This window comes from Molossus molossus, unplaced genomic scaffold (assembly GCF_014108415.1).
Source record: "Molossus molossus isolate mMolMol1 unplaced genomic scaffold, mMolMol1.p scaffold_m16_p_13, whole genome shotgun sequence".
In the NCBI taxonomy this organism is placed as follows: Eukaryota; Metazoa; Chordata; class Mammalia; order Chiroptera; family Molossidae; genus Molossus; species Molossus molossus.
In genome coordinates this window covers 44,116,223-44,259,076 of record NW_023425348.1, presented here as the reverse complement: position 1 = coordinate 44,259,076, position 142,854 = coordinate 44,116,223, and the positions used below count along the sequence as shown (strand labels likewise).

Below are 142,854 nucleotides of genomic sequence, written 5' to 3'. Positions count from 1 at the left end.
GTGGGCACTTTCTGCATGAATGGCCACTGTCCCTGGTGGGATGGGAAATCCAAAAGTGACTAGGGATTGGGGGATCCCAAGAAGAGGCTCTGAGGGGAAGGCAGAATTGGAGAACGAATCAGTCCTGAGTCCAGCCACCCCCCCAGCTAGGAGAGCCTCTTGCTGGCATCTCCCACCCGGAGGGACTCTGCCTGGGTTTTAGGGGGTTTGTTATCCCCCTCTTTCAGGGGTAACAGGATAAGAGCTGGGGATAAAGAGAAGGGGCCTGGCCTTCTTGGGGCTAAGGAACAAGTCGGAGTGTGCTCTGGAGAAAGAAGGCTCTTGGATTCTGATTCTAGCTCTGCCAATTAGCGAGCTGGCTCTGTATGACTTAACTCATTTCCTATCTCAGCCTTAGTTTTCTCATCTGCAAAATGGGACATACTTCATTTGCAAATAAAGATGGGAATTTCTTGCCCTGGCTGGTGTGGTTCAGTTGGGTGTTGTCTGCACCAGGAGGTTCGATTCCTGGTCAAGGGCTGTGGGCTTGATCCCTGGTGGAGGGCGTGCAGGAGGCAGCCAATAGGTGTTACACTTTCACTTTCTCTAAAAATCAATAAACTGGCCTTTTTTTAAAAAAAAAGTGGAGTTTTCTTTAGTTGCAAAAAACAGAAAATCACTTGAGCCCACTTAGACAAAGGGGAGTTAGGGAAGGAGCCAGCTCTGGGGGCTGGAACTGGACCTAAACTTTGAGAAGAACTGAGGCCCCTGGGGAGCTGGCGCCTCTCCCTACCTCTTGGTCAGTGGGTCCCTGTTGCTATCTGCCTGCCTCCCACTACTCATGGTGATGCCTTTCCTCTCCCCGCCTCGAAGCTCCTCCTTCCTCAGAGGCCCTGTGCTCCCACAACTTTTGTTAACATACGACCACCTATGGCTGCAACTTAACTCCGTGGTTCCTCCCGCTGGGCCACCTTGCAGTCAGTTCTCACTTCTCCCTACCAGATGCCCCAACCTTCCCAATTCATATGCATGACAGAGGGGACCTGATTGGCCCTGATCATCTGTCCTGGCCAACCTTGCTGGACATTATAGAATCTTTTGTGCAATTGAACTTCCTGATAAAGAAACACAATTGAGATTTTTTTCAGTGATAAAATCTGCATATTTGTATTTCAAACAATGTAGCTAAAACTTGATGTAAATTCCTCCTTTTTTGTCTTAATATCATTTATTCAGTATGAAATCTTTACACTATGTGCTCTACATTTTAAGAATAAATATACAAATAACTATGAGGTATCACCTCACACCAGTCAGAATGGCCGCCATCAACAAATCATCAAACAACAAGTGTTGGCAAAGTTGTGGAGAAAAGGGGACTCTAGCACACTGCTGGTGGGAATGCAGACTGGTGCAGCCACTATGGAAAACAATATGGTGTTATCTCAAAAAGTTAAAAATTGAACTGCCATTTGACCCAGTGATCCCACTTCTAGAATATACCCTAAGAAACCTGAAACAACAATCAGAAAGAATATATATACCCTTATATTCATAGCAGCACTATTTACAATAGCTAAGATCTGGAAACAACCCAAGTGTCCATCACTAGATGAGTGGATAAAAAAAGCTGTGGTACATGTACACAATGGAGTACTATGCAGCTATAAGAAAGAAAGATCTCTTATCCTTTGAGATGGCATAGAAGGACCTGGAGAGTATTATGCTAAGCAAAATAAGCCAAGCAGAGAAAGATAAATATCACATGATCTCACGTATTTGTGGAATATAATGAACTAAATAAAATGATGAACAAAATTGACCCAGAGACATAGAGGTGGGGTACAGACTGACAAGCCTCAGTAGGGGGAAGGGGTTGGGTGGGAAGAGATAAACCACAGAACTTATATGCATATACGCATGACCAATGGACATAGACAACAAAGCTGGGGATGGGGCAGAAGGGATGGAGAGGAGGGTGTCGTGTCAATGGGGGAAAAAGGAGAAACATCTGTAACAAAAACAAATTAATAAAAAAAATCAATAAAGAAAACAATTAAGAATGAATAAAAGGAGAAAAATGAGGTGGGAAAAAAGAAAATGTAAAAGTAATAGAAAAATAAATTAAAACTTGGATGGTCCAGTTTAGGTAACAATCCCAGATGACCAGACTGGGAGACAAATCTAGTGAGTGGAGAGCTAGTTTGTCAAATGTTATCAGGCCTGACGAGAAAAAATAAATTCATTGGCCATCTCTCCAGCAATTTTTCTGGCCCTTTACATTCTATAGGTGAATACTGCCCTCTTTTGGCAAATATGCAAACTTAAATATGTGGGGCTTTTGATTAAATATGAAGATCAGAAGGAAAAAAATTAATCTTGATGAACACGAATGATTTATTTTAAAATAAATTAAACTTTAAGTATTAAAAAAAAGAGTAAATGTACAAAAAAAGGGGAATCTTTTGTGGTCTGCACCTGATCAGGGGGTCACAAGGCCCTCATATGTCTGTGGGAGCGATAGACCCCTGGATTTACTGATATGCCTGGTACTGGATCGGGGGGTAAGGGTAGGGGTTGAATGACTTCATGTATGGAAAATGCTGTACATGGATACTGGAGTACTCAGAAAAGTGTGACTGAATGGAACTCAGCAAACCTCCTCTCACACCATAGACCTTTCTCATGGCCCCTTCCTCTTGCCTTTGCCTTCATGAAGGCCTCCAGCCTTGGATGTCTGACCTGTTTCTTGACCTGTTTTCCTCTCCTGGCAGCCTGGGGATCACCCCATCCAGACCCTCTGCAGCACCCAGCATCCTGCTCCCCTGTAAACCTTGCACTTGAAGCTCCAAACCCCAGCTCTGCTCTCCCTCTCAGCAGACCTCCTGTCAAGGTCTCTGTCGTTGGGAAGGAAGTAGGTGATAATTGTAAGTAGCTATCATTCATTGAGCACCCCTAAGTGCCTGGCCTTCACAATCCCCTTTCAGACCGAGCTTTGTCCGTTCAGGGAAAGAACTGAGCTTTGGCTTGGTAAAACGAGGGGAACCCAGCTCTAGCTCCACAACCTGGCTCAAGAACAACACTGTTGGTGTGGGCTCTGTTCAGTCCTCCCTTCCAAGTGGAGTTTCCACAGGCCACTCCAATATTTCCCCCTTCTCTCTAGCTTTACAAGATGAGTTTGCTAATAGCTAGTTTATACTGACCACTAGCAGCTAACTTCTATCAAGCACTTAAGATGTGCCATGCACTGTTCTGAGCACTTTACATGTATCAACTCGTTTGACCTTTACAATAACTCTATGGGATAGGAACCGTCAGTATCCCCAATTTTGGAAACGAGGAACTGACGTCTCAGCCTTAGGTTAAGTAACTTGGCCAAAGCCACGCTACCCTGATGGAGGCAGGTTTCAAAACCAGACCATCTTGCTGTATACTCCAAGCTCTTACTCACAATGCTAAATGTAGTAAGATGGCCACAAAGCTGCCCAACTCCAGTTGAAGGGCCTGGAGCCCATTTTCTGCCCACTTCCTCCAGAACCTGGTTCCACCAATCACTGTCTCCCCTCTTTAATCTCTCTCTCTCTCTCTCTCTCTCTCTCTCTCTCTCTCTCTCCGCAGACTCCTTAGCAATCAGCATGTTTATAGCTTTTCCATTTCAAAAATGTTCTACATCCCATGTTATCATACAGCTATTCCTCTTTCCTCACGATCACAGCACAGCCCATTCTCCTTGGATTCTTCTGCATGCTCTCTACACTTCCTTACCCCTCTTCACACTGGCTTCCACTCCTCACACCCTTCCTAACCTTCATTCTAAGCATATGGAGATTGTGATCCCACCTTCCCAGAGGGAAAAATTATATGCCCATCAACAGCCTAAAAAAAAAACCCTGTCAATCAAACACAAAATCAGCTATGTAAAGTGTAAAACATGTTACAGCTATAAACAAAATTTTAATCAAGATTGAGAAGAGTTGCAAAGACAAACACAATACTTTGGCATAACCCAAATGATGATGACACTGGAGTCAAGTCTTCTCCTTCCAGCTCGAGTCTTACTTTTCTGCTCACATGCACTCTAATATTATACCCAGCCAAAGTGTCATTCAAGTGTAAAGGCAAAGCCCATGTCTTTAAAAGCAACAGAATTGACACTTGCACTGATGTATTTCCCTGGGTACACACTGTTCTTACTCTTCTTTACTTATTTAACATTCAGCCATGGTGAATTATGGCTTCTTTCTTGGTAACTATAATTATTAGAAAATAGCACCTAAATAGTTTCCTTTGCTTCATTGTGTTTTCTCTGTTACCATACCTCCCTAACAGTTTTTATGCAGGTCTCAGCCTTTCTCTCTTCCTCCTACAATCTTTTTATTTTCTTCCCTTCACATCTCTATCTCTCTTTTTAACACTACTATTTTTGTCACCTGGCTTGGGATTTCTGGGAGAGGTTGGATAGGAGTCACTAGTGTGCCAGGGTCAAACCCCCCCCCCCTGCCAAAGCCTAGTGCAGAGAGATAATCCAGGGCCATGGGTGGGGTATGTATAGACCCCTCCAACCATTTAGTTACATTGTGCCCTTGAAGACTACTTTGCCAACTTTCCCAGTGATTGCTGCATGGAGCACTCACTGCACTGCTGCCTGCTGGTCCCTAAACCCAGTTTTTAGCTTTCATGTTACTGACCACTGGGTAGCATCAGGGACCACTTACTCTTTGACCGTCCTGAAACAATTCCATTCCTCCTGGGCTGACACCACATTGCATCACTCAGATTCTCTACCTATCCTCCTGCTGCTCATCTTCTAAGGGTTGGAAGTCTCTGAAGTTCCAGGCTCAATCTTTCATTCACTGTACACATTCCGCCTAATGACCCAGTCCACTCACACAGCTACTTGTCAGTGATCCCCACATCCTTGTCTTCAGGCTAGGTCTTGGCTGCAAATGCAGATATTCAACTACTCTCTAATTTAACTGGCCAAAACCAAACCCATCACTGCTCCAAACCTGCCCCTCCTCCTGTGCTCCCTCTCTCCACCCCGCCTCCCTGGCCAGAAACCTTCACAGTTTCCTTGAATTCTCTCTGTCCTTTGCTTTCCACATCCAACCAGCAGCAGAAATCATACAGATTCCGTACCCCCTTAGATTCTCTGGAAACGGTGCTTCCCTGTCTAGAATGAAGAACACAGTAGAAAGAGTATAGGCTTTAGGGTTAGATACACCTGACTTGAAATCCTGCCCCAGCCACTTACTGCCTATATGACTTTCGGTGACTCTTAATTCACCCAGGGCTTAATTTCCTTATCTACAAAATGGGATAATAACCACTTTGAAGAGTTGTTGTGAGGATTAGAAGCAATGATGTAAACACTGTGCTTGTCCTATAGTAACACTTAGTAATAGTATTCATAGCGATGATAATGAGTATTATTTCTGGATTCGCTGTTATTGCTGTAATCTAGGACCTTGTCTTTCTCCTGGACCATTACGTCAGCCTCCTCCCTGAAGTCCCTGACTTTATTCTCTATCACTATCCCCAAATCTGCTTTTCAGACAGTAGTTGAAGAGATTTTTTTTTGGAAAATGCAAATATAATAGTGACACTTACCTGCCTAAAACACTTCTCTCCCCCACTTTATCGGCCCAGCCCCAGCCATACTCTCAGGTCTCTAAGCACACAGTCACTCACTGCCTTCTGCCATGTTGTACTCAACTCCCTTTGCCTCTGTCTGAATGTTTCCTCTTCCTCTACTTCCTCACACCCCACCTGGAAAATCCTCACCCTTCAAGCCCAGTGCCAACACTTGCCACCCCTACCTCCACAGGGAGTCTGTTTACTTGGAATTGACTATCAGCTCCTTGAGGGCTGGGAGCAGGTTGGATTCTTCTTTGTGGCCCCTGCCTCGCTGCACAGGGGTTGGTGCAGAGAAGGGCCTCCCAGGACGTCTTCAGACACTTGCCCATGCTCACAATGTGAGTGGGCAGCAGGGCCAAGGCTTGAACCCAGGTCCCGTGTCTTCCTGCCCAGGACTCTCTCCTCCCAGCAGAACAGGAGCCCAGGGTTGGTGGCTTGGGGTGGAGGACCTCTCCACATGAGGGCAGCAGGTAACCTGAGGACATCACACACCTCATCCGAGTGCTGTGCCTGATAAGTGGGGGAAGGATAAAATTATCCACTGCCCACGTCTGTATCTTGCCATCTGACATGGACTAGAGATAAAAAATGAACGACGCAAAATCCAATCTTCCCTGGTGCAGAGGCTGCCAGGGGTGCGGTGGGGGTGGGACTGCTCATGGCCCAGCACATCTCATATTTATTGGCTCATAATTGAAGGCAGCCTGGATGTGTCCCAGTCCTGGCCCCCAGCAAGACAGATGGGGCACAATAACTGTGAAGAAGGAAGTCAGGCACAGACTGCCTCACAGGACTGCAGCCATGGACGGAGGCCAGAGAAGGGAGGCAGCTAGCTGCCTGCTACCCCGGCCCCAGGGTTCTGACCCAGGTCCAAGGTCCTGCTCCTGCCACCCACTTGTGATGACCTTGATCAAACCCTTCTCCAAGCCCATAATTTCAGGCTTCTGGGTGTTTAAAAAAAAACAAAACCAAACCAGGTTATGGGGTTATGGGAGAGCTGTGCTGGGATTTGGGGACATCTGGACTACTAACTTGCTGTGTGGCTTTAGGTGAATCTCTTTACTTCTCTGGGCTTTGTGCTTTCTTGTTATAAAGAGGAGATGACGACTCTTTCTTCTGTATAAAGACTGAGGGAGTTGGGTTGGCTACAAGCAGCCAGATTGTGCATTTTAGCAACAGCACTGGAAGTCTTCTGTAGGGGAAGGCAAAAAAAAAAAAAAAAGAAAGAAAAAGAAATGCCGCCAAATATTAAGAACCTGCCCTGGCTCCCAGTTGCTCTTGGAAATGGTCCAAATCCCCAGGCTGGCATTCAGGGCTCTGTGAAACCTGCATGGTCCCACTGCTGTTTCTGCCACAGTGGGGAAAGGGGCTGGGGCTGGGCGCCAGGAGGCCCGGGGCTGGACCAGTATTACAGTGCCTTGCTGTGTGCTGTTTGAACGGGGCCATCTCCAGGACTGTTTCCCCATCTGTAAGATTTCTGCACGTGATCTCTGAGGCAATTAGCATCCCTAAGAACCAGTCAATGACTCAGTTCTGTTGTCTCAGCTGTAAGCGCCCCTAATCCATCTCTCTCACCTCCCATATGGCCATGCCTCACCTTGGAACTCCTTTTCTCCCGATCAGTCTCGCAGCAAATGATCTCCACCCACCCCTCTCCATACCCTAGTCAGAGCGTATCTCTGACCATGCTGCCCCCTTCGCTGTGCCAAACCCTTCCTCAGCGACTCACTGTCCTATCGAGCTCCTCAGCTTGGTATTTAAGATGCTGCATGGCCCTGGCCAGTTTGGCTCAGCGGTTGCAGCGTCGGCCTGCGGTCCCAGTCCCGAGAGACCCAGGTTCAGTGTCCGCTAAGGGCACGTACCTCGGTTGCAGTTTGTCCCCGGCCCTGGTTGGTCGTGCGGGTGGCAGCCACTCGATGTGTCCCTTCACGTCGATGTTTCTCTCTCTCTCTCTCTCTCTCTCTCTCTGTTCCTCTCTCTCCCTCCCACTCTACCTGAACAAAAAATGGGAAAATGTCCTCGGGTGAGGATAAAAAAATAAAATAAAATAAAAGATGCTGCATGGCCTGGCCTTGTCTTTCTGTCTCCTAACTGTCTGCACCTTCAGTTTTGCCACCTCACTTCGCTCTTCCACGCCTTTGCTCAAGCTGCGCTCCTACACCCTTCCCTGCCCTCTCTTCAGCGGACACCAGGCCTGGGCTTTCCCAAAACTGGCCACTAGGGGAAAGGCCCAAAGGTTCTCCCCTGCCCCTCCAGGTTTCCAGGGAACCATTGTCTCAGGGCTGAAGTCTCCGCTTTGCATGAAAGGCTATTCTGCGCAGGCCCAACATGACGGCTGTATTAAGTGAGAGCATTAGGGATCTTTTCCAAGTATGAGGTTATTGTTTCCTAGATGTAATTTCACAAGACGAATATGGCCAAAATAGAACCTTGTCAGTTTGACAGCTTGGGCAGCCTATGACTGAATGGGACCTACATAGCATGTCTGTCTGTGACGTCATAGCCCTGTGTTCATTCTGCAAATAGTGAGAACACTGTGGGCTGGACTCAGTGCCAGGCTTGGGGGATCCACAGTCCATGCTTACATTTCTTTAGTTTTTATAATGTAATTTTCACATTTCATTCTTTAACTCACTTAGGGTTTACTTGGACGTATGATATAAAGTGAAACTCTAAAATGATTTCTCCCCCACTTTTTAATTGGGTTTTTTGTCTTCCTTTTGTTGAGTTGTATGAGCACTCTCTATATATTGAAAATTAACCCCTTATCTGATGTATCATTGGCAATGATGCTCTCCCATAGAGCGGGTTGCCTTTCCATTTTGGTGGTTGTTTCTTTTGCTGTGCAGAAGCTTTTGAGTTTGATGTAGTCCCATGTGTTCATTTTTTCCTTTGTTTCTCTTGCCTTAGGTGATGTATCAGTGAAAATTCTGCTGTGTATGATGTCTGAAATTTTGTTGCCTACATTTTCTTCTAGGATTTTTATGGATTCATGAGTCACATTTAAGTCTTTTATCCATTTTGAGCTTATTCGTGTGTATGGTGTAAGTTGATGATCTAGTTTCATTTTTTTGCATGTAGCTGTTCAATTTTCCCAAAGAGGCTGTCTTTACTCCACTGTATGCTCTTGTCCCCTTTGTCAAATATTAATTGGGCATATTGTCCAAACAGGACATACAAATGGCCAAGAGACATATGAAGAAATGCTCAACATCACTAATCATCAGAGAGATGCAAATTAAAACAACAATGAGGTATCACTGCACACCTGTCAGAATGGCCGCCATTAACAAATCATCAAACAACAAGTGTTGGCGAGGTTGTGGAGAAAAGGAGACTCTTGTACACTGCGGGTGGGAATGCAGACTGGTGCAGCCACCATGGAAAATACTATGGTGTTACCTCAAAAAATTAAAAATTGAACTACCATTTGACCCAGTGATCTCACTTCTAGGAATAGACCCTAAGAAGCCTGAAACACCAATCAGAAAGAATATATGTACCCCTATGTTCATAGCAGCACTATTTACAATAGCTAAGATCTGGATACAGCCCAAATGTCCATCAGTAGACAAATGGATAAAAAAGCTGTGGTACATATACACAATGGAGTACTATGCAGCTGTAAGAAAGAAAGATCTCTTATCCTTTGAGACGACATGGAGGGACCTGGAGAGTATTACCCTAAGCAAAAAAAGCCAAGCAGAGAAAGACAAATATCACATGATCTCACTTATTTGTAGAATATAATGAACATAACAGTCTGAGGAACGGGGTAGTCCCAGAGACATGGAAGTGGGGTACAGACTGACAATCCCCAGAAGAGGGGGGTAGATAAACCACAGAACTTATATGCATGTGTGCATGAACAATGGACACGGACAACAAAGCTGGGGACAGGGCAGGGAGGGTGGGGGAGGGAGGTATCAGTGGGGGGAAAAGGAGAAACATCTGTAACAAAAATAAATTAAATAAAAAAACAAAAAAGAAAATTAATAAAATTATATTTACCTTAAAAAAATAATAAAATAAAATGATTTTCCCCCAAGTTGGACTGAGTACATGTGAACTGTAATCTAGATCAGAATTTTCCAGAGTGATTCTACAGAACACAGGTCCCATAAGATGCTCTGGAGTAAAAAAGATCTGTAGTTTAAAAGCTTAGGAACCGTTGTATCCCAGGACATGGACACAGTAAAGTCTCTGAGGAGCTCTGCAGTAAGTAACCCTATATGTCTTGTTTCTTCACTTTATTTGACTACAGAACTTATTTTTATTTTTATTTTTCAGATAGAGCGAGAGGGAGGAAGAGAAAAGATACATTAATGTGAGAGAGACATATCGACTGGTTGGCACACTGCAACCAAAGTACATGCCCTTAGCGGGAACCGAACCCAGATCTCTCTGGACCACAGGCTGACACTATCTGCTGAGCCAAAGCAGCCAGGGCTAGAACTCATTTTTAAATAACAGCTATGAACACAATGCAGACATCCACTTTGGAGTAAAGATGATAGTCGGGTAGAACCAAGAGTGAGGCCTCTTCAGATCCAGCTTCTACTCGTTTGTGGATCTGGGGTCTGGCCAGGAGGAGTGATAAGCAAATGACAGTTCTGCCCCAGGAACCACAGTGCTCCGAGCTCTGCCAGGATCCAGAAGCAACGGTGCCCCAGGGAAGACGAGGTGGCCTGTCTGGCGCTTGGCTAACACTTCACAGAGAAGTGTTTGCTCTGGGCCTTGAAGGATGAGCAGAAATAGCTCTTGTGAGGACAGGACCTCCAGTGGTGACAACCAGCCAAGGCAGTGACACAGACCATGGGATGGAAAGAGCTATGTGAACAGAGATGCCCAAACTAGATGCCCCTGGGGAAGCCAGGTGAGAACACACACGCCTGTGACATGGGGCAACGGTGGGTGTGGGTGTGCAGCCAGAAGAGGTACTGGGAAGGGTACTTAGCACTCACTTTCCAAGTCCGGGTCTGTCTTGATGAGGCAGGTTCTCCTGGGGTCTCATTATGACAGTTAGCACAGACAACACACGAGACTCTCCCAAGACCTCTCTTTCCTTGGGGAGTCTGCAAAGTTCCTTTCTTGTCTGGAACATATGACTGGGGAGTTGGAGTGGAATGAGGGGAGAACGTGGGGACCCAGATTTCTAGGGATTAATTAGGGCTCTTCAATAAGATGTTTCCCCTCTGGAAGCCAATTAGTGTGTCTGGAAACTTGGGGCAGTGGGAAGAGCAGAGGTAGGTACGTGTGCATGTGCCCGAGGCAGGCCCATCTGTACTCTGCTGGGCTGGGTCCCTGTGTGGGGACAGTAGGCCTCAGGGGCACCCTGTCAACTCAGAGGAAAAGTACAAGTGCAAATATAATCACAGAACTGTTTCATCATCTAAGAACTGTATGCAGTGCATTATCCTCATCACAAAACCACCCTCCCACTCCATGGTCTTGTTCTGTAACGGGCACTCACTAGGGCCAAGCTGTGGGCTAGTCCTTTACAGTCATGATCCACCAGCAATGCACAAGGTTCCAATGTTCCCACAGCCTCACCAACACTTGTTCCCTGTTTTTCGATACTAGCCATCTTCATGGATATGAAATGGTATTTCATTGTAATTTGATTTGCATTTTGATGATTTTGAGCATTATTTCATGTGCTTATTGGTCATTTGTGTATGCTCTTTGGAGAGATGTGTATTAAGTCTTTTGCCCATTTTTAAATTGGGTTGTTTGGTTTTGTTATTATTGTTTTTGTTGAGTTCTTTATATATGTTGGGAATTAATCCCTTGATATTTTCTCCCATTCTGTGGGTTGTCTTTTTACTCCCTTGATAGTATCCTATGATAAAGAAAAGATTTTCATTTAGATGAGGCTCAATTTATCTAATTTTTTTTTTGTTGCCTTTGCTTTTGTTGTCACATCAAAAAATAATTATTGCGCCCTGGCCGGTTTGGCTCAGCGGTTAGAGCGTCGGCCTGCGGTCCAGAGAGGCCCGGGTTCGGTTCCCGCTAAGGGCACGTACTTCAGTTGCAGTTTGTCCCCGGCCCTGGTTGGGTTGTGTGGGTGGCAACCACTCGATGTGTCCCTTTCACGTCGATGTTTCTCTCTCTCTTCCTCTCTCTCCTTCCCACTCTATCTGAACAGAAAATGGAAAAATGTCCTCAGATGAGGATATAAAAAAAAATAAAATAAAATAATTATTGCTACATCCAGTGTCATGAAGCTTTTCTTCAATGTTTTCTTCTAAGAGTTTTACACTTTTAGCTCTTATGTTTAGGTCTTTGGGACAGGACGTTTTTCATCTTAGTTCACTTAATAAACATCTATGGAACACCTTCTAAATGATGGATCCTGATGCTTGAGGGCACGATGAATACAACTCTTTAAGTCGGGCATAGTTTAGATGAGGGATTTGAAGCTCAGAGAAATGAAGTAAACTGTCTAAGGCCACATAGCTAATAAGTGGGAGCATCACGACTCCACTCTCGGTCTTTTGACTTCAAATCTACTCGCCTGTACCATGTCCCTCCCCTATTTGCACACCTCTTACAGCTCCAGAATGCCTGAGAACCAAGACCATACTCCTCAACAAGGCACCCCAGGCTCTGCATTGAGCCAGTCCACAGCCTCGTATTTCCTGAACTACCTTTATGTACCCCTACTTGATCCAGTGGCCAGGTCTCACTCTAATGCCCCGTGCTCTCTGCTTCTCTCTTCTTTTTCTCAAATCACTCTCATTCAAGGGCCCAGCTGACAACCCACCTAGTCCAGGAAGATTTTCCTAACCTTTCAGCCCTCATACATCTCTTCTCCCATGGAATGCAAAGTCTCAATATTATACTTCTTTGTATCTCATTAAAATCATAATATTTGAATCAGCATCAGATTTGGTGTCAGAGAAACCTGATTTTGAATGAATTCTCTTTCTGCTACTTTGTAAAGTCACATAATCTCTCAGAACCTCAGTTTCCTTCTCTGTAAAATGGAGACCGAAATGCTTACTTAGATTATTGTGAGACTTAGAAACAAGGACTGAAAGCCCCATAGTGTATGGCCCAGAGCAAGTGCTCAGTGATATTGGTTATTGGGTCTCTCTCCTTCTCTCCTCCCTTCCTCACCCATTCCCTTACCCTGTCTCCTGAGTAAGTCTTCTTTCCTTAACCACAGCATGGGTGTGTTCCCGCCAACAACTGTGTCTCTCACCATCATAGCTATACCGCAGGAAAATTATCCTGTGCTCATGCCCTCACCTGCCCCCCGGGATCATTATCCCCCTTTCAGAGAAGCAATGAAGCCTATAATGGGAAAGTGACTTACCTGAAGACACACTGTTAGTTAGGTCTGTCACCTATGTATCTGATGGCTTATTTTATTAATAGCACCACATAAACTGTAATTATCTTGTTTATTTGTTTATTTCTTGTCTGTGCTCTCACTTGAATATAGACTACACAAGGGCAAGAATTTTGTTCCTCTTCTATTTCCTATGCCTAGTTATATTTTTTTCTTCATAAATGTTTGTTGAATGAAGAAATGTTACCAATTTGATCCAAAGGAAAAGAAAAAGGCAGTAAGGAAAGTAGCTAAATCAGAATAGTTGCTGAAGGCAGTCCTTTTTTAAAAACAAATTTTTTTTCCTTTATTGATTTTTAGAGAGAGAGGAAGTGAGAGGGAGAGAGAGATAGAAACATTGATGACAGAGAACATCAATTGGCTACCTCCTGCACGCCCCCCACCAAAGATAGGGTCCACAATCTGGGCATGTGCCCTGACCAGGAATTGAACCGGCGACCTCTTGGTGCATGGGTCGATGCTCAACCACTGAGCCACATCGGCCGGACAAGGCAGCCCTTTTTAAAGTATTGAGGTCTCCCGATATTTAAGCAACTTTTAGTAAAATGTGGGATCTACTTTTCACTTAACTGGGAAGTCCAAGGGCATAGTTTGGCTTCCGATAAGGCTGATCCAGGGATTCAAGTTATAACTTTGCTCTCTCTGCTCCATCTCTCACAGAATCTGCTATCCGTTCTTCCCTGGAGGTTAAGAGGAGGAGCACTTAATGAGCAGAGACAGCTAAGTGCAGATGAAATGGATCTCAGCCAGGAGACCTGGGTTTTTCTTTAATTTATTTTGAGTCCTTGGGAAATACATCCTCTCTCTCTGGGTGTGAGGACATCCATCTCTACAATGTGGTATCTGGTGAGATGATTGTTCAGAGAGTGGGAATGGAACTAATGCTGAATGACACCACGTATCAAGGGCTGAGCCATTTATTAAGCTACCACTGTGTGCCAGACCCTATGAGAGGGGCTAGGCGTACAGAGATAAGAAGAGGCAAACCCAGTGCCAATCCTCATGTGGCTTGGCTTCTAATGAAGAATACATACAAGTAAGAGCAAAGTAACTATAATTCAGTGTGATAAGGGCTATGATTGTGAACGTCTGATACTAGCTAGAAATTGGTGTTCTTTTTCTTTTTTTTTTTAATCCTCACCTGAGGACATTTTTGCATTTATCTTCAGATAGAGAGGGAGAGAGAGAAGGGGGAAGAGAGAGAGAGAAACATCGATGTGAGAGAGACACATCGAGTGATTGTCACCCACATGACCCCAACTGGGGCCGGGGACAAACTGCAACCGAGGTATGTGCCCTTAGCAGGAACCGAACTCGGGACTCTTCTGGTCCATGGGCCAATGCTCTATCCACTGAGCAAAACAAGCCAGGGGTGGTGTTCTATTTCTAGCATAACAATTAGAACAAAAATTTTGATGCCTTTTACAATAGCAACACAAAGTTATACTGTCAAAAGTGACTACTGTGTTGTTGAAAAAATTTAAAAATTTAAATAAAAGGCATAAATAAGATTTTATTTTATCTTTTGCTATCATTTGTTATGAACTTTTATTCTTTTTATTATTATTAATTTATTTATTTTTGTTACAGATGTTTCTCCTTTGTCCCCCCATAGACACCCTCCCCCCACCCCTACAGCATTGTTATCTATGTCCATTGATTATGCATATATGCATGTAAGTTCTGTGGTTTATCTCTTCCCTCCCCCCCCTCCTCTGAGGTTTGTCAATCTGAACCCTACTCCTTTCTAACTCTCTGAGTCTATTTTGTTCATCAGCTTATTTTGTTCATTATATTCCACAAATAAGTGAGATCCTGTGATATTTGTCTTTCTCTGATTGGCTTATTTTGCTTAGCATAATACTTTCCATGTCCCTCCATGTCATCTCAAAGGATAAGAGATCTTTCTTTCTCACAGCTGCATAGTATTCCATTGTGTATATGTACCATACTTTTTTCTTGTTCACTCATCTATTGATGGACTCTTGGGTTGTTTCTAGATCTTAGTAATTATAACTAGTGCTGCAATGAACATAGGGGTACATATATTCTTTCTGACTGGTGTTTCAGGTTTCTTAGGATATATTCCTAGAAGTGGGATTACTAGGTCAAATGGAAGTTCAATTTTTAATTTTTTGAGGAAACTATAATGGTTTCCATAGTGGCTGCACCAGTCTGCATTCCCACCAGCAGTGTACTAGAGTCCCCTTTTCTCCACACCCTCGCCAGCACTTATTGTTTGATTTGTTGATGGCGGCCATTCTGACAGGTGTGAGGTGATACCTCATAGTCATTTTAATTTGCATGATTTAATCTAATGACTAGTGATGTTGAGCATTTTTTCATATGTCTCTTGGCCATTTGTATGTCCTTTTTGGAGAGGTGTCTATTTAGGTCCTCTGCCCATTTTTAATTGGATTCTTTGTCTTCTTTTTGTTGAGTTGCATGAGTACTCTATATATTTTGGAAATTAACCCCTTATCTGATGTATTGTTGGCTATTATACTCTCCCATATAGTGAGATCCTTTTCCATTTTGATGGTTGTTTCTTTTGCTGTGCAGAAGCTTTTTAGTTTGATGTAGTTCCATATATTAATTTTTTCCTTTGTTTCTCTTGCTTTAGGCATTGTATCATGTGATGTCTGAAATTTTGTTGCCTACATTTTCTTCTAGGATTTTTATGGAGTCATGAGTCACATTTAAGTCTTTTATCCATTTTGAGTTTATTTTTGTGTATGGTGTAAGTTGGTGGTCTAGTTTCATTTTTTTGCACATACCTGTTCAATTTTCCCAACACCATTTATTAAAGAGGCTGTCTTTTCTCCATTGTATGCTCTTGCCTTCTTTGTTGAATATTAATTGAGGGTAATGTCTTGGGTCAATTTCTGGGTTCTCTGTTCTGTCCCATTGATCTATATGCCTGTTCTTGTGCCATTACCAGGCTGTTTTGATTACAATGGCTTTGTAAGATTTTAATAAATGGGGAGCTGTATCAAATGAGTGGGAGGGATAGCATAATGCAATCTCAAAAAATTTATTGCAAAGTTTTTGAGGGAGCTTACAAACATATTCCAAAATTTAAATGGAAGAATTGCCCCGCCAGTTTGACTCAGCAGTTAGAGCATCGGCCCATAGACTGAAGGCTCTCAGGTTCAATTCCCAGTCAAGGGCACATACCTGGGTTGCAAGTTTGATCCCCAGCCCTGTTCGGTGTCATGCGGGAGGCAACCAATGAATGTTTTTCTCTCATCAGTGTTTCTCTCTCTCTGTCTCTCTCCCTCCTTCACTTCCACTCTCTCTAAAAATTAATGGACCAGACTTCTAGTCAAGATGGCGGCGTAGGTAAACGTGGAATCTCCTCCTCTCACAACCACATCAAAATTACAACTAAACTACAACACAGCCATCATTCAGAACCACCTGAAATTGAGCTGAATGGAAGTCCTACAACTACAAAATTAAAGCAGCAGCCACATCGGGACTGGTAGGAGGGGCAGAGGTGCTGACAGGCTGGTTCCACACCCACGTGTTCCAGATAAAAACCAGGAGGACACTTCAGTTGTGATAGTCCTCCCTGAGGAGTAAGGGGTCCCCCTCCCACACCAGGCACCCAGCTCAGGGTTCAGGAACAGAAGTCCCCATAACTTCTGGCTGGAAAAACCAGCGGGAACTGAAGCAGAGAGAGGCTGAGGCTGCTAGAGTCCCAGGCAGTTACTCTTAAAGGGCCTGCGCACAGACGTGCTCCTTCTAAGCTTGGAGGAGAGGCAGCTTGAGGGGCACCAGAGACAAACAGGGAAGAACTGAGTTGTTCGGCCTCGGGACAAGGGCTGCAGAGGCAGCTTTCTCCTGGATAGACATGCTGGAGGAGGCTGAGCATGTTCTTTTGGTGAGCTCTTCCCTGGGGCAGCAGACAGCTACCATATGTGGGACTCTAGCAACCTGGCTCACATTGTTTACCCTGCCCTGCTATTCCCTGAGGCCCTGCCCCACCCAACTTTCAGGCCCACCCAAGCTGTTTCCAAAGCCTTTACCATAGGATTGGCCTGTCTTGGATCCTGCTTCAGAGTTTTCTAAAATCTCTCAAACAAGCAGCATCTGGTCTCAGTGAGCCCCATACCTCTCATTAAGTGCCCCCAGGCCAGGCACTAGAAGCAGCCAGCCTTGGTTCACAACTTGGCTTTTCCTGGGCACCTCCAAGCCCAGCACAAGAAGCAGCCATCTGCAGATTGCTTTGTAGCTTATGCAGGGTGGCCCTGGATAGAACACAGGCAGTGGCTGAGCTTGCCCCAGAGCCAGTACACCCAGTGGACAGCTTCAGACCACATTGAAACACCACCACCCTACCACCTCCACAAGTGACACACTCAATGAGTGGACTCACTGGGTACCAGAACCCTACTGAAGTAAGTCTTGCTCTGTGTGGTGGGCACCTACACAGCTGATCCTCCAAGGTAGTCAGAGGCCAGTGGTCAGTGGGCACAGCCAGTCCTTGCAGCTGATCACCTGAGTAAATCCTTCCCATTAATGTGCCAACAGCAATTTAGACTGATTTACAACAGAAAGGTGTGTAGTCCACACTAGGGGTGCACCTTGAGGGACCAGCTGGGGTGATCAGGGAGGCTGTGCCACTGGATCCTACAGGATACCTACAATAGTAGGACACCCTACGAAGCCTAGGAAACATAGGAACTCTATCTAATACATAGAAACAATCACAGAGAAACAGCCAAAGTGAGGAGACAAAGAAACAAGTCCCAAATGAAAGAAAAGAACAAAACTCCAGGAAAAGAATGACACAAAATGAAGATAAGCAATTAATCAGATGCAGAGTTCAAAACACAGGTTATAAGGTTGCTCAAGGAACTTGGTAAGACATTCAAGGGACTTAGAGAGACCTTTAAGGAACTTAAGGAGACCCCCAAGGAACTTAGTGAGAACATCAACAACATAAAAAAGGACCAGTTAGAAATGAAGGATGCACTAACTGAAATAAAGATTAATTACTTGGAATCAACAGTAGAGTAGGTAAAACCAAGAAGCAAACCATCGATTTTGAATGTAAGGAAGAAAAAACACCCAATTAGAACAGCAAAAAAACCCAAGAATTTAAAAAAATGAGGATATTGTAAGGATCCTCAGGGACAATTTTAAGTGTACCAACATTCGCATCATAGGGGTGCCAGAAGGAGAAGAGAGAGAACAAGAATTTGAAAACCTATTTGAAACAATAATGACAGAAAACTTCCCTAATTTGGTGAAGAAAACAGACATACAAGTCCAGGAAACACAGAGAATCCCAAACAAAATAAACCTAAAGAGGACCACACCAACCCCTGGACAGTTTGGCTCAGCGGTTAGAGCGTCAGCCTGTGGTCCAGAGAGACCTGGGTTCAGTTCCCGCTAAGGGTGTGTACCTCCGTTGTAGTTTGTCCCCGGCCCTAGATGGGTCATGCAGGTGGCAACCACTCGATGTGTCCCTTTCACGTCGATGTTTCTCTCTCTCCCTCCCACTCTATCTGAACAAAAAATGGGAAAACATCCTCGAGTGAGGATAAAATAAAAGAGGACCACACCAAGACACATCTTCATCAAAATGACAAAGTTTAAATAAAAAGAGAGAATCTTAAAAGTGGCAAGAGAAAAGCAGTTTGCAGGCCAGAAAGGAGTGGTAAGAGATATTCAAGGTGATGAAAAGCAATGACCTACAACCAAGAATCCTGCAAAGCTATTATTTAGAATGGATGGGCATATCAAGAGTTTCCCAGACAAGAAAAAGCTAATGGAGTTCATCACCACCAAACCAGTATTATATGAAGTGTTGAAGGGTCTTCTTGAAGGTGAAGAAGAACAAAAATATGAACAATTAAATGGCAATTAACACATATCTATCAATAATTGAATATACAAACAAAATGAGCAAGCAGAACAGAAACAGACTCATAGACACAGAGAACTTTTTGCCAGATGGGAGGGGGCTGGGGGACTGGGTGAAAAAGATAAAGAAATTAAGAAGTACAAATTGGTTGTTAGACTGATGAACCTCAAAGGGAAGGGAGGAGGGAGGGCGGGATGAGATAAACCAAAGAACTTCTATGCACATATACATAACCAATGGATACCAACAATAGTGTGGGGAAGGCTGGGGGAGGGGGGCGAGGTTGGGGAAGAGGGGGTCAATGGGAAAAAAAGGGGAGACATCTGTAATACATTCAAAAATAAAGATGAGTGAAAAAAAATAAAAATAAAAATCAATGGACCTCAGGTGAGGATTAACAAAAATAAATAAATAAATAAATAAATAAATAAATAAATAAATAAATGGAAGAATAAAGACAAACACATAGGTAAGTCAGTTTCATTATATATATATAAAAGGTGAAAAGAGGTGTCCTGAACAAATAGGTAAAAAGACATACTGAAAAGTTACCATAATAAAATTAGTTCTTGGTGCGATTCTGTCCTGCGCATCTGTGCTGCGGAACACAAGTCATTGATCTTCATCTGCCTTCTCTCTCACCTAAGTGCGAGCTACCACCCCATGGAAGATTCAATGGACATGGACATGAGCCCTCTGAGGTTCCAGAACTATCTTTTTTGGTTATGAACTAAAGGCCTACAAAGATGATCACTTTAAGGTGGATAATGATGAAAATGAACACCAATTATCTTCACAAATGGCCAGTTTAGGGGCTGGTGCAAAGGATGAACTGCACGTTGTTGAAGCAGAGGCAATGAATTATGAAGGCAGTCCAATTACAGTAACACTAGCAACTCTGAAAATGTCTGTACAGCTCATGGTTTTCCTTGATAGCTTTGAAATAACACCACCTGTGGTCTTACAGTTGAAGTGTGGTTCAGGGCCTGTGCATGTTAGTGGACAGCACTCACTGGCTGTGCAGGAAGATGCAGAGTCAGAAGATGAAGAGGAGGAGGATGTGAAACTCCTAAGTATGTTGGGAAAGCGTTCTGCCCCTGGAAGTAGTAACAAGTTTCCACCAAAAAAGATAAAACTTGCTGCTGATGAAGATGATGAGGATGATGATAATGATTTTGATGATGAGGAAGCCGAAGAAAAAGCTCCAGTAAAGAAAGATCAAACCAGAATGAAAAAGACTCAAGACCTTCAACACCAAGATCAAAAGGTCAAGAATCCTTCAAAAAACAGGAAAAAACTAAAATACCAAAGGGACCTAGTTCTGTAGAAGACATTAAAGCAAAAACGCAAGCAAGTATAGAAAAGGATGGTTCTCTTCCTAAAGACGAAGCCAAGTTCATCATTCTGTGTAGAATTACTTCCAGATGACTGACCTAGAGGCTATTCAAGATCTCTGGCAGTGGAGGAAGTCTCTTTAAGAAAATAGTTTAGGGCCCTGGCCAGTTTGGCTCAGCGGTTAGAGCGTCGGCCTGCGGTCCGGAGAGACCCGGGTTCGGTTCCCGCTAAGGGCACGTACTTCGGTTGCAGTTTGTCCCCGGCCCTGGTTGGTCGTGCGGGTGGCGGCCACTCGATGTGTCCCTTCACGTCGATGTTTCTGTCTCTCTCTCCCTTCCTCTCTCTCCCTCCCACTCTATCTGTACAAAAAATGGAAAAAATGTCCTCGGGTGAGGATAAAAAAAAAAAAAAGAAAATAGTTTAGGCCAGCTGGTGTGGCTCAGTGGTTGAGCATTGACCCACGCACCAAGAGGTCTCTGTTTCGATTCCCTGTCAGGACACATGCCCAGGTTGTGGGCCAAATCCCCAGTGCAGGGCATGCAGGAAGCGGCCAATTGATGTTCTCTCTCATAGATATTTTTATCTCTCTCTCCCTCTCCCTTCCTCTCTCTCTAAAAATCAATAAAGAAAAAAAGAAAATAGTTTAAACAGTTTATTAAAAATTTCCATCTTATTTCAGATGATCTCTGGCTGTCCTTTTTATAATGCAGAGTGAGAACTTTCCCTACCGTTTCTGATAAGTGTTGTCCAGGTTCTAGGGCCAAGAATGCATTGTCTGAAATGCCTGTTTAGTTTTTAAAGATGGAACTCCACCCTTTGCTTGGTTTTAAGTATGTATGGGAAGTTTTGATAGGACATAGTAGTAGTAGTAGTCAGACAAATGGGAATGGTGGGGAGACAAAAACATACATGTGAAGTAAACCCAGTATTTAAAAAATAAAATAAATAATGTGGTGCTCGCCTAGCCATAGGCAAACAGATAATAGAACTAAATAGATAGCTCAGAAGTAGAAGTAGGTGTATAGGAATTTGAAATTAATAAAGATGGCACTATAAAACAATGAGGAAGACCAATTTTTTTTAGATAGATTTGAAAAAAATAGCTTTCAACATGAAGAAAAATTAAACAGAATTCCTACCTTACATGTTAAACAGAGAGAAATTCCACATGGATTCAAGTATAAATGTAAAAGATAGAACTAGGAAGCTAATGAAAGAAAATGTTGGGGAATATCTTGGTGAAATAGTGGTAAGAAAAGGCTAAAAACTCACATACTAAAAGGTAAAATATGTGATGGATTTGAGTATATCAAAATTAAGAATTCTGCTACATGAAAGACAGATCATAAATCTGAAAATATATTTGCAATATTTAAAATTGCCAAGGAAAAAACATAAAGGAGTCCTGAAAGAAAGCAATAAAATAATACAAGAATTCCAAAGAAAATGAGCAAATGTTCTCAATAAGCAGTTCACATAGAGGTTAATGTTAGTTGCTAACAAGTATTCACAGAGATGCAGATTAGACAGAATGAGGTAGCACTTTAGCCTTTCAAGGACGGCGAAATATTAGAAAGCTGGATAATATCAAATGTTAGTGAGTATGTGGGGAGATGAGAAGAACTACAAAGTCCATTACTTCTGGGAGTATAAATGGTACAGCTATTCTAGGAAACAATATTAAATTAAAGTCAATTCTCATTATTTGTGGTAGTTACGTTCTATGAAGTAGCTGCGCACACTGAATTAGCAAATACTGCATCATTCTTCAAGGGGAAATACTGTGCTAGTTTCTGTGAGCCTCTGGTCATGGTATCTTCATCAGCTGATCAAATACATACCCTTGTTTTATGTGTATTTCTATTTAAAAGCATGTTATTTAATATACAGGGTGTCCCCCAAAAATGTATACACACTTAACAGCTGATAGCTCAATTGCTATTTCTTTCTTTTCAGATTGAACCCATTGGAATGTATAATTATTCAGTGTGTATACATTTTGGGGGGATACCCTATATATTGTTGATTCATTAATATTGAACTTGGCCGATGGCACTGGAACTCATGCCTGAATGAAGCTCATCTAACACATGTATTTTCTTCATAAGGCACATCAGACACTTTTTTGTGCTTAGGAGTCCTAGACAGAACTTCAGCACTATGCTTGGGTAGCATTTTAATAGCAAAGTTACCCCACCCCCAAAAGCACAAAAATGAAAAAAAAACAAAACCAAACCCATGGCACTAAATAGACCATGAAAAGGATACTTGTATGCAGTAGAACTGAAACAAGAAAGCAGAGTGTTGCCTTGTTAGACCTCAACTGGCAGCATGCACATGGGTGACTCGGATATTTTGCTGCTCTGGACATGTCCGGGAGTGACCCTGAAAGTGCCATGGGTATTGGTTTTGGGGTTAGTGAGTAAGCAAATTTTCAAATACAGAATCTGCAAACAATGAGGAGAGACTATGTTCAGCTGAAGTTTATGCATATCCGATGACTAACCTGACTCCTTGTTATATATTCCAGGGAAAATCCTCCAGGGGCCCATAAAAGGACATGCACAAGGACATTTAGGAAGACATTGTGGTAGCAAAGAGTTGGAAGTAATATAGTTGACCTCCACTAGGAGAAGAGAAAAGTAAGATGTGATGAAATCATACTATGGAATATTACACATCAGTTGGAACCAATGAAACAAGATGTATAGTCCTGGTCGGTTTGGTTCAGCGGTTAGAGGGTCAGCCTGTGGGTCCAGAGAGACCCGGGTTCGGTTCCCACTAAGGGCACGTACCTTGGTTGCAGTTTGTCCCCAGCCCTGGTTGGGTCATGTGGGTGGCAACCACTCAATATGTCCCTTTCATGTCAATGTTTCTCTCTCTCTCTCTCCCTCCCACTCTATCTGAACAAAATATTGAAAAAATAGCCCTGGCCGGTTTGGCTCAGCGGTTGGAGCGTCAGCCTGCGGTCCTGAGAGACCCGGGTTCGGTTCCCGCTAAGGGCATGTACCTCGGTTGCAGTTTGTCCCCGGCCCTGGTCGGTCGTGCGGGTGGCAGCCACTCGATGTGTCCCTTTCACATCGATGTTTCTCTCTCTCTCTCTGTTCCTCTCTCTCCCTCCCACTCTACCTGAACAAAAAATGGAAAAATGTCCTTAGGTGAGGATAAAAAAAAAAAAGAAAAGAAAAAATGTCCTCAGGTGAGGATTAAGGAAAAAAAAGAAAGAAACAAGATGTATAAACATCAACACAGATCTGAAACATAGAACTGAATGCAAATGAAAGAAATAAATGGAGATGTGTAACATAATTCTTTCTTTTTTTTTTTTTTTTTTTTGGTATGTGCCCCTAGTGGGAACCGAACCCAGGACTCTCTGGTTCGCAGGCGGATGCTCCAACTGCTGAGCCAAACCGGCCAGGGCAACATAATTCTTTTTATATAAATTAAAACTGTACATACATACATAAAAGAACATTACATAGTTTACAAAGATATGCTTATGTATTTTTTAAAGTTTTTTTCTTTATTAATTTGAGAGAGAGAGGGAAAAGGAGAGAGACAGAGACTTGGATGAGAGAGAACATCGACTGGCTGCCTCCTGCATGCCCCCCACTGGGCATGTGCCCTGACTGGGAATCGAACCAGCGACCTCTTGGTGCATGAGTCGATGCTTAACCACTTAACCACACTGGCTGGGCAATATGCTTATATTTGTGGGCATACATCCAACACATCCGAATGGTTGCTTAAGTGGGGAAAGAGGAGTGGGATGGGAATTGGGGGTTGGAGGCATAGAGGAAGATGAATAAAACAAGCAAGGAGCGTGCACAGACTAATGGGTATAATGTGCTCAGAGCTCTCTTCTCCTAAGGTCCAGAAACAAAGAAGGGCCACGATGGGAATTATAAAGTGCTGAAGGAGAGCATACGAATGGCATCCACCTCACATTTCAGGGTGAGGTGCCAGGGCAGGTTCCCCGAAAAGATGATGTTTCAGGAGAAGCCTGAGTAAGAGTTCAGCTGACATAGACAAAGAGGAAGGGGGCCTTGGGAAGAGGGAAGAATGAGTCATTGGTGAAAGTGAGGACTTGGTGTGTCTGAGCAACTGAAGGAAGTTCAGAATTGCCACGAGAGAGGCAATGGTGAGAGTTGAGGTCAGAGACCATTTGGGGCCACATTAAGTTAAGTGGAGGGTGGGAGGGTAACCAGATTTGTATGTCAGAAAGCCCACTCTGCCCTCTTATGGAATGGAGGGTGGGCACACAGGCAGAGGGACCAGTGAGGAGACTGCTCTGCTCATTCAAGAGAGCGAAAGTGGTAACATGGGCACCAGCGTTGACGAGTGGGGATGGAGAGGGGTGGATGCAGCCTCAAGATATTGGGGAGATGAAATGACCTTCTCACTCAAATCTTCACAACAATCACCTGGTATAGACAGGAAAAGGATTCCCCTAAGTGTCCCAGATGTCAAATGCCTATCCTCATACCCCACTTTTTTTTTTATCCTCACCCGTGGACATTTTTTTTTTTGCATGTATCTTCAGATAAAGTGGAAAAGAGAGAGGGAGGAAGAGAGAGAGAGAAACATTGATGTGAGAGAGACACATTGAGTGGTTGCCACCCACACGACCCCAACCAGGGCCAGGGACAAACGGCAACCGAGGTACGTGCCCTTAACAGGAACTGAACCCGGGACTCTCTGGTCCGCGGGCTGACACTTCAACCACTGAGCCAAACCAGCCAGGGCTCACACCCCACTTTTTAAGACAAACTGCTTCACTGATTTTTGTGTCCATGTTAAACCACGTGCCGAACAACATACATTTTCCTCTGGCCACAGCTATTGACCCAGAGGTGGGCATCTGATGGAGGGCAGCCAGGCCCCCGGCTACTTGGGGACCTGTGACCCATGGCCTGGCGAAGCTGTTTTTTTAATGTATTTTTATTGTGGTAAAGTATACATAATATAAAATTGACCATTTTAACCATTTTTAGATGTAATGTACAGTGGCATTAAGTCTATGCACAATGTTTCGCAGCCATCACCACTGCCTGTTTGCAGACGGGTGTCATCGTTCCAAACCGAACCTCCATACACACGAAACGGTAACTCTCCCTTTCCCTCTCCACCCAGCTCCTGGTGACCGTTGTTTTCCTTTCAGTTGTTATGATTTCATTATTCCACATACCTCATACAAATGGAATTATATAATACCTGTCCTTTTGTGTCTGGCTTATTTTACTTAGCATAATGTCTTCAAGGTTTATCCACGTTGCAGCATGTATCAGAATTTCACTTTTTTAAAGGCTGAATTATATTCCATGTAGGTATAGGCAACATTTTGTTTATTTGTTCATCTGTCAATGGACACTTCGGTGGTTTCACCTTTTGGCTATTGTGAATAATGCTGCTATAAACGTAGATATCTCTTAGGACCCTGCTTTGAATTCTTTTGAATACATACCCAGAAGAGCAATTGATGGATCGTTGGTATTTCTATGTTTAATTTTTTGAGGCATCACCATATTGTTCTCCACAGTGCCTGCACCATTTTTTCAAGGGTTTCAGTTTCTCTACATCCTCATCAATGCTTGTTATTTTCTATTTTTTATAAAAGCCACTCTAATGAGTTTAAAGTTGTATCTCATTATGGTTTTGATTTATCTGATGGCTGGTGATGTTGAGCATCTTTTCATGTGCTTATTTGCCATTTGTATATCTTCTTTGTAGAAATAGCTATTCAAGTTTTTTGCCCATTTCTGGAATCGAGTTGTTTGTTTTTTGTTGTTGTTCAGTTACAGGAGTTCTTTATATATTCTGGATATTAATCCCTTATCAGATATATGATTTTCTTTTAAAAAAAATTTTTTTTGCCCTGGCCAGTTTGGCTCAGCGGTTAGAGCATCGGCCTGCGGTCCTGAGAGACCCGGGTTCGGTTCCCGCTAAGGGCACGTACTTCGGTTGCAGTTTGTCCCTGGCCCTGGTTGGTCGTGCGGGTGGCAGCCACTCGATGTGTCCCTTCACATCGACGTTTCTCTCTCTCTCTCCCTTCCTCTCTCTCCCTCCCACTCTATCTGTACAAAAAATGGAAAAATATCCTCGGGTGAGGATAAAAAAAAAATTAAAAAAATAAAAAAATAAAAAAAATTTTTTTTCCCTTTATTGATTTTTAGAGAGAGAGGAAGTGAGGAGAGAGAGAGAGAGAAACATTGATGAGAAAGAACATTGACTGGCCTGCATTCCCCACACTGGGGATCAGGCCCACAACCTGGGCATCGAACCGAGATCTCCTGGTACATGGGTTGACACTCAACCACTGAGCCACACTAGCCGGACAATATATTAGATGTATTTTCTCCCTTCCTGTGTTATCTTCTCACTCTCTTGATAGTGTCCTTTGAAGAAAGTTGAAACTGGTTTTTAAATTGGGAAATACAGAGAGACTGTGCCAATTAGCAGGTAAAGCTACAGGTGAAAAACATTATTATTGTTGTTATTATTTCATGTCCACTCATGAAAAATGTTTAGGAGGAGCCACAAGGAGATAGTGGGTGGGGGGTGGAACTAGCCTGGGATTCCATATTGCTGTGATTCACTGTCCACGTGATTAAGTCATTGTTCCATCTAGAAGGAGAAGTGAACCTGAAAGGATGTCTTGAGGCTCATCCAGGGACACAGGAAACCAAAGTCCAGAACCAAAACGGAAATTGATGCCAGAAGAGAAGTTGCACAAAATAGAACTGTAGTGGTAACATGGGGCACTCTCAGAGCTGTTTATTGGGTGGTAGTGGAGCAGAGAGCAAAATAATTTCTCTCCAAGTCCTTAGGTTAAATTTTAATAGCTCGTGGAAGTCAGAGGCAAGGCAATTTATTAAAACCTCCTTTAGACCTGGAGGATTGTGGTCCTACCGAAGTCTAGACGTCAATTTCAAGGATTGAGGAATGGAAGTACTACAGATTGAATAAGGCTTGGATAGAGGAACGTGAGTGCCGGTTCCAGTTGCCCAGGGTCAGTACGCAAGAGCCTTTCTATTATTCTGCTTCAGGAAGCCCTTTCTGACTATAGCAGGATCTCTAAGCCTGCTGAAAGCTGAGCCCAGGAACAAACCCTGTCCTTGGATGAATTGCATCAATTGAATTTTCATCGACATTTGGTTCATGCATTGGGAAAACGGTTAAAGTCAATCCTTCGATTGTCAAAACTTGGGCCCTAGAAATTGGAATGAAAATATCTGTAATGAGTCAGAGATGAGGATATCTGTCACTCGAATTCCCCCCAAACACTTTTAACTATATGTTCTATATGTCCCTGGATGGGCAAACCTGGCAGGTTTTCAAGAGGAAATGTGGCAAAGGGGAAAAGAATAGGAGCCTGGGCTGGCCACTAAGGCCGGAAAGAGGAATTCCTGTATTTTGAGGAGAGTAGAGGTCCTGGACACAGGATCCTACCGATAAGGGGAAACTTCTCTACTTAGCTCCCCATTGTCTGGATGGGAACATTATGGTGTGGCTGAGAACCGAAAGAATTGTAACGCTTTGATGCCCACACAGGTTTGGTAAGGGACACCGCTTGCCTGAGCATAAGCTTAGAGGAAGGGCATGTTCTTTAATAACACCATGAGGGCCTAGATACCAGATGTAAATTTCTCGTGTGACTGGTGTTGAAACTTTGGTAGTGGCAGTGAATTTCTAGGCAACATGGCTTGAAATGGTAGTTGTGTTAGACTATCCCTGCAGTGGGTTTCTAAACGGCTATTCTAGCAATAAGGGCAAGACTGATTCACATCTAGGTGTCAACAGCCCTGGGGATGTTTAGAAATACTGGAAGAAGAAATCCAAGGGAAAGGACTGAATTTCTTCCTGGTCAAATGCTTGGAGTCTCTGAGAATCAAAATAGTTTGAATTAATGGAAATGTGACCACAATTGTATTCACAATCTTGTGAAATTGGTACTCACAGCTTAAAAAATTAAATAGAAAACTCCCATCCATTTTGTCTGTGAATTAAGGAAAGAAGATTATTATTTTATTACAATGAAGGAATACTTAAGACTGCATTTTGAGAATTATTGTTCTATCTGGCTGCTTGAATAGTCCACTTTTCTGTCTATTGTTATTTGCGTCTGTGAGTAGATCAAGTTGCACCTATGAATCAGGGTTTCCCAGCATTCTTTTGGCCCCAGAGACATGCCATTTTAGTGATGGCTGCTTTGACATCCTTGTTCCTCAGCGTGTAGATGAGAGGGTTGAGGACAGGCGTGAGGATAGCATACACCACATTGCCCATGATGTGGACGTCCAGGGGCAGCTCAGCCCTGTAGGCCACGTAGGCCATGGCAATGGAGGAGTAGTAGGTACCAACCACCAGGAGGTGGGAGCTACAGGTGGAGAAGGCTTTTGAACGTCCTTCTCGGGAGTTGATGCGAAGCACTGAGGCCAAGATGTAGGCATAGGAGAGAAGCACCAGGAGAAGAGGCAGGAAAGACACCACCATGGCGATGCAGAAGCCCATGAGGGTCTGGGGTGTGCTGTCAGAGCAGGAGGCCTGCACCACAGCCAAGTGGTCACAGAAGCAGTGGTAGATGCGAACAGTGCTATCAAACGCCATGTGGGATGTCTGCACCACTGGTGGTATGGGTAGGAGGAGGGCAGTGAGCCAGGCACTGGCTGCCAGTGCCACATTGGTCTGTGGGGTCATGTGCACAGGGTACTGCAGTGGATGACAGATGGCCACATAGCGGTCATAGGCCATGACCACCAGGATGAAGGCTTCTGAGCATGTGAAGCTTTGAAAGAGATACATCTGCAGGAAGCAGGCCGGGAAGCTGAGGAAGTGGTCCCCAAGCAGGAACAGGGACAGCATCTTGGGGACAGTGGTTGTGGTAAAGAGGATGTCCAGGGCAGAGAGGTTGGTGAGAAAGAAGTACATGGGCTTGTGGAGTCTGGGCTCTGCCACCACAGCCACCAGGATCAGGGTGTTACCTGCAAGGATGAGCAGGTAGAGGAGGAAAAAGACAAAGAAGGTAGAAAGGAAGAGTGATTTCGGCAGAGAGGGGATACCCGTAAGATAGAAGATGGTTGAGGAATCCTCTGATCTATTACAGGCTGTAGTCTGCATGGTGGGTTAAGCTGAATGCCCAGAAGGTAGGTAGTGAAAACATGGGAACCAGGCACATCTGGAAACCAGAATAATCAGTGATTCTGGAATGAGAATTAAATAATGATCACTGTATAGTTAGTGTAACCACATTTATTTACAATGACTTTAAAAGAAAAATGACAGGCCCTGTCTTTATCTTACCCCAGAATTCCCTCCTTCCTTTTTCAATCGAGTATGAAAAAAGTACCTAAGATATACAAAAACATGTGTTATTTGCTGGGTATGTAGTAGACAAGTTGAACAAGACAGAGGAGGTCTCCAACCTCATGGAGCTGAAATTCTAGTGGCAGAAACAGACACTAAGCAATAAATCACATAATCATTTTATTGCAGTTGTGTTAAGTGTTATAGAAGAACTTCCGTTGGGGATGTAACATATGATCCTTTGGGAGATATCAGATCTCTTAAGCCAGGCCTCTAAACTCCTTCTTCTTTTGGCATTTACTTTAAGTTTTTAAAAAGTGACATCTCTATCACCACGTTGCTAGGGAGGGCTGATTTCTGCAAGGTTTACAGCAACATGTTGTCTTCCCACCGTAGTTATTAACCAGGGAATGGCTCCTTTCTCTCTCCTTTGCCTGGTGCTGTGGTTCTGCTTGTCTCCATCTAAGATAACTATTCTGTGTCTTGTCTCTGAGTGTGGGCTGTTCGTCATGCTACAGTGAGGGGATTGACAATGAACATGCTCTTGGTGGGAAGAGTCGTTCCCGATGGGAGTCTGAACTCATAATGGATTCTCCCACAGTTGGGTAGCAACAGAGAATCCAAGACAGTCTGTGTTACTCCATTGAACTTGCCTCCCTACTGGCTGCTGCAGCTCAGCAGGTGCTCCTGTTTAACCACTGGGTGCCCACCACCCAGCAGGCCTCCCTAGTCCCTGGTCAGAAGTTGTCATGTGACCCGGCAGGGCTTGGGAGGCACAGTTGATGGAACCGGAGGTCTGTTTGCTGTAGCTGCTCAAAGAACTCTTCCCAGAGGAATCAGAAGGGAGTGCTTTCAACCCACAGACCTGGGAGATTTGAACTAAAGTACTGATTTACCCCCCCACTTTAGACTTGTCCCTCAGACTAAGTGACCCCCCAAACCCCTGGCAAGTTCATGTTGACATTGGTATGACTGCCTCTTTGATCTTGGTGATTTCATAAGCAGTGTCCCTGTGATTTTCCTAGAGTCACCTCTAGTTTCTTTCTCTTCTCACAACACCTCTTATGCATAAAAGCACCAATGTAAAACTGGAAAAATCATTTTTTATTTTCAAGGCCAATCAGTTTCTCCCCCTGAAGGCCAGGGACTGACAGGGCCTGTCTCGGGTGCCACGGGCATTGGTTACAGAGTCACCACCCGAACTCAGGTCTTTGATTCTCAGGACAGGACACTTCTTCTATGCCACATTTCCTGGAGAACCCAGAAGTTCAAGTTTACAGAAGAGAAAATATTAGCACCAAGGTTTTCTATTTCCCTTCCTGTTTTTGCATTGATAATGTGAGATAAATCTATATTTCAGAATTTTATTTGAGTCTGTTTATGGTAAGTACTAAATTAAGAACTTGTACCTGACGATGCAAATCCATGTTTAAAATAATGATCCAGAAGTCAGTCCTCAGGACCTAGCAAAAGAGGGAACCTGCTTTGTCCCAAATTGAGAGGGTTATCCCTTAGTTAACCGAACCCTATCCAACCAGTTCAGTCACCAGTTTTACTAGCATCCGAAGGGATGCAAACTGCCCTGGACATTTCTGTTCTCAGAGAGACAGTCATGCTGCCGGTCCCAGGTGAGGCAGAGTAGGGGATCTAAGGGGCAGAAATGAAGAAGGCCAAAGCCAGAGGAGTCCTAAGGGGCCATCAAGTCCAGCTGCCCCCCTCTCACCTGCTCTGTCCCACTGCTTTACAGAGGGGGTAGGGGTATGAGACCGCGGCGGAGAGGCGGTACGCACTTTTCACTGCCAGGTGGTCGCTGGACTATCCAACAGGTAGACCAGGCACGTGCTGGGTCACCACAAGGCAGGAGCACCAAAAACACTTCCTAAAAGAATTTCACATTTGATATTTCAAAGCACCATTCTTGTTTTATTTTAAATTACATACTACACCTGAGTGATGCAGCCCTGTGCTTAGGGCCCAAAGGATGCTGTTTCTCAGGGCACAGAACTTGCCGTAGTCAGTTCTCCCTGTCAGGGTTGTCTGTGAGCCAGTGACAGTGCTGTTGGGGACAGAGAAGGACAGAAAAACCAATAACCCGAATGTCCACTCTTCATACCTTACGTATATCATCACTTCTCGTCCAGCTCTGCCAGGGTGTGGCTTTGCCCCTTCAACAGATGAGAAACTGGGGATCATAGAATGTCAGGCAATAGTCCAAGGCCATGGATGTGAGGGCAGAGGTGGTTCTGTAGCCGGCCTGTAGTGAGGGCCTGAGCCCCGCCTGGTAGCCATGAGTCTGCGCCTCTGGACCAGTTCTGCCAGTCGCTGCTGTGACCTTGGGCCCTTGAGCCTGTGTTTTCTCATCTGTTCAGTGAGTAGCTTAGAGGAAAAGCCCACCTAGTGAGCACCTGCTGCCAGCTGGGTTCTTTACATTCATTGTGTCATGTGGTCCTTAGTGGTTAAGTGTGTGGACTTGTGAGTCAGAAAGGACTGGATTGCAATCCCAGCTCCTACCTTCAGCTGTGTGACCTTGGGCAAGTCACTCTCCCTTCTCTGAACCCTTTTCCCTCATTGTAAACTCCTGGAGTTATTGTGAGAGAATGCTGGATAAAGCTTATGCAAGAACCTGGAACATGTAAGAGTGCAACGTTTGCTAGTGTTTCCAGTGGTTACTACTATCATCAGTCTTGCTTTCCTGTGGGAAGACCTTGGTCAAGGTGATTTGAATCCTACCTGTGAGTGTACTCCCTTACCCAGGCCTGCCAGGGTATGTGGTCCAGGGTCTCACAGGCCCTGTATGCATAGCCACCCTGGATCCTAGTTGCCTGCCTCTTGTGCACACCCAATAAGTCTTCTTGATCCCTGGTTTATAGGCTCTGGCCTCCCTAGCCCTGTCTCCCCACCCCAGCTCTCTCTGCCTGTCTCCAGGCACTCCATCTCTAGCCCTTCTCACCTGTTAAGCCTGGTCCACACAGGTGTTTTCTGTGGTTTCTCTATGCAAGACCTTGTTGAAGGCTGAGTCATGGCCTATTAAATAAACTCTCAGCCCCATTCTTTCAGGGAAGTCTCCTGGGGTACTTCCCTCAAGATGGTGCTTCTATGAGACACTGCACCCACCATCCCTCAGGAATCAACTTCCTGGCATCTCCTAGAGCAAACATGAGGTGTGGGGGAGGATGTCCTCAGGTTTTGCTGATAATGAGGAGAGCATCATCAACAGCTCTCAAGGGCTCAGCACTTCACTCCAATGGTATAACTTTCATTCTCATTATGAGTCTGACCGATATTCATGGGATGTATCATCTTGTCTACCTGACTTTGCCTTTTCTTGATTTTGGAGAGCTTTTTCTACCATGGATACCCTTTGGTAAATAGTTACATGAGACCCATATATCTTCACAATCTGTGACCATTCTGAAAGATGTAACACCTGAACTCTTCTCTAGATCTCCTCTTTGCCAATCCTCTTATCTTGTTCTTTCCAAGTTCCTTCATATTCCAGCAAAACCATTAGCCATTGCCCATAAACTCATATAGATCCACACCTCCTTCCATTTCACCTTCTGCCAGGCAAAAAGCCGGACACACAGCCCAAGATCTGTACACTGACAGGATTTACCTTCTTGTTGATCACTCAGGGGCCCCTGAATGGGGCTGTGATGTGGCAGCAGTCCACTTTGGGGTGGTCTCAGCAAATTTTGAAAAACTGTTTGTAAATCTGATCTGAATTTTTTCTTCTTGAGGGAGTTGGTTATCGGATATTTCCCATAAGGCTGTGTGTTAGAGTTGATGGAAAGGTGTCGATGCAGCAATATTGTGCATCATGGGAGTCCAAGCCAACTGCTCATGCAATTCACTTATGCCTTTGGGATCTGCTTGCCCTAATAGAACATTCATTACTTGCTATTGATGATGGAATATTGCTGTACATATCCAATTTTATATTTTGTTTGTTCAAATTAATATCCAATACATAAGGGACAGCTTAGGACCTATAGTCACTAAGTGTTCCCTGGTCAGGCATTCAGTCTGCCAGGACTAGAAACTATTTCTCAAAAGGAGAATAGTTGTCTACAGAAAGAAAATATGGGTTCATTCTAAAATTCTAGGACCAGCACTGTGATTCTCCTATTACTAGTGTATGTTACCTCAAAAATTCAAAGAGGGCTTTAAAGTTTTGGCTATGACAGAATAGCTTGTTTGAACTAAACTTCCTGCTGGTAACAACTATAAAAGCTGGACAGAATATAAAAAAATTGTTTGAAGGCTTCAGAGAGCAATGGATGGCAGGTCTTGAAGGACTGTAGTCTTTGAGAGAAGGAGGGCTTATGAGGTGAGTTCCACTGGACTCCAGTTGTTTACCTGAGGGAACTTCCCTATTTGCAGGATTAGAGAATAGAGCTGAACTAGAGAAGAGAAGTCTTCCTAGACTGAGGAGATTCGGGATTGGAATTTGGGTAACCAAAGTGACTGACACTTGAGAGGCAGAATCCTGGAAAGGAGGGTACTACAAAGAAAGACTATCACAATCTGATACAAATACCCTTCAAGTCATTGACCAACTCCTAAGGTGTGCATGTATAGGGAAAGACTGAAGAATCTAGAGGAATACAGCAACTGGCAGGCTAGAGATCTGCAGAAGGACTTGAGCAGCCACATGATGTTGGAGAGGCAGAGGTTGGAATCTGAGCCCTATCTAAGAAGACGGACCTTGATAAGTTCCCCAGGACTTCATTTGAGGCCCTGGCTCTAGGAGTAATGGCTAAACCCTAAATGTAAGAACCAAATTAGAGTAGATGAGACATAGCATAGCCTAAAACCAAGCCACAACAAAGATGATCCATTGGTATTCAGTGTGTTAGAAGAATACCCTTCTTAGAGAAAGATAAGTTAGAGCTTTAAAATTTTTTCATCTTTAATGTCCAGCACCCAATCAAAAAGTATGAGGTAAGGTTAAAAAAGTTAAATAAGACCAAACAAGGAAGGGAAATAGGAGTAGAAACAGACACAGATGATTTAGATATTACAATTAGAAGACAGGGACATTAAATTAACTATGACAAATATAGCCCCACCCCCCAAATAGGAAAAGATAATCTAAATATAAGGAATTTCAAGAGAGAATTGAAATCTATAAAAAAGAATAAATGAACATTTCAGAACTAAAAAAAAGCACATGAACTTAAGAACTTTTTGGATGGGTATAAATAGGAAAGGATAAGTGAAAGGAAGACAGATTAATAGAAAATAACCAGTGCATCACAGAGGAAAAAATAATTAGAAATTAAAAAGAGCACAAATGATTGTGGTAGCTGTTCAAAAGATCTAACATGCATACAATTTAAGTCCAGAAGTAGAAGAGAAAAAGAATGATGCAGAAACAATTTATGCAGACATAATGTCTGAAAAATCTCCAAAACTGGTAACAAATCAACTTACAGATTTAAGAAGCTCAGCAAATCCCAAGCCAAAAAAGCAAAAACCCACAAAGAAACAACATTGCATCATAGCCAAACTTCTGAAAACCAATGTTAAAGGCAAAAACTAAAAAATATCCAGAGAAAGTAAGAAACTTTTCTTTTAATGTAGCAACAATAGGACTGAGAGCTGTCTTTTCAATAGAAATTTTGGAAGTCAACAGACTATGGAATGACATCTTACGGTGCTAAACGGAAAAATCTTCTGGCCTAGAATTTTATACTCACCAAAATATCCTATTAGAGTTTCAAAATAGAGTTCAGATTAAAGTCTCTCAGCAAAATGGGAAATAGAAAAGAACATCCTCAGCTTGATAAAAGGCATCTATATAAAATCCACAGCTAGCATATTTAATGGTGTAAAACTGAATCCCTTTTACTCTAAGATCAGGAAGTAGCCTATTTTCTCACACCACTTTTATTTAATGTTGTGCTGGACATCTGAACCAGTGCACAAAGGCAAGAAAAAAAATAAAAGTCATAAATATTGGCAAGGGATAGATAAAAGTTGCTATTCATAAATGACATGATCATATGTGTTAAAAATCCTAAGAAACCTAAAATAGCTACTAGAATTAATAGGTAAGTTCAGCAAGATACCAATATGCAAAATCACTATACAAAATGTTTTATTTCTGTATACAAAAAACAAGCAACTGGAAATTTGTATGTCCTGTTTGGAGAGGTGTCTATTTAGCTCCTCTGCCCATTTTTTAATTGGGTTCTTTGTCTTCCTTTTGTTGAGTTGTATGAGCACTCTATATATTTTAGAAATTAACCCCTTATTTGATGTATCATTGGCAATTATGCTTTACCATAGAGTGGGTTCCCTTTCCATTTTGATGGTTGTTTCTTTTGCTGTGCAGAAGCTTTGATGTAGTCCCATGTGTTCATTTTTTCCTTTGTTTCTGTTGTCTTAGATGATATATCAGTGAAAATTCTGCTGCATATAATGTCTGGAATTTTGTTGCCTATATTTTTTCTAGGATTTATATGGATTCATGAATCACATTTAAGTCTTTTATCCATTTTGAGTTTATTCTTGTGTATGGTGTAAGTTGATGGTCTAGTTTCATTTTTTTGCATATAGCTGTCCAATTTAAAACTTTTTAAATGTCATTCTCAATGGCATAAAAAACAGAATAAATGGTGTTGTTAAATGTAATAAAATATATGCAAGGCCTGTACTCAAGACTATAACACAGTGCTGGGAAAAATTAAAGAAGAACTAAATAAGTAGAGAGATAAACCATAACTATGAATTGAAAGATTCAGCATTGTTTAGAAGTCAAGTATATGCAAATTGTTTTATGGATTCAATACAATCCTTATCAAATACAAGCAGACATTTCTGTAGAATATGTGGAACTGATCCTAAATTTATATAGAAATGGAAAAGGACCTGGAAGAAGCAGAACAATTTTTAAAAAGAAGAAAAATTGGAAGGACATATGCTATGTGATTTTCAAGATATCCATATAGAAAAGAGTGAAACTTGATCCTTAGCTCAGACCATGTAAAAAAATTAATACAAAATGTATGATAAACCTAAATGCTAAAAACTAAAACTATAAAACTTTCAGAAGAAAACACGGAAGATACATTTTTTAAGCTTGAGATAGGCAAAGATTTCTTAAATAAGACCCCCAAAAGACAATACATAACAGAAAAAAAGATAATTAGGTTTTGTCAAAATTAAAAACTTCTGCTCTTCAAAAGTCATCATTAAGAAAATGTAAAGGGAAGCCAAAATCTGGGGGGGGGGGGGGGATAGTATACACACACACACACACATACACATTTATACATTTATATAGTTATATATACTATAGTATATATATAGTATATATATAAATAGTATATACACACACACACACTTGTATTCAAAATATATAAAGAACTCCTACAACTCATTAATGAAAAAAACGATTTTTAAAAAATAGGTAAGATTTGAACAGATACTATGAAAACAAGAAACAAGATATATGAATGGCCAATGGGCACATAAAAAGATGCCCAACATCATTAGTTATCACAGAAGTACAAAGAAAATCATGATGATCTTTGACTACATTTGAATGGCTAGAATTAAAAAGACGGTGAACATGTGGAGCAACTGGAATGATAATATGGTGCTTGTAGAAATAGAATGCTTTGAGAGCAGTGGCAGAGTTACTTTTAAATGAAAGACACCTATCATGTGACCCAGAAATCCCACTCCTCAGTATTTTCCGACAGAAATGAAAGCTTATCTCCACACATATGCATAAAATTGTTCTTGTAAACTTTATTTAAAATAGCCCCAAACTGAAAAAACCCAAATGTCAATCGACCGGTTAATGAATATGTATATCCAGACAATAAAATAATTCCTGTAATAAAAAGCATGAAGTATTGATACATGCAATGAGATGAGTGACTTTTAAAAAGTACTGAGCAGTCCTGGCCAGTATGGCTCAGCAGTAAGAGTGTCGCCCACCAACCAAAGAGTCCTGGGTTTGATTCCAGCCAAGAGCCACGTACCTCGTTTGCGGTATGTCCCCGTTCCCAGTTGGGGTGTGTGGGTAGCAACCAATTGATGTGTCTCTCTCACATTGATGTTTGTCTCTCTCTCTCCCTCCCTTTCTCCCTCCAGCTCTATCTGAAGATTAATGTAAAAATATCCTTGGGTGAGGATTAAAAAAACCCCACAAAAACAAATAAAAATACTTATATAAAACTCTTTTTAAATTGAGTTTAAATTACTTTATTACAGTTTACATTCAATATTATTTTGTATTAATTTTAGGTGTACAGCATAGTGGTTAGCCAGTGGTTCTCAAACTTCCTAATGCCGCGACCCTTTAATACAGTTCCTCATGTTGTGGTGACTCCCAACCATAAAATTTTTGTTGCTACTTCATAACTGTAATTTTGCTACTGTTATGAATCACCATCGGAAATATGTGTTTTCCAATGGTCTTAGGTGACCCCTGTGAAAGGGTCATTCAACCCCCAAAGGGTCGCGACCCACAGGTTGAGAACCGCTGGGTAAGATGCTCATATACTTCACAAAGCATTCCCTCTGATATTTCAGTACCCACCTGGCACCATATATAATTATTACACTATTATTGACTGTATTTCCTATGCTGTACTTTACACCCCATGAATGTTTTATAACTACCCATCTGTACTTCACAATCCCTTCACCTTTTTTTTTTTTTAAATCCTCACCTGAGGATATTTTTCTATTTATCTTCAGATAGAGTGGGAGAGAGAGAGAGAGAGAGAGAGAGAGAGAGAGAGAGAGAGACATCTACATTGAGTGGTTGCCTCCCACACAACCCCGACCATGGCCAGGAACTAACCACAACTGAAGTACGTGCCCTTGATTGGACTCAAACCCATGACTCACTGGTCTGCGGGCCAAAGCTCTACTGCTGAGCCAAACCTGCCAGGGCTCAGTCCTTTCACCTTTTTCACCCAGTCCCCCAACCTCCCTTCTCTCCTAGCAACCTGTTCTCTGTATCTATGAGTCTGTTTTTGTTTTGTTTGTTTTTGTATTTATTTTGTTTTTTGGATTCTCCATAGAAGTGAAATTATATGGTATTTGTCATGCTTTGACTTATTTCACTTAGCATAATATCCTCTAGGTTCATCCAGGCTGCTGCAAATAGTAAGATTTCATTCTTTTTTATGGCCTAGTTGTATTTCATTGTATATATGTACCACTGCTTTCCTAGCCACTTGTCTATTGATGGACACTTGGGTTGCTTCTATATCTTAGCTATGGTAAATAACATGAATGAATGTAGGGGTGCATATATTCTTTCAAATTAGTGTTTTGAGTTTCCTTGAATATATACCCAGAAGTGGAATTGCACAGTCATAAGGCAGTTTTATTTTAATTGTTTGAAGACCCTCCATACTGTTTTCCATAGTGGCTGTACCAATCTGCATTCCCACCAACAGTGAACAAGGGTTCCTTTTTCTCCACATTATCACCAACACTTGTTTTGTTGATTAATTAATGGTAGTAATTTTGCCAGGTGTGAGGTGATATCTCATTGTTGTTTTAATTTGCGTCTCTCTGATGATTAGTCACATTGAGCATTTTTCATACGTCAACTGGCCATCTGTATGTCACTTTGGAGAAGTGTCTGTCCAGGTCTTCTGCCCATTTTTAAGTGGATTCTTTTTTTGGTGTTGAGTTGTGTAAATTTTTTATAAATTTTGGATAATAAACCCTTATGAGATGTATCACTGGTGAATATCTTCCCCTATTTAGTAAGTTGTCTTTTTGTTTTGTTGATGGTTTCCTTTGCTGTGCAGAAACTTTTTAGCTTGACATAGTCTCATTTGTTTATTTATTTGTTTGTTTGTTTGTTTGTTTGTTTCCCTTGCCCAAGCAGATATATCAGAAAAAAATATTGCTAAAAGTGATGTCAGAGATTTTACTGCTTAAGTTTTCTTCTAGGAATTTTATGGTTTCAAGTCTTAGTATTTGTCTCTAATCCATGTTGAGTTTATTCTTGTATATAGTGTAAGAAGGTGGTCTAGTTTCATTCTTTTTTTGTGCCTTTATCTGTTCAATTATCCCAACACCACTTATTGAATAAGCTGTCTTTACCCCATCGTATGTTCTTGCTTTCTTTGTCATATATTAATTGACCATATAGGCATGGGTTTATTTCTTGGCTCTTTATTCTATTTCATTGATCTATGCGACTTTATATGCCAATACCATGCTACCTTGATTACTATAGCCCTACAGTATAGTTTTGCATCAGATACTGTCATACCTCTGACTTTGTTCTTCTTTCTCAAGATTGCTGTGTCTATTTGAGGTCTTTGTTTATTCTATATAGTTTTTTTGGATTATTTGTTCTAGTTCTATGAAAAATGCCATTGGTATTTTTATAGGAATTGTGTTGAATCTATAGTTTGCTTTGGGTAGTATGGACATTTTAATGATGTTAATTCTTCCTATCCATAAGCAGGTTATATGCTTCCATTTATTTGTATCTTCTTCAATGTCTTATGATTTTCTGGGTACAAGTCTTTAACCTCCTTGGTTAAATATATTCCTAGGTATTTTTTTGAGGCAATTGTAAATGAGATCGTTTTCTTCTTCTTTTTTTCTTTTAATCTTTATTGTTGAATGTAGAATGAATTACAGATGTTCCACATTTTTCCCCCATTGACCCCCTCCTCCCCACTTCCACACCCCTCCCCCCTTTCCCCACACTATTGTCTGTGTCCATTGGTTATGCATATAAGTTCTTTGGTTTATTTCTTCCCACCCTCCCAACCCCTTTCCCTTTGAAGTTTGTCAATCTAGCAATGAATTTGTACTTCTTAATCCCTTCACCTGTTTCACCCATTCCCCCACCTCCCTCCCATCTGGCAACCAACAAAATGTTCTCTGTATCTATGAGAATGTTTCTGTTCTACGTGTTCATTTTGTTTGTAGATTCCATTGTCGATAGATATGTATTCATTGCCATTTTGTTTGTTCATATATTTTATCTTTTTCTTCAAAAAGACCCTTCATCATTTCATATAATAACAGTTTGGTGGTGATGAACTCCTTTAGCTTTTCCTTGTCTGGGAAACTCTATATGGCCATCGATTCTAAATGACAGCTTTGCAGGGTAGAGTAATCTTGGTTGTAGGTTCTTGCTTTTCATCACTCTGAATATTTCTTGCCACTCCCTTCTGGCCTGCAAAGTTTCTTTTGAGAAATCAGCTGACAGCCTAATGGGAACTCCCTTGTAGGTAACTAGCTGCCTTTCTCTTGCTGCTTTTAAGATTCTCTCTCTGTCTTGAACCTTTTGCATTTTGATGATGATGTGTCTTGGTGTGGGCCTCTTGGGGTTCATCTTGTTTGGGACTGTCTGTGCTTCCTGGACTTGTATGTCTGTTTCCTTCACCAAGTTAGGAAAGTTTTCTGCCATTATTGTTTCAAACAGGTTTTTGATTTCTTGTTCTCGCTCTTCTCCTTCTGGCACCCCCAAGATGCGAATATTGGCACACTTGAAGTTGTCCCAGAGGCTCCTTCCACTATCTTCATTTTTTTGGATTCTTTTTTCTTTTTGCTATTCTGATTGGGCATTTTTTTGCTTCCTTAGATTCCAAATCGATGGTTTGCTTCTTGGATTTACGTACTCTAGTATTAAAGCTGTGTAAATTATTCTTTATTTCAGTTAATGCCTCCTTCAGTCCTTTTCTATGCTCTTGAGGCCCTCACTGAGTTCACTGAGGTTCTCACTAAGTTCATTGAGCATCCTCATAAGCAGTATTTTGAACTCAGCATCTGTTAGGTTGCTTATCTCCATTTTGCTTAGTTTTTTTTCTTGGGGTTTTGTTCTGTTTTTTCATTTGGGACCTGTTTCTTTGTCTCCTCATTTTGGCTGCCTCCCTGTGTTTGTTTCTGTGTATTACTTAATGAGTGGTATGGGGCTAGCTGAGAGCAGATGCTGCTCGTTTGAAAGAATTTAGGAAAAACCTGAAGCAGGATCCAAGACAGGCCAATCCTATGGTGAAGCAAGTGGCAACAGCTTGGGTGGGCCTGAAAGTTGGGTGGGGCGGGGCCTCAGGGAGTCTCCAGGGTGGAGCTACCAGTGTGAGCCAGGTTGCTGGAGTCCCAGATATGGCGGCTATCTGCCGCCCCAGGGAAGGGCTCACCAAAGGAACAATGGCCTCTGACAGCACGTTTGTCCCAAGAAAGCCCCCTCTCCAGCCCTCGCTCCAGTGCCAAACAGCTCAGTTCTTCCCTGTATGTCTCTGGCACCCGTGGAGCTGCCTCCCCTCCAAGCTTAGAGGGAGAGAGTCCGATAAGTCCGTGTACGGGCCCTTTAAGGAGCTGCCTGGGGCTCCAGCTGCGTCAGCTTCCCTGAGCTCAGTTCCTGCTGGTTTTTCCAGCCAGAAGGTATGGGGACTTCTCTTCCTGGCACTGGAACCCTGAGCGGGCACCTGGTGTGGGACGGGAATCCCTCAGTCCTCAGGAAGGACCTTCCCAGCCAAGGTATCCTCCTGATTTTTATCCGCCACACGTGGGTGTGGGACCAGCCCGTCTCGCCACTGGCCCTCGCGCCTCTGCCCCTCCTACCAGTCTGGATGTGGCTGCTGCTTTAATTCCGTAGTTGTAGGACTTCCATTCAGCTTGATTTCAGGCGGTTTTGAATGATGGTTGTTCTGTAGTTTAGTTGTAACTTTGAAGTGGTTGTGGGAGGACGCGATACCGCGTTTACCCACGCCGCCATCTTGACCGGAAGTTGAAATTGTTTTCTTAATTCGCCTTTCTGATAGTTCATTGGTGTATAAAAATGCAACCAATTTCTGAATATTTATTTTGTATCTTGCTACTTTACTGAATTCATTTATCAGTTCTAGCAGTTTTTTGGTGGAATCTTTAAGTTTCTCTATATACAATATCATGTCATCTGCAAATAATTGCAGTTTTACTTCTTCCTTTTCAATTCGGATGCCTTTTATTTCTTCTTATCTGATTGCTGTGGCTAGGGCTTCCAGTACTATGTTGTATAAGAGTGGTGAAACTGGACATCCCTGTTTTGTTCTTGATAATAAGGGAAATGCTTTTTGTTTTCCCCCGTTGAGTATGATGTTAGCTGTGGATTTTTCATATATGGCCTTTATTATGTTAAGATATGTTCTCTGTATTCCCACTTTGCTGAGTACTTTTATTATAAATGGATGCTGGATTTTGTCAAATGCTCTTTCTGCATCTATTGATATGATCATGTGATTTTCATCTTTCATTTTGTTTATGTGGTTTACCACATTATTTGATTTGTGGATATTGTGCCAACCTTGCATCTCAGAAATAAATTTCACTTGATCATGGTGGATGATCTTTTGAATATATTGCTGGATTCTGTTTGCTAATATTTTGTTGAGGATTTTTGCACCTGTGTTCATCAGGGATATTGGCCTATCATTTTCTTTCTTTGTAGTGTTGTTATCTGGCTTTGGAATTAGGATAATACTGGCCTCATAAAATGAGCTTGAGAGTCTTCCCTCCTCTTGAATTTTTTGGAATAGTTTGAAAAGGATAGGCGTTTGTCTTCAAATGTTTGGTAAAATTCATCTGTGAAGCCATATCTTGTCCAGAATTTTTGCATGTTGGAAGTCTTTATAAATTAATACTTTGATTTCATTAGTTGTATTAGGTCTATTCAGATTTTTTGTTTCTTCTTCTTTTTTTTTATCCTCACCCAAGGACATTTTTCCATTTTTTTGTTCAGACAGAGTGGGAGGGAGAGAGAGAAAGGGGGAGAGAGAGAGAAACATCGATGTGAAAGGGACACATCGAGTGGCTGTCTCCCGCACGACCCAACCAGGGCCAGGGACAAACTGCAACTGAGGTACACGCCCTTAGCGGGAACCGAACCCGGGTCTCTCCGGACCGCAGGCCGATGCTCTAACCGCTGAGCCAAACTGGCCAGGGCTTCTGTTCTTGATTCAGTTTTGGAAGAGTATATGTTTCTAGGAATTTTTCCATTTCTTCCAGATTGTCCAATTTGTTGGCAATAATATATTTTTTAAATCCTTTGTATTTCTGTGCTGTTAGTTGTTATTTCTCCCCTTTCATTTCTGATTTTATTTATTTGGGTCCTCTCTCTTTTTTATGAGTCTGATTAAAGGTTTGTCTAACTTTTCAAAGAATCAGCTCTTGGTTTCATTGATCTTTTGTATTGTTATTTTAGACTCTATTTTGTTTATTTCTGTTCTTCTGTGTATTAGTTCCTTTTTTATACTCACTTTGGGCTTTGTTTGTTGTTCTTCTAGTTCCTTTAAGTATAAGTTTAGACTGGTTTGTTTTTTGAGATTTTTTTGTTTTTTGAGATAGGCCTGTAATGCTATGAATTTCCATCACAGGACTGTTTTCAATGTTATAGTTTATGGTAGGTACGCTGAAACTTACCACATAATTTTTAAAACATATAAAAACATAGACAGCTCTCAGAAAATTACCTGGCTATTAAATAGTCCATTTTCAATGTAAGCACCTTCTGAAGAATACTGGAGTCTTGGATGAGATGTTGAAGAGCTTGTAGCCCTGCTGCGCACACTGCTTTTGCTTCGATTCAATAAAGTTAACTGCAAGTAAATTATAACGTCCTCATAGTTAAGACCCAGTTTTTCTTCACTGTGGCCAATATAACAAAGAAGCTTAGTAAAGTTATTCAAATGACTCAGCTTTCTCATCTTTGAAATCCCTTGCAATTTGGTCACACTTGGGAGAATCTCCTTAAGTTATCAGGTGCTCATATTCGGAGGTTCTTCAGCAAGCGGCCCAGCCATTGCTGCCATATTGATGGGTTTCAGTCACAACATTATGAAATGCTTATGTAACAAGTGAAGATGTCCTATAAAGGTTAACATATTCCATTGTACCAGGGGGAAAGCCCTAAACCAAAGTGTGAGAATCACTGTTAGAGATACCTGCTTAACTGATTTTCTTTTGCCATATTATATTCATTAATTTATTCATTTAACAATATTTATTGAGTTCCTAATCTGTGCTGGGCACTGTTATTTGGTGTCCTGAGAGTAGGATTAGCTGCATCTAAAGGTGAAGGGCTCCTATGCCAGAATGGGTCTTGAGACATGCCATTTTGGTGATGGCTGCTTTGACATCCTTGTTCCTCAGCGTGTAGATGAGAGGGTTGAGGACAGGCATGAGGATAGCATACACCACATTGCCCATGATGTGGACATCCAGGGGCAGCTCAGCCCTGTAGGCCACGTAGGCTATGGCAATGGAGGAGTAGTAGGTACCAACCACCAGGAGGTGGGAGCTGTAGGTAGAGAAGGCTTTTGAGCATCTTTCTCGGGAGTTGATGCGAAGCACTGAGGCCAGGATGTGGGCATAGGAGAGAAGCACCAGGAGAAGAGGCAGGAAAGACACCACCATGGCGATGCAGAAGCCCATGAGGCTCTGAGGTGTGCTGTCAGAGCAGGAGGCCTGGACCACAGCCAAGTGGTCACAGAAGCAGTGGTAGATGCGAACAGTGCTATCAAACGCCATGTGGGATGTCTGCACCACTGGTGGTATGGGTAGGAGGAGGGCAGTGAGCCAGGCACTGGCTGCCAGTGCCGCATTGGTCTGTGGGGTCATGTGCACAGGGTACTGCAGTGGATGACAGATGGCCACATAGCGGTCATAGGCCATGACCACCAGGATGAAGGCTTCTGAGCACGTGAAGCTTCGGAGGAGGTACATCTGCAATAAGCAAGCAGGGAAGCTGAGGAAGTGGTCCCCAAGCGGAATAGGGACAACATCTTGGGGACAGTGGTTGTGGTAAAGAGGATGTCCAGGGCAGAGAGGTTGGTGAGAAAGAAGTACATAGGCTTGTGGAGGCTGGGCTCTGCCACCACAGCCACCAGGATCAGGGTGCTACCCGTCGGGATGAGCAGGTAGATTAGGAGGAAAATTAAGCCTGGCTGGTATGGCTCAGTGGATTGTGTGTCATCCCATGGACTGAGCGGTCCCAGTTTGATTTCTGGTCAGGGCACATGCCCAGGTAGGTTGTGGGTTCAATTCCCCAGTAGGGGACGTGCAGGAAGCAGCTGATTGATGTTTCTCTCTCGCATGGATTTCTCTCTCTCTCTCTTCCTTCCTCTCTCTAAAAAAAAACAAAAACCAACCAACCAAACAAACAAACAAAAACCTACCAGGCAGTTAGAATACCTATAAGGAGTCCTCTGATCCATTACAGATGGCTTCATAGTGGGTCAGGGCTGGATGTCTGCAGACAGACACTGGGAACACCAGCACATCTGGAAATCAGAACAATCAGGGAAACATTAACTAAAACATGCGTCTTCCCTGCCCCCCAATTGTGAATCTCAATCCTTACAGTTCCTTTTTGCCTGGAATTTTACTGCACAGTTAAGATGCCCAGGATGGTGAGGTGTCTAATGAGCAATGGCTCAAAGGTCTAGTCCTCTCTGGTGGAGAAGAGAAGTGCATACAAACCTCTGAAGGGCTATCAAAGGGCAGGAACAGCACTTACAGAGAACTAGGGCCAGTATTAGCAGCTCCAGGGGCCCAGAGTTCAGCCCCATATATAGAATACATTTCTTATATTTAGAACTATCTCATTAGGCAAAAGAGTGGCTTCAAAATGAGTGAGTTCCACATAAGTAGAGTTATGCAAGGCTGGGGTCTTTTTGGCTGAAATGCTACAGAAGAAGTTTAATATTTGGAAAGGAGCTAGAAAGACCTTTAAGGAACCTTCTAAACATGGGTCCATTGATTTTTGTTTTAAAAAGTAACATAAATGAAGCACACCAATCAGATTGTAGGGTTTGGGAGACAAATTTGTTTTATCTGAGAGAAAATTTCTTGAGAAGCATCCATTTATGTTCAAATGCCAAAAAATCAAGTAGCTTTTTTATTAGTTCATGTAGCTCCTTTAAGGATGTCTGATGTGTTAGCTTAGCTCCCCCTACCACAGGAGGAACACTCTGAGTATGATAATGTTGATGAACCACTTAACAAATTTTGCCCGCTGTTAGCACTGGAATCTTGACTGCTGTCCTTTGGCACAAGCCCATCCAGTCCAGATATCTCTACACAGCAGTTTCTGAATGGAGATCTTTAACTTGAGGCCTTATGAAGACAACAGGATGACTGGTTGAGAGCGATGAAGCTAAACCCAGGAGTGAAAACTCCATGCACCTTACTCTAAGGTTCCATTGACTCTACTTATGTACCTCTGAGCCTAGATGATTGTCAGTAGCCTCTGATAAAGACTTCCAGCTCATGAGCTCTGAGGAACTGGTGGGACCCTTCTTCAGGGATGGCTGGAAGAACTATTTCTGTACAGCTCTGATTCAGTTCCTCTTCTATGCCCCACTCCATTCTCATCCCACTTCTTCTGAGCTGAGATGTTGTGTCCCTTGAGTCAGTGTTCTTTGTCTCTACATTTCCATTCACTTGAGGATGCCCACTCTGTGATATCTTATCATGGTATCGATGGGGGGGGTCTCTTCCTCCAAGGAGCGATCCAGGAGGCTGTCTGCTTAACTCAAGAATGGATTAAGCTGCTGCTAGGGCTCTGTCTGTCTCAGTCTATCCTGGGTGCCCTGTGACCTGTCTCTTGGTCATGTGTAGGGACCAATCATCCTAATTTGCTCAGAACTGCCTAGTGTTAGCACGGAAAGTCCCATGTCCCAGGAAATCACTCAGTTCCCAGCAAACCCAGATGTTGGTCACCCCAAGTGGGTAGAGGCATTGTATACGCCTCTGGTAGGAGTCATTTCCTGAATGGAATCCAAGTTAAAGCTGAATTCTCCCCCATTTTGGGAAAAAACAGACTCTAAGACATCCCAAGCCAGTCCATGTCTTCCCTTCTCCTGACTGCTGCAGCTCAGCGGGTGTTACTGTTTAGCCACTTTATGCCCACACCCTGGAACCTTCCTTCCTTGGCCCCAGCTCAGAGGGCACCGCAGGGAACTGAAAAGTCTCAGAACCACTGTCAGGAGAGGAGACCAAGCACTCTGTGGTGAAGAAGGTTACCGCACACCCATGGCAGCCCAAGACCCTCAAAGTGAGGCTTTCCAACCCAGAGAACTGAGCTGAGGGAGGAGTTGACTCATTCTTTACCTTGACTAAGTGATCCAGGACTCGGTTATGTTGACATTCAGATCACTGTTTCTTTGCCCCCACAAACCTTGGAGCACTTCTACTTGGTTTTCCAAAGCCACCTCCTTTCTCCCCCTTCTAACAAAACCCTCCTCATGTCACAGAACAGATAAGAGTGGAAATGGCCCCGCAGATAGTTCAGGCCCTGAACCTTCCTTCACAAATGAAGAACCAGGGTGGGGATGGGAGCAGCCCCAGGTCGGCAGCAGGTCAGTGCCAGGTGTGGTTCTGAAGCCAGGCCACCTGGAGAATTCGGAAGCTCTGGTTTCCCCCGGGGGGAAAATTAGTCCAAAGGTTTTATTTTCTTCTCTCCATTTCTCAGGCTGATTCCAGAGACAACTGTAAATTTCTGTTTTGTTCTGAGGGGCCATTTTCAGTTTCAGATGGACTGGTTACTCAATAGACGTTTTATATGGATAGAAAAAAAATGCTCTTCTCAGGAAATGACTTAAGGAAGAGGGACTGGGCAAATCTGTGTGGAAAGTGGTCATGGCAGCCAGGTCCCGTGTACTGAGCAGCCATGTGGTACACCTGGTGCCTGGGGAAACCCAGCTCGTGATAAACACTCAACAAATATTTTTAAGTAAATGAATTAAGGAATGAATGAGTTCACCTGAGTTAAATTGAACTTGTTCCTATAATGAACTAGTCAGAAGAGATTTTTATTTTCTTTTATCTTAGCATCTAAATAGATACAAACTGCATTCCTCCAGAGCTGTTCGCTCCACTGACCAGGCCCATGAAGCTAGTCGTGCAGGGTTTGCTGGGCAATCACCGAATGTCAGAGCCAGAACTGTTCTCAAAGTGCAAGCAATGCTGTCCAATCCCCATTCCCTTATTTTTTCAAATGGAGAAAGCTCAGAGGAGGTAGTGACTTGCTCAAGGTCACATAGGGAGTGAGTTGTTGGCAGAGATGCACTAAAAGCCAGACTCCTGGCTCCTGCCCAGGGCTCCTGCCCAGGGCTCCTGCCCAGGGCTCCTGCCCAGGGCTCCTGCCCAGGGCTCCTGCCCAGGGCTCCTGCCCAGGGCTCCTCAGGGTCTCCATGGGAGAGGCACTGCAGTGTTCCTGCCTGGCAGCCCAGGTGGTTCTGAGTGTGTCATCCTGTTTCCTTTACCTGTCTGGGGTTTGTCAGGGCTGGAGGTTGGCTCTGACTCCTTTCCTATTAAACCGGCGTCTCCGTGGGGCCCAGCACCTTGCTTCTCAGTGTTTCCGCCGGCAGAGACAGGAGATGGCTGACAACCGTGGCCTTTCTCTCCAGTGGAGTCAGACAGTACTCGACTTTATGGAGGGCTTCTGGTCCTGCTCCCTCACTGTTGCTGATAGGGCGAGGGAGGCCTAGAGAGGGGCTATGACCTGGCCAGCCTCACACAGTTAGCGAGTCAGCAGCAGAGCCAGTGAGCCGAGAATGCTGAAGCTGGGGCACGGATATTACAGCCCATCTCCCTTCTCTTAGAGCCCCTGTCGTCGTGGGGTGAGGGTCCTTAACTGCTTGCTCCCCTAATGGGGAGGATCAGACTGGGGCTGAGCCTGGTCCCATTAAACCCCCAGGCCTTGCCCATCCTTAGCCTGCTGGGGCCCTTGCCCTCTGCGGTCCCCTTCTACTGGGGCCCTGAGTGATGTTTTTCTGAGGATTCCCAAGTGGCTGGTTAGCAGGTACCACTGGGTTTTGCTGACATTAGAACAAAATTAATAGTCTTCACTGGGGCACAGGCTCTGTGGTCTATGGAGCCTTTCCTGCCTACTGAGCAGTAATTGGTATCCCCATGTGACAGATGAGGAAACCAAGGCTCAGAGGTGAAAGGGATTGCCCGTGTCACACAGCAAGCCAAGGACACGGATCTGAGGTCTCAGATTTGCTAACTCTCAGTCTAGCCTCTGAGCCAACCAACCACACAAATAAGAAAAAAAGCTGTGAAAATATTCCATGTAAATGTAAAGTGCTGTGCTATTGGGCAGAGGATGGTGGCAGGGGCGGGGCGGAGGGGGTGGGGTGGGGGGGGGAGTCCCTTTGAGTGTTTTGTGTGACAGAGTGAAGAGCCACTCAGTTTCCAAAACTCGTTCTTTCTTGCTTACTCTCTGCTCTTTCCTAAATGCCTTAGAATTCTAAGTCCAACCTCTTCCAGGGAGCCTTCTGTGACTTCACCTTCCTCCAGCCCCCAGTGCTCTTGCTTCTCTGGATTAACTAGGCCTGGCTGTGTCTGCTGCCCATTTTAAAGATTAGGAGAACTGAGGCTCATCATTCATTCCACATTGATGAAGCTGGCTTTTTGTTGGGTACCTGATCACAGTGAACCGACATAGTCTAGAGGGAGAGCCAATGAAAACGCTGACCACCAATTCTATCCAGTGTGGTCTGTGCTACTACAGAGTTGAAGGGCTCAGATGAGAAAACAATGGGCTTGCGTCATGGAAGACATCTTTCAGGTTGGTATGAATTATGAGCAGATGAGGAGAGCACTCTAGGCCCATACCGCAGGGACAAAGACAGGAAGGGGTGAAAAAAGCAGGAAGTATATTAGAGGGCAGATCTAAGCGTGTTTGGGATGCAATGTTGAAGGAGAGATTGGGAGTTTCAAAAGATGAAGCCAAAGAGCAGGGTCCAGAGTGAGCAGGATCTCGAATTCTAGGCCAGGGAATAAGAACTCAGCACATGGACATTGGAGAGCCAGGGTCAGCCTTCAGGCAGGGGACTAAGAGTCAGCTGCATGTTTCAGAAAGATCACACCCATAGCCACATGGAGAATGGATTTGAGTGGGAGAAGCTAAAGACAGGGACACCCGGCAGGGAGCTGGATAGCAAGGAGAGGAACGGGGAGAAGTAACAATGACGACGGTGATGGAAGCCGCTGCCCTTCACTCGGCGCTTACTGGTGCTTTATAGATGACGACGCTCAGAGAGGTTAAGTAACTAAGAGTTGCCACAGGCTGTGGGGAGGAAGTCAGGGATGAGCCTGACTCCAACGATACTGGGAGCTCAGAGCAGGGACCTGGGAGGGGCAGGTTTCCAGGCCAATGATGAGCTCCTTGCTGAGCTGGAGGTGCTTGGGGGACCCCCAGGAACAGGTGGTCACCAGAAAGGAGTCTGAGCTACAGCAGAATCTAGGGGTCACCAGCTAGGGGATCAGGCTCTTCCTGTTACAGGAGGGAAGCCTGAGATTTCAGGAAGAAAGTGACATACAAAGGTCACTCAGATGGTCACCAGTAGAAAAGGCCTAGAACCCAGTTGATGGTGCTGAGCTTAGTATTCAACTCTGTACTCAACCCATGGCCTAGGGACTGATGGACCAATGATAGAGACGTCAAACTAGCCCTTTGAGACAGTTAAGTCCCATTGTCCAGGACATAAATTCTGGGGCCAGACTGTCTAGGTTCAATTCTGGGTAGCTGTTTAACCTAGGGGAAGTCTCCTGGCCTCTACCTGCCTCAGCTTCCTCATTTGTAAACTGGGGATTATAATAGGTCTTTGGGAATGTTAACTGAGTTAATGCGAGTAAAGTACTTAGAACAGTGCTTGACATGTAATGAATGCCGGTCCCAATGATCATATCCATTTTATAATTGAAGAAACTGAGGCTTAGAAAAGTGAACTAACTGCCCAACGTCACACAGCTATTTGTTGGCACAGCTCAGGCCTACATGACTCCAAAGACTGCACTGGTTTGTTTATGCTGAAGTGCCTTCTCTTGCAGTTATTTCTGGAATGTGGTTGGTGTTTTTCCCTCAAGAGACAGGAGTATCCAACTTAAGGACCCTTAGAGGAGATTCCATGGCCCTCTAGGCTCCCTGTCTGGACCCAGCTCTGATTCTGATGCTGAGGCAGGATAGTAAGAAGCTAGGAAAAATTTCTTGGCAAGTGGAACGAGGGAAATAGAGACAAAATAATTAAACAAAGCCAAACAATTTAAGTCATTTATAGTCAGCTAGTGAATCACAAGGTCTTGTTTTCCCTAACCAAGGACACTTAGGAGCTAATGGTTTTTTTTACACATTCTAGACTGTGCAGTAACAGATCGATCTTATTCCTGCACAGTCTAGAATGTGTAAACCATTCAGTGACATTCTTTAAAGATGAAACTGACCAGAGAATGACCCTGACACCTCTATACACTCATTTTGATGAATCAACAAGTTGAAGGACACACCTGGCAAACTAATAAATATTTTGTTAAGACCCTCCCTGATGCTTGGCCAGTGTGGCTCAGTGCTTGAGCATCAATCCATGCACCAAGAGGCTGCTGGTTCAATTCCTGGTCAGGGCACATGCCCAGGTTATGGGCCTGATCCCTAGTAGGGGGCATGCAGGAGGAGGCCAACTGATGTTATCTCTCATCAATGTTTCTCTCTCTCTCCCTCTCTTCTTTCCCTTTCTCTCTCTCTAAAAAAAATCAATCAATAAATAATTAAAAAAAAAAAAGACCCTCCCTGAGATCTCCTCTAAGATGCACTTCAGAAGAGAGATAAAATCCTGAAGACAAAGGACCAGAATAGGCTCTCTCTGGAGCATGCCCCTGCCTTTACTTGAACATGAACTTTTACTTACTTTCTCCTAAACTCTAAGGGTCCCTATGAGACCAGGGGAGCAATGGGCAGCGGTAGCTCATCCCGGGCTAACCCCCTGAACCTGTCTCCAAGGCCTCCTTTTCTCTGACTTTCCAGGGAGCTGACAGCAGCCGGACTTGGCTCACTTCTGCACTGTGACTTTTACTTCTCAGTGAGTTCACACAGCCCAATGTGGCTCACTTCTTTCCTACTGTTTCTAGGGAGCCAAAGCAACCTACCTAGGCTCTCTCCTGTTGCTTCCTCTACCCTAAGCCCTTCCTTTGTTTCACTGTCCCCAGCTTTAGTAAACATACTCTAAAAATAACCTGGATTTATGTTGTGAAATATTTCCTGCACAAAGTCAAGGTCCCACACACTACAGGCCGGCCCAGAGCAGACGCGCTCAGGCCCAATCCTCACCCAGTAACACCACCATGAAGCCTGTCTGCTGGAGAGAACCCCTCCCGCCCTCGCCAGAGACCAGGCCTGCTCCATGTGGGACACCACAGGCCTAATCTCTCCCCTCCCTAGGAAGACACGTCCGTGCTCCACCCAGAGCACAAAAACAAAAACAAGAAAGAGAGGCACATAAATAAGAACAGCACCACTTGGATGGTGAAAGAATTTTAGACATGAGTGCCAGGAACAGTTGGAGTAAGAGAATCTAGGAAAAGTGTGTGCGGAGAGGAGGGAGCAGTTGTGTTGAGGGTAGAACAAGAGAAGGAGAGAATCAAGCAAAATGCAAGCTGACAATGCTCCAAATAACAACACTGATGAAAACAAGTTGTTTGTTCCACTCTTCCCGAAAGAATTAGAACAGAGGCAAGCTGGGGTGCTATGCCGGCCCAGCCTGGGCCCGACACCAGGCAGAGTTCTCCTTCCTCGTGCACTTCTCATGGGAGCATCTGCAGAGGGCCAGCCTGGCTGAGAAGCAGCTGCCCACGCTCACTCTGCTTCCTACCTTCGCCATCTCGGGCTCACGGCCCCATCAGGAGAGGAAGTGACTCATCTTGCTAGATGAAGCTGCATGCTGCCCCAGCAGCTGTCCTAAGCTCTGCCCAGTCACAGAAATGAATCGGGGCAGTAATGGCCTTCGAATTTTGTTTTTCTCTCCACCAGCCAATCGATTGTTTTAATTATCTCACTAGATGAAGCTCAAGCTTTTCATTTTTAGGTGGGGTAAAGAGTAACTCCAGTACACGGCGATGCAGAAAGATGTTGTCACACAGCCTAGTTTCCATTTAGTCAGTGAACTGTTCCTAGCTGTCTCCGTCGGATAGATGTATTTACAGAACTGGCTGTACTGAGCCTTCTTTGCAAGCAGCTTCAGAACTGCAATGCCCTTGGCAACTGTCCCCTTTTCCTTCTGTGCAGAGATGCTCTGCACCACGTGCTCCTCCACTGGTTTTATCACGTGCTCTTGTTCCTTTCGACGCATCCTAGTCTGCACAGAAATATGACAGTCCAGGCAATTCTTTACTCCTTGTCAACTCTATGTGGCCGTTCCCTGGAGGTAATCTCCAAGGCCAAAGCGATGTTATTCCTCTGGACATCAATAAAGTAACGGAACCCTGGAATCAGGGCCTGTGGGACTTCTACAGATCCCTTGCATCCTGGATATTTTGATGGAAATTTGTTTTGCCTCTTCTAGTTGGGCAATGTTTTGCTTGTTGAGTTTATCAGCAAATTCCCCAATACAGGCACCATATTTTTTAATTATGTAGACAATCAACCCTATTGTCGATATGGCAGAGATAGTCTCTGGAGTAATCACATATATTTCTTCGGATAGAAAATATAGGATAAGCCCAGTTCTGAGCACATGGGGTCCTGTTACACTGGTTTAGGATAAAAGAACTGGAAGAATTTCTCAGGGATCAACCCATGGTGAACTTTTCCTCCCTATTCAGGAAGAGGTGGTACAGGGGCAAGACATGGTGCCCAGTGTGCCCAATCCTTGTCACCCGCAAGGTGACCGCGGAGAGGGGGCTGCTGTGGCGACAGCAGAGGGTACCGCCCGAGACGGCATGGTCAGTGGGTCTGCTCGGCGGTCTTTGTGTCCTTGTGACATGGCCAGGACTGACTTTTGGATTTCTAGAGATAACCCACGTGTGCCGCTGCACTGCCTATCCAGGGAGGTTTCCTCAGGAGAAAAAATTATAGCTGGGTGAAAATGGTGAAGGGATTAGGAAAAACAAAAACAAAACTCATGGACACAGACAATCGCATGATCATTACCAGAAGGAAAGGGGCGTGGAGGGATGTAGAAAAGGCTAAAGGAGGGAGAAACGGTGATGGAAGGAGACCTGACTTGGGGTGGTGAACACGCAATAAAATATACAGATGATGTATTCTAGAATTGTACCCCTGAAACCTACATGATTTTATTAACCAATAAATTCAATAAAAAGGGTTGCAGAAATATAAATATATTTTGTTTGGTGAGAGAGAGAGAGAGAGAGAGAGAGAAATTATAGTAGTATTTTTTGAGGTCCTACGTACCTATCAGGCCCTGTGCCCAGCATGTCCCTTTGTTAGCCCCATCCTACATATGAGAAAACAGGCTGGTATGGTAACACATGGAGATAGAGCTTCAGTTTGGGAAGAAGAAAGAGTTCTGGAGAGGGATGGTGGTAATGGCTGCACACCCATGTGAGTGTGCTTAATGCCATTGACCTGTCCGCTTCAAATGGTTGAAATGGTGAATTTGACATTATGGATATTTACCACAACAAAACCCTACAAAGAAAGAATTAGGTAGCGTAGCTCTTAAGTAGAGAAGCCAGGAGTTACACCCACACGGTCCTGCCACAAAGCCTTGTTCTTGACCACCCACTATTTCATCTCACTTGCAAGTGGATACTGAACTGGAAGAAGACAGAGGCACAGGGGCAGGGGTGCTCTGTCTCAGACTGAGAAAGATGGGTTTATCCCGAGGGCCGGGGTGGGGGCAGGGACAGGGTTTTAAGCAAGGAGGAGGGGCATGGTCAGATTTGACAGTTGGAAAGTTTCTTCTGGTTCCCAGGAAGATGGGCTGGAGGGTGAAACTGGAGATGGGGAGGAGGCTGGGGCAGGGCCCAGCCAGAGCCGCTGGTGGCAGAGACCAGGGTGGGGACGGCAGGACGGGAAGAAGTGGGCTGGTTTGAGAGACTTGAGAAGTGGAATAGACTGTGCAGGGGAGGGAGAGGGAGGAGCAGGCAGCGATTGCTCTCACCTGGCTTCTTCTGGCTTATCCATTTCTGCCTCCCTGAGTAGTAGTCCTTCCAGCCCCCTTTCCCCCATTGTCCTCTTGCAGAAAAATCCTGGGCACAGACCTCTTCTCTGACCCCCAGGGGGCAGTGTTGCAAGTCTTCAGGAAACAGGCTCTTGCTTCAAACTGCCCGCATCCAGGCACAAATGCTTGCTCCTGGTCTGCTCTGCTCTTCTCTCCCAGCCTTCCCAGTACCCCCTCCCCATGACCGCTCCCCCAGGAGCCTGATTATTAATAACTGTGATCCCTCATGTCCTACACTTGTCACTGTACAAAAGCAGTGGTACATCCTTTATCTGATGCAGGGATGGAGCAGAATGAGACCTTTCTTCTTATCCCCACCACTCCCATCATTTTATAATAAGGAAACTGAGGATCAGGTAGGAAATAAAACCTGACCGATGCTAGTGGTTTGGTGGCAGAGCCAGGGCTGGGGGCCACGGGCCAGCCAATGCCCAGCCTGGACCCTGTGAGGGCCCAGCCCTGTAGCACCCACAGAACAACCGCTGCTAACAATGACCCACTAGCATCCTGCCTGCCTGCTGAACCCCAGTCTTGCCCTTGAGCTTCCTCCCACCTCAGGGGGCCTTTACTGTGATTTATTCCCATGGGGTTGTCAGTTAGGTCAGATCAATCTGGCACTCACGTGATTTACTTCTCCTTTTCCTCTGCTTCCAGAATTCCACGTCATCACCATTACCATCATCACCATATTAATAATGCCTTGTGTCTGCTCTGCTCTCAGAACTTAGCAAGGACTAATCCATCCATTCGCTCGTCTGAGCCTTATGACAGCCATGGGAAGGTATTTCACAGACAAGGGCACTGAGGATCAGAAAGGGCGAGTGACCAGCCTCAGGTCACCCAGCTTGGCCTCTGAGGAGTTTGGATTTAGTGCAGCTCTGCCCGGAGGTTTCCTGTTATCTCCATTTTACAGATGAGGAAACTGAGTCTCAGAGATCTTCTTTCTGGGTTAGGATAGAACTATCAGATACCCAAGTTCATGCTCTTTCTGGGGCATAGGGCTGCCACTTTCAGGGAGGGGTGCAAGCTTCCTGCACGGTGTGTATTCTCTCCAGGCTCGGGGAGAGGCAAGTGGGAAGTGGAAGCAGGTGGACCCAGGGGAAGGCTGCAGTTGGGGCAAAAGGGCTTCCTGAGGAGGAACCTCCAGGGGGCGGGAGGGGGAGGGGTTAAGCTGTGGAGAGAGCATGGCATGAGCTGTCCAGGGCTGCCTGTGCTGAGCCAAGTTGGTGGGGCTGAGGGGCCAGGCCAGATACCAAACTGCCTGCCAACCTGAGCTTCTCCTCGGAGGGATGGGAAATTTCATGTGTTCGGATCCAAGAGCCGTGCCAACAAAGAGGGGAAGTCCTGAACTTTGGGCAGGGTGCGGTCTGCGTCTAATCCACCAGAGAGAGAAACTGAAACCCCAGGACAGTCAGGGCGCACACAGCAGAGCCTGCCTCTCTGCAGGCCTCAGTCTCCCAAGCTAAAAAAGGGAAGGGCTAAATTAAATGAGCTGCAAGTTCCTGCCTGAATGTCACGCATCCATCCTCTCTGTCCTTGGCTCAGATCCCAACCTCCACTGTATACCTGACATGTAGCCCTGGCAAGTCACACTGCCTCTTCGAGTGTCAGAGTCCTCAGTGGGTGAAATAACTATGGCATTGTTCTCTGTGGGCAGATTTAATGAGCCATGCACGGGAACTTGTCTGCACAGCTTGGGGTCTGACACCCCCCCCCCCCCAGGCAGCATCTGGTGGTAGGAAAGGCTGAGGCTCCGACTCAGGCTCTCATTTGTCTGCCAGGACAAAGGTCCGTTTATAGACATCCGCTCCCTGGCTGTCAGACCAGGGGGAAGTGGGAACAAAGGTGCTGAGATGGCAGTTTGGAACCTTTTTCGGGAAGGAGCCTGTAGCCACTCTTCCTTTCCTCTGCCCCCCATCTTCTGGGCATCCTCATAGTGATCCTCATAACAGTCCAGAAGGTAGGCAGCTTGACCTCACGAACTCCATCGGAGAGACGAGAGAACCAAGGCCTAGAGAGAAGAAAGGACTTGCTCAAAGTCCCACTGCAGGGGAGTGACAGAGCTGGGACCAGAACTGATGTCTCCAGTCTGGAGCCAGGATTCTTCCCTTGTACCCAAACTTAGAGAGTTCTAGGAAATGAAGTCTCCTTTTTTGCCCGGTTAGCAAAAAGGCATTTCCCTACGCGGGTTGACGTAAAGAGGGGAAGGGCTTGGGTTCTGCAAACAGCTTGAGTTTTTACAAACAGGACTGTGAGAATGTCATGGGGCCTGCAAGCTGCAAACTGTGCCAGGCTTTGCCAACAGCACTGGACTCAAAAAAGGCATCAAGTTTGCAAACTGGGGAATTCGCAGATGGTGTTGGGATCCACATCCATCGTGGGGCTCTGGAAAGCGCACAGGGCTCAGCGAACACCAAGCTGGCAAGTGGCAAAGCTAGGATGCAAACAGGTTGGTCAAACAGCCTGGGCCTCACAGTAGGACCTCACTGCAGGATCAGCCCGAGAACCCTCTGAGGGCCTGTTAGCCTAACTCCCAGAGGCTCCCGGGTACCTGACCCTTGCTCCATGTCCACAAGGGAGCTCAAGAATATTCTTGGACCAGGCTGTGTCAGCCTGGGGAGGCTGAGGTGCTAAATGAAGACTGTTCCTGTATCTTCCATGCCCTGTGAGGTGGTGGGCACTGAGGAGATGGACTTTGCCAGGCTACTCCCAGCACAGTCCATGTGTATAATTTCTTCATCCTCCAGGGCCAAGAAGGGGAAAACTGGGCTTCCAGAAAGTCTAAAGGGGCCTTCCCCTTCCAACCATGCACCTTCCATTTGGAATCTGGAAGGCTGACCCTCTGCCCTTCTCAGTGAGTTCTCGTAGTGCTGACTTTGGTTTGAAGGATTTGGAGAGATAGACTCAGTTTGGTTTGCTCAGATAGGATCAGGGTCTAGTCTTTTCAGCAATCCAACTATTGATCTTTCCCAGTGCAGTGGTCATGTGCTCACATTTCTGGTTTCTCAAAGACTCATTCATGCAACAAGTATCTATTGAGTGCCTGCTACATGCCAGGCCAATCTGATTATTCCAAATACTTGTTAGTTCCTCCTAACATCCTCATACAGCCACTAGGAGCCAAGTGGTGCAGATGATATTGCTCAACCATTGCACCCCAAAAGTGGGACTCCAAACCCACATTCCCATTTCATGCAAAGACCTTATTCCTGGACCTGGATCAGGCTCCCCTCTAGCTCGGTGACCTCTGGGAAGATCCAGAAACTTAATGCCCTGTCTGTCACATGCAGGCATACATTCCTGCCTACACTCCCATAGCAGGGCCCCATAGGGGCGCCTGGGGGAAAGTGCTGAGTGAGCAGGAATCGATAGGCAGGTCCGCTTTCTCTCGCTGCCATACTCTGAGTCCCCTCTGCCGCTCCCTTCTCTGAGCTCCTGGCCTTCAGACCTGGCTTCTTTCTTGATCACGAAATTTTCACAGCAGCCCCGCAAGTGGGGAACAGTGTCCCTTCTTTACAGATGGCGGAACTGATGCTCAGAGAGGTGCAGAGACTTGCCTAGGGCCATTTGACCAGCAAGTGACTGGGCTGCGATGGGACTCAGGTCTGTCTGACTCCAAGTCCTCCAGCCTCAGCCTCAGCCTCAGTCCAGGAAACTCTGAAAATTTCCTATTTGCCTTTCTGTTCCTCCCTTCCCCTGAAAGGAGACGGCCATGCTTTATGGAGCTGCTACTGGGAGTCCCCACCAGGCGGGCTAGCCTCTGCATTCCCAGTGAACAGACCCCTCCTTTCTCTAAATCCTGGGAGCTTGGAGAGGAGATGGGGGCTCAGTGAGAGGGAACCAGGGGTTCGGCGAAGGGGGTGGTGGGGAGACAGGGGCTCTCTAGGGGGCTCATGAACAGGAACAAAAATTCAGTGAGGGGACAAGAGCTTGGTGGAAGAGGGAGCACAGTGAGGAGAGAAGAATCAGGACTGAATGACCACAGGGCTTGGGGACATTCCCTTAGGCTCCACCTCTCTCCACTGCTCTGGGAGGAGGAGAAAAGATCCAAGGGAAATGCTGAGGCAAGAGGCTGGGAAGGAACAGGCTGAAGGGCGGCCAGACAGCAGCCTCCTCCCATCAGCGGGGCTGGATCTAAACAAATCCAGCCTCCTACACAACTGGCCCGGGACTGCCCAGGACAGAGAGAAAGAGACAGAGAGAGAGAGAGATTGTGAGTTTGTAAGCCAGGGCACAGACAGGGGGCCAGGGCAGAGAAGACAGAGGGAACAAGTGGTCAAGGCAGATAGGCACCTGGAGAGGGGGTCAAGTGCGGGCAGAGCTTCCTAGCCCATACCTGGAAGAGGTCGTTGCTGTGTAGCGGGGTCCAAGGAGCATCGGCCCAGTGCCCGGAGCCCCCACGTTAGTGTATCTCTGCTGTGGCTTGAGGCTGTGTCTCTGGGAGTCCCTGATAAGGGCTCACTCCCTCTTTCTTGATAAGCTCCAGTCCTGAGATTGAAATAGGGGCTGGAACTCACTGCACCCTAGCAGTCATGGGACCCAGGATAGGTAAGTCCGGACGAAATAAGGAAGGGGTAGCGGGAGGGAGTATGGGGCCATATGCTCAATGTGGAGGGTGCAGCTGTTGAGCCAAGACGAGTGTGCTGGGGTGAGGTGGGGGGCTCTTGGTTCCTTACACAGAGCCGGCACGTGGCTGGCCCTAGTGAGAGTATGTCGAATGAATGAGTGAATTGCAGGAGGGGCAGGACGGGACACTGTTTACTCAGCTGGAAGCAGGGAACCAGCCTAACCACCTTTATGCAATATAGCGACCAACAGGGCAACGGAAAGCGGTCCCCCTGAGCCCCTCACCAAGCCCTGTTTCCCCTCTCTGAAGCAGCCAAAGAGAGAGACAAACACAGTAGAGGAAAAGAGAGAGAGAGACAAGTGTAGTCAGAGACAGAGCAAGTCCAGAGACATGCAGAGCCAGACAAAGACGGAGACAGAAGGACGGAGACAGAGGGAGAAGGCAAAGACCAGCAGGTGTCTGCGGAAGCAGGCAGGGACCAGCCCCAGGGACAGGGCTGCGGAAAAGACCCGGAGAAGAAACAGTGAGAGAGAGAACCAGAAGGAGACAGATACAGGACAGATGTATAGATCTGCAGACAGAATAGCAGAAAGATCAGCACAGAAGAGACTGCGGTGACCTATGGCCATAGGGTGGGAAGGAGGCCAGAGGGGAAATGTTTTGAAGCTTTGAGAAGCCAAGCCTGGGGAGTGGCTGAAGCACCCTGTAGAGAGGGCGGGCGGTGGTTCTGAACAGAGCACCCAGCTGAGCACTTCTTAGGTAGGGAGAGGGAAGTGAAAGAAACAAAGGACCTTTGGAAGGGTGCCCCTACCCGGGGCTGGATACCCTGCGGCAGATCACCTCTGGCCTCCCTCCAGCTGTCTGTCCCCCTGACTGTGTTACTCACAAACACTCAGGCAAGAATGGGCTTGCTCCCTGGAGCCCTGCAGCGAAGGCTTTGTGGGCCCAGCAGGCAGACTGGGCTATGTCGTAGCCATGGCCTGGGGACTGTGGCATGGTGGGGAGGGTGGAGCTGGATACTTCCTCTGAGGGCCTCACAGGAGAGGTGACAATGAAGTCAGCTTTGGATGGGTTGGTTTGGAGATGGGCCACTGACAAACCAATTTCCCAACAGGCCTTGGTGAGCTACAGGATGGGAAGGTTGGTGATCTTATGGGTACGGGAAGAAACTAAACTAGAGACTTTGGCTTTTACGGCACCTGCCCCTGGGCCCTGCTTTACCCCTGACTATTATTCTGACCCCTGCCAGGCTCCGTTCTGGAATATTCTCCCACACATACAGCAGGAGGCTGACCCCAGCGTCTACCCACTGTCACCAGAAGCCACACCTGGCCTTCTTCCTGAGCCCCAGCCTGAGCCCAGCCAGGCTTCCCAGGCTCTCTTTCTGGTCTGAGAGCACTTGGAGAGGTGTGGGCAGGTACAGGGCCTGGGCCTGAAAAGAGACTCAGTCCCTGCTCGCTGGAGGGAGGAGGGCCAGCTGTCCCACGCAGGGGCAGGCATAAGAGAGGAGTCAGGGTCAGCCGAGACCTAGCACCAGCTCACCACGTGTCCCTGGGCGACAGGCAGAGCTTCCTTGTCTGTGGGGGAGGGCTGAGGGATCCAAGGCCAGTCCCATTTTGTGATTCGGAGAAGCCACTGTCCCACCTCTATGCCTTTGCTCAGCTTTACCGTCACCTGGAAGCAACCCCCCAGTCCACATCCCATTCTGGTGAAATCTGCGCTGGGATCCAGTTCCTCCAAACGCCAGCTCCTCCAGGAAGCCTTGCGATGGATCCTCCCAGCTGGCAGCAACCTCTCTCCCATATGCTGTTTGACCCTCTCTTTGTGGTTCATCCTTCCTTGCTCCTGGCGTTGTTTCTGTTGCTCTCTCTAGCTCTTCTGGGCTCAAATGTCAGCCAATCCAGGGCCTGACAGGTGGGATAAGAGAAAACACCAGCAGCCCTAGGTTCAAATTTCAGCTCTGCATCACTGGCTTTATGAGAAAGCAATGACATGTTCTCACCCTTTTCAATAGGTGAGGAAACAGATGCTCAGAGAGGGCAAGTGACTTGCCCAAGGTCACTCTGCAGGCAAGCAGGTTAGAACGCAGCTCTACCTGATGTTAAAGCCCTTTCCTCTCTGTGTGAATGCTCTTGGGGATTCCTCTGCCCTTCCACAGACCCACACTGGTGAGCCCCCTCCCACACTGGGTACTTCTCCACTCTCTCCAGACAAAGCAAGCTATTTTCCAGGAGCTAGTGACTGAGGAGTGGGCAGTGTGTGGAGGGAGTTCTTTCCTTCCAGGCTGGGCCTTACCAGCTGAGCCAGATGTCAGGAGCTGCGAACCAAATGGAGAGCTTGGTTAGACGCCACAAGCAGGTGTCAGGCAACCAATGCCCAGTCTGCTTCTGTCCCTTTCTGGGACTCACTTTCTCCATCTTCACAGCATTGGCCAAGGTGGTCACTTGGGGTTTTTCTGTACTGAGGAGCTCCGTCTTCTGTCTCCGATGGGAGCAGTGGAGCAGAGGTTTCTGCTTAGGGACAGGGTCTTCCCTTCAGTGCTGGAGGGCTTGGCTCTCTCCAGGAGGCCAGCCTGGGCCTCAGCCATACCCCGGAGGTGGAGAGGAAATAAACCTGGTCCCTGCCATTCTTCACGGCTGCAGCCCAGAGCCCTAAGCACTAACACTTGAAATGATAAAGAACAACACCCACCTCATCAGACTGGGAGCTCCCCAGGGGATGGGGCCTGATTTGACCCATTTCTAAGGCTCTGTAACCCAGCACAGGCTGGGCAGAGGTGGTCCTGGGGGAGGCTCAGTGCTAAACTGTTCTTCCTCTTCATGCTCCCCCTCCGCTCATGCCCTTCCTTCCCTCCCTCCAACAAGTTTTGAAAGCCTACTCTAATTGAGGACTGGAGACCTGTAATATGGAGTGAGGTAGGGTACCACGAGGCTCTTAGGGAGTAAGGCAGTAAGGCACGGAGAGAGATGAGCTGGGAGAGTGGTGGGAGGAGGCAGCATGGCCTGAGCCAGCAGCACTTATCTCTGAGCCTCAGGCTCCACGTTTTTGGCCTAAGGAAACTGGGCTTGTTACAGGAAAGGGGACCTGGTCCTGGGCGGGTCTGCCTAGGGCCAGCCAGTAGCGTGTGGGTTCTTGGCTTCGTGCAGGAAACATTCATAACACGAGTTCAGGTGTATTTTAGGGGACTTTTATTAAAGCTGGGGACAGTGAAAAGGGGCTGGGGAAATGAGCCTAGGCTGGTCTCTTTGGCTCACTAAGAAGACAGAGAAAAGGGGGCCTTGGGGACAGGTTCAAGGGGTTTATGTGGGATGAACTGCCACTGCCTATTGCTGCCCTGGTTACAAGCCTGGTGGGGACCCTTAGAGTCTAGGAGACGCATGCCTGTGGGGGAAGATGGGGGTCAGGGAGGCATGGGTGTGCTCCTGGGAGGGAGAGCAGACTGGCACCTTTGTTTTGAGGGGTTTTATTTTTTTATTTTTTTTATTTTTATTTTTATTTTCCATTTTTTGTTCAGGTAGAGTGGGAGGGAGAGAGAGGAACAGAGAGAGAGAGAGAGAAACATCGATGTGAAAGGAACACATCGAGTGGCTGCCACCCGCACAACCGACCAGGGCCGGGGACAAACTGCAACCGAGGTACGTGCCCTTAGCGGGAACCAAACCCGGGTCTCTCAGGACCGCAGGTGGACGCTCTAACTGCTGAGCCAAACCGGCCAGGGCGTGTTTTGAGGGGTTTTAAAGGCTGAGTGTTTAGGGGAGGTCTAAGGGAGGATTTCAGTGGAATATTCATCAGCTTTATGTTGATGTACCGAAATAATTTATTCTCTTTACTTCATCTGTCCTTGTATGTGGTTGGCAAATGGCACTAATAGAATTTCTGCTACTTCTCTCCCTGAGTAGGGTGATTTAAGCTATTTACCCTCTGGTTGGGAGAAATGCAAACATTTGCTCTTGTGTCCCTGGTTTAGGGAAGATAGGATTTACTAGATGGTTGCAAACTACCGTCTAACTATTCGTCTCAGTTTTCCTATTCTGCTTGTCCTGGCTTACTGGCCTGTCTCAGGCTCAGGGCTCCCCCTCCCCCTAAAGCCCTCATCACTATTTTTAGGGTCATCTTGGGTCTAGATGGGTAGCTGGAGCCAGAACTGGGAACAGAAAGTCCCAGCACAGGGTCTCTGACCTGGCTTGGAAACCACCAGAAAATGCTTGGCCCCTTCCCCCACCCTGCATGGATCTCCCTCTAGAAGCAACAGCTGGGAGGTCTGCAACAGCTAGACCTCAAGCAGGTTATTGTCCTCCCAGAACCCCTCAAGAGTTCTGCTGGGAGGAGGAATTTCCCAAAGATGACAGCCAAGATCTATGCCTGGAGACTGCTCTCCCTGCCTGTAAGTCTCCCTGCTCCAGAAACCCAGCCCCGCCACACTGGGACCTGGAGCACTCAGGGCTCCCATAGAGCCCCCCTGCCCTGGGCTCCCCCTACAGCCCCACCCCCACCCCAGCCTGTTTTCTCCCTCATTCAGTATATCTCAATTCGACAATCGTGTTTTTAAGCTGGGCCAGACCCTGGAAGATGAGAAGTGGTTTGCCGAGGAGGAAGAACACTCCAGGCTGACTACAGCATGTGCAAATAAATGCTGAGAGGTTGAAAGAAAACACAGTGAATTTGGGGAATGGCAAGCATCTACTGGGGCCAGAGAACATGTTCACTAGGGATGGGGAGATGAGATAGTGGCTCCTAGTGGTCTTGACCTCCTTGAGGCGGAGGCTACTGTACTCAGGCTTTGCAGATGGGGTGGGAGGAAGGAGGGGCTGACCATTGCTGAGGATGGTTGGGAGCTGCAGTTAGAACAGCACCAGGGGTTAGACCAGTAGGGTCAGACCAGACCTGGGTTCAGCAACCTCAGTACTTGAGTTTTGGTTAGGAAAGAATTCAGAGTCAAGATTCAGACTTTAAGAGAACATTTCTTTGGAAAATCAGAGGTAGAAGAAGTAATTTTAGGAAGAAATGGGCTTAGGAGACAAGTTATAGAGGTAAAGAAAGGGCTGTTGGAGCTTAGATGTGAGGAAGGTCAAGGGGGAATGAGGAGCAGGGCAAGGAGGGTGTGGGGAGGCTTGCGCATGCTCCCAGGAGGGAAAGCACGCTGGGTCCTCCATCCTAAGGGTTTTAAGGGTGGAGATTTTAGGAGAGGTCCCAGGGGAAAATCTCAGTAGACTATCAGCAGTTTCCCAGGTGTGTTTTTTCAGGGTTGGGGTCTCCCCTGATTGATTGGTGGGCTCCGGGGCAGGGGATCATTAGTCAATGCAGCTGGTCCTGAGGTCAGCCTTGGCCATGGTGTTGCTTGTCTGGTTTCACTGCTTTTCTGGGCCTGGAGCTGAAAAACAACTGAGGCTTAGATGTTATCTCTAGGGAGGAAAGGTCACCCTGGGGACAAGGTTCCCAACCTACAATTACCCCTTGCTCGGTGCCTGGGGCTTTCTGCCCTGGTGATCCTCTGTACCCGGCCCATGTCCGTGCTCTGTTGGGTCTCACTGCCCACCACAGGACTCCAGGGTAACAGACAGGCACGTCCCTGAGACACTTCTCCCACCTCCAGCGCAGGAAGTGGAGGCCTAGAGAGGCTAAATAAGCTGCTCAAGGTCACAGTGCCACAATATGGCAAAGCAAATATTTGAATCCAAAGTCTCTGACCAGAAGGTTTCAGCAGGGACCTAACATGGTCCTTCAGGACACAGGTCAGGACAGCCTCTGCCCTATCGGGTTGGTCATTGCCTAATCAATATGAGGTGACATAAATAATGCAAGGAATGACCAGCTCTGCAGCCCAGAGAAAGGGCTGAGGGGCTGGCTGGTGTGACTCAGTGGTTGAGCATCGACCCAGGCACCAAGAGGTCACTGGTTCGATTCCCTGTCAGGGCACATGCCCAGGTTGTGGGCCCGATCCCCAGTAGGGGGCGTGCAGGAAGCAGCCAATCGATGTTCTTTCTCATCGATGTTTCTATCTATCTCTCCCTCTCCCTTCCTCTCTCTCTAAAATCAATAAAGGAAAAACAAATTTTTTTTTTTTTTAAAGAAAGGGCTGAGGGAACTGGCCCAGAAGGGGGTTTAGGAAGAGAGGGATGCTGGTTTGCGCCACAGGAGTGAGGCAGGAGGGCCAGCAGATCGGGAAACCGGGCAGTCTAAGCAGCAGGAAGGGCTCCAGGCAGGTATTAGCCATGATGAGGCCGCCTCCGCCCACCCAGCACCTCCAGAGAGACCTACGTACCATCATTATGAAGGATGGGTTGACTGATAACGGCTTCCGGGAATATTTCCCTTTGCAGGCTTGGGCTGGGGGTGTGTTCTCGCTGGAGGCGGGGGTATTTACCAGAAACAGCTTAGCTCCTTTGTTGACACTGCTCTCTCCCTTTGGCACCTGAACAGAGTTCCAGGATGGTTCCTTTTGCTTGTTGCCCTCAGCTGGGACACACACGCTGGGGGCTCCTCAGGCTCACTGGGCAAATTTGTCCACCAGTGGCTTCTGTTACCTTTTTCCCCCGCACATGCCTCCCAGACTTCCAGACGTGTGTCTCGAGGCTGTATTCTCTCGCGGGCCCTCCTGGAGCCCATGCCCCTGTAACACCCCAAACGCACCATGGTTAAGGCCGTACTCACCACCACTCTGCAGTTCTGGCCCTCAGTGGTGGCACACCGGCCGGGAACCTGCGCCTGTCTGGCCTCCAGGACTCCGCGGCCTCTGGCACTCCCCACTGCTGCTCCTCACCCTCCTCCCCAGTGTGGTGCATCCGCTCGCCACTCTCCATGCGCCACTGCCTGGCCCCGTTCCATTAGCACTTGCTCCCCTAGACCCCACTCTGCCCTCCCCTGTCTTCTCCACTCTCCCCCCGCAGGCACGGAGGTCTTCCTAGGAGGCCCAATGGGACCTCATCACTGGGCTCAGAACAAAGCCCAGTCCTTCCTCTGGGCCCTCCAACCATTCCAGCCGCACCTCCCCACCTTGACCCCGGCGTTCCAGCCTTGCCAGACTACTTGTTCCCTAAGCAGTCTTTGCCTTCCATATTTCTGCCCTTCTCTTTGATGTTTCTTCCTCCCGGAAGCCTTCCAGAGTCTTCCAACCTAGGCTAGGGACCCTACACTGTGTTTCTATGAGTCTCAAAACTCCTAGTGTCACATCGGTGAGCACGTATCATTGTGATTCTGTGTTAGGTGTCTGCCCCCCCCCCCCACACACACACACTGGGAGCTCCCCAAGGGCAGGGCCTGGGGCTGCTTGCCTCTGGGTCCCCAGCAGCCTGCTTCAGGAAGCTGTCTGTGTGTATAGAATGAATTTCCTTCTTAAACCAGCAAAGACCAACTCTGTTCCTGCATGACGACCCTGGGCAAGTCACGGCCCTATCTGGCTCTGTTTCCTCACCCTGCAAAGGTTAACTGAGCCATGGGTTCCTGTCCAATGACTCGCCAGGCCCAGTGTTGCTGTGGGGTCACAGATGGGAACCCTCCAGGCAGGGGAAGAAGGTCCGGGGAGCAGGCAGGCAGGAACCCCAAAGAGGCTCCAATAGGGCGAATTGCTGCATGCAGGCCCAGCAGCTTGAACCGGCTGAGTGTTGCCACATGTGGGCCCATTGTTGCCAGATCTGCTCATCTTCCAAGAAAAAAAAAAATCTGGAGTTTTATGTGAAATTTCCTGGGTTTCAAATGCTGGAAACTGACTTACAAACACTCAACAAGCCAAGCATTGTGCAAGCCCCCAGAACATGTCTAGGAGTCAGCTGTAACCCCAGACAGGACTGCCAGGCATTGCACAATTCCAGAGGGTGTCATTCACCTCATGGTGCACAGCTCACAGCAGCACGTGGGCCAGGGCCTCCCAGTTGTAACCTCTGCCTCATATTTGATCTCTGCCAGGTCCTTTGATGGCTCTGGCAAAGTGCGTGGTGGCAAGTGTGGGGGAGGGACCTTTCCTTCTCTTGCATAGGGAAATTCTTAGGGGGAATGCAGCTGTGGGGATGGGTGGGGAGGGAGGAGAAGAAACTGCAGAGGGAGGCGTTCAGATGGGTTGGTGTTGCTTCAGGGATCAGAAGGAGGTGAGAGAGTAATGCTGGGGCTGAGTCCCCCACAGGAAGGAAAATAAGTTATTCTGAGGCCTCGTGGCCAGACTTAGAAATAGACTCCCTGGTGAATTTGAGGCAAAAGCTGACAAAACTGGCATTTATGAGGCATCACAGGCTTGAGAGGCAAGGCTATTGTTCTATTTGAGAGACTCAGAGAGGTCTAATTGCTGGCCCAAGGCCATGCTGGGTCTAAGTGAACCTAGGTCTTGCTCTCTCTGCTGAGGGAAAGGCTGGAAGATTCTAGACAGAAAGTGCCATTGCCTTGTCCTTGCTTGATCCAAGACTTCCACCTTCACCCTCAGGCATTTCTCAGCACGTCCCTCCTGAAAGTTCAAATCTGGTCCTTGGTTATGAGTCCTGAACTCCCACCGTACTCAGGTACCTGGGCTGGGGGCCACATGTCCTCCCCACACCTCTCTCCGGTAGCCCTGACAGAGCTCTCTGAGGCCATCAGAAGAGAGTGTTCACTGACCATAGAACTGACTGACTGATTAGCCGAAGAATCAGCTGGTAGAATGACAGACTGTCCCCATGAAACCCCCTTTGACACGTCACTGGAGGAAAGCCAGGCTTGAATAAGAAATGGCTCTATGAGGATTATTGTTAATTTGTGCTAAGGCCATCATTACAGCCACCATCTTCTGGTTGCTGTTAGGAACACAGGAGTCAGACAGATCTGGGTTCCAGTCCAGGCTTTTCCACTTACCAGCCCAGGAACCCTGGGTAGTCACCTCCCCTCTCTGTCTCAGTTTCCTCATCTGTATTATGGAGTCACAGCAGCCATCTAAAAGGATTGCTGGGGGAGTCAAACCTGGGTGCTTGCCTCCTAAGACAGTGAGTGTGCATGGAGGGAAGGGGTCCAGGTCCTCAGGATTTATGGTTGACGGGGATTAGGATGAAAGGGAGAGTCCAGAGGTGGTGTTAATTTGGAGGAGTCAGGTGTGCATGGAAAAGAATGGGATCAGTTGGGCCTTGTGGTCTTGGAGGCGCTGGAAGTTAATGGGGAGAGGGGAGTGCAGCGGCCTTCAGTGGGGCCTGCAGTGTGCCATGCTTGGGCCAGGCGCCCTAAATGCCTTAACTCCTTGGGATAGACGCTGTATCCTCACCTTACAGATGAGGTAACTGGCTCAGAAATACAAAGGGTCTCATCCCAGCTCACACAGCAGGCCAGTGGAGGAGGGGCTGGGGTTCAGACCCAGGTCTGATGACTTGGAAACCTACCATCTGCCTGGGATTGGCTTTTGGCAGCTGGGAGGTGATGGAGGAAACAGGCCCCTGACCCTTTCCAGAAAGAGCAGGGGGAAAGTTGGCCCTCCCTCTCAGACAGCTCTCTGAAACCTTGGCCCTCGTCACCCGGACTCAACTGGTATAAAGAAAGATGATTCCTGCCCCTGGAGGGGTAGCCATAGGCAGACCCTCTGCCCTGTGGACCTACCTCTGGAGTCCGGCTGAAGTGGTAAACAAGGTCTCAGGGCGACTATCTGACCAGCTTGCTGAGCAGCTGCAGGTAGTGGCCAGCTGACAGCCCAAGTAGACAAGTACCCTAAAAGACTAGCCAGACTAGTGACTCGTGACTTGCCAGCTGACGAGCATGAGTGGGCCTGTATGAATGACCAGCCACACAACCCACAGACAGGCACACAGACCCCTTGCGTGCCAGCTCTGGGGCTGTGGGCTCCCGCTGTGGGAACCGCCTGGCCTGCCTGGGGCTGGGATCTTTTCCTGGAGTCTCGGTCCCTGCCCCTCCCTTCATTCCTACAGGCCACCCTGGCCCAGCCCAGGTTGACTCCCACAGCTGTTCCCCTCCTGTCAAGGTTGGCCCCTGACAGTCTTCACAGGACAGGAAGGCCTCAAGGATGTCACATGTGGGGTCACATAGCCCTGGACTCAGGACCTTCCTTCTAAGAGGAGTTCTTGTCTCCTCTTAGAAGGAGTTGGACTGTTTGCTGCTGGTCCCTCAGTAGAGGCCTCAGCCCACAGGAAGGGCTCAGAGGGGACTAACAACCTGGCTGGCCAGCCCCATTCAGTGACCAACTGACCACTCAACACACTGACTGATGGCTGCTCTCAGAACCCAGGGGGTCGGCCACTACTTCCCTCTTCTGCTTAGGCTGCGGACTGGGCTACAAGGAAGTAGAAGGTTCTGAGCTGGTCCACTGACCTTCTGTCCCTTTCCCTCATCCATCCTTTGCGTTTCTTTCAGATCTGGGGCTCCAGCTCAGTGACTCCTGCCCTCCCAGCCTCAGCTCCAGCCCCATCACCTGGCTGGCCTGGCGCCTTGGTTGGGGCTGCTTGCCTCAGGGTTCCCTGCTGTCTTCCAGGTGGCCTGGTTAGGTTTGGTTGGGCTGGAGCACTGTGCTTCTTCCCCTCATCAAACCGGCACAAGGAGCACAGAGTGATGCTGAGGTTAACACCTGAGCTTCAGTCCCTGCACCAATGTCAACCAGCAGAGCTAGTCACCTTGGAGTCCGCGCCCTCCTCAGAAGCACAGGGGCAATGAAAGCTCCCAAGGCGCGGAGTGTGGAGCGCCTGCAGGGGCGCGTAGGGCGTGTAGTGCAGCATCTGCCGCAGGGGCTGACGGGTCTCTGCTGCCGAGAGTACTGGGCTCAGAGATGGTCCCGCCAATGTCCTCTGGGAAAGTTTGCTGGGAACCATTCAATGATCTTTGATGACTTTCCCTCACTCCCCTTCACTAAGCCGACCCCTTACCCCCCCTGTCAGGTGTTGCTTTGTTTCAGTATCTCCTGTTTCCTCTGATTGTGGATGTCCCCAGAAGGGACTCCTCCCCACCACACACTTTCATTTCTTCAGTCAGGCTCCTCTAGCTATTTGAACAGACATTTCTCCAAAGACGATATACAGATGGCCAACATGCACATGAAAAGATGCTCAACATCAGTAGCCCTTGGGGGAATGCAAATCAAAACCACATGAGATATCACTTCACACTCATAAAGAGGGCTGTCATCAAAAAGAGAACAATAAATACTGGCAAAAATGTGGAGAAATTTGAACCATCATACAATGTTGGCAGGAGTATAAAATGGTACAGCCACTTGGGAAAACAGATGGGCAGTTTCTCAAAAAGTTAAACATTGAGTTACCAGAGGACCCAGGAATTCTACTCCTGGCTATAGATACATATGCCCAAGAGAATTGAAAACATATGTCTAATTAAAAATCTGTACATGAATGTTCAGAGTACCTGAAACAACTCAGATGTGCATCAACAGAAGACTGAATAAACAAAATGTGATATATGCCCATACAATGGAATATTATTCAGCCATAAAAAGGAATGAAGTACTGATGTATGCTACAACATGGATGAAACTTGAAAGCTACGTACGCTAAGTGAAAGAAGCCAGTCACAAAAGACCACATAGCATATGATTTCATTTATATCAATTTATAGGAAATATCTGGAATAGGCAAAGCCAGAGAGCCAGAAAAATAGATCAGTGGTTGCCAGGAGCTGGGGGAGGGAGAGCTGGGGGAGAGAGTACTGGGGAGTGACTGCTAATGGGTATGGGATTTCTTCCGGGGATGATGAAATTGTTCTGGAATTAGAGAGTGGAGATGGTGCATAACTTTTTGACTATTTTAAAAACTACTAAATTGTGTACTTTAAAATGGTGGATTGTATGGCACGTGAATTATATCTCAATTTTTACAAACTTCCTCAGGCTTCCAGGTACCTGGTGCAAGGAACACACCCTCTGCTGTGGCAGTTCCCAGCCTCCGTAGGCCCCTCTCTGAGTTTGCCTTCCAGGTCTGGTCAAAGGTGTCCTCAAGTCAGTTTTCAGGCTCCCAAGGGAGTCTGTTGAATGAGAGGAAACTCCTGCCAGGTTAAGAGGCAGATGGAACAATGGAGGGGGCTTCCCCAGGAAGTGGGGCCCCAGGAGGGCAGGAAGGCCAAGGAGACCCTGGCTGCCAGAAGGTATGGGGTTTCCATCTAAGTAGAGGGGTGGAGTCTCCCCAGGTTGGACTTCTGGCTCCTCTCTGAGATTAAAGAGACCCCAGGAGATGCCTCTGAAGGGACTCAGCTTTCCTCTCACTACAGCGAGTGAGAGATTGACATGGTTGCCATGGCTGCCATGGGAGAAAATGGAGGGACATGTGTAATGGGGTCAGTATCCAGTTCTACCACTGCTCTCCCTTCTAGTCATCACCCCACTTGGGGCCTCAGTTGGGGGGCATTAAATAGGATGACCTCTGAGGACCCTCTCTGCACCAAACAACAACACGGTTTGATGTATGATTTGGGGATCTGGCTGGTTAGCTCTGTGATTACACAAAGGGTGCTGTCCTATAGGGGTGTTGGTATTTGTTCAAACTACCCCCAGGAAAAGTCTTTATGCTCTGACTAAGCACCAAGATTTGACCTTGCACCTGGCCCAAGACATCTGATCCTAGGCCACGCTAGACAGATTCAGACCCAGATTCAGTCTCTAGGAGCACCAATATCTCACCGCTGTAGGCCCAGGGTGGGTTCAGACTGTGCATCCCTTCCACTGGGGCCACTGCTCAGAGGTTGTGTCATGGGTCAGCAGCTTCTTCTTAGAAGGCAAGTTTACACTAGAAATGGAATGAAGGTGTAAATAGGTTGTCCCAGTCAAAATCTGGTCAAAGTGGGCACAAGAAGTACACCCCTCTTAGGAAGGACCCTTCCAGCATCTGGGACTCAGGAAGTCTGAAGGTGCTTTGACTCTCAGATTCTCACCAACCCTGAAATACCTTGGGCTACCTGGGTCAAAGCCATTCTCTGGGATTCCATTTTCACTGTCACCCCCTGGCTGTCTGTCCCACAGGGCCAGTGGATGTGGAGCCCCAGGTGCCGGACAAGGACAACAAGGCTATGATGGGCACAGGAGACACACCTGGAGACAAAGTCAGCCCAGACTCTCAGAACTTGCGGACAAGTGTGTTCCACAGCATCAAGGTACCTCTCAGGGCCTGGCAGCAGCAGAACCATCCAAGCCTGGCAGAGCAAGCTCTGCCACTTACTGACTGTGTGACGCCAAGCAAGTTGCTGCCTTCCTGAGCCTCAGTGACCTCATCTGTAGAATGGGTGGCTGTGAGGATCAAAGGGATGGTCAATGAAAACACTTAGCTTGGTTTTGGGTACACGGAAGATGTTCTCTTCTTCCAGAAATGAAGAAGGAACTGCTCTGTGGCAGCAAGGGACCAGTCTCCCTTCCTGTCATTTCCCTAGAGGGACAGAGAAGGGCCCTGGGATCCTGCACCTCTGGGAAGAGAGGGCAAGTGCTGGCTCCGGCACAGGCAGCCCTCGACATCCAAGCATCCGCTGGCACCGACAGGGTGCCAGGCCAAGTGCTGTTCCCCCGTGATCTTATCTAGTCTCACAGTAACCCTGGGGGGAGGAATGTTGTCCTGTTGTGCATGAGGAAACGAGTCTCCGAATAACAGAGTGAATGTTATTAAGCTCGGGCATAAAAACTCTATTTTTTAATTCTTTGAGGCTAGTTTTTCTTCTCTTAGAAATTCTGCCTTTTTTTTTTTTTTTTAGGAAGCAGGAGGGGATGAGGGGAGGAGGTGGGGCTGGATAGGGTGGGCTGAGCAGCTTGGGGACTTGACTCCCAGGGGAGCTCTGGGGAAGATGGATGGTGGGGTGCAGAAGGATCTGGGATAGCTTCCTGGAGAAAGAGGAGGGAGGTGAAACAGGAAGGTGGTCCAGTCCAGCTCAGGGAGCTCTGCGGGTCAGAGGGGACTCTCACCGTTCTAAGCCTATGAAGACCCTATTCTGTCATGTGGGTCTCAGGTAACCCCCAGGCACCTGAGGGTATCCTGATATCCTGATAGCTTTTCTCACTTGTGTGGGAAGCTAAGGTACTCCAATAATTCTCTCTCTTTCTCTCTCTCCTGCTCTTGACCGTCCCTTCCCCTCCTCCTGTGTGTGTCTCCCGTCTCTATTCTTGCTCCTCTCACGGCCTTACTCTCCCTCTTTCCCCAACTCCACCTCCGTCTCGCCACCCTCTGACTACCGCCCCACTGTCTCCCTGTCCCCTGCCCACTGCCCTCGCTGTGGCCCCTCCCTCCGGCAGTTCTTCGTCCTGTGCCACAGTTTGCTGCAGCTGGCCCAGCTCATGATCTCCGGCTACCTCAAGAGCTCCATCTCAACGGTGGAGAAGCGCTTTGGCCTCTCCAGCCAGACCTCGGGGCTGCTGGCTGCCTTCAATGAGGTACGGGCCCTGCCACAGCCCTAGGGGCGGACTTGAGGTAGACTCACACCCCCGCCCTCCTCTCTGGCTATTCCAAGTAAGTCCTTCCCCCACCAAATGCCTGCAGGCTACTCCTTCACAGCTGCTCCCCAGACCTCCTTAGCCGGCTCCTTCAGCATTGTCCTGGCCAGTGAGGGGACTGAGACCTCCCCTCCCTATAAAGTCAGGGTATTGGCAATTCTGCCCTTGGGGGCACTTCAGTGGGGGATGTGGGGTATTTTAGAGCTAGCTAGTGTCTCCATAATACACCCTCTCCCTTTTCAGGCACCTGGCTCTTGCCTGTCCCAGGAAGGAATCAGAGGAAGTCACTTCAATAGTAGTGAGAGATCAAAGGCAGAACTTTGGAACCCTGGGGTAGTTGGGCAGTTCGTGATACCATAGCAGGAAGTATTGTTTTCAGAGTTGTGCAAGGATCCATGGCCTCTGTTTCTGGGACCAATAGTCAGGGGGAAGTAGATAAATTGTTTGGGTGGATTGGAGATCAGAGTCCGGCGGTGCCACGCCCTCCCCCACCAGATGTTGGGAGAAGGCCACTGTCCAGAGGTCACACTGTCTTTCTTCCCAGGACCCCAGCAGATTTCCATGAAATTCTCTCCCCACTCGCTGAGGTGTCACATTCCTCCCAAACCAAATTTTGCCAGCTACACAGATGCCCAGATGTCTCCTAGACTCCTCCAGATCTCAGGCGTGGGAAGGGAAAATCATTATCTAGCTCTGGGACCTTGGTCAAGTCACTCTGTCTCTGGGCCTCAGTGTCCTTTGTAGAAAATGGAGAGTGGCTGTCCTTCCAGGGTCAGTGCTCCTACCAACCCTGTGCCGATACTGCCCACTCCACCAGCAAGGAGCCTGGGGCTCAAGGTGTGAGGACCTCGCCCACAGTCAGCAGCCCGTGAGCTGTGAAGTGGGACGCACGCCCCACCTGCTGACGGGGGAGCCGCGCCGGCTCTTTACCTGCACGCTCTCAAGTCCCCTCCAGTGCCCACATCCTCGAATTTTGATTCCAAGTCTCAAATTCCAAGCCTTAGTCACTTGGCTTTCGACTTTCTTTATTTGTTTCTCTCATTCATGACATCTCAGAAACTCAAAACCCCCTTCCTTGACTGCCCCCTTCATATTTTAATATGGCAGCGATTTTCAACCTTTTTTATCTCACGGTACCCACAAACCAAGTACTGAAATTCTGCGGCACGCCAAATATAGGTTACATTTTTTGCCGATCTGACAAAAATAAAAATAGGTATAATTTTGATTCATTCACACCAGACGGCTATTGTTGTGTTGGCTGTTGTCATTTTTTTTTTTTTTAATTCTTACTGAAGGAAGACACGTTTCCGTTGATTTTCAGATAGAGTAAGAGGAAGAGAGAGAGAGAGAGAGAGAGAGAGAGAGAGAGAGAGAGAGAGAAACATCACTGTGAGAGAGACACATTAATTGGTTGCCTCCTGCACCACCCCAACCAGGGCTGGGGATTGAACCGCAACTGAGGTACATGCCCTTCACCAGAATTGAACCTGCTACCCTTTGGTCTGTGGGCTGACACTCTAACCACTGAGCCAAACCGGACAGAGTGTTGTCATATTTTTATTTGATAATCTAATGGAAAAGAGGTCAGTGCCTCTGACTAAACAGTCAGATATTGCATGTTTTCTTTTCTTTTTTTTTTATCCTCACTGGAGGACACTTTTCCATTTTTTGTTCAGATAGAGTGGGAGGGAGAGAGAGGAACGGAGAGAGAGAGAGAAACATCGATGTGAAAGGAACACATTGAGTGGCTGCCACCCGCACAACCAACCAGGGCCGGGGACAAACTGCAACCGAGGTACGCGCCCCTAGCGGGAACCGAACCCGGGTCTCTCAGGACCGCAGGCCGACACTCTAACTGTTGAGCCAAACCAGCCAGGGCAGATATTGCATGTTTTAAAATATCTTATGGCACACTGGTTGACAATTGCTGTAATATAGGAGCCAACCCATGTTCCAGAATGAAATGAACTTCTAACCTTGTCCACTCTGCCTCATTTTTCTCCCCTGATGGGGAAGTAGAGCCTTTCCTAGGAAGACCCAGAATCTAATTACTTAGCCTGCTAGTCCATTGTACAGAAGGGAACACTGAGGTTGGCAATAGAGGCAAGGATGGTGTAGGCCTCCAGCTCTGGGTTCTGTTCCACTTTAATGGGTCCCCTCATTCTTCTGCAGGTGGGGAACACAGCCTTGATTGTGTTTGTGAGCTATTTTGGCAGCAGAGTACATCGACCCCGACTAATCGGCTGTGGGGCTATTCTTGTGGCCCTGGCAGGCCTGCTCATGACTCTCCCACACTTCATCTCGGAGCCGTACCGCTATGACCACACCAGCCCCGGTAAGAGCAGCAGGGGCTGGGCAGGTGCCTGGGCTCATGTGCAGGCTTCATCCTGGACTCACTTCCCAGGACACCTCCGGTGCCCCCCAACTGCCTCCCTCAGTCCCAGCTCCAGTGGTGTTGGGGAGTGGGCCAGGGTGCAGTCCTGGGGTGAGGCTCTCTGGGCCAGTCTTGGTGAGGGCCTGTTTGTATGGCTTTTCTTGAGGTGGAGGTGAATTTACACCACAGTCTACCTTGGGTCCTGGTAGTAGATGGTCCTCAGGAAATGTCTGTGGAATAATGACATTGTCACACACCACTTACTGTGCACTAGCCACTGTTCTAAGCACTTTGTGTATGTTAATGTATTTAATTCTCACAAGAAGCCAAGACCTGATGAAAGGAAGAATGAATGAGTGAATGAATGAATGAATGAATGAATAAATTAAAAAATAAAAGAATTTTAGACGGGAGTAGTGAAGGCCCTGCCCGGCCCAGTGGGATTTTTGTCAAGGGCCTACTGGACAGATGGACACCGGTCCCTTGGAGAACAGTCCAAGCAACCTGAGCACTTGCTTCATTCCTTCCTTCTCCCACCCACCTGCTTATCCACCCACTCACCTGTTCACCCACCCACCACTCCCCACTCTTCGTTTTACAACCTCTGGGCCGGTGTTGTATTTTACAAGTGAGGAAACCGAGGCTCAGAGAGGGAGGGATGTCCCCGAGGTGCACAGCTATCAGAGATATGACACACCCAGGTGGCCGGGCCCTAGAACCCCTGCTCTGAGCCACCGGGTTATTCTGTTTCTGAATATTCCGTATTTCTGTAGAACGTCTGAAAAGTGTCACAGTCTTCAGCCCAGGCAGACTTGGTTGAAGGTCCGGGTTTTAACCTTGGTTCACCCAGCTGTTCTCAGAGCCCCAGCTCCTGGAAAGGGCGGGGCAGGCCACAGAGGAAAGGCCACTTCTAGATCCACATTTGGGATAATATTAGCATAAGGATCTCCTTAAGTTTGCTCACCAAATATTGGTGAGCTACAGGGAACAAATGCCTGGGACTAAATTAAGAAATGCCCTTTTACTACACTTCTCATGTGTCCTGAGCTGACACCGAGCCCTCCCCAGAATGAAGGCCAAGGGCACTAGAGCCCTCCACACCCCAGACCCCCTTTCCGCCCTGCCCCGCCCTGCCCTCAGCCCTGGCCTTGCCCCTCACACCCTGGGGCCAGCAGTGCCCAGCTTCTTAAGCCCCTGGGTTTGCACTATGACCACTTCCTGGAATATCCCTCCAGAAATAAGATTTCTGGAAAATCTTATTTGTTCCTCTTGACCCAGTTCAAATGCCTCACCCCATCCAAGAGCATATACCTCTGCTCAGAAAGGTGGCCTAGAGTGGTTGAAGAGTGTGGACTCAAAGGCAGGCTGCCCAGGTTCCAGTCCTGACCCCATCCTCCTAGTCGCTGCCTGAGCATCAGTCTCCTTGCCTCTGAAATAAGAGTCATGAGAGCACCCAACCTGGAGGGTTGTTGTTGGGGGAGGGGGTTGGATGATTGAAATGCGCAAGCACTTAGAAAAGTACTTGTATCCAGGAAGTGCTGTATGAAAGTCTTAGCTGTTGTCATAATATGTTTATCACCTCTCAGCAGACATGTCACAGGACTCGGAGGCTTCCCTGTGCCTGCCCACAACCTCGGCCCCAGCCCCCTCCAATGGCAGCAGCTGTTCAAGCTACACGGAGGCCAGACATCTGGCCGTGGTGGGGATGATGTTCACGGCACAGACCCTGCTCGGCGTGGGCAGTGTGCCCATCCAGCCCTTCGGCATCTCCTACATTGATGATTTTGCCCACGACAACAACTCGCCCCTTTACCTCGGTGAGGAATGGTCCCAGCCCTGGGCTCTGAGGGAGGGTCAGGCTCAGGTAGGGAGGACCTGAGGCCTCGAGTGAGGAGGGTGGGGTGGGGCTGGCCTCTGTCCCGCGTGGCCAGTAAAGATCTGGAGAAGCCCTGGAGAGTGCCCTGGGCCCCACCCAGGGAGAGAGGCTGCTCTTGCCAGTGGGCAGGCGCTGAGCGGCCGAGGGAAGCCGGGGGCAGAAAGGCCTGACCTAGGTTTTGTGTTGCAGGGATCCTGTTTGCAGCGACGATGATGGGGCCAGGCATGGCCTATGGGCTGGGTGGCCTCATGCTGCGCCTTTATGTGGACATTGACCGAATGCCAGAAGGTGATTCTCAAGGGCACACAGTTGTCCCCAGGGGCACACAGATACAGCTAGCTGACCACTGGTCTCACAGGAGACACTGAGCCAGGGGGTCCAGGTTCAAATCCCGGCAATCTCCCTGACCTTGGACATGCTTCTTAACTCTCTTTTTTCCTTATCTCTGTCCATTCTACTTCCCAAAGACACAACTGGAACCCAGTGAAATGATGATCAGCTGTAAACATCAGATGAAGAGCTGTGGCTATTGTCACTGTAATTATTATGTCTTTACCTTGCTCCATACCTGAGTCCCCCAGGCTCCCAGCCCCATGCTCAGATACACTGTGAGCACACAGGGGCACATACTTCCTTAGCCTTTGGGGAGCCCCCATCTTCAGGGGGAAGAAACCCAGGTGAAACAGAGAGGACACTGGTATGCCAGAGAAGATATTTGGAGCAGGGCTTGGTTCCCTTCGGTGTCTCTATGACGGGAATTTACTGCGTAACCTCTAAGGACCCTTCTAGTTCTGACTATCTCAGAGTCTGGGAAACTGAGTCAAGGGCACCGTTTGGGGACACTGCACTCTGATCCAGGTAGTGGTCAGAGGGGGCCAAGGAGTGGGACCGAAGCTTGGTGTGAAGGCGGTCACGAGGGTGGAGTCTTTGGGGTCCCAGTGCTCTGCCCCCTGCGTGGAGTGGGAGAGCATTCCTTTTAGGACAGTTCACTGTGGCATCTCAGCTGCCTCCTTGTCACACCGGGCAGTTCTGAGTTCCCAACTATGCCTTCTGCCGCTCAGAAGTTCTCTCCCTCACTTGGAGATTTTCCCAGAAAGCCCTAGAAGCCTCAGGTGATAGCGTACGGTGAGGTGGACATGCAGATTCTGCTTCTCGTTCTCAGGCTTTGCTCAGCATTGTCTCGTCAGGACAGGTCTGGGCAACTCTGAACAAGAGTCTCTAGGCACAGTCCTGCCCCACTTCTACCCGCCTTTCTTCTAGAAAGCTGGGCCTAGGAGCCAAGTGTGACCTCTGGTTGTGACTCCCCTCTCTTGAAGTACAACTCCTGGGAGTCAAGGTTCCTAGGTTTCCATGACACACCCAGCTCAGGGGTGTTTTCTGGCTCTTTGGCGTCGTTCTACAGATGAGGTACCTCCAGAGGCAGATGTGACATTCCTAATCCTTTCTCTCTGGGGACGTCATGGGGTGGGCGGATCATGTCTGCAGGCACAGACTGGTATGTGAAAAGTGGGGGAGTCACTTATTATTTCCCCTGGCACAGAGGTAGGAGGAATAATAAGTGGAGGAGGGAATCAGTACTAGAGCCAGCTGCATCCCCAGCTTCACAGATACGTTTGTTGAGTACCAACTGTTTACTCTGGTCTCTGCCCAGGAGGTTCAGGATCAGTGACCTGGGAACCAGTCTGACTCATGGGGCTGGTGTCATCATGCATCCATATTATTATAAAGTGTTTGCAGACACTGGTGATTAGAGGAGGAGGTACCCAACTCAGCCTTGGGGTCAAGAGTTTGATGGGGCATGTGGGCACTTCAGACAGCAGCTACATCTAAGATAATCTAGTCCTGATTACCCTTGGTGGAAGATCACAGTCACCTGGGGAATATGTTACAGGTGCAGAGTCCTTGGTCACCTTCTCACCGCCCCTCCCCCATGGTAGTTCTAAGTTGGTCTTGGGTAAGACCAGATACTTATATATATTTTTAATATGTTTTTATTGATTTTTTTAGAGAGAGAGATATGGAGAGAGAGGTATAAACATTGATGTTGGAGAAACATCGCTTGGCTGCCTCCTGCATGCCCCCTACTGGGGATCAAGCCCGCAACCCAGGCATGTACCCTGGCCAGAATCGAACTGGGACCTCTCAGTCCATGGGATGGGAGGTCACCAGCCGGGCAGACCAGATATTTTTGATAAGGACCTCTGGTGACTTTAACCATCCTGCAGGTCTGAGAACCACAAAAGTAGTCCTAACCATCAATTTAATCATAGTAATCACAATAGTAACAGTGAGACAGAGAAGAGCAAACACCTGTAGAGACCACACTGTGCACCAGCACTATTCTGAGTGCTTTTTTCATGTGTTCATTTCTATGATTCTCACAACTCTCTGATGCAGGTACTACTAATATCTGTATTTTACAGAGGAAGAAACAGAGACACAAAGGTTAAGAAACCGGCCCAAAGTTACGTTAGTAATGGAATTCAGATCCAGCAGTTCATTTCCAAAACCCGGGACCTTGACCACTACACACATTGCCTCAGTAGTGGAAAAAGCTGAGGACCACAAATGGTCAGGGACTTGCCCAAGGTCATGCAGGACATAAATGACAGAGCCAGGATCATAACCCAGGTCTCCTGACTCCCACCCAGGCTACCTTATGCCTCAGAGGTCAGTCCCAGGGTGGTGGCCAAGAGGTGAGGGCCCATCTTGAACTTACCATCACCACGGTCTTCTCTTCCAGGTGGTATCAGCCTGACTTCGAAGGACCCCCGATGGGTGGGTGCCTGGTGGCTGGGCTTCCTCATCTCTGCAGTCGCCGTGGCCCTGGCTGCCACCCCCTACTTCTTCTTCCCCAGGGAGATGGCCAAGGAGAAAGATGAGCTTCACTTCCGGCGAAGGGTCCTGGCAGTTGTCAGCAAAGTAAGCTCCCTCTGTATCCCACCCTGGTCCAGGCTCCAGCCCCCACCAACGTGTCCTCCTTTATAACATTGAATGTCATCCCTCCTGGGCACTGCACTTCACAGTTTACAAAGCCGTTCCCGGGGCTCCACTGCCTCCCCCAGCAGCGCTGCGCAGTGAGCATCCCCTGCCTCTCTCAGAGTCAAGGACCAGAGATGGAGGTGACCTGCCCAGGACCACAAGGCCAGCGAGGGCCGCGCTGGGATGAGAGCCCGAGCCTGTCTGAGCCCATGGCCGTAGTTCTGACCACTGCACTACTGCCTCTCTGCTGGTCACTTCAAGTCTTTTCTGTAAATTCTGAGCACGCTGTAGCAACGTTGAGAACTGGGAGGAGGGTGTGTGGGAGGCCCAGGAATACTTCTCCGAAGAGGAGGGATTTGAACTGGAATTTATAGGATGTGTGGAAGTGTGGGAAGGGGGGGGGGGCATTCCTGGTGTGAAAACAGCCTGGGCAAAGCACTTGGCAATAGAAATGGCACATTTAGGGGCAGTGAGGGCACAAACATGTATTGGGTGCCTCCCTGTACCAGGCGTCAGGCTGGACAGTGGAGCTCAGGACGTGGTCTCTGCCCTCAAAACAGGCACAGCCTGGTCAGGACAAAGACGCGATGATACATAGCAACAGGTCGACAGGCAAGGTGCCCCAGGGGTATCTCACAGAGCCCTCTGCTTGGCTTGTGGGGTGGGTGGTCTTTCCTCAAAGGAGGACACTGGCCCAGCAGGTGCAGGGATGTGCCCAACGTCACAGCTGGTAAGAGGGCAGGGCCATGTGACTACTGGGCAGGAGAGATGATTCCGGGCCAGGAGCTTTCAAATTTTCCAGGGACGTACAAAAACATGAGGCCTGAAAAATGATACATTGGCTCAAAAATACAAAAGAGAATGACTAAATAGAAATGTTTTATAAGCTCAATTATATCACCAATATCGATTTCATTCATTTCTCCTTAATAGTCATACAAATTTTATTATATTCTGAAAACTTGTGCATTAGATGCTTTCCTTATGGGAGGGTGAAGGGATAGCGCTCCTGTGTTTCTCCTTCACCCCCACACACAAACTTCTGTGACCAGATTCTCCGTGACATCCGCTGGGTGGCCTATAACTTAACTGCATTCTGACTCTATCTGTCTACCTGGAGATAGCATCAGATCCCATGCGTTAGGGCCCCTACTTTGGAAGCCAATCACAAAGAATAGGCTCCAGGTTACCCGCAACTTCTGTCCAACTTGGCTACAAATCAGAGGTCCCCACAGCGCCCTCCTGGGATTTGACGATTTGCTAGAATGGCTCAAAGGACTCAGGGAAACACATTTACCAGCTTATTTTACAATAAAGGATATGACAAAGGATACAGATGAAGAGATACGTGGGCGAGGTATGGAAGGTCCCGAGTCCAGGAGCATCTGTCCCTGTGGAGTTGGGGTGCATCACCCACCAGCATGTGGATGTGTTCCCTGACCTAAAAGCTCCTGAGTCCCACGTTGTTTGGAGGCTTCGTCACCTGGTCCTGATCAGTTACTAACTTCATTCCCAGTCCTCTTCTCTCTGAAGAATGGAAGGTTGGGGCAGAAAGTTCCAAGTTCCTAATCATAACTTGGCCTTTCCGGTGACCAACCTCATCCAGGTGCCCACTAAAACGTCCTATTCAGAACAAGCAAACAAAGCAAAACAAAAGATGCTCCTACCACTCAGGAAATTCCTGAGATCTTAGGATCTCTGTGTCCAGAACTGGGGTCAAAGACTAAACATTAGAACCAAAAATTCTCCTAACATACCTATTTGCAAGAGTTTTAGGAGCTCTCTGTCAAGAACCAGGGACAGAGACCTGCATATGTATAATATATAATATATAATATTACAACATACAATATTTATGTAATTATTTCATGGGAAAGTCATTGTTGAGAAATCACAAGCATAAATTAAGTTAGTTGTTGATAAGTAGTTCCAATTTCAAAGGAACATTTATAAATCATGTTGAATATTTTGCAGCAAGAATAATTCTGTTCAATGTGGCAGGTTGGTACATTTAAACATGTTTGCTGTAATATATGATGTGGCCTCCTTCTTGAGCCTAGGAGCAAGGACTGACAATGACTGGAACAGCCAGCAGGGGCCGGGACAAGAAAAGCCTTGCCTGTCAGCCTCACCAGCAGTGGGTGGGCCTCCAGGGAGGGTCAGCAGGGGGTCCTGTGACTCCATCACCAGGTGCTGGGCAGAAACTGGACTGCAACAGACAGTAGAGTGTGTGGAGAGCGGCTGGAGGCAGGGAGACCGAGGTGGCAGCTTTGGCATTGGTCCAGGGAGGAACCAGTGCATTGGCAGTGAGGTGGAGCATGAGAATGAGCCCAGGAGCCACCCAGGAGGGGGCTGCACCGATCCGGGAGCTGCTGTGCTGTGGAATGTCCCAGCGACAGTGAAGGGCTGGGTTGATGCTGGATCTGAGTCAGGGAGGCGCACACTGGAGAGGGACCAGTTTCAGGGGAAGAAGAATGCTTGGAACCATGGATGGTCCTTCCTGGTCCTGCCTAGCTCAGGTCAAAATTTAAATGAGCTAGATTTCCTAGAATTTGGGGAAGAGTTCTTAGAAGTGAGGGTGATCAGAGGAGAGCCTGGGTTGCTGATTACAGATCATCTCCAAGTTGAGTCATAAATTTGAACAAAAAGAACAGCCACTGGGCCTTGGAGTGGAATCGGTGGAAGAGTATTGTCTACCCTGGGCTCAATCACATGTCAGTCGTGTGACCTTGAGCAAATCACTTCCGTGTTCTGTCTTGTTGTGTGTGGTGCTGAGACTGGATTCCTGGGACATATTCTGTGCACCTCGGATTCTGAGAATGCGTGATTCCTTGAGTTGAAGCTGCTGTGGTGCAGATTTAGATTTTAAGAGCTGTGTTTCTGGGATGACTTGAAACCCTGGTTCCGGGCTATGAACTTGTCTGGCTGTCTGGATTTATTCTGTCAGCACACTGGGGGAGGCGGGAGAGGTTCTTTAAAAAGAACCAAAGGCTGAGAACATGATGATCTGCTTCCAGCAGATCGCAGGCAATAAATATTGATGTGGGAGGAACTGTTCCCTCACCTCCTGAGGCTGCCTTGACGGTGTCTGCTAACAGTTATCCAGGCTGGCCCAGCCCACTCAGGTCACTGGCGGGAGGTGGATGGTCCAGGAGGAAGGGCCCAGTTAGGTGGGATAGGCTGCCAGAGAGTCCAGGCCCCTGGCATGTGTTATCTTCTGCAGAAAGTGACAACAGACAGGGGGAGAAAGTGAAGAAGGGACTTCTTCTGAAATCCCTTCGAACATCTCCTCCCAGGCTCAGGGGTCCCCTAAATACCCTCCTAGAAGTAAATGCAGCTTCTAATGGCATCCAGGAGATGATTGTATGTAATGCAAGGATTGTGACCCAGAGAATGTCTCTGGCCTCAGTCTCCCAGTCTGTACAGTGGGCAGAAGATTGGACAAGGTCTGCCAGGTTCAGTGACATCTCCTCTACATGGCTCCCTGTCTCTGGAGCAATTTCACAGTGGGACAGAGGGGTGCATCCCATAGCCCCTGCCCCAAAGAGCTCTCAGGTAGTGAAGGAAGGCCAGGTGCAGACAAACAGGACATGACTGAATGACAGCTCAGTTTCTCCCAGGACCAGTATATGGGTTCTCTGCCTGGGGGAAGGGGGACATTTGTTTCCACAGAGAAGACTATGAGATGAGGGATGGGGGTGGGGCATACAGAGCATGGGAGGGGGCAGGAGCTCTGCTTTCCTGCCTTTGGCTTAGTTCATGAATCTGTTACCTCTGAGCTCTGGTGGCCACTAGACATCTTTCTAGGAGTGAACCAGGACAGGTCTTACCTTACACTGGGCCTCAGTTTCCCTGTCTGCAACCAGCCAGTTTCTAAGGTCTTGTCAAGTCCCAGGACTCCTGGTAGATGGCTCTGCAGAATCCACGGAGGAAAGATGGCGTCTTAGGGGCTCCCCAGCAAGTTGTCTGGTCCCATCCGGCCTTGTAGAGCTAAGGCCCCGTGCAGCCAGCAACCCTCCTGTCCCTCCACATCCTCAGGTCTTTCTGAGCGCCTACCCATGGGGCTGGCCAGGGGCTGGGAATGGCCTCTGCTATTGAGATCCCTTGGCCAGCCTCTAAGTACCACTGGCCTCTGTCACCTTCTCTTGGTTCATATTTCCTTGGAGTCTCTGTGTCTATTATTTTGGGGACTCTCCCAGAATCAGGGATTCTATACTTATATGGTTAAAAGTTCTGTGTTTCTAGTAGTTGAAGATTCTCAGGTACTTGTGTTCTATCATTCTAAGATTCTATGACACAAATGGTGTGTGATTCCCAAAATTCACATTTCTAAACGACTAGAATTTTAACCAAAGAGTAACCTCTATGTGCTGCTTTGGGAGTATGGTCAAGGATGAGAACAGGAATGGGCAGTGGCAATGGCCCTTAAAACCCAAGACTTATGACGGGTCTAGTGAGGTCTGCCCAGCCAAGAGGACCCTGTTTTCCTGGGACTTTGTGCTCCCTCTGTAGGCCATGTGAAGTCCAAGGTGACTCGGGTCCTCCTTGTGCCCCATATCACTCCCTCCAGACCCCCTGGCCAGAGAGCTCTCTGTGTCCTTCTCCATGCCTGGCCCTCCAGACCTTGTGACTCCACCCTCACCCCATCTCAACTCTCTAAGATAAAAGGTCTTATGTGATCATTCAGTTCAACCCCCTTCCATCTTACAGATAGAGGAACTGAGGCCCAGAGAGGGTCAAGGCTGTGCCCAGAGCTTGGCCAGCACCACCTCCCCCTGCACCAGTATGTACAAGGCCAGGTCTTGGCCCCATAGGGCTAAGGAGAGGCTCTCCCTCCCCAACCTACTGCATATTAGAGCTTCCGGGGGGGGGGCTGGAGGGGACTTTGAGGTGATCTGCTCCCCACAGAACCCCAAGTATGTCACCATAGGAACACTGAGTAGAGGTGATTTCCAGCCTCTATCCCTCTAGACACATATGTGCACATGCGCACGTGTACACACACACACACACACACACACACACACCCCAATTAGGCAAGTTCTGCTTTTATGTGTTTTTATTCCAGTCTTTTGAGTGAGATTTCAATTAGTAAAAGGGTTCTGTTGCTAAAAACCAGTTTTAAAACACTTATCTAGTCTAATAGACTGAGGCTAAAGAAGAGAGATGATTGGTAGCTGATGGGGCCCAAGAGGCACCAACAGCGGCAGAAGTTAGACGCATGGTGTCTGCACCACACTGGCCTTGGTGTGAATCCTGGCTCAGCCACTTACTAATTCTGAAATCTGTAAAATAGGTATAGTCATCAAATCTACATCTTGAATTTTTTGTAGGAATGAATTGAGGCAAAGTGGTGAGGTAGGTGGTTTAATGCCTGACACACAGGTTCAGGAGCACTTGACACATAACCAGGAGCACTTGTTCTTTATTTATTAATTTCTTTTTTGAACATGCATTTATTGACTTTTTAGAGAGAGAGAGAAAAACATCCATCTGCTGCCTCCTGCACGCCCCCTACTGGGGACCGAGCCTGAAACCCGGGCATGTGCCCTGTCTGGGAATGGAACCGAGACTTCTGTCCATGGGATGACGCTCAATCCACTGAGCCACGCCGGCCGGACAGGAGCACTCTTCTTAGCATCTTTCTCTAATTAGGCCAACTCTTAAGAGGAAAAATAGTAGAAAAATTACCTTTTTTTAATTTTTCTTTTTATATGCTTTTCTATATTCTACTTTCATTATATTCCATAAAATGTTTAAGACAGCTTACACCAAACACATGTACAGTACTATAAAATGGGTGGGAAATTAGGCTAACACATATGGCTTACTCTGCACCATGCATTGCTCTAAGCCCTTGATGTATTATCTCATTTAATCTTCTTAACCCACCTAGGAAGTAGGTTTGGTTGCTATCCCCATTTTACACCCAAGGGGCTGAGTTACAGAAAGATTAAATAACCTGATTCATTCAGACCCAGGAAGAGCATTGCAAGAGTTGTGCCGATCCACTCAATCAAGGCCAAGACGCAGGAAAATAGAAATAACAGAAAAAGGTTATCAGAATGAAAGAGAGAAGCATCAAATGAAGCATGGACAATTAAGATAAACTCAGTTGATATCATTGAACCTCTTATTTGCTTCTGAGCGTTCAGGCAGCCAAAGGGAGGCAGGCATGGCCAGTTGCATGAATCTCATTATAAGAAAACCAGAAGCATGTCGTGTTCCTTGCAGAAGTTCAGATCTCTAGGCACTCTGCTACAAAACACGACTTCCCTCCTGAGGAGGATAGGAAGTTTTGTGGATAACCCCATCCCTGTGGCTGGGGACACAGCTCCGGATGGACCTTCTAAGAATCCAGCTTTCTCTAACGACAGCTCCTGGATCCCTGGTGGCCTGGCAAACAGTGGGCCTTCCATGTACCAGATCACACAGTGTCCCGTGTCCTGCAGGCCTGCAGCAGTCAGCACATAGCTCCAAGACAGGAAATTCTAACCAACTCCCTCAGCCCAGCCTGCTGACCTGGGCAAACCGCAGCCAGATGGGTTATACCCCAAGCCCTGCTCTGAGCAGAGGCACGTTTCCTGTTTCTGAAGCCTGCTATTAGTCAGGAGTCCTCGAAACAGATCTGGGTAGAGGGGGTGGAAATTTGTGGAGAGCACAGAGACAGGAGTTAGGGACAGACAGTGCTCCTGGTACTCACGGGATAAGGCCCAAGTCCCTTAGCCTGGCCCTCCAAACAGCTCAGCTCCTGCCCCAGAGATTCCTGGCGTTAGTTAGGTTGGTCTACTACCTTCTGCACACTTAAAAAAAATTAATCTTTATTGTAAAGTATTACAGATATCCCTCCTTTTTTTCCACACCGACACTCTCCTCCCCACTCCTGCTGCCCCCCACCCACCTTCACTGCACTATTGTCTGTGTCTATTGGTTATGTATATATGCATATAAGATATTTGGTTTATTTCTCCCTGTCCTCTCACCACCCCCTTCCTTCTGAGATTTGTCAGTCTGTTCCCTACATCTATATCTCTATATCTATTTTGTTCCTCAGCTTATTTTGTTTACTATATTCTACAAATAAGTGAGATTATGTGATACTTGCCTTTCGTGGAATGGCTTACTTTGCTTAGCATCATGCTCTCCCTCCATGTCATCTCAAAGGGTAAAAGATCTTCCCTTCTTACAGCTGCATAGTGTAAGATGTACATTGTGTAAATGTACCACAGCTTTTGTATCCACTCTTCTACTGATGGACACTTGGGCTATTTCCAAATCTTAGCTATTGTAACTAGCACTGCTATGAACATAGGGGTGCATACATTTTTTTCTGATTGGTGTTCCAGGATTCTTTGGATATATTCCTAGAAGTGGGATCACTGGGTCAAATGGCAGTTCCATTTTTAATTTTTTTGATGAAACACCATATTGTTTTCCATAGTGGCTGCACCAGTCTGCATTCCCACCAGCAGTGTACTAGAGTCCCCTTTTCTCCACACCCTTGCCAGCACTTGTTGTTTAATGATTTGTTGATGGCAGCCATTCTGGCAGGTGTGAGGTGATACTCATGGTCATTTTAATATGCATCTCTCTGATTATTAGTGATGTTGAGCATTTTTTCATATGTCTCTTGGCCATTTGTATGTCCTGTTTGGAGAAGTATCTATTCAGGTCCTCTTCCCATTTTTAATTGGATTGTTTGTGTTCCTTTTGTTGAGTTGTATGAGTACTTTATATATTTTGGAAATTATCCGATGTATCATTGGCAAATATGTTCTCCTATACAGTGGGTTCCCTTTTCACTTTGATGCTGGTTTCTTTTGCTGTGCAGAAGCTTTTTAGTTTGATGTAGTCCCATGTATTAATTTTTTCCTTAGTTTCTCTTGCCCAAGGCGATATATAGGTGAAAATTCTGTTACATATGATGTCTGAAATTTTGCTGCCTACCTTTTCTTCTAGAATTTTTATGATTTCATGAGTTACATTTTTGTCTTCCATCTATTTTGAGTTTATTTTTGTGTATGGTGTAAGTTTGTGGTCTAGTTTTATGTTTTGTGTGTACCTATCTAATTTTCCCAACACCATTTATTGAAGAGATTGTCTTTACTCTGTTCTTGCCTCCTTTGTCAAATATTAATTGAGGATAATGTCTTGGGTCGATTTCTGGGTTCTCTGTTCTGTTCCATTGATCTATATGTCTGTTCATGTGCCAGTAAAAGGCTATTTTGATTACCATGGCTTTGTAGTATAACTTGATATCTGGTATTGTGATCCCTCTAGCTTTGTTCTTCTTTTTCAAGATTGCTGTGGCCATTTGGGGGTCTTTTTTGGTTCCATATAAACTTTTGGAGTATTTGTTCTAAATCTGTAAAATTCCAGTAGTATTTTAATGGGAATTACATTGAATCTATAGATTGCTTTTGATAGTATGGATATTTTAATGATGTTGATTCTTCCAACCCATGAACATGGTATGTGCTTCCACTTTTTAATATTTTCCTCTATTTCTTTTTTCTATGTCCTGTAGTTTTCTGAGTACAGTTCTTTTACCTCCTTGGTAAAGTTTATTCCTAGATATTTTAATTTTTTTGTTACAATGGTAAATGGGATTGCTTTTCTAGTTCCCCTTTCTGAGTTTTCATTATTGGTGTATAAAAATGCCATTGAGCCTGACCAGTGTGGCTCAGTGGATTGAGCATCATCCCATGGACTGAGAGGTTCTGGTTCAATTCCCAGTCAGGGCACATGTCCAGGTTGCAGGCTCAATCCCTGGTGGGGGGTGTGCAGGAGGCAGCCCATTGATGTTTCTCTCTCACATTGATGTTTATCTCTCTCTCCCCCTTCCTCTCTCTCTTTAAAAAAAATGAATAAAACATATATATATTTTTTAATGCCATTGATTTCTGGATGTTGATTTTGTATCCTTTTACTTTGAATTTAATAAATTAATTTATTGAATCTAGTAGTTTTTTGGTGGAGTCTCTTAGGGTTTTTTGTATAATGTCATGTCATCTGTGAATAAGGACAGTTTCACTTCCTTCTTTCCAATTTGGATGCCTTTTACTTTTTATTCTTGTCTGATCTCTGTGGCTAAGACTTCCAGTACTAGGTTGAATAAAAGTGGTAAAAGCAAACATCCTTGTCTTGTTCCTGTTCTTAAGGGAAATACTTTTAGTTTTTGTCCATTGAGTATGATGTTGGCTGTAGGTTTGTCATATATAGCCTTTATTATGTTGATCTACTCCCACTTTGCTGAGAGTTTTTTTAATCAAAAATGGGTGCTGGATTTTGTCAAATGCTTTTTCAGCATCTATTGATATGATCATATGATTTTTTTCATTTTGTTTATGTGGTGTATCACATTTATTTATTTGTGAATATTGTACCAAACTTACATCCCTGGGATAAATTCCACTTGGTCATGATGAATAATTTTTTTAATCTTTTGCTGGATCTGATTTGCTAATATTTTGTTGAGGATTTTGGCGTTAATGTTCATCAGGGATATTGGCCTGTAATTTTCCTTCTTTGTAGTGTCTTTATCTGGTTTGGGAATTAGAATTATGCCAGCCTCATAAAAAGAGGTTGGAAGTCTTCCTTCCTCTTGAAATTTTTAGAATAGTTTGAGGAGAATAGGTGTTAGTTCTTCTTTGGATGTTTGGTAAAACTCCCCTGTGAAGCTGTCCAGACTAGGGCTTTTGTTTGCTAGGAGTTTATTGATTACTACTTCAAGTTCCTTAGTTGTTATTGGTCTGTCCAGATTTTCTGACTCTTCCTGCTTGAGTTTTGGAAGATTATACAATTCTAGGAATTTGTCCATTTCATCTAGGTTGTCCAATTTGTTGGTATATAATTGTTCATAGTATTTTCTTACAATCTTTTGTATTTCTGTGGTGTCAGTTGTTACTTCACATCTTTTATTTCCTCTCTCTTTGTTTATTGGTGAGTCTGGCTAAAGGTTCATCAATCTGGTTTATCTTTTCAAAGAACTAGCTCTTGGTTTCAATAATCTTTTGAATTGTTTTTTTAAGTCTCTATGTCATTTATTTCCACTCTGATCTTTATTTTTTCCTTCCTTCACTTACTCTGTGTTTTTCTTTTTTTCTCTCTCTCTTTATAATTATTTAAGTTGTAGGGTTAGATAGTTTATTAGAAATTTTCCTTTGTTCTTGAGGTAGGTCAGTAATGCTATGAACTTCTCTCTCAGGACTGCTTTTGTTGTGTCTAATAGATATTGTGTTGTTGTATGTTCATTTTCATTAGTTTCCAGGATGTTTTTGATTACTTCGTTGATCTCATTGGCAACCCATTCATTGTTTAATAACATGTTATTTAGCCTCCATATGTTTGAATGTTTTTATTGTAATTGATTTCTAGTTTCATGCCATTGTGATCCAAGAAGATGCTTGATATGATTTCAATCTTCTTAAACTTGCAGAGACTTAGTTTGTGTCATAACATGTAGTCTTTCTTTGAGAATGTCTCATGTGCACTTGAGAAGAATGTGTATTCTGCAGCTTTGGGTGAAATTTTCTGTAAATATCAATTAAATCCATCTGATCTGGTTGTCGTTAAGGGTCTCGGTTTTCTTGTTAATTTTTTGTCTAGAAGATCTATCCAGTGATGTCGGTGAGGTGTTCAAGTCCTCTACAATGATTGTATTGCTGTCCATCTCTTCCTTAAAGTCCTGCAGAAGATTTTAAATAAATTTTGGAGTGCCTATATTGGATGCTTATATGTTTACAGGGTTATATCCTTTTGTTGAACTGATTCCTTTAATATTATGTAGAGGCCTTCCTTGTCTCTTGTTATGGCCTTCATTTTGAAGTTTATTTGATCAGATATGAGTATTACTACCCCAGCTGTTCCTTTTATTATTTCCATTTGCATGGAAAATTTTTCCCCATACCTTCACTTTCATCCTGTGTGTGTCTTTTGTTCTGAGGTGGGTCTCTTGTAGACAGCATATATATGGGTCATGTTTTCTTATTCATTTAGCTACCCTATGTCTTTAGATTGGAACATTTAAGCCATTTACATTTATGGTTATTATTGATAAGCACTTATTTGTTGCCATTTTTATTCTTTATGCCTGTGTTCCTCTCTGTCTCTATTTTTTCTTCTTATAATAGTCCCTTTAGCATTTCTTGCAGTGCTGGTTTGATGATAATAAACTCCTTTAGTCTCTTTTTTTTTCTGTGAACTTCTTTATTTCACTTTCAATTTTGGACAATAACCTTGCTAGGTAAAGTAGTCTTGGATTCAGTCTCCTGCTTTTATTACCTTGAATAATTTATGCCACTCCCTTCTGGCCTGCAGTGTTTTTATTGAGAAATCAGTTCACATTCTAATGGGAGCTCCCTTGTAGGTAACTTTTTGTCTCTCTCTTGCCACCTTTAATATTCTTTTTTTTTTTGGCCTTGGCCAGTTTGGCTCAGTGGTTGAGCATCGGCCTGCGGACCAGAGAGTCCAGGGTTTAGTTCCCACACACAAAAAAAGATTTTTTTTTTTTGTCTTTAACGTTTGCCATTTTAATTATGATGTGCCTAGGTGTGGGTCTTTTGGGTTTATCTCAATTGAGATTCTCTGTTTTTCCTGAACTTGAGTGACCTTTTTCCTTCACCAGGTTAGGGAAGTTTTCTGCCATTATTTCTTCAAACAGGTTCTCTATTTCTTTTCTTTTCTTTGTTGTTATCCTCACCCAAGGACATTTTTCCATTTTTTGTTCAGATAGAGTAGGAGGGAGAGAAAGGAAGAGAAAGAGAGAGAAACATTGATGTGAAAGGGACACACTGAGTGACTGCCACCCACACAACCCAACCAGGGCCAGGGACAAACTGCAACCATGGTACATGCCCTTAACAGGAACTGAACCCAGGTCTCTCTGGACCACAGGCTGATGCTCTAACTGCTGAGCCAAACCAGCCAGGGCTAGCGCTGAGTCTTCTCCTTCTGATACCCCTATGATGCAGATGTTGTTACCTTTCATGTTGTCCCAAAGCTTCCTTAAACTATCCTCCTGTTTTCCATTGTATTTTTCTGTTTGCTTCTCGATTGGGTATTTTTTTCTACCTTGTCTTGTAATTGTTTGATTCTGTCCTCACCTTCTTCTAATCTACTGTTGAATCCTTCCAGGTTATTTTTTATTTGAACTCTGTCATTCTTGATTTTTAATTGGTTCTTATTTATCATTTCTATTTCTGTTTTCATGCTGATAAAGTTTCCAATAAGTTCATTGTAGTTGAAGTTGTTTGAGCATCCTTATAACCATTTCTTTGAACTCTTTATCTGATCAATTGCTTGCCTCCATTTCATTTAGTTCCTTTTCTGGAGATCCCTCCTGTTCATTTGGGGCCTGTTTCTTTGTTTCCCTGTTTTTGCTATTTATGGTGTGTTTTTTCTGTGTATCAAATAAGACTGCTGTGTCTCCCAGTCTTGGTGGGGTGGCCTTATTATGAGACCCAGTGTAGTAGTCTCCTTGATCTTCTGAGCTGGGTGCTCTAGGAATGCCCCTTGTATGGGTTATGTGGGCTCTCCTGTCAAATTTGGGTCTTGATTGATATTGTCCATTTGTGGGTGGGTTCAGCCCTCAGGGTTGCTGATTGTAAGTCTCAACCTTGACCCTGTCATGCCAGCTGTTATATAAGTGCTGACAAAACAAAGCAAGGCAAAACCAAACCAAACCAAACCAAAAGAACCCCAAAGTAGTATCAGCAACAATAATAAACATGACAACCTCAACAAAGAGATTAAAAGACAAAAAATAAACACACACACACACACACACACACACACATACACGCACACACAGAATACTAGAAGGCACAAGACCAAAACAATTAGGAGGGAGAAAAAAAGAATATGAAAACAAAGAAGGTAGAGACCAGAAATAAGGTAAGTATAAAAAGTAAAAGGTATAAAATAATAATAATAATTTTAGAAAGTAATAATGCTTAATAAAATAAAATATAGAATAGAAAAGTAAAAAATGGGAAAAGAAGAAAATTGAATTTTCAAAAACAACCACCATAATAACAACATCGACCAAAACCCTTGGATCTGCTATTTGTGGAGCTCACTGGATTTTGCTCCAATGTTGTTGGATATGGCCCCTTGGTGTATGGGTCCCTGCCCTCTTGGGCAGTTCTTTGGTGCAGGCCAATGTGAATCACTGTCCCTGCCTGGCCTTGGGCAACCTGACCAAAGCACTGTGGGCAACCTGGCCCAAGTAGCCTGGTGGGCATACCTCCTGCACACTTTTGCTGGTACTATTGGTACTGTCAGTGTTGGCAGCAAAATTGGACCTTGTTCTTAAATTTAGCAAAGAAAGAATTTAGAGCCAGGAACCCAAATTATAAGATAAAGTGTATTTAGAAAGTTACAGAGGTAGTAAAAGTGAGCCAGCTGGGCTGTTAGGATCAGGAAACGAGTTACAAAAGGAAAAAAGGGCTCTTGGAACTTAGGAGAAAGAAGGCAAAGGTAACACAACTGGGGGGATGCAGAAGGGGAAGGGAAGGAGCAGGTGTGCATGCTCCTGAGAGGGAAGCAAACAGCAAGCTGTCCTTTGTCTTCAGGGTTTTAAAGGCTGGGCATTTAGAGGAAGTCTTAGGGAAGGATCTCAATAGAATAGTCATGAGCTTTATGCTGATGAATCAAAATGAGATTTATTCCCCTGACATTATCTGTCCTTTGATATGGTTGGCGTAAATGGCACTAACTGGATTTCTACTATCTGTCTCCCTGAGTAGGGTGATTGAAGCTATCTACCCTCTCCTTGGGGAGGAGACCTTGGTTAGAGATGATAAGATGTTGTGATTTACTGGATGGCTGTAAACTATTTGGCCATTTAACTATCCGTTTCAGTTTCCCTATTTCTTGTGTCCTTGCTTACTAGTCTGTCTCACTATGCCCCAGCTTCAAATAATCTCTCTCTTCCTATCTATCCAAATCTCAAACCTCACTTCTCCCTGGATACCTTCCCTGAACCCCCAGCCCCTGAAAGTCTGTCCCTCCCCTCCCATCTCCAGGCTCCACGTTCTTTTTCACAGCGCACAACATGGGTGAGATGGGGCTGCTAGAGAATCTGGGTTCAAGAGACTGTTCTGCCAAGTACCCTTACTCCCCCTCTTGGGGCCTTAGTTTCCTCCTCTGTGAAATAGGTGCAGTAATAACCCCTGCACCAGACTGTTGTGGGAATAATTGACAGAGTGGAAGTGAAAGTACAGTGTAGACCATATAAGGTTGCACATGTGGCTGCAGATGACATTGTAATTGTGTTTACTGTTTACTTGAGGACAAAATGTTCCAGGCAAGGAATTCACAAGATTCTGCTTGTTGAAAGGGAAAGCCTGCTCTTGCGTGCTAAGAAAAGCTGGGAAGTTATTAGTCTATCCAAGCCCTTCCTACTTCCATCCTGGAGCAGCTCCCCATTCCTAGCGCCCTTTTCCCGTAGGTGCCCAGGACCCTCCCACCAAGCTGGGATGGCCCTCCCACATGGCTCTCTCACAGGTTGGCTAGGACTGAGACAGGACAAAGAGATGCTGATTCTTTTTAGGCAGCATGTCCAAAAGAAATATTGTGTAGGCCACATATGTTAATTCTAAATGTTCTAATAGCTACATCCAAAAGTAAAAAACATTCTTTTTAATAATACATATTTTTATTAAATGTATTGGGGTTACGTGGGTTAATAGGATCATATAGGTTTCAAGTGCACATTTCTATGATATATGATCTATATATTGCATTGTGTGCCCACCACCCAGTCAAATCATCTTCCATCTCCATATATTTGGCCCCCTTTCCCATTTACTGCTCTCCCACCCTCTTCCCTCTGGTAACCACCATACTGTTGTCTGTGTCTATGAGTTTCAGTTTTTTACCTCACATATGAGTGAAATCATATATTTCACTTAGCATAATATTCTCAAGGTCCATCCATGTTGTCACAAATGAAAGTGTCTCATCTTTTCTTATGGCTGAGTAGTGTTTCCTAGTATATATGTACCACACCTTTTTTATCCAATCCTCCATCGCAGGACATTTTGGTTGTCTCCATATCTTGGCCACCATAGATAATGCTGCAATGAACATAGGGGAGCATGTATCTTTGTGAATACATGTTTTCAAGTTTTTTGGGTATATACCCAGAAGAAGGACCGCTAGGTCATAGGGTAGCTCAATTCTTAATTTTTTGAGGAACCACCACACTATTTTCCATAGTGGCTGTATCAGTTTACAATCCCACCAGCAGCGAATGAAGGTTCCTTTTTCTCCACAATCTCTCCGACACTTGTTATTACTTGTCTTACTGATAACAGTCATTCTAACAGATGTGAGATGGTATCTCATTTGTAGTTTTTATTTGAATTTCCCTAATAGCTAGTGAAGTTGAGCACCTTTTCTTTTTTTTCTTTGTTTAATATGTTTTTATCAATTTTTTTAGATAAAGAGGAGGGGAGAGAGAGATAGAAACATCGATGAGAGAGAGAAACATGGATCAGCTGCCTCATACCCGCCCCGTACTGGGGATCGAGCCTAAAACCCGAGCATGTGCCATGACGGGGAATCAAACCAGGACCTCTCAGTCCATGGGATGATTTTCAATCCACTGAGCCACATTGATCGGGCAAGTTGAGCATCTTTACATGTATCTGTTGGCTGTTTGTATGTCTTCTTGGGAGAGGTGTCTATTCAGGTCCTCTGCCCAATTTTTAATTGCATTGTTTATTTGATGTTGAGTTGTATGAGTTCTTTATGTATTTTGGATATTAACCCCTTGTTGGAGCTATTGTTTGCAAATATCATCTCCCATTTGGTTAGTTGCTTTTCTGTTTTGTTGCCAGTTTCTTTTGCTGTGCAAAAGCTTTTTATTTTTATTTATTTATAATTTTTCTTTATTGATTTTAGAAAAAGAAGAAGAGAGAGGGAGAGAGATAAAGACATTAATGAGAGAGAACATCAATCGGCCACTGGGGATCAGGCCTACAACCTGGGCATGTGCCTTTACTGGGAATTGAACCTCTTGGCGCATGGGTCAATGCTCAATCACTGAGCCACACCAGCTGGGCTATGCAGAAGCTTTTTAGTTTGATAGAGTCCCATTCATTTATTTTTGCCTTTACTTTCCTTGCCTTTGGTGTCAAATTCATAAAATGTTCTCTAAGGCCAAGATTCATAAGTTTAGTACCTATATTTTCTTCTATGTAATTTATTGTTTCAGACCTTATATTTAGGTCTGTGATTCACTTTGTATTAATTTTTGTACATGGGGACAAACTGTAATCTAGTTTCATTCTTTTGCATGTGGCTTTCCAATTTTCCCAGCACCATTTACTGAAGAGAACTTCTTTTCTCCATTGTGTGTTTTTAGCTCCTTTGTCAGAAATTATTTGCTCATATATGTGTGGTTTTATTTCTGAGCTCTCAATTCAATTCCATTGGTCTGCACTTCTGTTTTTCTGTCGATACCATGCTGTTTTGATTATTGTAGCTCTGTAGTATAATTTGAAGGCAGGTAATGTGATACCTCCAGCTTCAATCTTTTTTTCTCAAGATTGCTTTGGATATTCTGGGTCTTTTGTGGTTCCATTCAAACCTGATGCTTATTTTGTTCTGTTTCTTTTAAAAATGACATTGAGCCCTGGCCGGTTTGGCTCAGCGGTTAGAGCTACGGCCTGCGGTTCAGAGAGACCCGGGTTCGGTTCCCGCTAAGGGCACGTACCTCGGTTGCAGTTTGTCCCCGGCCCTGGTTGGGTCGTGTGGGTGGCAGCCACTCGATGTGTCCCTTTCACGTCGATGTTTCTCTCTCTCTCTCTTCCTTCTACTCTATCTGAACAAAAAATAAAAAAATGTCCTCGGGTGAGGATAAAAAAATAAATAAATAAATAAATAAATAAAATAAATAAATAAATAAAAATAAAAATGACATTGAGATTTTGATGAAGATTGCATTAAATCTTTATATTTCTTTAGGTGATATGGCCATTTTAACTATGTTGATTCTTTCAGTTCATGAATACAGAATATCTTTCCATTTCATTATGTCTTTTTCAATCTCTCTTTTTCATCCTTATCTGAGGATATGTTATTGATTTTAAAGAGAGGAAGGGAAAGGGAGAGAGAAAGAAACATAGATGTGAGAGAGAATTATCAATTGGTTGCCTCTGGATGCCTCTCATATGTGCCCCTACTGGGGTTCTAACCACAACTTGGGTATGTGCCTTCACCAGGAATCAAACCTACAGTGTTTCAGTATATGGGACGATGCTCCAAACAACTGAGTCACACCAGCCAGGGCTTTTCCAATCTCTTTTAACAATGCTTTGTAGTTTTCAGTATATAGGTCCTTCATATCCTTTGCTACGTTTATTCCTAGTTATTTTATTCTTTTGGTTGCAATTGCAAAAGAATTGTTTTTTTCATTTCTTTTTCTGAAATTGTGTTGGTAGTATATAAGAATGCAGTGGGTTTTTGTACATTGCTTTGTTTGTTTGTTTCTTTATTGATTTTAGAGAGAGAGGAAGGGAGAGGTCGAGAGAGATGGAAACATCAATGAGAGAGAACATCAATTGGCCACCTCCTGCATGCCCCCCCACACACACACACACTGGGAATGGGGCCCACAACCTGGCATGTGCCTTGACCGGGGATCAAACCAGCGACCTTTTGGTGCCTGGGTTGACGCTCAACCACTGAGCCACACCAGCCGGGCATTGTACATTGCTTTTGTATCCTGCAACTTTGCTGTATTTGTTTATTGTTTCTAATAGTGCTTTGATGGAGGCTTTAGGGTTTTCTATATATAGAATCATGTCATCTGAAAAAAGTGACACTTTTACTTCTTCCTTCCCAATTTGGATGCTTCTTATTTCAGTCTCTTGCCTGATTTCTCTGGCTAGGGCTTCCAGAACTATGCTGAATAAGAGTAGTGAGACTGGGCATCTTTGTCTTGTTCCTGATTTTAGAGGAAAAGCTTTCAGTTTTTCACCATTGAGCATGATATTGGCTGAGGGTTTGTCACATATGAACTTTATTATGTTGAGGTACTTTCCTTCTATACCCATTTTACTGCGTGTTTCAATCACAAAAGGATGTTGTATCTTATCAAATGCTTGTTTTGCATCTATTTATAAGATCATATAATTTCTATCCTTTCTTTTGTTAATGTGATGTATTATATTCATTGATTTGCATATGTTGAAACATCCTTGTGCCCCTAAAATGTGCACTTGATCATGATGTACAGTTTTTTCAATGTATTGGATTTGTGAGTATTTTGTTTAATATTTTTGCATCTGTATTCACCAGAGATATTGGTCTGTAGTTTTTTGGTTTTTTTTTATCCTTGCTAGGTTTTGGTATCAGGGTTATGTTGGCCTCTTAAAATGTGTTAGGAAGTATTGCCTCTTGTTCGATTTTTTTTGGAAGTGTTTGAGAAGGATAGGTTTCAAATCTTTGAATGTTTGGTAGAATTCACTAGTGAAGCCATTTGATCCTGGACTTTTATTTTTTGGGAGATTTCTGATGGTTGTTTCCATTTCCTCACTGTTGATTGGTCTACTTAGAGTTTCCAGTTCCTCATGAGTCAATCTAAGAAGATTATATAGTTCTAGGAACTTATCCATTTCTTCTAGGTTATTGAATTTGGTGGCATATAGCTTTTCATGGAATTCTGGTATGATCCTTTGTATACCTGTGATGTCTGTGGCAACTTCTCTTTTATTTCTTACTTTGTTTATCTGAATCTTTTCTCTTTTTTCTCTAGTGAGTTTAGCCAGGGGTCGTCAATTTTATTAATCTTTTCAAACAACTAGCTCTTTATTGTACTAATTTTTTGTATAGTCTTTTTGTTCTCTCTTTCTTTCAATTCTACTCTAATTTTTATTATTTTCTTTGTCCTGCTGACTTTGGGTTGCTTTTGTTCTTTTTTTTTTTTTTTCTAATTTGTTAAGATGTAATGTTAGGTTGTTTACTTGAGATCTCTTTTGTTTTTTGAGATAGGCCCATAATGATATAAACTTCTCTCTTATTACTGCTTTCGCTGCATTTCAGATGTTTTGATATGTCGGATTGTCATTCTCTTTTGTTTCTATGTATCTCTAGATCTCAACTTTTTATTTTTTCTTTGACCCAGTCATTTTTTAGTAGTATATTGTTTAATCTCCACATATTTTTGGGTTTCTTTACTTCCCTTTTGAAGCTGATTACTAATTTCAAAATATTGTGGTCAAACAATATGCTTGGTATAATTTCTTTTATTTATTTTTTCGTTTTTATTTCATTTTTTTCCATCACCATTTATCCCCTCTATGCCCTCTTCCACCTCCACTCCCCAGCCCTTCTACAGTCGCCATGCTGTCGTCCATGCCCATGAGTTCTCTTTCTCTTTTTTTTGCTCAGTCCCTCTACCCACCACCAACCAGAGCTGTCTGCTGGCTTTTTATCTATGAGTCTGTCTCCATTTTGCTTGGTAGTTCAGTTTGTTCATTAAATTCCACATATGAGTGAAATCATATGGTACTTGTTTTTCTCTGGCTTATTTCACTTAGCATAGTGTTCTCCGGGTCCATCCATGCTGTCACAAAGGGTAAAATGTTCTTCCTTTTTATGGCAGAGTATTATTCCATTGTGTACCACAGCTTTTTTTATCCACTCATCTACTCATGGACACTTGAGCTGCTTCCAAATCTTGACTATTGTAAATATCACTGCAATAAACATAAGGGTGTATATATTCTTTCGAATTAGTGTATTGGGTTTCCTTGGATAAATTCCCAGAAGTGGAATCTCTAGGTCATAAGGCAGTTCCATTTTTAAGATATAATTTCAATTTTCTTGAATTTGTTGAGGCTAGTTTTGTGAGCTAACATATGGTCTATCCTTGAGAATATTTCATATTGACTAGAGAAAAATGTTCTGGGATAAAAGGCTCTGTAAATGTCAATTATGTCTACTTGGTCTAATGTGTCACTTAAGGCCAATGTTTCTTTATTGATTTTTCTGCTTGGATGATCTATCTAAAGTTGTCAATAGAGAATTAATTTCCCAAACTATGATTGTGTTTTTGTCAGGTTCTCCCTTTAGTTCTCTTCGTAGGTGCTTTACATATTTTGGTGCTCCCTGATTGGGTGCATGTATAGAGAGAAGTGTTGTGTCTTCTTCATGTGGTGTCCCTTTATCATTATAAAATATCCATCTCTGTCTCTTGTTACCTATTTTGTCAGATATAAATATGGCTACACCTGCTTTTCTGTGGATGTTATTTGCTTGGAGATTCAATAACTCTCTAATAATATATTTTATTTAACCCACTACATCTCAAATATCCTCATTTTATATACCATAAATACAAAAAAATAATGTCAGCATAAGAAACTTCCAAACCTGTAGAGAATGTTCATGTGTTTATTTGAGCCAAACTGATGACAATGCTAAGAGGCAAGATCTCAAAACTCCGGAGGACAGTTTTGCAGTTTCTTTTATATGTTTGGGATTAAGGAGGGAAGCAAGGGAGATCACATGGAGATGGGATAAAGAGAGGCAAGGACTGAATCACAGGATTGTTAACAAGACGATGTGCTCCCTTAAGGAAACTTAAGCTTCCCAGGGGTCTGATAGAATGCTTTTCAAAGGTTCCTCACCTAGATGAACAGAAACAATGGCTAGGCCTTGCTTAAGGTAAAGATAAACTTTTACTAAAGAAGTTGTACCCTGGCTGCGTGACTCCGTTGGCTGGAGCATTGTCCTGTACACCAATAGGTGGCAGGTTCAATTCTTAGTCAGGGCGCATACCTAGGGAGGCAACTGATCAACGTTTCTCTCTCTCTCTCTCTCTCTCTCTCTCTCTCTCTCTCTCTCAAACTCAATGAAGAACATATACTCAGGTGATGATTAATACTTTTTTAAAAAAGTTATATGCCTGGGGAGTGACTAACCACCATGACCTACCTGCCCAGTTAACGGTTTATGATCACATCACCCTGTGAGTTTACTTGGTCTTGTCAGAATGAGGACCGGAGGACATTTTTTTGGAAACTTATCTTCAGATAGAGTGGGAGGGAGAAAGGGAGGAAGCGAGAGAGAGAAACATCAACGTGAGAGAGACGCATCAACTGGTTGACACCCACACAACCCCACCCAGAGCTGGGGACAAACTGCAACCGAGGTACATGTCCTTAGCGGGAACCAAACCCGGGACTCTCTGGTCTACCTGCTGGCTCTCTAACTGCTGAGCCAAACCGACCAGGGTTGGACTTGTCAGATTTATTATAGAGCCTCCTTCTTGTCCACATTAATAATGAGATAGTTCCACTCTCTCTTTTTTTTTTTCCATACTAAGTCTGTGACATTCAATGTGTATTTTTTACTTACCCCACATTCCAGTGGGAACTAGCCATAATTCCAGGGCTCGGTGGCCACATGTGGCTGGGGGCTGCTGGCTCACATAGCACAGCTCTAAGGTGTAAGTGAATAATAGACCCACAGTACCTCACTGGGAAAAAAGAACAGAATGGTGGGATTTCTGGCCCCTTCACATCACATCACAAAGGTGCCCCCTGATTCTGCCAGTCCTGCACTGGGCCTCTGACTCACGGGGTTCAACGGATAAAGCGTGAGTTTTCCACTCTGGCAGGCATGAGCTTAGATCTTAGTTTTGGCACTTTCTAGTTGTGTGATGTTGAGCAAGTTACCTAACTTCACAGCTTGTTTGCTTGCGTGTGGGTGTTTGAGTCTCCTTCCTTCACAGGTCCCAGTGAGGATGGAGCAGGAGCAACGTGCTGAGCCAGTGCCTGGCATACATGGAATCTCCATTCTGCTAGGCCCCTGGGCTCCCAGTGTGGACCCTCTGTCACCTCTAAGCCAGCAGCAGTCTAAGAGCTTGCTTGCAGCATGATAGTATCTCCTGTTGATGGTCTCATTTTTCTTCCCAAAGCCTGGCATGGGCTGTACCCACTACCTGTTGGAACCATCTCTTGCACTCCTTTCCAAAGATATCTATTAGATATTGGTTATTCTGCCCCAGGCCTTAGGCGGGGAGTTTCGACAGAGAACAAGGTAAACATGGTCCCTGCTCTTGCAAATCTGAAATAAGCAGGGGAGAGACAGTGAACAAGGTCAGATGCAGACCCAAGTGTGTATAAAATAGACAGTCATTATTTTTCTGAAAATCAACTTAATTTTCACTCTGAGTGTCCCTCCTGCCAGATCAGCAAGAAATTCAACCTTAGCCTTTCTCGGGGCTCCTCCACCAGGGTGAAGCAAAGGTCCTGAGGTCTTACAGGATTCCCAGGCACCAGGAAGGACCCACCCCCACCCTTCAGGCATCAGCATAAATTCATCCCGGCCATGAGGTCCCCTTCAATATGCTTGGAGCATAGGAGTTTGGTGTAGCTGAGGACAATGGAGCCCAGCCTCCCTAGGTCAGCCTGCATCCTGGCCCTCGAGGTGAGCTGTTTCCTTGGGCAATGTCAGAGGCTACGCGGCTCTCTGCTGCTCATGGAACCCACAGACTGCTCATCCCCATCCTTTCACCCCCCATTCTCAGAGGCCTTTCTTTCTTCTCGCACCCCCCCCCCCCAACACCCAGCATCATTTCTCAGTGGACTCAGGCTTTGGAAACAAACATAGGGAAGGAAAATCTGGCAGTTGAAGATCGAAGCCAGGAAACCCAGAGCCCTTGCTACCTACTGAAATAAAAGAGGGAAGACAGGGGAAAGCCCAGCATGGGGGAAACACACAGGAACAGATGTTTGAATGAATTTCTCTGCTGGGCCAACCACACCAGAGAGACAGGTGGAAGAAGGTTGAAACAGTGTACCCCTGGGATCGGGGGTGGGGAGGCATGAGGTTCTGAAATGTGGGGAAATCCAACGTTACCTCCAGAGTTCTCTTTAAAAAAGAAAAAAGGTAAGAAAGGAAAGAGAAAGTGGTGAAGTCTGTAGGGATAGAGGCTCCATGGGGAGAGAACAGCTTTGTAAGATTTATTTGAGCCAACCGATGACAATCGCTGGGAAGCAAGCTTCCAAATGCTCCAAAGAATAACAGCTCTGCAGTTTCCTTTACACGTTTGGAATTAGGGAGCAATGACGGTGGAGAAGGCAAGGGACAGGACAGTGAATGAGATTGTGTTCTCTCGAGAATGTCTCTGCGTGGCCTGAGAGAGGATGGCTCTGGTGTGCTCATCTAGACGCAAGATGCACAGGGCGTGCTTAAGGCCAAGATAAATCTTTTACTAAAAACGTCACAGGCCTGGGCATGACTAACCCACAGGACCTGCCCAGTTAGGAATTTAGGATCAGATCACCCTGTGAGGTTACTTTCTATTACTGGACTTGCCAGTTTTATTACAGAATCTTTTTTTTTGCCCATAAGAGGCAGAACTGGAGGCCCCCCTCTCCCCCCAGATAAGTTTTCCAGCCCGACCTGCCTTTCCCCATGAGCAGGGAGGAGTCAGACTCTGTTTGCTTGCTTCTAGTTATAGGGAACTCACTTCCTCCCGGGGCAGCCTCATCCGAAGTGCTTTTTACATAGGGCTTCAGTCTTCCTCCATAGAACTTTTTGCTTCTAATTCTGGTCTTAGGCTGCATAGAAAAATGTAGTAAAATCAAACCTACTCGATCACTTATATTCAAATGACTCTGTGCCAGTAGCAACTTCTCCAAGAAGGACAGTTTCCTCACCTAAAAATTGTGCACAATAATAATACCTGAGCCCTGGCCAGTTTGGCTCAGCAGTTAGAGCGTCGGCCTGCGAACCAAAGAGTCATGGGTTCGATTTCAGCCAAAGGTACATACCTTGGTTGCAGTTTGTCCCCGGCCATGGTTGGGTTCATGTGAGAGGCAACCAATCGATGTGTCTCTCTCACATTGATGTTTCTCTCTCTCTCCTTCCCACTCTGTCTGAAGATAAATGTAAAAATATCCTTGGGTGAGGATTAAATAATAACAACAATAATAAAAATAATACCAGAGTGAAAATGTCATATTAGAGTTAGGCAGGTAGAATACCCAGAACTCAGTGACCTTGGTTCCCTGTCCCTCAAGGTGAATCAACCAGGTGCACAGAGGTTCTGGAGTCAAGCTGTCTGAGTTCAAATCATAGCCAGATCACTTAGTAGTTGTGTGACCAAACAAATGACTTCATCTCTCTGTAACTCAGTTTTATCCCCTAAAAATATGGATTATAATGGTACCTACTTCAGAAAATTGTTGTGAGGTTTCAATGAGCTAATGCATTAGTCGTTAGAATAGCACTGGGCTTGTAATAGGTGCTTAGTAACCATTAATCATTAGCATGGTTTCCTCCTTCCTTCCTGACAAGCAGAAGACTGTGACTATGGCCCCAAAGTCTTCTCCTTCCCAGGATAAAAGACGTCTCAAGGTTCTCATGTAGGCCATCCTCACGCAGATGGAAGGTCACCCTCCAGGGTGTCCCTGAGTTTCCTCACAGTGCGATGCTAGAGCTGAGCAATCCTCTCCACGTGTGGCCTGACTCATCCAAGAGGAGGAGAGGAGCTGTTGCCTCTTGCCTCCCCCAACCCACTTCTCGTCCTCTCAAAGCAGACAGTGGAGAACAGTAAGCCCATAGGCCCATACCGCCCCAACCCCTAGGAAGGCATAGCTCACAGGGGCTCTTGCTTATGGTGACTTTCCAAGTGATGATAGCCATGGACATAATAACTGAAGACAGCGGTATGGTGTTAACCTTGGATGGTGATGCCGATGGTGATAAAGACAGTGGCAGAGATGATGATGATGTTAGAGACAGTGATAATGACATTGGTGATTCGTTTTTTGTTGTTAATTCTCACCCAAGATGTTTTTTCCACTGATTTTTAGAGAGAGTGGAAGGGAAGGGGGAGAAAGAGAGAAGAGAGAGAAACATCGATGTGAGAGAGATGCATTGACTGGCTGCCTCCTGCACGACCCTGACCAGGGCCAGGGACGAACCAAAACGGATGTGCGTGCCTCGGAATCAAACCTGCGACTCATTAGTCTGTGGGCCAACGCTCTAACTGCTGAGCCAAACCAGCCAGGGCTATATTGGTGATTCTTTTTTTTTTTTTTAATTAATTTTTGTTACAGATGTTTCTCCTTTTTCCCCCACTGATTCCCACCTCCCCCTCCCTCCCTGCCCTGTCCCCAGCTTGTTGACCATGTCCACTGTTCATGCATACATGTGTATAAGTTCTGTGGTTTATCTCTCCCCCACCACCCCCTCTTCTGGGGATTGTCAGTCTGTACCCCACTTCCACGTCTCTGGGACTACCCCATTCCTCAGACTGTTATGTTCATTATATTCCACAAATAAGAGAAAGACAAGTATCATATGATCTCACTTATATTGGTGATTCTTATAGTCCTGATTTCATTAGTGATTCTGAAGTGCCAGGTGACAGTGACGATGAGAATGATTGTGCTGGTGACCTTGACAGAGACAACAGTAATAGTAAGGACAATATTGGTCATTTATTCACGACATTGCTGATGTGATGGGAGTGGTATTTAGGATGATGGGAACAATGATGATAATGGTAATTATGGTGGTCATTTTCATGGTAATGTTGCTGATTATTATGATATTAGGAATGGTGATGACAAAGTTTAACCACTGGAATTTCATCCATTCTTTCAAAACCACTTGTCATGATGAATGTTGTCCAACAATGTATCATAGAGAATGACTAAACCACGAGGAGCACAAGTATGAGACAAGTATGAAGAATATTCAAGTTATTAGCTGTGGTGTTTAAAAATTCTTCATGGCCTCAGAGATGTGGTGTGCGACATTTTGGAAGAAAAAACAAAGAATTAGTCAAGAAGCCATGAGTTGAAGCAAATGATAGAAATTAATATTTTATTCAACATTGATCACATCGCAATAAATTATGTGGAAAATACATGTTCGAATACTTTTATATTTATTTATTTATTTTTTATCCTCACCCGAGGACATTTTTCCATTTTTTGTTTAGGTAGAGTGGGAGGGAGAGAGAGGAACAGAGAGGGAGAGAAACATCGATGTGAAAGGAACACATCGAGTGGCTGCCACCCGCACAACCGACCAGGGCCGGGGACAAACTGCAACCGAGGTACGCGCCCTTAGCGGGAACCGAACCCGGGTCTCTCAGGACTGCAGGCCAACGCTCTAACCGCTGAGCCAAACCAGCCAGGGCGTGTTTGAATACTTTTAATTGCTGGGCAATAAAATCTGTTTTCTTAACCCCCAACCCAAAAAAAACCACTTGTTAAGTACCCATGGGCCAAGAACAAATCGAACACTGCTGGCCCCTGTTGCTTCTGAGGAGGTGACAGCCCCCACCCTCTCGTCTCCCAGACTCTCCTTACCCAGCCCACAAGCATCGTGAGCAGAATGTCTCATCCGGCTGACTTCCCTTGGTTGTGTCTTCCCAGGGTGAAGACTCCTCTTCTGGGCAAACCCCTGAGGAGTCTCCAAAGAAGGATGGCCCAGCCCAGATCGCACCAGACCTGACCGTGATCCAGTTCATCAAAGGTGGGTGAGCTCAGGCCATACTATGGGGAGATGGAGCTGGAGGGGCATTTGAGACTATAAGATCTAGCCCCTTCCTGCCTTTCTTAATTCATCTTCCATACCTACAGGCCCTTCAGGAGCACCCTACACTCATTGTGAGTCTTTGCTCATATGATTTCTCTGCCTAGAACATCATTTTTTATTGCTATCTAGCAAAATCTTTCTTGTCCCTGTAGGTTATAATCAAGTGCCATTTCTTTCTTTCGCTCGCCTAGCCTGGCTCACCCCCCCTCAGCTCTCCAAACCCTTAGCACTTCTAGGTCAGCTCAGATCTGTGCTGCATACTAGTTCAGTCCTTCCCCCAAGCAGTGTGCCCCTGAAGGTCAGCGCCTGTGCTGGCTCATCTGTGTCCCTTCCCCCCGCTACCACGGAGCCCACACACAGAAGGCTCTCAGTAAATATTTATTCAACTCCCAGGCTGTGGTATGGTTGAAGGAGCCCTGGGCTACAGTGCAGAAACCTGAACTTTTGTCCTGGGTGATTGCTCCTCTCCGGGCCTCAGCTTCCCCATCTGTGCAGTGGGGGGCGGGGTGGGGGGGTAGACTCAGTGATCTAAGATCCATGTCAATCTGATCCTGAGACCATGAACTCAAGTGATCAGTAACCAGGGCCCTCTTGCAACCAGGTTGTCCTTTCTAAGGATTCTGATCCCATGACCATTGATTTCCTGCCGTGACCCAGGCTCCTTTACAGCCGCGGATGGCAAGTCAGAGGCCTGGATCAGGGGCTCGCTCCAACAATGACCAGCCTACAGTCTTACCGAAATTTCTTTCCTCCCCTAACTTAAGTTTCCTCACCTGAAAGATGGGGTCTGTAATCCTCACTCTGCCTTTCTCAAGGACTTTTAGCAAAATCAAATGGGATGATGAATGGAAAGTCCTTTGTATGTTATTTTTAAAAACCTCTACTTACACAAGGTGCGATTACTATTTCAATTATCACTTTTGCCGCACTGTTATTCTGACCATGTCCTGGGACAATAAATTGAGCTGCCTGTGGTTTAAGGGGGTGGGTGATAACCGCGGGGTTTGCGTCATGTTCCCTTTTGCAACAGGAAGTTCATTAAGCCCAATTTTTGGGAAGTGTTTCCTAAGACACGATGTTTGGATACCAGTAATCTAGCCCCCAGTTCTCCAGCATCCCCAGGGAAAGGGGGTGTGCACCCCACAGAGCTTGGATTAGAGGCAGGGGCTTGGGCTCCTTCGCCTCAGGTCACCCTCAGCTGCTGGCAGGCACCGGCACCCGCTCCTCGGGAGAGCTTATTAATCACTGCTTTGGCTCCTGCCCAGAGAGAAGCTGCAGCCAGTCGCTGAAACTGAATCCTGGAGTGGATGTCCTGGGCCCGATTGTCTCTGGTAGTTTCGACTTCTACATGAGCCTGGAGGAAACCGAGGCAGGGCTGGCCACAGACCCTGTGCCCGGTCACCCCACCTGGCTGCTAGGCTTTCTGCTGAGCTCCAGAGGGACCAATCTGACACCGAGGCTTGGCCTTGACCACCTGGAACCCTGGAGGAAGCAAAGGGAGGAGGAACCATGGTCCTCAGCTGGAGGAGCCCTAAACTCTTGGGGGAAGACGGTCCCCGAGCTAAGGAAGGCCCCTGTCTGGGGATCAAAACTGCAACCCAAGTGATAGGGGAGACACGTCCCTGAGCTGGGAGAGGCCCTGGTTGAGGGGAGAGACAAGTGTCTAAGCTGGCGGGAGGTCCCTGTGCAGCGGACACACAGGCCTCCATCGAATGGAGGGAGACTCTACCTGCCTTGTCCAATGGAGGAGACCGGGCCTCTGAGCTGCGGCAGGCCCTGTCTGGTAAGGGAGAAACGGTTTCTGAGCTGAGAGGCTCTGGCTTGTGTAATGGAGAAGAACCCTTCGGAGCTGGAGCTGGAACCTGGAGTCTCCTCTTAGGTAGCCCTAGCTGAGACAGGCGCAGCCCTGCCCTCCAGGAATTTTCCAGCTCTTCCAGGGACAGTTTGCAGATGCTGCAGATGGAGAACTGGTACCCACTGTATTGCAATGGTTAGCACAAGTGAAAGGGTGGAAACAATAGCCAGAGGCCCAGGAATATGGGGTGGGGGAGGGCTGGAATGGGGGAATGGCCCTCATACTGAGAGTCAGGAAATCCCCGACAACTCCTGGCTTTGCCCAGCCTTTCCAGGTGAAGTAGGGTGAGTGCCACCTGTACCATGAGGGCACCTGTACAGTTTGGGCCAAACCCAGGCCCATCCTGGCCAGGGCAGCTCATGGAGGGAGGAAGAGAGACTGGAGCAGTTACCTGGGCGAAGTCCTAGTGTCCCAGCTCCCTGCTTCAAACCCTGGCTGTGACAAGGGACGAGGGATAAGAGCCAGGCCTGGGACGGGAAGGAGGGAGAATTCCATAACCCCTGCTCCCACCTACCCTGCCTGGACTGTTCGTCTTTATTTTCTGGCTCCCAGCTTCAGGCCTGGCCCAGGGGCGAGGAAATCAGCTGGCTGGGCCATACTGAAGACAGGCAGAAATTTCCCACACAGAGGCCTTGGTCCTCTGTTCCAGGAACGGAAGGGACCCACCCCACCCACTCAGCCCCGAGAAGCCCCTTGGCCGGCTTTCCCGACCAGCCCAGCCTGGCGAGTGGTTTGTCCCCTGTGCCTCTTCTTAGGAAGGCCTTTCCCCCGCGGGCAGAAACACAGCTCTTCCTCTTTTCATGCGTGGAGAGAGTCACACAGTCAGACTGTTCTCGGCTGTCATCTTGGCCGCCCGGCTGGTGAAGGCTCTGAGCCTAGAGCTTGGGGCTTACGCAGCGCAGCGTCCGTGCCCTTCAGTTTAGCAGACTTGCCTGAGGAATACTGTTCCCCGGAGCCAGCAGGAGTCTGGGAAGCTCATCATTTCTCATCCTGTCTCCGAGCATTTGCCCCTGCTGTGCCCCTGCTAGGAATTCCTTTCCTTCTCACCCCCCCTCTCCAGACCCTCCCACTCCGCGGGCCCCCTCCTGCGCCCCGCCTGCTCCCGGTTCACCTTATCCAGAGGTCTCAGATTCTGACATTTGATCACGTATTAGTCTGTATGTCCATTCATTCATTCCCTCATTCATTCCATAAATATTTGTTGAGTGCTTACTGTCCCCCAGGCTCTGGAAATTCAACAATTAACACAACAGACAAAAATCCCCACTCTAAATGGAGCTTGCATTCTGGTGGGGTGACAAAAAAAAATGGCCAAATGGGTAAAATGTGTAGTATGTTAGGTAAAATGCTGATGTGGAGAAACATAAACTAAGAATGGGGAGATCAGGCGAGAGGATGTTGTCCTGTGTCGGGGACACAGAAGCGGAGACAAAGGCCTGGGTTGGCTTTGAAAGAGCTATAGCAGGACAGGATGGAAAGGGCTGAGTGACAAGAAGAAGGAGGAGAAGGAGGAGGAGAAGAGATGAATGAGTAGAACAGAAGAAATGAAATGAGATGGTATAGAATGAATGAAATAGAATCAGGATGGTGTGGAACAGAAATATATGGAACAGAATTGAATGGAAACACAATGGAATAAAATGCAGTCTAACTCAATGGAATAAAATGAAACAGAATTTCAAAAATGGAATAAAAGGAAAGGAGTCAGATGTAATAGGATAGAATTGAGTATAACAGAATAAAATGGAATGAGATGGGACGGGAGGAAGGGACAGTGTAAACTGAACAGGGCAGGATGGGACAGCAATGAAGGACATGATTGGCTGCCCACTGACCTTCTCCCCATTCACCCCAACAGTTTTCCCCAAGGTGCTGCTGCGAACCCTGCGCCACCCCATCTTCCTGCTGGTGGTCCTGTCCCAGGTGTGCTTGTCGTCCATGGTAGCAGGCATGGCCACCTTCCTGCCCAAGTTCCTGGAGCGCCAGTTCTCCGTCACAGCGTCCTATGCCAACATGCTCATTGGCTGTCTCTCCATCCCCTCAGCCATCCTGGGCATCATAGTGGGGGGCATTCTGGTCAAGCGCCTCCACCTGGGCCCCATGCACTGCAGTGCCCTTTGCCTGCTGGGGGCGCTGTCCTGCCTACTTCTCAGCCTGCCCCTCTTCTTCATGGGCTGCTCTACCCACCAGATCATAGGCATCAGCCACCAGCCTCGGTGAGTGTGTGCGAGAGCATGTGAGCCAAAGCATGGAAGAGGGGGGACAAAGAAGGGGGTGACCCAGACAGGGCCAGGTCAGTGGGGTACCTCAAATCTCACCTCCCCCATAGCCCTATCTCCTCCCCTCCCCACTGGACTCAGTTTTAAGCAGTAGGACTTGTCTCTCCAGTGAAAGCGGCAGGCAGCGCTAGAACGGACAGGGATGGGAGGAACTTCACGGCAGGACAGCTGAGGCCGGGGGAGGATGGAGGCTGAGTCAGGGCAAAGCCACTTGTGGGCATGACATCTCCCGAGTGGATGAGCCCTGTGTGCCCGTGGAGGTGGGTGCCTCACAGGGGCAGGACCCAGCTCGGCCGAAGGAAGGCTTTGCTCCAGGCACAGGAAAGCCGTACCCAGGAGGGAGGGCTCTCCATCCCTGGGTGGTGAGGATGGGAGAGGCGGTGAGCAGGGGCTGGAAGGCTCCTATCAGGGACACTGCAGAGGGGACTTACGTTTTGGGAAGGGGTTGGCCTGGAGACCTAGGAGATTCTTGGCTCTTAGAGCCTGGGAGCTAAACTCTATTGTTCCATGGCCCTAAAATTCCAGAATTCTTTTCCCACATCTGTGGGGCAGCACCTGCCTCCACCCACCAAGAGGAAATCCTCTGTTGCCTATATTCCTTCCCTGTCCGGCATTCCCCATCCCCCACCCTCACATACATCTTTTCCCCTGGGGAGCAGTTTGGAGAGGATGTTGGAAGTTACTGCTGCCTCTCTTCCAGAATGATTTCATTTTTCCTGGGAACTACTCCAGGCTTAGGCTGAGGCCGGCCCACTCGGCTGGAATTTCCCAACCTTCTTTGCTCCTGTCTCTCCCAGGGCATCTTCCTCCTCCACCCATGGGGCTCCTTCTGTGTGACAGGTGTGGGGGTGGGGGCTCAGCCCTGGCCTCTGCGTCCCAGGGGCCACCTCACTGACCTCTCCCCATTCCCTTCCCTCCCCTTTCCCAACCGCGGGCATCTCTGCTGTCCGGGATGGGGCCCTCTGTGCAGAGCCCTGTTCTAGGCACAGCAGCAGCAGGGTTTCAGCCAGGCCTGGGTCTGAGGGAGCCAGGGCCTTGAATTAATTTTTGGAATAAAAAGTAAATGAATATGTTACCACGATTTAAAAAAATGATCAGTCTAGCCCAGCCAGAGTGGCTCAGTTGGTTGAGTGTCGTCCTATGCACCTAGGCGCTGCCGATTCATTCCCAGTCTGGGTTGCGGGTTTGATTGCCCTGTCAGGGAGCGTAGGGAAGGTAACTGATCAATGTTTCTCTCCACATCGATGTTTCTCTCTCTCTCTCCCTCTCTCTCTCTCTCTCCTCCCCCCTTTCCTCCCTCCTCAGGTGAGGATTTTAAGAAGTCAGCCTATGCCACATGCCTTCTTTCTCCTCTTCTCCCTCTCACCTTGACTCTGACATCTCATCTCACCTGTGTTCTCATCTATATTCTTACAATTTACTCACTGAACTTTGGGTTCTAATTCACTGGAGAAGCCTCTGAGGACCAAATGAGCAAACTGAGCAGAATTTCTCGTACTCCAGCTCAACTGCTGCTACAGTAGCTGCCAAGAGCAGAGGCCTGGCCTCGCCCAACGCCCGCGCCCCATCTCACTGGCCCGCACAGCACCTCTGGGACGGGCCGGCTGTTCCCTCCACTTCACACAGGAGGACAGCTGGCTCCTGGGCTGGAGTCGCACCCTGGCTGCCTGGCTGGGAGGGGCGGGGCCTGGAGCCAGGACTGTCCCCCCAGGAGCAAGGGGCTGAGGAAGAGCGGTAGCTCTCACCTCCTCAGCCTTCCAGCGGCTGCCAGGGGGGCTCTGAGAAGGGCCCCCCCCCCCAGCAGAGGTCCCCGGAGCCACCTCCTGACGGGCCTTCCGCTCAGACAGTGCCAGGCTATTCCCCTCCTGTGGGACAGGGCTGGACACACGGCACTGCCTGCCAGGGGAGAGGAGGACTTGCTGGCCCATGATTTCCCTCCCCCTCAGATGGAGACCCACCTTCGGGAGGGAGCTGGGCTCACCTTTGTCCCCCGCCTCTTCTCCCCCCTCCCCCCCCCCTCTGTCCATCCCCACCCAAGCCCACAGGTCCTCCAGAGGCCCCTCTGGCCTCTTCCTCCCAGCTGGGCCACTGGCTCCTCGGCAGATTTTCTCCCTCCAAACTGTGAAGCCAGGTCACACTCAGAGTCCCAGGGGCACCTCTGGCCCTCTCCCAGGTGACCTGCCCCTGGGACTCCGCCTCTCTTCTGACCTCCTGCCCCATCTTGCCCTGGCTGGCTGGAGTATGGGCTCTCCTTGGACTTGGGGGGCAGACTCTCAGAAGGAAGGCAGGTGGGACAAACACGTGCCCTAGACCCAGGGAACAGTGTAGAGAGAGTGAGAGGTCATGAGACGGAAGGATGGTGATTGGGCGGGGGGTCTGCAGCTGAGGTGACAGACAGAGAAACTGAGCCCCAGAGAGAGGCAGGAGCAGGCCGGAGACCCCACAGCTAGTGAGATATCCTGAGTTACATACATAGCTCAGATTTTCCAAGAAAAAGATGTGATCCAGCTGCATTGAGGAAAAGGCACTTTTCGTCTAAGACTAAACTCTAAAGGGAGTTTATCTTATGTTCCCTAAAGAAGGGCCACTGAGGAGCACATGTTCACAGAAGCAGTTCCAATACACACAGGCTCTTGGGGCTGGAGGCGGTCTCCGGAGGCCTCTGGTTCAGACTCTGCTCCCCACTTCTCCTGTTGGGAGGTCTCCCAAAGCTGCCAGCCCGTCCTCCCACTCATACCTCCACTGCAAGGAGCTCACCACCACGAGCCAGTGATGTCAGTGGAGCGGGCCTGGCGGTGAAAAGCCTGTATGGGTGGCATCTCTGGCCATTGCTCTCTCCGGCGGGGAGCCAGGCGAGGGCTGAGGTATATCTGGTTTGTGGCCTGGGGTGGGGGGGAGCCAACCCTCTGGCCTTCTCTCCCACCAGCGCCCAGCCCGGGCTGGAGCTCCTAGGCTGCACGAAGCCCTGCTCCTGTCCTTCGGATGACTTCAACCCTGTGTGCGACCCCAGCACCCGTGTGGAGTACCTCACACCCTGCCACGCAGGCTGCACACAGCGGGCGGGCACAGAGGCTCTGGACAAAAGCAAGGTGGGTCAGGCGTCTGGCTGCTCCCTCTGCCTCTCACCCCATCTCTGTGCCAGCCACGCTCCCCAGCTCTGAGTGTTCTCACCCTCTGGCTCTTCTGTCTGTCTGTCGCCTTCTGTTGGCAGACGTGGAATATTATTCTCTCCATAAGCCTTCTTTGCCCGCCTGGGCCCAGCCATGTGCCAGTGTCCAGACCCCAAGGGGAACCAGATGGCCCCAGCTGTCCATGCAGGAGGGATGCAAAGGGAAATAACGCAGGAATTCCAGGGGTGCTGCTAGGCAGGAGAAGTGGTCCCCACAAACACAGACAAGGATGGAAGGAGACACTGCCCACCTGTGAGGGTCCGAGGCTTCACATGGTATGCGTGCTGGGTCTTCAAGGTGAGCAAGCAAACCAGGGAAGGCTTTCCAGGCGGGGGAAGAGCAGAAGCCGAGTCTGGAAGCAAGCCCGCTCACATGGTGTACACACACATACGCGCATGTACACATGCACACACACACACACATGCACACGCACACACACACATGCACACGCACACACGATGTTTCATGAAATTGCAAAGAGCTTGTTGGAGCAGAAGCTAGGGTTCTTGGAGGGAAAGCAAGCCCCAGACCAAGCAGGGCCTGGAATACCAGACCATGCGTGGGCACTTTATCCAGAGAGCAATGGGCAGCCTTGGGTGACTTTCTAAGCAGGAAGGTGACAGAGTCGGACCTGTGTTTGATCACACTGAGGCCATGGTGTGCAGGAAGGTGATCAGCATGCAGGCTGGGAGATGGGGAGACCAGTGGGGAGGCTGCACAGTCAGCCACCGTCTGAGCTGGGGACCCAGAGCCCGGGACGTCTCAGGGTGGGAAACGGGGCAGCATCAGCAACAGTGCATTCGGTGTGAGCCTTAGACAGGCCGCCAAGACCAGCTGGTCCTCCTGCCCTGTCTCCTCAGTCCCACTAAATGACAAAGGGGACAAGAGCCAGCCTCCAGGCTGTAAAGCATGTGTGAGTAGGGTTGTACTGTCGGGTTTGTTGTTATGACAACTCCTCCCTCTCCCCAGAGTTTCCCACCTGCCATCGTGTCCTACTTGGCACCAGCATCTAAGCCGGCAGCTCCTGCAGGGAGAGACCTGCTCCCCACCGGCTGGTGCAGAGTAAGCACCTGGCTGATTGCACTTCTGAAGCCAGCCGGGCGGCACGGGGCTGTGTGAACTGTTTGCGTTCGGAATGATCACAATCTAAGCCTTTGGAGTCTCCTGTCGCTCACTGTCCTGACCTGGTTTGACCTCCCTGACATCACTCCCGAAGCCTCCAGGCCCTAGAGTCCAGGGCAGGATCCCCGAGGGGACAGTGAACTCCTGAGAACATGGGCCCCTGACCACTAAGGCCAGGCCATGTGGTTCAACTACCTGTTCTGCCTCTGACTCTGTTATCTTAGGAAAATTAATCTGTGCCCGTCTTCTGGTCTGTACGGAGGGGATAGTCGTGAGCACCTACTATAAGCCAGCCACTGCGCTAAATGCTTTCCCTGGATGAATGCGTTACATAGTAAGTGAAGAGCCACGTGGCATAATCCACGATAGGCACTTAGCACAGTGCCTGGGAAGTTTAAGTGCTCAGTAATACCTCCTCCTGTCTGCACACATTAAACACATGGGAAATAGAGGCCCTGGGGCATTGCCCAAAGTCTTAATGCCAGGGCGAGGACTAGAGCCCAGGGCTCCGACCTCCCAGCCCGGCCCCCTTTCCGGAGCACCCTCAGAGGCTGTGTTTGGGTATAGTACTTGGAGGAGGGTGCAGCCCAGCCCCGGTCAGCACTCAGGAACTGTCACTCTGGCCTGGAATGGTCCCTTGGTGGCCGACTGTGAGCCCCTGGGCCCCGAGATGGGCGGGTCCGTGCCTGGCACAGCTGTGCCCAGTAAGCGTTTATGAATGAGAACTGACCGGGAAGGTGGGGAAGGTGGTGTGACTGCAGGATCCAGGGCTCAGGGATTAGGGCGGAATCAGAGGCGGATGGAGGGATTGGAGTCATTCATAAGAACTTTCTGCCATAGAATTAGGTGAATGTGAGTGAAGGGGTTAGGAAAATCCCCAAGAGAAAGGCTCTCACTGTTGTGTCCACCCCGGCCTCTCAGAAAAGGAACAGGGCAGGGTAGTTCTCTTCCAGTCACCTTGCCCTGGCTTATTTCGCTACTCTCCTGTCCCTGTGGTGTGCCTACAGCCCAGTGGGTTGCTCAGCCTATAGGTGAAGGTCCACATGGTGTGTGCTCACATGTGGATTCACGGCCTCACCATACCCAGGAACCCTGCAGAGCAATGGAAAGAGCAGGCAAGAGCACCCACTGCCCAAGTCCTGGGTGTCCTCGCTCCCTCTCAAATCAACGCCCTCTTCTCTATCCCCTCCCCCTGCGGCTGCCAGAGCAGCTTCTGTTCCATCTGCTCTTTTCTATCCCCTGCTTCCAGCATCCACCGCAGGGCTTCCAACCCCTGTCACAGTGGGCAGTGTCTGAGGCTGCCAGGGCTGAAGGTGAGAGGCCCGGCGCGCTCCAGCTGTCCTGGGCCAGCCCCGTCACACTGGGGCCAGTCCCTGCACACCTGTCTCCCAGCTGAAGCCCGAGGGTCCCTGGGGCACACTGACTGATCGGGAAACTCTGAAACATGGGGAACAAAAGAAAAGCCTGGGCTTCCTGGCTTGGCTTTGCTTTGGCCAGGCACCTGAGGGCACTGTTGGTCTAGGCCACTTCTGAGAGGATCTTTGGCTGGAGGTTTTCCAGGCCACGAGAGGGTAGGAATACGGGCTGCAGTCAAACACACCCTTAGCCACCTGGGGTGGCTCCCTGCAAATGGAAAGAGGTCAGCTTTTACTCCTACTTCAGCCCTTACAGGGGTCCCAGTTTTCTGGGCATCTCCTATGAGACTTTTCACCCTGGCAGGATGGGGCTGGGACTCGGGCCCTGTAGCTCCCCAAACCGCAGAAAGCTATACGCCTTTGTACAAGGTTCTGCAGATGCCTTGGGGCCAAAGCCTGTTTCAGAACTCTGCTCATCGTTCTGGATTCTGGGCTCACCGAACCTCAGTATTTTTTACATACTGCCAGTTTGTGGGTGCATTCGGGACAATACGTTCAATACCGTATCCAGTATTTTAAGTTGTCAGCAGGATGATTGGCAGGGCCCCTGGTCCACTGTGTCTCTGGAAACAGCAGTCAAGGCTCCTCTCACGATGTCACCCCAATGCCCCCTTCGAGCACGTCCCCTCTGCCCTCTGCCCTCTGCCCTCTGCCCTCTGCCGCATGCGCTCTGCTCCAGGCAGAAAGAAAGATTTGCTGGGGTCTTTCATGCCACTGTGGTTTTACATGTGACCCTCCCTCTACTCATTCCTCTGGGAAAACTCTCATTCACTTGCCAAGACCCAAATCCAACATCACTCTTCGGTAAAGCCTCCTTCCCCTGGTGCTGACTGCACCCCTTCATCCTGTGCCTCAGTCTCTCCTTGAGAGTCCACTGCAGGACCCAGCACCCTGGAAGGCCTCAGTGAAGGGGGGAGGGGGAACCATGAGCTGAAAAATTGGAGTTCCTCCCCCCAAAACTCTTTGTTGCTGATTCCTTGCACATATGGTCAGGAATTTGGAACATTCTGACATCACCAAGTAAAAGAATGAGTTTGCGTGTGGTGTGTGTCTGTGTATATGTGTGAGTGTAAATGTGTATGTATGTGAATGTGTGTGTCTATGGTGTATGTATGTATGTATGTGTATGTGTATACAAGGTAAGACAAATGTAGGTTTATAGTTGTGAGTACACAAAACAGTTTATTCATGTATTATTAGTTATTAATTATTGTATTTTCCATATGAACTGTAAACCTACTTTTACCCCACCCTGTATGGTGTGTCTACGTGTGAGTGTGTGTGTATTGTGTGTGTGAATGTATATGTATGTGTGGGGTGTGTGTATGTGGTATGTGTGAGCATGTATGTGTGAATGGTGTGTGTGAGCATGTATGTGTATGTGAACATATATGCATGTGTGTCGCGCGTGCATGCACGTGTGTGTGGTGTGTGCGCACACGTGTGTGATTGTATGTGGTATGTGTGTGAGTGTGTATGTATGTGTATGTGGTATGTGTGTGAGTGTACATGGTGTGTATGTGTGAGTGTACGTGGTGTGTGTATGTGTGTGTGAGTGTACGTGGTGTGTGTGTGTGTGTACATGATGTGTACGTATGTGTGTGTGAGTGTATGTGGTGTATATGTATGTGTGTGTGAGTGTACGTGGTATGTGTGTGAGTATGTATGTGTGGTGTGGTGGGGGTGATGCTCTTCTAGGCCCCTCTCTCTTTTCTTTTTTCCACCTCCCTCTCCCCCCATAGCCTCAGCCCCTCTGTGTGCAGACGGACAGCCTGAGTCCAGGACCTACCTGCCTGGTTGTTCCGGCCATCCTGACTCAGCAAGGGGTCCGGAATCCCAGCCTCCCGTCAGCTCTGTCCCAGATGGTTCGAGTCTCTCACAAGCCTTCTGGGGCCTCCGGCCCTTGGCCAGCTGCTTGCCCCTGGAGGTTCCTGAAGGCTCTTTTCCCTCTTCCCCAGGTTTTCTACACCAACTGCACCTGCGTGGAGGGGGGTGGCCCCGTGCCTGCGGGCTCCTGCGACTCAGCCTGCAGCCACCTGGTGCTGCCCTTCATGCTCCTAGTCAGCCTGAGTGCAGCCATGAGCAGTGTCACCCACACGCCCTCCTTCATGCTCATCCTGAGGTGAACGCAGGGGCGGGCCAGAGCTGGTGGATTCCAAGAGGCCTTAACCACAGGCAGGACAAGGAGTCCTGAGGGAGGAGTTTGGGAAGGAGAGTGGATGGGTGGGTCCCCCAAACAGACCAGGCTCCCATTGTCCTGTCTTCATCCTCGTGGCAACCTGTTGAGATGAAGTTTTCTCCCATCTTACAGATAAGAAAACTAAGGCTCAGAGCAATTCAGGAGCTAACCCCAGGCCACGTAGCAAGTGGAATAGTACTGGTGGTGGGGCCCAGAGCCCAGGCCCCTACATGACTCCGGAGGGGAGGCCATACCCAAGGAGGAAGTGGAGGAGTGACCCCTGACTCCCCGCCCCCACCCTCTCTGACAGGGGCAGGCCACGGGAGAAGCATCCAGAACACCAAACTCTATCAGGGTGGCCCACGATCTGAATGCCACTTCAAGCCAACAAGCACTCATTAAGTGCCCATTGTGCAACCAGCCCATGCTGAGCACAGCTTCTTGGTCCAAGATCTGTCTGGCTATTGTCCTGAGGGTGCCTGCTGGGACCAACAAACTGTCACCTGAGGCCAAAGTCAGCAGTTCCCAGGGTGGGGGCTGCAATCAGGGGACCTCATAGAAGGATAACTCCAATTTTTCATTATGCTGGGATTATTTTATTCCCTGTTTTCTAGAAAACTAGAATGGGGATGGAGCACCTTACAAACAGGAGAAGACATGTAGATCCATAAAAGAGTCTGGCCATAAGAAAGAAAGTAGAGGAACCAGATGCCCCACAGGCCACCTGCCTGGGGAGTTAAGGCAGGCAAAGTGCTGTATAAGTTCTTACTCCTGACACCCAGCAGCCGTGGGATCTTAGCCAAGTCACTTAACCTGCCCAAGAATCTGTCAGTCTCTTCATCTGTCAAGTGGGGCTAATGATACACCTACCTCATGAGGGTGAAGTGGGAGCTGCAACAGAGAATGACAGCCTGCAGTCAGCCCTCCATAAGTGTCAGCCACTGGTGTCTCAGGAGACAAGCCAGTGCTTTTCAGGGTGTTCCGGGCTATGGCATCACAGTAGTCAAGGAAGTTAGAAGGCATGTCCAGCTGCCCAGCTCTGGGTTTGGTCAAGTGTAGGAGGAAGGGGAGAAGTTGGTGGAGCCAGGGGGTGGGGAGAGGGGAGGTGTCTGTGACCAGGCACGCAGGGAGGTCAGCACAGGGCCCTGGTGGTCAGGGCTCTGGCTGGTACATGGGGACCAGGCTCTGCAGGTTGATCAGAAATGGAGTGTGGAGCCTGAGGCCCTGGCCCCATCCCCCCAAGGACCTTGAGACTAGGGGAAGGCTGGCGTGGTGGTGGGAGAGGAATGGCGAGAGCCCCTTGAGGGCTGGAACCCTCTTGATCCTATGTCACCCATTTCCTGCTGTCAGGGGAGTGAAGAAAGAAGACAAGACTTTGGCCGTGGGAATCCAGTTCATGCTCCTGAGAGTTTTGGGTAAAGAACCACTGGTCCCGATTCTCACTGTGTGCCGGGGCTGGGGGGCACAGGGATGAGTGAGACCCAGTCCCTGACCTTAGGGTTCACAGGCCCACGGGGAAACAGGTACCCAGGTACCTGGAGTGGGTGTGTAAGCAGCTAAAGGGCCCATCAGAGAGGCAGCATCTCTTGCCAGGTGGGGGGTGGGCCGAGAGACCTCCAGAGGCTCAGCGCCCCTGAGGGGTTTTATATGCCAGGGAGTGAGGGGGGGGGGCGGTGCAGGAATGCCAGGCCCATTGTCCCCTGAGCACTTCCTCCTCCAGCCTGGATGCCCAGCCCCGTGATCCACGGCAGTGCCATCGACACCACCTGTATGCACTGGGCCCAGAGCTGTGGGCGTCGAGCCGTCTGCCGCTACTATGACCACGACCTGTTCCGAAACCGGTGAGACCTGGGGTGGGGGCTGCCAGGGGACTATGGGAAGGGTGCTGAAAGTACAGGAGGGGTCCCAGGCAGGGACCAGCAGGGAGGAGAAGTCCTGGTGGTGACAGGTGCTATGTCCAGGGCTGAGCTCACCCGTCCTGCAAGCTAGACACTGTCCCCCATGGAAGAGAAAGGTGAGTTAAAGTGGCCCAAAGACACGGCAGATAACTGGCAAAGCTGGGCCTTGAACCCACGCTGCTTGAACCCATGCGTTGTCATGGCTGAGTGCGAGTGAACCAGGGGAGCAGCCGGGTTGTGAGAGAGACAGGAAATCGGGGGGTGGTGGGAAGAAGGCCCTATCTATAACGCTGGGGGCTGGGATCCAGGCCCAGCTCTTTCTCCCTGATGTGAGACCTGCCTTTCCAGGGCTCGATCTTCCTGCCTGTATAATGGGAAGCCCAAAGGAACCTGAAAGCAGAGGCTGCTGGCCCGGGGCTGGGTCGTGGGGGCGCCTTGCCGCAGTGTCGGGGTCATGGAGCTGGTCACTTCCAGCTCTGAGGAGGGCATGGTTCTTACGGGCTGGGACTGTCCAGGGACTTCCTAGGGGATAAAATGTCAAATGAGAGACTTGGTAAGTTAGACCAGGGTTTTTTAACCTTTTCATCTCATGGCACAAATAAACTAATCACTAAAATTCTGTGGCACACCAAAAAAAATATATTTTTGCCAATCTGACAAAAAAAAAATATAATTTTGATTCATTCACACTGAACAGCTATTGTTGTGTTGGCTGTTGTCATTTTTTTAATTTGACAATCTAAGGAAAATGAGGTCAGTGCCCGACTAAATAGTCAGGTATTGCATGTTTTAAAGTTTCTTGTGGCGCACCGGTTAAAAATGACCGAGTTAGACCAACAGGGGAGAAGGAATCCTCTCTTCTTTGGCCGGAGTCGGGGGAGAACCCAAAGTTGCGAATGCCAGGCCCCCTGAGCTGTTAGAGAGACTTAGACAGAGGCAGGGCTGGCCCAGGCCTCAAGGCAGTCAGGGACAGGGCAGCGAGAGGGCCCAGGCTTCTGCTCCCCACCTCGGACCCCTGCAAGGTTATCCCCCTCTTCCCGAGAAGGGCCACCACAGCCCAATTCCAAGGCTATGGCCATGTGGAGTCCACTGGGGCTGGAGGTCTCTTCTCCCCCCGGGGCCTCAATGTCTCCAAGTGCACAATGGGTGGTGATTGCTGACCCCATTCTACCCCCAGCCCAAGGACATCCAAGCCCTGAATGGGGAGGTAGTGAGCCCAACGGTCCCCTGCTCTTTCCCAGGTTTATTGGCCTCCAGTTCTTCTTCAAGACGGGCACCCTGGCCTGCTTCGCCTTGATTTTGGCTATCCTAAGGCAGCAGGACAAAGAGGAAAGGACCAAGGTGGTGACATGCCCTGGCCTACAGCAGCAGCCATTGGTGTCAGAACCAGAGAAGAAGCCGGAAGACTCCAGAGTGTGAGCTGTCCCAGGGCCCCACGCTGGCCGAGTGGCAGCCATGGCAAGTACCTCCTCTAGGCCTTAGCCTGAGACTGGTTGTAAGGAGTCCTGTTTTACGATCCTGACTCCTACACTGACTTGCTGTGTGACTTCAGGCAAGTAACTGACCCTCTCTGGGTCTTTGTTTGCTCATCTGAACCAAGGAGTTCCTTGGGGCTTTGCTGTGTTGGCCACTTCCGAAGCAAGAGGGTCTCTCTCCTTTCTCCCCCAGCCAGACAGGCTGACCTGACACCAGGCTTTCCCAGGTGGGGTGAAGGGACCACATCTTTCCCCACGGGTCCTAGGGTAGAGAAGTGGACAATACTAAGCCAGGCCGCCCTGCACACCAGATCCTAGCCCTGCTCTGCCACCACCTCTCTGAGCCTCGGCCACTATGTCTGTCAGGTGGAAAAGGGCTTACCAGCTTTCAGGCCCCTTCCAGCTGTGACCATCTGTGCAGTCAGGATGGACTCAGGTCTCCTCCCAGCCCCACTCAACCTGGGGGTGGGGCCAGGACAGCCTCTGTCAAGAAGTGTCCGTTTGGCGCCCCCTGGAGGCGGAGCCCTGAGCTCGGAGGAGAGATCCACTGGGGAGAGATGGCCTCACCCTCAGGACACCCAGGCTGGGCAGGGCTCAGGAAATTTGGTGTGAGGTCCCCAAGGGGTTTTAGCTTTGTGGGGAGACTCTCCCTCTGGACTCAGGAAGTCTCAGACCTTGCCCTCAAGGAGCCACAGTCTGGGTAAGGGGCTCGGTGCAGAGGGAGACCTGAGCCCCTCCTTCGGGCATTTTCTACCTTCAAAGACCAAATGCACCCAGCACACACTCCCTGGTATCCTATACACTGCCAAGATTTCACATTTGACCAGGGCCCCCCACCGAAGTCACACTGACTTTTGTAACTAGAATCTTCATTTCACTATTTCCTCCTGGGTGTCACCTGGGGCTACACAGATAATGTCTGGTTCTCTGACACCCAAGTTTGGGGGTAAACGTGATGCCTGGGTTGGCATAAGGACCTGTTCTTTGTCATGCTGGGAGCAGTAACGCCCAGCTGTAACGAGTCGATCTGTGGAACGCTTGGGTCAGCCAAACTAACTGGGCCTGTGCACTCGAGCCTTCTCTGATCTTACGGCCGGGCCTGGTTCTCTCCCTGGGACGGGAGAGAGTTTCCTGATCTGCTCCCAGCCCGTTCTGTTGCCGTCACGTCTGACCTGGCTGGGGCCTGCTGCTCCAGAGGCAGGAGATGGAGCCCTCGGCGGCAGCTCCCCAAGCACTGTGTCCAGCCATGTGCTGGGGCCTGGGGAGAAGCGGACGGACTCAACTGCCTGTGGCCCTCTGAGCAGCTCCCAGCAGCAGGCTGCAGGCTCTCCTACGTGAAAGAAGACGGACGTACAGAAGTTCTAATTCCCACTTTATTCTACTTTTGTTGACACCTGTACATGTTCAACAAATATCTGACTGAGCCTTTACTTATCAACGCCAAGAATTTCAAAGTCTCAACAAGATGAGGCTGTTTGTATGTTTATATTCCTTTTCCTTCCCTCCTATTGCCCAGGTTTTGCAAAAATAATATGGAATTATAGATACAGCTTGTTATTAAATTTGTTCTTGCGTAATGTCTCTCCTATTACAGAAACCCTTTCTTACAAACTGCACTAGAATGTGCAACAATTGCATTATTTCCAATTATTAAGATTTAAGTTTTACTGGATTCATTGCTCACCATTACTTCTTATATGTTACATCTTCCCCTATCTGTATATTCTGGTCTCATTTTCACTCGGCTGGGCTGCTTCCTCTAGTAATGGTTTCAGAAATGGAATAAGGGCAGGAGGCTTTCTGAGTACTCACCTGTCCAAATCGGCATTTGCGTTTTACCAAAGAGGAAACAGTTCGGAAAGGGTAAGTAACTTGCCCAAGATTACACAGAAAATAAATGGTGACACGAGGACTCCATCCAGATTCTGTGGAAACGGAAGCTTATACAGTTTGGGGAGCCCTCCAAGAAAAAGAATACAAAATGAGGTGAGAAAGTCATTCTTTACCTAGAAAGAGAGAAGTCAAAACAACATCACGCAATTTATTTTTTATTTTTATTTTATTTTAGTTTTTTAAACTCATCTTTATTGTTAACTATATTACAGATATTTCTCCCTTTTTTCTTCATTAACCCCTTCTTCCCCAATCCCGCCCCCCTCCTGCCTTCCCCACACTATTGTCGGTGTCCATTGGTTATGCATATATGCATAGAAATTCTCTGGTTTATCTCATCCCTCCCTCCCTCCCCCCCTTCCCTTTGAGGTTCATCAGTCTAACAACCAATTTGTACTTCTTAATTCCTTCATCTTTTTCACCCATCCCTCCAGCCCCCTCCCATCTGGCAAGTAACAAAAAGTTGCTTGAGTCTGTATCTATGAGTCTGTTTCTGTTCTGCTTGCTCATTTTGTTTGTAGATTCAATTGTTGATAGATATGTATTAATTGCCATTTTATTGTTCATATTTTTGTTTTTCTTTGCCTTCAAGAAGACACTTCAAGATTTCATATAATACTGGTTTGGTAGTGATGAATTCTTTAGCTTTTTCTTGTTTGGGAAACTTGATATGTCCATCGATTCTAAAAGACAGCTTTGCAGGATAGAGTAATCTTGGTTGTAGTTCACTGCTTTTCATCACCTGAATATCTCTTGCCACTTCTTTCTGGCCTGCAAAGTTTCTTTTGAGAAATCAGCTGACAATCTTATGGGAGCTTCTTTGTACATAACAAACTGCTTTTCTTTTGCTGCTTTTAAGATTCTCTTTATAGCCCTGGCCGGTTTGGCTCAGCGGTTAGAGCGTCGGTCTGCGGTCCCAGGAGACCCGGGTTCGGTTTCCGCTAAGGGCATGTACTTGGGTTGCAGTTTGTCCCCAGCTCTGCTTGGGTCGTGCGGGTGGCAGCCACTCGATGTGTCCCTTTCGCATCGATGTTTCTCTCTCTCTCCCTCCCACTCTATCTGAATAAAAAAAATGGAAAAGTGTCTTCGGATGAGGATAAAAAAAAAAAAAAAAAAAAGATTCTCTTTATATTTAACCTTTGGCATTTTGATGGTGATGTGTCTTGGTGTGGGCCTCTTTGAGTTCAACTTGTTTGGAACTCTCTGTGCTTCCTGGACTTGTATGTCTGCTTCCTTTACCAAGTTAGGGAAGTTTTCTGTCATTATTGTTTCAAACAGGTTTTCAATTTCTTGCTCTCTCTCTTCTCCTTCAGGCACCCCTATGATGTGAATGTTGGCACGCTTGAAGTTGTCCCAGAGGCTCCTTACACTATCCTCATTTTTTTGGATTCGTTTTTCGTTTTGCTCTTCTGGTTGGATGTTGATTCTTTTTGCTTTTTGCTTTTCTGGTTGGGTGTTTTCTGCTTCCTTATATTCCAAATCAATGGTTTGCTTCTTGGTTTTACCTACTCTACTATTGATTCCCTGTAAATTATTATTTCAGTTAGTGCATCCTTAATTTCTGACTGGTCCTTTTTTATGTTGTTGATGTTCTAAGTTTCTCAGAGGTCTCCTTAAGTTCCTTGAAGGTCTCACTAAGTCCCTTGAGCAGCCTTATAACCTGTTCTCTGAACTCTGCATCTGATGGATTGCTTATCTCCATTTTGTTTAGTTTTTTTGTTGGTTCTTTTCTTTCATTTGAGACATGATTCTTTGTCTCCTCATTTTGGCTGTTTCCCTGTGTTTGTTTCTATGTACTAGGCAGAGTTGCTATGTCTCCTAGGCTTCGTAGGGTGTCCTACTGTTGTATGTGTCCTGTAGGATCCAGTGGCACAGCCTCCCTGATCACCCCAGCTGGTCCCTCGAGGTACACCCCTAGTGTGGACTGTACACACTTCTGTTGTATTTGAGTCTTGATTGCTGTTGGCATGTCAATGGGAGGGATTTACTCAGGCCGATCAGCTTCAAGGACTGGCTGTGCCCACTGACCATTGGCCTCTGACTACCTTGGAGGATCAGCTGTGTAGGGGCCCACCACACAGAGCAAGACTTAATCAGGGCTCTGGTACCCACTGAGTCCACTCATTGAGTGTGTCACTTGTGGAGGTGGTTGGGTAGTGGTGTTTCGGTGTGGTCTGAAGCTGTCCACTGGGTGTGCTGGCTCTGGGGCAAGGTCAGTCTGCCTGTTTTCTATCCAGGGCCACATGGCATAAGCTACAGTGTGATCTGCAGATGGCTGCTTCTTGTGCTGGGCTTGGAGGTGTCCAGGAAAAGCCAAGTTGTGAACCAAGGCTGGCTGCTTCTAATGCCAGACCTGGGGCCACTTAATGAGAGGTATGGGGCTCACTGACCAGATGCTGCTTGTTTGAGAGATTTTAGGAAACTGAAGCAGTTTCCTATGGTAAAGCCTTTGGAAACAGCTTGGGTGGGCCCAAAACTTGGGTGGGGCAGGGTCTCAGGGATTCACTAGGGTGGGGCAAACAGTGTGAGCCAGGTTGCTGGAGTCCCAGATATGGTGGCTGTCTGCCACCCCAGGGAAGGGCTCACCAAAGGAACATCAGCCTCCACCAGCACAGTGTATCCAGGAGAAAGCTGCCCCTCCAGCCCTTGTCCTGAGGCCAAAGAGCTCAGTTCTTCCCTGTTCTCTGGTGCCCCTCAAGCTGCCTCCCCTCTGAGCTCAGAGGGAACAAGTCTGAGTAAGTCCGTGTGCAGGCCCTTTAAGAGGAGCTGCCTGGGGCTCCAGAAGCCTCAGCCTTCCTCAGTCTCAGTTCCCGCTGTTTTTTCCAGCCGGAAGTTATGGGGACTTCTCTTCCTGGCACTGGGACCCTGAGCTGGGTGCCTGGTGTGGGACAGGGACCCCTCAGTCCTCAGGGAGGACCTTCCCAGCCGAGGTGTCCTCCTGATTTTTATCTGCCACACGTGGGTGTGGGACCAGCCCGTCCGCCTCTGCCCCTCCTACCAGTCTGGATGCGGCGGCTGCTTTAATTCCGTAGTTGTAGGACTTCCATTCAGCTCAATTTCAGAAGGTTCTAAATGATGGTTGTGTTGTAGTTTAGTTGTAACTTTGATGTGGTTGTGAAAGGAGGTGATACCACGTTAACCTACGCCGCCATCTTGACCGGAAGTCAGCATCACGCAATTTAGAAAAATAACATAGTATTTTTTACTAACTGCCAGGCACACCTCTAAAATACATGCTTTCCCCTGACAATTGGAAGGATTTCCCACAGACTAGCTTCTGTTTCTGTACATTTCAAACCTGTTTCTCCTCCACTGCCCATATGCTTCCAGGGCCAGGTGGCATAAAACCCATTCATGCCACGAGACCACCTCTGATATGACACCCTGGTGTCACAATTCTGAGTGAGTTGGACAGTGCATAGGAAGGTTCCTAGAAGCCATTCTGTACATAGAGGTGGCTAGCAATGATTTATCTACATGTAGAGATGACTGAGAAACACATAAATATATCTCAATGAACCCAAATTAAATTGATGCCCAACTCAACTCCCGCTTAGCCAGATCCCAGAGATGCCCATGGCCCCTCCAACCACCTGGCACAAGAGGAAGGTGGGACATAAGGGAAGTTGGAGTGAAAAGAACTAGCAATATTGACTGATTGTGGTTAAAGTACCTTACCTTTGCAAATTTCCCAAGAACACATGTGGAGGTCCCTCTCTGGGGCTTCATGCTGAATCCACTTCTGGGTTGAGCTGAGATTTGAAGGAGAAGATAAGGTCCTTGTGCTTAAAATCGCTCAGGCTGGTCAGGGCAAGGAAACTCCAGGAGTCATCGCAAGAGACGTGGGGCTGAGAGCCAGGAGTGGAGCAGGTAAGGGCTGAAGGGATTCCCAGGGATGGAGGGGCCCCAGGGAGCAGCCCTCTTTCCTAATATTGGCCTCTGGTCATTGAGGAGCCACAAGCAATTGTACTTTTGTGCTCACTTTCTTCCCACCCTGTACTCGGGAACTGAGAAGAAAAGGTATGAAATCTTCCTGCAAGATTCTACGGTGATAAAATCCAGCTGAAGATAGGACTGGGACAAGAATGGATATCCTGTGCCTAGCCTGGAGTGGCTGTGTCCTGTAGACCCATACTGAGAAGTTGCAGGGCAGGCAGATGACCCTTAGGAGCTGGGAGCCAGGAGCCATGACTGGAGCACAAATAAATGAGGAGCAAGAAAGAACCCACGGCATCCTCAGCATTCTTTAGGCCTATAGAATTCTTTCCCACAACATACTCCTCCCTACATGTGCTCTTCTCTACCCAGCTTGCCTTCCTCATCCCACCCCACTGTATCCCAATCTTCTATACTCAGCTCAAAGCCCCCTCCTCCAAGGAGACAACATGGTATAGACAGGGGGGGGTGGGGTGACAATCACCTTGGAGGATAAAAGATATAGCCTCTCCATAAAAAATGCACACAAATGCCTGGTTGATGTGGCTCAGTGGTTGAATGTTGGCCCATGCACCAGGAGGTCACCGGTTTGATTCCTGGTCAGGGCACATGCCCAGGTTGTAGGCCAAATCCCCAGTGTGGGGCATGCAGGAGGCGGCCAATCAATGTTCTCTCTTATCGATGTTTCTCTCTCTCTCTCCCTCTCCCTCTCTCTCTAAAACTAATAAATAAAATAAACCTTTTAAAAAAGGTACACAAACACTTACACAGTTGTGCATCTGGTTGCAGAGGCTGGGGACCATCTGAAGCCTCACTCAAGACCTCCAGTGAAGTGGAGGGAAAAGAACAGTTTTAGAGTTGGTCACATTTGAATTCAAATCTTGACTCTGCCACTTACTTATGGTGTGACGCTGAACAAGTGATTTAACTTCTCTGCATCTCAGTTTCTTCACCTGGAAAGTGAGATTGATCATTCCCATCTCCTGTTTCCCAAAAGTTGTGAAGCCCAAATAATGATAACATACTTACTCACAGGCAGTGCACCTGATGACCACCATTATTGTTTTCTTCTTCTTCCAGAATCTCTAAAAGAACTTAAGGAGTGCGTAGAGGCTGGGGGCAGGGAAGTGGTGAAGACGGGCAGGGGAGGTGCCACCGAGGGGAGACATGCTCCCTTTGCCCTGCCCTGGCAGCAGCTCTGCTTGTCCCCTAATCTCTCTTCAACTCTCAGCCAGGGCTCAGCCACCCCAGTCTTATCTCTCCCCACAGCCAACCTGGGACAGCTTTTCTCAACCAGATTTACATTTTTATTGATTTTCCTTCTCCCTTCCAGAGCAGTCCCTTCTTTCTGCTTACTCTCTTGCTGTAATGGATTTGCCCTGGAAAACAGCAGTTCTGAGACTGGCCAAGAAGAGATGGTTCAAGGATGGATTCATTCATTCATTCATTCATTCATTCATTCAACCAACCAACAAATCCTACATGGCTGCTCCAAGCACTTGTGCTGACCCTGCTGGGGACACAGCCATGTGTCAGATACAGAAAACTCCCAGTGTAAGCAGCCAAGATGACAAACAGTAACAAAAGCTGGAGTCGTCATAAGAGACGGAAGAAGACTCTTCCTGGGGCCACCAGGGAAGGCTTCCCAGAAGAGGTTAAATCAGAGCTGGCCTTCAAGGACAGGCAGGAAGTCAACAGGTGGAAACGATGAGAATGGGCACGAAAAACAATGGGACCAGCAGATAGGAAGGCAAGAGAGAGGGAGGTGTGTCACAGTTATGGGACAAGTGCAATGTGGCTGAGGTGTACCACCTGATCAGGGTGATCAGAAGAGAGGAGGGCTGGAGGCTGGAGACACCAGCAGGGAGCAAGCCTTCAGTTCCAGCTGAAGGTGAGAGCAAGGAGGAGTTCTTGAAGCATTGATTGATGGATTATTCTGTTGGCTGGTTATTTTAAGCAGGAAGTGACAGACCAAGATTTGTGTTTTTGAAAGGCTGCTAGCTGCACCCTGGGGGCTTTGAGGAGAAAAGAGGAGCTGGAGGCCAAGCGCTCAGGCAGGAGACTGGTGCACGAATCCAGAGGAGAAGTAGAAGGCTTTGAACCAGGTCAAGAGAGGAATCCTAGATGTGGGGAAATCTGAGTCTTGAAAAATGAGTGGTAACACACCAGGTGGAGAAGTTGGGAATGATGTCCAGGGAGAGGAAACTGCACGGATAAGGGCTCGGCATACAGAAAGCTCCTGGCAGGCTTGGGAAATTTCCACTTGTTCAGTAGGGCTGCCGTGTTGCTCCACAGGGAGGTCACAGTGAGGAACGAGGCTGAAGAAGTGAGTTGGGGCTCTCAATTTCTCTCAGTATTCTCTGCCTCCTGCACCTAGACTCGGGTGGGAGAGAAGAGGGCGCGCTGGCCACATGTGCAGCGGTGGCTGAACGGGGCTACCTCCCTGCAGACGGTGAGAGCCCTGGGGGAGGGTGCTCCTCACTCAAAGCAACCCTTTCTGGGATCACAATACTGGACATTTTACAAAGTGCCTTCATACTTGATGCTCATGATTCCCTGGTGAGGAATGTGGAACAGGGATCATTATCCCCACATAGCAGATAAAGAAACCGAGGCCAGAAGAGTGCAGGAACTTGTCCAAGGTCACTTAAGAGCCCAGGGATCCCCCCCTCTTAAAACTCTGATGCTTTTTCTGATAAACCTACTTGTCAATGAATCACATATACACGATAGATGCTGTATCTGCTAACTAACATGACTGAAATTTAGAAAGGGAGAGAAAACATCTCAGACAAAGAGACCATCTCCTCCTGTCCTCAGTTCCTCAACCTTCACCCTGGAGCTGGAGACACTCCAGCTGAGAAAACAGAACCAGGTTCCCCGTGATTTGGAATCCAATGGACATGGGACAAACCCCAGCTCGGCCACTTTCCAGGTGTGGAAAAGTCACTGCACTCTCTCAGCCTTGATTTTCTCATCTGAAAAATGGAGGATTTAATGTGATAAATGTAGAACTACAGTAAGTAGTTAACCATTGCTAAGTAACAAATTACCCCAAAACTTAGCAGCTTAAAACAACACATTTTTATTATCTCACTCAGTTTCTGAGGATCAAGAACCCAGAAGTGGATTAACTAGGAGATTCTGGCTCAGGATCTCTCATGAGGTTGCAGTCAAGGGTCAGCCAGGGCTGCAGTCATCAGAAGACTCAACTGTAGCTGGAGGATCCTTTTCCAAGCTTATTCTGAAACCATGGTCAAAGGCTTCAGTTTCTTTCTATGCAAGCCTCTCCACAAGGCTGCTCAGGACATGGTGGCTAACTTACCCTAGAATCAATGATCCAAGAAAGGGAATGTGTGCTACCCAGATGGAAGCCACACATCTTTTATAATCGCATTTTAGAAGTGACATACCATAACTTTTGCCATATTCTGTTGTTCTCACAGACTGAACTTGGTAAAATGTGGGAGGGGAATACAAAAGGGTGGTGGATCATTGGGAGCCATTTGGAAGATGGCTACACATGTGCCTAGAACAGTGCCTGGCACACAATAGGTACTTATTCATTAGAAAATACTATCAATCTCCCAATGCCGACAGGTTGAGAAGACAAAATTTGGACATGACAACATGAGAGACCTTGACAAAGTAGACTGTGACTTGAATTGGGTAATGTTTGACTACATGGTAGAAGAGGGTGTTGGTCAAAGAAGTGTAAATCAGGGAAGGCTCCCTGGCAGACATTGGAGAGGACATGGGAGGCCAATTTGGAGAGAAGAATGACGGTGAGTACGGCAGGCACTATTGGTTGCCTTCCCACAGCTGTTCCCTCTTCCTTATTTCAGTAGCAAGATGCCCAGCCCTGGCCTGTGTGGCTCGGTTGAGCGTCATTGTCCCATGCACCAAGAGGTCACAGGTTTGATTCCCAGTCAGGGTACATGCCCAGGTTGTGGGCTCAATCCCCAGTAAGGGGCGTGCAGGAGGCACCCAACTGATGTTTCTCCCTCTCATCAGTGTTTCTATCTCTCCCTCCCCCTTCCTTTTTCTCTAAAACCAGTAAAAGCATATTTTTTTTTAAAAAAAGAAGATGCCCAGCAACAGGTACGAGCCAAGTCATTCATGGAAATGCCTTCCCCTTTGCCAGTGAGTAGTCTAAGAGTGGGCATGTGACCTCATTTTGGTCAGTAACATATAAGGGGATGGTCTGCTTAGAACGCTCCCCTCCTGGATAAGAGAGAGGTGTGAGAAGAAGAGACCCCTTTTGCTCCCATGCCCTTTGCTCCTGCTTGGGGGGACATGGTGCTTGGGGGTCACATCAATCATTCTGTGATCACAAGGGGAGTCTCTCTCAAGGCTTAGAATGAGAAAAGTCTGGGTCATCAGAAACATGGCTGAATCACCAGACTAACCCTGGATCCACCTCCCTCTGGCCTCCTTGTTAAAGAAATAGAAGGTTTAAGCCATTCTAAACCAGGTTTTCTCTTACTTTCATTCTAACTAATTCAGTGATCAAAGAGCCCCTCTGGGGTTATTTCCTTTTCCTGAGGAAGGTGAGTGGAAATGTGGAACAGGGAGGGCAATGAGCTGGGGCAGGAGTCTTTGGTCTAACTCCAGTTCTGCATCTGAGTTGCTCTGTAATCTTGACCAAGCCCCTGCCCCTCTGGGCCTCTAATAATTACAGCTAATATTTACCGACTGCTTACTGTGTGCTAAACACTCTGCTAAGAGCTTCCCTTGCATTATCTCATTCACTCCTCACATCAACTCTGCTATGTCAATATTATTATTCTCTTTGTTTTATGGATAAAGAGACTGAGGCCCAGAGATATTGGGTAATTTGCCAAAGGTTACATAGCAAGTTAGTGCTGAACCTCTGGATTCTGAAGTCAGGCTTGTCTATCTCTAAAGCCCAGGCTTCTGACCATAATGCTGTACTGCCTGGCAATAAAAGGAAGTCTCTGGACAACATGCCCTGAAGGGCCTTTCCAGTTCAAATATTATTTGATTTGCTCTTCCATTTCTAGCTATATGATGAACAAACCAGCTTATCCTACAGAAGAAATAAAGACTGTCTTTAGCCATTTAAAGGGCTATGTGAATGGGAGATCAGACTTACTCTGTGTGGCCCAAAGGACATGAATTGGACCAATGTGGGGACACTACAAGGAGAGGGAGTATAGCTTATATGAGTTAGGACTTCCCAGCTGCTATTCAGCAGGGGGTAGAGGTATGCAAAGAGACAATGACTCCTCTGGAAAGAAGCTTATGGAAGCCTGTGTTTGATAAATCTTTGTCAGAAGTACTATATTGAGTAGAAATGGGACTGGATGGCTTAAAACTTGTGATAGGAATTAAATGAAATAATGTACTAAAATACTCTGGGCACCATAACAGATAAAAATAGAGGGGGGCCATAAAATAGTGTTTCTTTTCCCCTTTGACACTAAGATTTCTTGGATTTTAGATTTTCTAATATGGATTTTTGGCTCTTTGGCTTTAAGATTCTACAGTTTTATAATTTCAACACACTGTGATTCTGCACTGTTAAGATGCTATGATTTTAATACTCTAACTTCCTGTGTTGTATAGCCCTAGAAGCTGAGCAGTCTGATTTTGTAATTTAATAGTCTCTAGCTTTAACTACCCAAGATTCAATAAAGTGTCTCTCACCAACTCCAGAAACATGAGGTAGATGCTCTAAATGTGCTTCTGTGGCCTGCACATACATAGAGCTACTCCCTCTGTCCCTCTTATTCCACTGCCATGTCCTCACACAAACTTCTGGTTCTCCATTCCAACCAACCTGATCCCTACTCCATTCCCATTCTGTCTCCCAATCCACCAAATAGCTACATTCACTCTCTATCTGCTGGTGATTGTTCATTAAACAAGAGCTTTCTCAGTACCCAGGCTAGTGCTTACTACAAAGGGGATATAAAGTAATGAGAAGGTATGGTCCTTATTCTCAAGGTGCCTAAGATTGAAGGACCCAAGCCTCTTGCTTTCCTTTAAACTCTATTCAAATTCACCTCTACCAGGAAGACTTCCTTGACTGACACTAAATAGCTAGCACCAATAACCACAATTACATGAAGATCTGAACTCATTGGTTGGTTATTTTGCACATTTTAAATGATCTGTCCATCTGTCTCCTTGATTATAATTGAGGTTCTCCCCTAAATCAAAAGCATGTCTTCAAACAATCTAAGAGTTTTCTAGAGAAAGACCATGTCTTCCCCCACCAGACTGGAGGCTCCATGTAGACATGAGCCATGACTCCGTTATATCATACCTGAGCTAGAGTTAAAGGCAGAATGATGTTCCTCCACCAGATTAATAAATTCTCAAAGGCAACTTCATGTCTCTGCCATTGCACTGAAGATTTTATAAAAGCAGAAGCCACATCTTCCCTTCAAATGGTAAAGTCCCCAAGGCCAGTGACTGGGAGCTGTGTCCTCAAAAGCAAAGAGTCTAGGGATCTCCCCTCTTTTTCTATTTCTACAATCCCAGCTCAGGACTCTGGCCATAATGATATTTTTCCTAAAACAGATAGACAAATGAATGGAAAGGGAAGATTCAGGATGCAAAGGGAAGATTTGGGTCTCCAATATCCTGGGCCTATCCTGGATCCTTTCTTGCTCTATCCTGGACCATCTTCTACAAGCCATCCCTCTGTGGGAGTGGGCTCCTCCCAGCTCCTCCCAGCAACTGGGAGCAGTAAGTGAAGATGTCAGCACCTTGGACAGCGCCCAACCCATTACAGGACTCTGGAGCCAGCGGAAGCCAAGCTCTCCAACTCCCTCAGCCTCTGGGTGATGGATTTCCTCGTTTCTCAATTTGATTAAAGACCAGTAGATAACCAGAGCGCCTTGTTCCGTTCTCTTCTCTCTTCCTGATGAACATAATTAACTCTGCCAGGCTGGGAATACTTGCTCTTAAATACTGCCTGCCCAGCCCCCACCCAGACATGAATCACTAACACACAGCCAGAGGAACACTTGGAAGATTCACACGTTTCTTCCTGGGGAATGAAGGTGGGAGAGGAAACTTCCCTCAACGAAAATAGGGGCTGTGAATGGAGTCTGAAATGAGGTAGTAGGGTAAAGAAAACCCTGAACCAAAAGTCAGAAAATTTGAAGTTTAGTTATGGCTTTGACACTAATCTAGATATGATCTAGAGCAAGTCACATGGCTTTTATGAGTTGGTTTTTCTATTTATAAGATGAGAATGTTGGACTAGACCATTTCAAATGCTGTATTCAGTGGTAAGGTTCTATGGGGGGTGGGGGGACCTTTAAAATAGAGAGGGAGCCCAGCTGGTGTGGCTCAGTGGTTGAGTGTCGACCTATGCACCAAGAGGTTGCCAGTTCGATTCCCAGTCAGGGCACATGCCCAGGTTGTGGGCCCGATCCCCAGTGGGGGGCATGAAGGAGGTGGCCAATAGATGTTCTCTCTCATCGATATCTCTAGCTCCCTCTCCATTCCTCTCTCTCTTTCTCTCAAAAATCAATAAAGAAAAAAATTGAAAATAATAGAGAGGGAAAGAAACTTGCCTGAGGTCACATAGCAAGCTCATGGCAAAGCTGGGTTTGAATTCATGGCTACTGGTTTGTACTTCAATCCTGTTCCATTTGCACAGAACTTCCTCCTTCATCCACATCACAGACTTTGTTGCCTGGGTATGGGATTGAGGAAGTTGAAGACAGGTGGGGTTGAGTTAACTGGTGTCCACAGAAGAAAATAAAATCTGAGATATGTGAAAATGCTGATCTCTCAGTAGAAAGCATAGTAGAAATCATTAAAATGGGGTAGGGGGACCACCTGATAGAGACAGAAATATAATCCCAAACTCAGAGAAGCTAACAAAGTTTCTGTGACTTGTCCAAGGCCATCTAGTAGAATCTTCTTAAAGATAAAGAGTAAAATTTTATCCAGATCAAGTGTTGGTGGGTGCCTCTATTGGAGAAGGGAAACTATCAATCAACAAGTACAAATTAGGTTATTACAGAGTGTCTAGCTCTGTATGGTGCCCTTAGGCATGGATATAAAGAGTGTTATACAAATTCTGCTCTCGCCCTGGCCGGTTTGGCTCAGCGGTTGGAGCGTCAGCCTATGGTCCAGAGAGACCTGGGTTTGGTTCCCACTAAGGGCATGTACCTCAGTTGTAATTTGTCCCCGGCCCTGGTTGGGTCATGTGGGTGGCAACCACTCGATATGTCCCTTTCACGTCGATGATTCTCTCTCTCTCTCTCTCTCTCTCTCTCTCTCTCTCTCTCCCCCTCCCTCCCTCCCACTCAATTTGAACAAAAAATGGAAAAATGTCCTCGGATGAGGATTAAAAAACAAACAAATTCTGCTCTCTTTATTGTTGATACGCTGCTTCTTCTACTTGGAATTACTGCCAATGCATCTAAGTATGTCCAAATGCTGCTATTGCATTAAGGCCCAAACCAAAAGTCTCCCCTGGTGGGAAGGTATCCATAACCTTATCCAGGTGCCATTTCTCCCTCCCCTCAATCCCCAAAGCATTTTCTTTGTTTCTGTTTTACAGTACTCAGCATCATCTGCCTTAATGGCTCCCATCCTCTCCCCGAAGAAGAATAAAGACAAGAGACAGAAGGGGGGTGGGGGGCTTGTATTTTATTTAGTTTTGAATCATTCAGAATATTCAAGATTTGAAATGTAATAGAATCTCAGTAAGTATTGGATAGATGGATGGATGATGAATATAAATGTATGGGTAACTAGGAGAGGGAGTAGATGAAGAGATGGATGGATGGATTGGTGAATGGGTATATGGGTGTATGGTGGGTGAATGCGTAGATGGAAAGATAAGTCCATGATCAGATAGGTGGATAGAAAATGGATAAGTGGGTAAGTGGGTTGGTAGATAGGTAGGTAAATAAACAGGTGAATGAATGAAGGAGTAAATTCATGCACAGCTGAATAGAAGGGTATGTAGGTAGATATTGGGGTTGGTGGATTAATATATAGATAGTTGTGTGGGTGAAGGAGTGGATGGATAATTGCATGGTTGTATGGAAAGATAAATGTCATGGTAGATGGAACGAAGAAATATGGGAAAGAAAGATGGAGGTGTTTCTAATATCACAAAGACCATTTTCATGGCGACTTTGCTAATGTCAGAAAAATGACTATGGGGGTTAGATGCTCCATGTTTAAGCTAAGTAAAAAACATGCTAAGGCACCAAACAATCTCAGGCAATTTCAGGCGTATCAATGGAAGTCTAATTTCAAGATCTGGAAAGGTGATGGTCCTGCCCTGACCTGAGCTGTTCACACAGTCCTGGAGTCTGTGTTCACTCGTCACATCTAGGATGATGACATCCATTGGCGTATCACCATAGGAGATACAGTGAGAAGTAATTTCTAAAGTCACCAGTGAGAAACTGGTGAAAGAACCAGGGTGTTTGGCCTAGAGAAAAGCAAAGTCATGGATGACAATCACCATGTCTCAGGATCTGGCTGGCTTTCCTGGGGCATGTCCTGTGGCTCCAGAGGCAATGTTGGGTCACAGAGGAAGTTACAAGGCTGATGTCACATCCCCTTGTGAGAAAGGACATCATACAAGGGAAGGACTATGTTCAGGGAGTGAGCACCCCATCTTGGGGATGTACAAGTCGAATCTGGACATATTTTATTAGAGAAGCTGAAAGGTGGAGACTTGTTTGGTGTGGGAAATAAATAAAGGCAACACTGAGGTCTCTTCTCATCTCAAAATTAAATCATTTGTTCATCTCTTCATTCCTCAGAAAGGTGGGTTCAGCTGTGCCCTGTGCTCAGATCAGAATGTCGAAAATTTCTGTCCAACGATGGTGGTTTAGGGAGAGTTAAGAGATAGACACGGTCTAAAGGGACCTTCAACCTTCTCTCCATGTAACACTAGGGTTTGAAGACTGAGGAGGAGCTGAAAATGTCCTTTCAGAGACCCAAATGATTGGGAGGGGGTGAATCAGAGCCAATCCATGACCTAGATTCCCTGTAATTAATGAGCCTACGTCACTGATGTGTTGGCTTCTGATCAACACTGTCTCCCCAATCCCGCCCAGCTCTCTAGTATGAGAAGATTAAATCAATTAGGAGGAGGAGGAAAGCTGGCTGGCGCTGGTTGGTAACAGCAGATAATTCACTTACATAACGGGATTGAGGTTTGGACTTGGCCCTTGAGTAGTGGGAGTGGATCCCAGCCCTTTGGGGAGAGAAGGAGAGACATTAGGACTTGGGAGTGAATGCAGAGGTGAAATCCAGGGGAGAGGGCAGCAGAGGCCCATCTTTCATCTTGCTGAGAACTAACTCCCTGATCTCTGGGCTGGGAGAGGGCCAAATTAAAAAATCACACTTCTTTCCCCAAATAAGGGGGTCCAGCCACCATTATCCTTCAGTAATTAAAACCTGATTAAGCCTCTCTCCTTAGCCTGGCATTCAAGTTCCTGTGAGCTTTCCAGCTGAATCTCCTGCTTCCAAGGGGCGGGGGTGGGTAGAGAGGAAACATCCTGGCTTCCCCTTTGTCCCGGGCCCTGGCTCGGCACTGGAAGTATAAAAGAAACAGATCCAGCTCCCTCAGAAGTGTTGTCTAGTGGGGGTATACATACCCACAACACTCTGTGCCAAGTGGTATAACAGAGGCCTGCGTGGGCAGGGCCCAGAGAGGGCAAAATGTGGGAGCCTCCTGGGCCAGTTCCAGACGCTTCCTAGAGGCAGTCCTTGCACCCACTGAGCCTTGAAGGAAGGATGGATGAGTGGGAGTTCATAGGCTGACCTGGTGGAGGGAGGGCGCTGGGTGGAGGGAACAGCATGTCCAAAGGCATGGAGATGTACAAAAGGTTGGCACACATTCAGGGAACGGGTTGGTGTGGATGGAGCCTAGAGCGCAAGGTAGGATTGGGGTGTATGAGGCAGGAGAAGTAACTGGGTCCCGGTCTCACTTTTGGTGGCATGCCAAGAAAGGCCTGAGGCAATGATTCCAGAGTTTCTGATCAACCCCACTTCCTGAGCACTGACAACAGGCCAGGCCCCGCCCTGGAACAGGGGGCAGATGAGAGTGGAAGAAATAGAGATAAAAACAGAACCAGGCCGTCTACCGGAAGTTCTAGAAGGGCACACAAATATTTCTCTCTGCCAAGATGGATAGTCCCAGTTTCTCTCTAGGTGGGATTCAGGTCTGGCCTGTCTTTGGAGCGCTGCTCATTTGCTGGGCCTGCCCACAGCCCCTTGCCCACACACTGAGAATCCCAGGCAAGCAGTACTGCTTGTTAAAAGTGAGCTGGCCTCTGGGGCGCCTGCTCCTGCCACCCAACTGGCCTCCTGAAGACCAGTCCTGTGTCGAGCAAGGTCCCCATGAGCAACCTCGAATAGATGATAGTGACAAGCCAAGCTGGTGTCCTGGGGAGGCAAGGCATGGATTGAGAAATGTTTAGGAGGTAGACTGGAAGGGTGTTGGGAGACACCCAGGGTTTTAATCTTGGGTCATGCCATCTTCCGGGAAACACAGAGGCACATAAGGGTGAGAGGAGAAGAAAATGAGTTGCAGCGGTTTCAGGCTGCTCAAGACACAGGATTTAGCAGATGGAAGCCAAGGAGCCTTAGGAATCCAAGCAGGGCCCACAACAAGCTGCCTGCAGGAAGTGGGCATGTGGAAACCCCTCCCTTGCCTGCTCTCTCCCTTCCTTCATTCTTTCCTTCAGCAGCTCTCAGTACCTCCTCTCTCTAGGCAGGCTCTCAAGTGAGCAGTGAGACAGATCTCGCTGAACAGGGTTGCCCTGTTCTTTGTCCGAAAGACCAGCATTAAGTACAACACTTCTAACACATTCAGGACTTATCTGCATGAAAACATTGGCTGGAAATTGAAACTAGTGCCTGAAATTTATTCTACTGTTGAAAAGATTTAGGAACTAACTTTTGTGGTTGCAAGCAACAGAAACTGACTCAGACTAAGCAAAACAGAAAAAAACATTGTTTGGCAGTTCCACCGGGCAGCTCACAATGGATGAGAAAGCTGGACAACCAAATGACTGGGCAGCTGGATTCAGAGTCAAGGTCATACCATAGGAACAGCTGGTCCCAAGACGGCCTTTAAACATCAGCGCCACACTGTACAGCCAGATGTGGCACTGCTACATGATGTAAGCACATGTGACTTCTAACAAATCTTCCTCCCAGCCTCACTAATTGTCACATCAAAGTCCTGAGCCAGGTGCAGCTGGGCAAATTGGCAGTGGGAGGGTAACTGTCCCCCTTTGGCTTTGAAGTGGAAGGTGGGGTCCTAGTTTTCATAAGAACTCACCTACTGGGAGATTCACTCAAATGCAAAGTAAGAGACTAGTCTTAGGCAGCAAAACATGTGAGAAATGTCCACTGCACCTTCATCGAGGACTTGTTAAGTGCTGCGTGCGTGGGTGGCCAGGAGCAACTCCATAACTGGGTAACGGTTGGTCCCATTTCATAGCTGAGAAAACTGAAGTTTTATGTTATGATATTGTTGTTGTTAATCCTCACCTGAGGGTATTTTCCCACTGATTTTTTAGATAGAGTGGAAGGAAAGGAGGGAGAAAGAGAGAGAGAAACATCGATGTGAGAGAGACACATCGATTGGTTGCCTCCCTCAGGAGATCAAACCTGCAACCCAGGTACATTCCCTTGACCGGGAATCGAACCTGAGACCCTCTGGTCTGCAGGCTGATGCTCTAACTGTTGAACCAAACTGGCCAGGGCAAAACTGAAGTTTTAATGGTGAAGCAACTTTCCCAAATTAAGTGATAGAGCCAGGATTCAAATACAGGTGTGTGGGGGGAAAGGGAGCACAGGGAGGGTTGTTGTTATAAATACATCATGCTGCCTTCCAAACTGTAAACAGAGCACTTAAGGTTCTAACATGTTTTCTAAAAGTGTGGAGCACAGGAAAATGACTAAAAGAAAAATATCCCATTGTCTTCATACAATGGCTGATGGGATCATGAGTAATTCTTTCTGCTTAATGTTTGTCTTTACTTTCATTTTTTAAATACTTTAATAACCATAAGAAAAATAAAGGAAAACCATTTTAAAGATTATAGCAGTATTAACAGAATTCAAAGAAAATATGCATAGAAAAAAGACTGGAAGAAAATTTGTCAAAAAAGTCTCTGAAGCCCAGAAATAAGCCCATGCCTATGTGGTCAGTTAGTATTTGACAAAGGAGGCAAGAGCATACGATGGGGTAAAGACAGCCTGTTCAGTAAATGACATTGGGAAATTAGACAGATACATGCAACGAATACAACTAGACCATCTCACACCATTTACAAGAATAAACTCAAAAGAGGTTAAAGATTTAAATGTGAAAATCGAATCCATGAAACTCCTAGAAAAAAAATAGGCGGTAAAATCTCTGACATTCTCTTAGCAATATTTTTTCCTGCTATATTGCTATCAGAAACAAAAGAAAACTAAA

General features: G+C 46.8%; 4 protein-coding genes and 2 pseudogenes across 4 annotated transcripts; 3 read left to right on the top strand and 3 right to left on the bottom strand.

Annotated features, from left to right (window-relative positions):
• Nucleotides 1-19,511: 19,511 nt before the first annotated feature.
• LOC118628524 lies at nt 19,512-20,334 on the top strand (annotated as a pseudogene).
• An 8,000-nt stretch (nt 20,335-28,334) lies between these two features.
• Nucleotides 28,335-29,300, bottom strand: LOC118628990 (olfactory receptor 2AT4-like). The gene has a single exon (XM_036260084.1). The coding sequence runs from the start codon at nt 29,298-29,300 to the stop codon at nt 28,335-28,337; it is 966 nt and encodes a 321-aa protein (XP_036115977.1).
• Nucleotides 29,301-44,534: 15,234 nt separating this feature from the next.
• On the bottom strand, nt 44,535-53,128 carry LOC118628545 (olfactory receptor 2AT4-like). The gene is given in 3 exon segments (XM_036259528.1): nt 44,535-45,235; nt 45,238-45,412; nt 53,120-53,128. Coding segments are annotated over 3 exon segments (885 nt in total).
• A 174-nt stretch (nt 53,129-53,302) lies between these two features.
• LOC118628544 lies at nt 53,303-54,187 on the bottom strand (annotated as a pseudogene).
• Nucleotides 54,188-59,655: 5,468 nt separating this feature from the next.
• On the top strand, nt 59,656-103,500 carry LOC118628543 (solute carrier organic anion transporter family member 2B1-like). Its single transcript, XM_036259527.1, has 8 exons — nt 59,656-59,980; nt 72,919-73,049; nt 74,173-74,310; nt 76,546-76,708; nt 78,337-78,564; nt 78,813-78,911; nt 81,367-81,545; nt 103,354-103,500. Exons 1-8 carry the CDS (start codon nt 59,965-59,967, stop codon nt 103,498-103,500), a joined length of 1,101 nt encoding a protein of 366 aa, XP_036115420.1. The 5' UTR covers nt 59,656-59,964.
• A 1,189-nt stretch (nt 103,501-104,689) lies between these two features.
• On the top strand, nt 104,690-125,086 carry LOC118628541 (solute carrier organic anion transporter family member 2B1-like). Its single transcript, XM_036259526.1, has 8 exons — nt 104,690-104,704; nt 108,020-108,119; nt 111,896-112,253; nt 115,243-115,405; nt 119,982-120,145; nt 121,553-121,617; nt 121,923-122,043; nt 123,342-125,086. The coding sequence occupies exons 1-8, from the start codon at nt 104,690-104,692 to the stop codon at nt 123,517-123,519; spliced, it is 1,164 nt and encodes a 387-aa protein (XP_036115419.1). The 3' UTR covers nt 123,520-125,086.
• Nucleotides 125,087-142,854: the final 17,768 nt, after the last annotated feature.

What these genes read in the sequence shown, in the direction of transcription:
- LOC118628990 (XM_036260084.1), bottom strand. Translation starts at nt 29,300, where the DNA reads ATGCAGACTACAGCCTGTAATAGATCAGAGGATTCCTCAACCATCTTC.
- LOC118628543 (XM_036259527.1), top strand. An exon ending in GTGTGTTCCACAGCATCAAG is followed by an intron (nt 73,050 to 74,172) that starts GTACCTCTCAGG and finishes TCCCTCCGGCAG; the next exon opens with TTCTTCGTCCTGTGCCACAG. An exon ending in TGCTGGCTGCCTTCAATGAG is followed by an intron (nt 74,311 to 76,545) that starts GTACGGGCCCTG and finishes ATTCTTCTGCAG; the next exon opens with GTGGGGAACACAGCCTTGAT.
- LOC118628541 (XM_036259526.1), top strand. An exon ending in GGCATCAGCCACCAGCCTCG is followed by an intron (nt 112,254 to 115,242) that starts GTGAGTGTGTGC and finishes CTCTCCCACCAG; the next exon opens with CGCCCAGCCCGGGCTGGAGC. An exon ending in TCCTTCATGCTCATCCTGAG is followed by an intron (nt 120,146 to 121,552) that starts GTGAACGCAGGG and finishes TCCTGCTGTCAG; the next exon opens with GGGAGTGAAGAAAGAAGACA.